This window comes from Labrus mixtus, chromosome 8 (assembly GCF_963584025.1).
Source record: "Labrus mixtus chromosome 8, fLabMix1.1, whole genome shotgun sequence".
In the NCBI taxonomy this organism is placed as follows: Eukaryota; Metazoa; Chordata; class Actinopteri; order Labriformes; family Labridae; genus Labrus; species Labrus mixtus.
In genome coordinates, this window is record NC_083619.1 from 11,126,729 (window position 1) to 11,270,340 (window position 143,612).

A 143,612-nucleotide genomic window follows, 5' to 3' on the forward strand; every position below is an offset into this window, starting at 1 on the left:
ATAGGCCTACATATTTAGGATTGTTTTTTCAAAGAATTATACTAATATACTAAATTAGTTAATTAATAAATTCTGTATTTTCATAATCAGCCAATTCAGAATTTTAAACTAGTTTTATCATGTGCTAAGGACATAGCACGTCTTATTTGATCAGATATTTTAAAGTCAAGGTAACTCGAATAATGACATTAATATAAATATACTCTCGTACTTCATAGCCTCAAAGTTACGAGGCAGTCAGGCCTCTGATTTGGCCAAGGCATGTGTGGAAACATTGCATGATAAACTTTCTGAGCAGAAAGTATACACTATAATCATCATTTATTCTGTAGTTCACTCACACAGGCCTGGTCGGTAAATGTAAAGCTGCTCCAATGACTGAGGGCTTTGTACAGCTGCAGTCCAGCCTGTCTGGCCTCCCCCATTGTATTATTCAACATATTCTCCTCAAGCCAACTATAAATAAGTTAACAGCCCTAGACAGCCTGGGAGAACCAGAGCTGCTTGAGGTCAACACTCTTGAGATGAAATGTTGTCCTCCCAACACGTCGTGCAACACCCATTTGGAAGTATTTGACACCCTGAAGTGGAAATCCAGCACTGAATTCCTTACAAACATTTGTGTCTTATACCACTGTGGAATGAAGGCAAACAAGGCCTCAGCTCTTTATTATTTCTTTCCTCTTCTCTCTCAACATAATACAGCAGCTTGTAATCCAACAATAACTTTCTGAACCCTCTGTTCACCTGTGTTTAGCCCCATTGAGGAGTACTTTCCTATTGAACTGCTGCTGTGCCCCGGCCGTTCTTCCTGTTTCTCTGTCAGCTTTTCCCCTCTGCTGGTCTGACGGGGTCGCTTTTAGATAACAACGCCTTCCTCCTCCCTGCACGGGCCAGCTGTTTCCACAGCATGAAGTTTTCTAATCAGGAGCTCGTCCTGCCTGCCTCCCAACATGAATGCTTTTGTTGTACAGAGGTGGGACAGCCCTCCTTCCATGATAGCAAAACATAGAGAGGGACTACATGTGGATGTTTCAACAGAACAAAGTTTGATTGGCTTCAGACGTGGGCCAGACACATACACATGCACACGTCGAGCAGTGAGAGAGAGACAGATGAGATTTCAAACACTGTCCATTCAGTGTTTGTTGAACACCATCTGTTTCTTCCTGTCCTGCTGCTTGGTTTTTCTCTGCTCATCTCTGCTGATCATTCCTGATCTAAACACACTGATCACAGCCAGCAGCACTTCCTTTAGACAGCTGCAGATCTCCTCTAAGAAGAAAACAATAGAGTTTGGAGACGTGGCGGGATTCAGAGAGCAGAGTCTGACCTCTGATTTTGTCTGAATTGTCTGCAGCCATATCTTTAATTCATTGTTATGTATTGCTGTACATTATGTCCGGAATGCATACAAAAAGCCTAACCTTTTCACAGACGACTTTTTGATATATGTAGAAGAAAAAAATGGTGGTCTACCTAATAACATTAACAAAGTTTTGCATGTGTCCTGTAGCCTTTTATTGTGCATGATGGCTTAGCATGACTTATTGAAATGTTTTAATGGGACAGAGAAATGCTTTTCTATGGTTAGTCAAAATATCAGCTGAAATACATTCTTTAGATCAAATAATGAAATTTTAATAACGGACCTGCTAGTTTCTTAAATGTCCTCATCTAAATCAATCAAACAACAAGGAGCAGCAGAAGTATCATTATACTAGCTATTTAAACTGCTTTAGGCCCTAAAGGGGCCTGCAAGCCCATAAAGTATGTCTGGTTTTGATTAATTCAATAAATTACAAACATCTTGTTGAATAATAACCAGGTGACAAAGTGTCTGCATTACTCGTCTATTCTTTATGTTATTAAAGCTTTTGTTGCGCTCACAGGGTTTTTCAAACATAAATGTGTTCACATTGTACTTGGAGAAGACAAGATACACTCACATGGAAGAGATAATTCTCTTGATGTTTTTTATCAAAGGGCAAACAAAAAGTTTTGATGTGAACAATCAGTTCACCTCCAAAATCATAATGAAGTCAGTGCACAAAGAAAAACACATACAGAGGATTTTTTGAGTGTGTCTCTTTGTTTAATTAGTTCAAAACTGCTTTATTTTAGGGTTATGAATCATGAGAAAAAAATATAAACTTAACATTACAAAACTATTATTTCACACAAGTGCCAACAGCTTACATTTAGATAAATGATTCAAGAAAGCTTTTGTTCTTCTGTATTGAACAGTAAAAAAAATAATATGGCATCTTATACATTAGGAATTTAGGGGCTTTTGGGTCCATACAGAACCTCATTTTTACTCCAGGAACCTTTGAGCTGGTCATGCATGTTTCTTATAACAACCTCACTGAACCATAACACATAGGCTACATGTTTATGTAAGGACAGAGTTTCCAGAGTAATTGACAGTAAATATAATTACTTTCTCCCATTATAGTAAAGCTAATTCTATTCAGGATATGTCCATTGCCTGATGACTGTGCAGTAAAACACTGACACTTTAAAACTTAGCTTTCTTATGCTAATTTTAGCTTCGAACTTTGTACAGCTCGGCAGAGAAAATCGACTTTGCCCTTTTTGTCCACATTCGAACCCCGTAGTAGTCACAATCTGCAACACCGCAGACGTTGTCCAGAAACTCAAAAACTGATGTTTTATTCGCTGAAATAGGATTAATATCTGCCGGTAAGTTCTGAGATCATGTCTCAGCAGTCACACAGTTGTTCTTTATGCGTGCTAATGTTATTAATGGTAGTTGAATTGTTATTTGGTGCGAGTTATTATGGTGTAGATCTCCGTATCTGAGTGAGTGAGCGGGCTTCATTGTAGCGTTATCATCTTAAGAAAGATTTAGATGTTTTACGAGATAAATTATAAATCTATTTCAAGAAGACCATGCAAATGCGTTAACATCCGTTTTAAGTCGTTTTTGTACCAGTATATCAAATATTGACAGTGCATCTTGGTTAATAATCAACCCGTGGACCCCCGGGTCTCCCTCCTCTTCTTCAGCTCGTCTCCCCATGGCGGAGGTCTATTATGTCGGAGTGGACGTGGGGACTGCCAGTGTGAGGGCAGCACTGGTGACCAGGACAGGCCTGCTGAAGAGCACTGCAGAGGAGCCCATCAGTATCTGGGAGCCCCAGTCTGACCACTATGTCCAGTCCTCCACAGAGATCTGGGACACAGTGTGCACAGTTGTTAAGGTACACTGACCTGCGAGCAGTGTCTGGTTTGTCAAGATGAACTTATGACCTCACTCATGTTTCTGCTGGCTTTCCTCCACCAAAGAGCCCAAAGAGTGGCACAGATTGTATCTTTTTAACTATTATCCATTAACACTTAATAGTTCAACTATTTGCCTGTTGCCTCTTGCACTTTAAACATCACAAGCCAAAACTTGTGGCTAACTAATTCAATTTCTTTATCCATCCATCCAGAGGATTAAACATTTAAAAAAAAATTGAGTTCTGACTTTAAAATCAGAATTCTGAGAATAAAGTCAGAACTCTATTTTTATTTTTTTTAAAGTGTGGCCCTAATCCTCTTCCGTACCTACGTTAGCCAATATTTCTACTTTTTATTCATTACTTTTCAACTTTCATCCCTTAATTTAAGATAAATATTTCAACTTTTCATCTGTGGTTTGTACTCAAACTGTGAAGCATCAGTGTCTCCAGTAAGAAAACTATTTCCACTGTATTTCTTTAAGCTAAAGGCTCATCAGTTAAGATAGAACAACAGTCGGTCATTTTGATAACTATTATGATCTGTTAAAGATTTAAAGATTTTCCAACAGACACAAGGCAACTTTATTTAAACCTTTTTTAACTTTAATCTAACAATTACATTTAAGAATAGTAAACTATCTTAAGAGGTTATCCAATACTGTTAGGGAAATATGTCAAGTTATCCTATTAGCTATTCTGAACTGTGTATCAATTACTTTTAGCGACCCCTACCTATTACAACTGCTTACCATTTACCTTCAGCACACTTTAACAGCTTTCTACCAATACTTTTTTTTAACTGCATCAACTTTCATCGAGCACTTCTAACTAAAGTGAACTATTCTGTCATTTGTTCATTTTAGCTATCATTTAAAAGATTAACCCTGCTTCTTTCTTTTAGCCAACTATTCAGCATTTAGAGGATGTTTCTCTTTATTCAGAAACAGCACACACATACTGTACACATATGATGAGATGTGTGAGATCTGTTAAGACTTTATTTTGTTTTTGTTCCAGAGAGTAACACACAGTGTCGAGAGGAGTCAGGTACGAGGGATCGGCTTTGATGCTACCTGCTCTCTTGTGGTTTTGGACCAAAGCTTCCAGCCTGTACCAGTCAATCAGGATGGTAAACAACACGTGTGTTTGCCTCAACTTTGTTCCTAACATATAATAACAATAATAATAATAATAATAATAATAACTTTATTTATATAGCACCTTTTAAAAACACAGGTTTACAAAGTGCTTTGACAAACAAGAACAAACTAAACCAAACACAGAAGAACATTAACAACAGCAAGAACATAACAAATGCAAAATACTAAAAATAATTAGATACAATTCAACAGAAAAGAACCCAAAGTGCACGATACCCAACAGACATATATAACCTGACCGTCACAAGAACCATGATAAGAACCCAGGCAACACAAGAACCATGATAAGAACCCAGGTAACACAAGAACCCAACAACACGAGCTGAGACCAAGAGGACCAAAGATTTAAAAATATGTAAGAAACTAAAAGAGCTGGGAAAAAAAAGATAACAGCAATAAGAAGGTAAGAGCAGTAAAAGAAATAGAAACAAGTGGTTAAAGGATCAAAAAACCCAAAACTATAATATTAATAAAAATACAAAGTAAATATAAATATGAAACATAAATAGACAAAGTAAGATAAGAAATGACCAAGTTAAAAAAGAGGAGTAAAGATAAGAGCATAAATAAAGACCATAAATAAAGAGCATAAATAAAAGGACAGTAAGAAGTTAAAGAAGATAAAAATAGTAAAATCAGTAAGAAAAGACATTAAGAAGACGACGTCACATAAAAGCAAGTCTGTAAAAGTTACATCACTCTTGTTTTGTTGTTTACATCAGAAAAAGTTTCAAGGCGATTGAAGAGTCAATTTCACTTTTTATATATTTTGAAATTGATCTCTTGGATTAGTTGTGGGGTTGTGCCTGGAAGACTTGTGTAGGTCTAATGTAATAGGATACTTTATTGATCTCTTAAGGTTGAATTCCCTTCTCCACTGCAAAGTCAGAGGTCAGGGTCAGCTACAGAGCATATCCCCTGGAGATGGTTGAGATTCATGTATTTTCCTTTAAATAAGGTGAGTGCAGGGGTCAGGAACCAGGAACTCAAGTAAAACCACCTATTATATGCTGCCTGGAACTTCACAAATACCAACACAGCTTTATTTGTCCTGTCCTACTCCTAGCCAAATTCAATCTCACCCAAAACCCACATTTTATTCAACATTAGCTGTTTGGTTCATTTTGTTCACGTTTCTCCAAACTGATCTTTCCCTATCTCTCACCTGACTTCCCAAGGTGATGGACGAAGAAACGTGGTGATGTGGATGGACCATCGTGCTGAAGAGCAGGCCGCTCGCATCACAAACACCGACCACGGGGTCCTGAGCAGGGTGGGAGGAGTCATGTCACCAGAGATGCAACCTCCAAAGCTGCTCTGGCTCAAAGAGGTGAGAGGTGAGCGAGGTCAACGCGGGGCCAACGCGGGGCCACTGATCTCAATATGTTTAAATTTCACTCTCTGTTTTGTCTGGTCAGCATGCGCCTTCCTTTGTTTGAGAAGGTTTCATGCTTTACCCACCTTTTCCTCTGGAGGCATCTGTTAGATCAAAGTTACCTAACATCTTTTTTTCTAAATGTGTCTACTCAGTACTTTTCTGTACTGTTGTTGCTCTGTGATCAGGGGTCCATTAGCACACACTTCTCTGTTCTTTCCTACAGAATCTAAGAGAGAGTTGCTGGAACAAAGCGGCCCACTTCTTCGATCTTCCAGACTTCTTATCATGGAAGGCAACAGGCTCTTTGACGCGGTGAGCATTGATGGATGATGATCACTGGGATTGTGTGATAGATTGTCTGTTTTTAAAATAAAGTCATCCTTTACACCAGGTAGGATACTAGGAAATGTATTTTGTAAAACAATCTGTTTTTAATGTTGTGGCCATCACCAGGTCCAGAGACATCTATCCTGAATCATGTGACGATGCTATTTTGCAATATTTAACAGGTCTTTATGTACTCTTGTGTGTAAATGGACGTACTGTCCTCCAGAAGGATGGGACTCTAGTTTTTGGACAAGCATAGGACTGGAGGATCTACTGGAAAATAACTTTTCCAGAATAGGTATAAAACCATTTTTGGTGACATATTTCACAAATTCTGAGGAAGCTGCAAAGCAATGACAGGGTTCTCACACCGGGATTTTTCTAACATGGTCACATATCTTCTTTTTCCTGTTATGCAGGTAGTGTGACATGTCCTCCAGGGAGCCCGTTGGGACACGGCCTCACACAGGCGGCAGCAGCAGATTTGGGTTTGGAGCAAGGAACAGCAGTTGGTGCTTCCCTCATCGATGCTCATGCAGGAGGCCTTGGTATAAAACCCTCGACACGTTTATTGAACTAAATATGATTTTTGTTTTTTGCCTCAAGTTCATTTGCAGGTCTAGCTAGCTTTTAAAGGACAGCATTTTTTTAAAAATGCAGCCTTTTGTTACCATCGTAGATAAAATTCAGGTATACTGCGTTTGAGATATCCTGACTTGTTTGTTCAAACTTGCACCTCACAGCTGGAGACTATCCCTGTCAGATGTGAGTGAGGAGGGGACTCAGGAGTCAAGACATGAAGTAAAAAAGAACCGTGAGACAGCGTCCACTCTACCAGGCTCTACCAGAGAAAGAATGGGGAAGAAAAAAGAGAGTAAAGTCAGAGTGAAAAATGCAGCTGTTTGCGCTCACACATGCAGCTCACCCTGAAACGTTTTGTGCAACTGTAAAAGCACTTTAGGAAACCAAAACATCGGGTAAAAGGGAGGCAGAGGATTTATTTTTTAGTTAAAACAATTTGGGTAGCTGTTAAACGAAGACCCCAACTGTGTAAAAAAATGAAGAAGCTACTCCACCAGATGAATATTTAAAACATAAGACATTTTATGATTGTTCTCCCCCCCCCCCATAAATGTTTCTTTTTCACATATACAAAGTGTAGCACATTTGTTTTGGTAGACAAGGTGAGGCTAACTAAACAATGGATCTAAATCTCAGGGGTGTGTCAATATTTAAAATAGCTTCATGAAATTCCTGCGATAGATTTAAGTGTGTAAAGCAAATAGTTAAAGTTTTGACCTGAGGCTTAAACCTGAGGAGGGAGGTTACTGATCTATAATGATGTCTGTATTTTTTTAATGAATCCTTTATTTAGACAGGTAATCATTCGGACTAGTTGCATGTTAGAGCAAACCAAAACTAAACCAGTGATATGTTTTGATAGAAAGTCAAATAACATGCCACTCACAGTTGTCTGATGTAAAACTTGCTAATTGTTGCTCCTCTACACTGTATCTGCTCCAGGGCTACTAGAAGAGCATTTTTTTCTGCTTCAGAAATCCAAACCATCTGGTTTTGTTCTGCGAGATAAACTGCGCACGAACCCTGCCCTCTGACTCGAGGCTGCGACCTCGGCCGATCACACATTGTTGTGTCAGTCAGAGGTTAAAACACTCTGCACTTTTTGGTCACTGTGCATGTCACAGTGATGAACGCCCCTTGTCCCTGAACCGTCCACCTTAAACTCAAACCAGCTTGACAAACAATATTCCAGCATTTAGTGTCACTGCCGAATCACATGTGAAGGTTAGAGGAGCACTTCAAAAGAATTTAAAGCTTCTGATCTACAAATCATTGTGATTTGTCCCTGACCAGCCTCTCACAGGAGGTCTGACTGCTCTGCAATGTGTGTCCAGGTGTGATAGGTGCAGATGTAACAGGCTTTCAGTTACCCTGTGAGGACCAGCCAATCAGCTCACGCATGGCGATGATCTGTGGGACGTCAACCTGTCACATGGCGGTGAGTGTTTGACTGACTCTGGATTACCAGCGTTCCCCTGCATACATATTTAGTGAAACTTGTTATCAATAAAACACTATGTTATTACCATGCCATATAGTATAATTCATCAGGACCTTTATGACACTAACACACATTTCCAAGTCAGCCACAGCATGACTAACACAAAATCTCCCCTAATGAATCACACACGCACAGCGTTTTAAGAGACTCTGAGGTGATGTAAAACTAAAACGCAGGACTGTAGTCTATTAAATCATCTTTGTGGCCACTGTGAATTCTTGCCTGTAATAAGTCATTTTTTACAGATGTCATGTTTTTTTTTAAAGACCGAAAAGAACAGCAGTAACTGATTGTGAAGCAAATTGGCACCACATCACGTTTTAGGATGCGTCTTCGTTTCACTGCAGCACCATGCATCTTTTGATTGATGTGGGGGAAGAAAATGAGCATGCTTTTAATTTCTAAAGGCAGGAAATGTTTCACCTTCTTCTTGTGCATCAGATCAGTGAGCAGCCTCTGTTTGTGCCCGGGGTGTGGGGGCCCTGCCTGTCCGCCATGGTGCCCGACATGTGGCTCAACGAGGGAGGACAGAGTGCTACGGGAAGGCTGGTCAGTCCACTTACAGGCTTTGGTTTTGATTTAAATGACCTGCTTTAAAGCTCAAGAACAGAAAGCTGTATATACAGGAAGAAACTACATGTGTATATATATATATATATATGTATATCCATCTGTATATGCATCCAGACATGCTTTACATATCTGACCACTCAAACAACAACTTGTCAAAGCAGTCTGGTCCATGTGTCGTGTCTTTTTAAGAAAATGATCGACCTTTATTTTGGTGTGACAAACAAACCAGATTTGTTTGCATATATACAATTTATGTTTCATCATCTGGTTTAAATAGAATTCAGCAGAGTTACATGTAACACACAGTGAATGAGTGTTTAAAAGATTGTTTTTTCTTTAGCTTTATTTTTGGGGCTTTCCGTGCCCCGTATTTTGGGGACAGGACCGTGGATAGTCAGGAATCAGAGAGAGAGAGAGAAGAGAGAGAGAGAGAGAGAGAGAGACCCCTAAAAACTTAAAGTGATAGTGATGTGACATTTGTTAGTCTCAGAACTAAGCAAACTTGGTTCCTTCTATCTGAAGAAAAGGAACACGATGTCCCTGCAGCACTACAATACCTTCTTTTTTTATTCTGTTTTTTTTATACACATATTATCTTTATGAAAATATTTAATTTCATTTAGCAGCTGGACGATTCAAAGTCATGAAGTTAGTAAAAACACAGAATCGTTTTTTTAGCTTCTGTCTTCTCAGGTGTGATGATTTCAGGCTTTTCTCATCACTGTAATTATTATTTGAATTAGTTGTATTTGTACTGTCCCTTTAAACTGCAGTCACTTTACATGAGAAAAAACATCAGAATTTTAAAATTGGAACATAATATAAGGAGTAACAGCTGGAGCGTCACAAGCATTTTTGTCATCAGCTGATTTTTTTGTTTTTGTAATCATCTTGAATCTTGAATTGTCTCCTCCCTCAGATCGAGCACATGGTGAAGGGCCACGTCGCCTACACGCAGCTCCAGGAACAGGCTCGACAGAGGTCAGCTGATGACTTTGATAATGAACTTCCCAAAAGTATTTCAACACAGCTTTTATCCCTGATGTTTGCTCATGTTCAGAAGGCTCTGTATTGTGGGCTTTAATTTGTGTTTCTTAACTATTTGTGGATGCTGCAGTGGAAGTTATTTACTGTACAATTGTTTGATTTTGGAGATATTATTTTGACAGTATCTATTAAGACCTGAGCTTTCCCTACTATGAAAATGACCTGAAGTGTTTTCTCAACAAATTGTTATTGTTCATAGAACTGTTCTCCTGACATTTATCAGACTGAGCTCTCTTTTTTTTTTACTGTTATTTTATTCCCAGATGTCCTATCACTGGCGAGAACATCTACAGCTACCTGAACAGCCACCTCAGTTTAATGGCTAACTCTCCTTCTGCTGTCGACCTGCTGGGCTCCAGTCTTCATGTGTGGCCCGACTTTCATGGGAACAGGTCGCCCCTGGCTGACCCCACGCTGAAGGGCATGGTGAGGAAACATGAGTGAAAGCTTCATGTGTCTAAAGACATGAAATATTTTGGATCCATGCAAGTTTCTTCGACACACTAAGCCACAGAAGAGCAGTGGTGGTCAAAGAGACGTTTTGTCTCATCATATCAGTTAATCAAGGAAAACAAATCAGCAGCAGATAAAAAATCATGTGAAATGAACAAACTTTTTACAAATTAAAGGTCACATATTATGCAAAATACACCACTACCATGGTTTTCTAACACTACTTTTTGTCCCTAGCCTGACAACAAACCCCCAATTAGGAGAAAAGTCCATCCTCTCTGGCTTTTGCCGGCTACACTTTTCAGAAAATGTGTGCTCAAACAGGCCGTTAGGAGATTTTCCCGTTGTGACATCACAGACCCCTCCCCCAGGTGGGTGACACTCCCACAGCTAGGTGTTTGTTCTGCCCTCTGAGTCTGCCTTTCCGCCTTTAACAACAGGGCACGATGCAAGAAAGCCCAAGCCACAGCCCCTTCCAGAGAGGGGGCGTGGTCAGACACAGCTCATTTACATTTAAAGGTACAGACACAGAAACAGCCTGTTCTGAGCAGGCCTGTAATAGAGGGGTTTATAGGCATGATACAATACAGGATCAGTGTGGATTTATAACTAGACACTTCACAGACATGTTTTGGACTTATTTAAAGTGATTGAAAATCAGTACAATATGTGACCATTAATATATTAATAGTTTTGGAAACACAGTACATTCTTTTGGTCGAGACATAAAGAAGGGGACTGAATTCATTTCTTCTGCGCTCGGTACAGTGAGGACATTAGTCTAGCTCAACAAAGACTGGCTGGGAAACAGTTTTTCTAAGTTCAACCACACATTCCTTTAAACAAAAAATCTACTTTTAGTGCATGTAGAGAGTATAAAAAATGTTTAATAATGAGATTTAGGAGCTCTTTTTTTCAAACATTCCCAGGCGAGCTGCTTTCACTCGCTCAGCTACATCACAGTGCTATCAATGTGGTCATCACAATCTCAGAATCAATCCAAAAGATTCTCCTCCAATGGTTTTGATAAAAAAAAAATAAAAAGAAAGAAAGGAAATCCCAACGCAATCAGCTCACAGTTAAATAAACCTGCTAACTTGACACAGCGGCACAGTGACGCCCAGGGTCAAATCTCAACGCTCAACAGAACATCTGAGTTGTATGTTTTCCTGGTTTGCAGATATCCACTTTAATGTTTGGGATAATTGAAATTCCAACACATTTTGTTAACTTCTGAGAAGAATCACGACTGTCAGTGCAAACAACACATCCAGCCAGTGAAATGATTTCTGTGTTCAGTAAGTGAATAGATGTTTCCAGGCTTTATCTGTAGCTCCAGGAAACAGGAAGCCAGCGAGCAGAGAGCTGTTGAATATTGTTTTGACTGAATTCCTGCTGGTGTTTGAGATACCGGACTCTCAATGACAGCATTTCTTTACCAATCACATCGTCGGTGAACGTATTCCTCTGTTGATTCTTTTTATTCTAACACTTTGATGACTCTGTGCTGTTTTTCAGGTGATCGGACTGCAGCTTTCTCAAACCCTGGACGACTTAGCCCTCCTCTATTTGGCAACTGTACAGGCCCTTGCTGTGAGTCAACTGTGTGATATGTTTACCCAATGCAACAAAATAGTACCATCAAGTACAAAGGAAGTATGGGTGTAATAATACACAGCAGTTCAGTTCGTACCTCGGTTTTGGGAACACAGACAGACTGACTGAACAGTAGTTGTTATTGAAGTATTTTATTAGTTTTCACATAAAGTATACAATCACTGTGTTGTACTCAATGCTCCAAAAGTACAAAAAATGATTATTGATAGGCATTGAATACCATGAATAAATAATAGCAGCAAAACTAGAGTTCAACATAAAACATTAGATTCTATAAATAAGTTACAACTGTAGTGCTAGTAACACTGTTTTTAATTTAGTGTCATTAAGTACAACTACATGCCATAGTTCCTACAGCCCGTAGTGTATTAAAGATTAAACAAAATGATGTTAAATAATGAGCAACATATAGAAATGAATAACATCTTCTGATTTGAAAACATCAAATAAATACATCAAATATAAGACAAGCGAAGTATGTGCCTCTCGGAGCAAGGAATCATCTTTATGATAAACTCGTGAGTCTGGGAAGTTATAACTCATCTCTTAAAGGTCACATATTCTCCTCCTTTTCAACCATTTTAAATAAGTCTCAGAGCTCCTCACAACATGTCTGTGAAGTTTCTTGTTAAAAATCCACTCTGATCCTGTGTTTGATCATGACTATAAACCCCTCTATTTCAGCCCTGCTCAGAACAGACTGTTTCTGTGTCTGTACCTTTAAATGCAGGCACAGGAGAGCCATCCATCTGTTGTAAGTGAACAGTGGATACAGCGGTTATTTATTCATGCTTAACCACTGCTCTGTACACCAGTAAAGGGCGGCTCATAGACTGACTCTTGTGCGTACTGGATGGGACGTTGTAAAAAGGTTTGGGCACTTATAAAATACATTCTCTACTAGTCTAATACTGCATATGGGCGCATCACCCATGGCGATTGGCACGTCATGGTAATGTAGTCTAATGTTCATTAGCATGTTCGATGTGTTTCCAAGGACAAACTGAACCGTTAACCCAAAGTGTCCCCACACGACCGGTGTAAAGAAGGAGGCGGGTTTTGTCGGCGCTCCGCTGTGTCATCTTGCTACAACACTTTTCTTCTTCTTCTGCATTCGTTGTTAAATGGGGTTTAGCAAACAGTTACAAGCATCACTGCCACCTGGATTGTGTACTGGATACAGACATGTGACTTCCTAATTTCTCGACTCTGATGTATTTGTTGTGTGACTGCATGCATTGACATCCGTACTGTGACAGTTTTGGACAAATACAAATAGCGCTACCCCATAAGAAAGGTAGGTGTTGTGTTTTTTTTAAACTGTAACTTGATTCCCCTTGTGTCTTCTTCTCTGGTTTCAGCTCGGTACTCTTCATATTCTGGAGTCCATGAAAGAAGCCGGACATGACATCAGAACCCTCTTCTTGTGTGGCGGGTTGAGCAAGAATTCTCTTTTTGTACAGATTCACGCCAATGCTACAGGTATAAAACATTAACTCACACTACGCCCACATGCCCCATACCAAGCACGATTTCCTCCCCTCCCTTGTCCCCTGCTCGCCTGCACTCACACTTCCAGGACTAACCAGGCCTGATCACGAGAACCTCCATACATACCTCATCGCCATACTTGTAGTGCTGCCGGAGCGAACTGGAATGGGACTTTTTCTCTCCAAGTGAGGAAATAGAATATTTGCAGTTTGCATAATATGGTTTAAATTTGTATATTATTCTTTTTTGAGTGCTTCAAGATCCGAACATCACTGAAGTGTCTGTCATGCAAGAGAGAGATGATAAAACAAACCCGATGCTCGGTTATCATTTTGACATTTACAGGTGGCTTGATTGATTAACAAAATCAACTCATGAGTAAGATGAAACACTCCACCTTAAAATTTCCACTGTGTGTCATAGACTGTATGAAAGTGACACGTGGAATTTTCTCTTGACAACAGAGAACAACACAGAGAAATTAACTGCAACTTTACTGACTGTGTGGTTTATTTTGAGTCGTTCCGCTCAGTTACAGCCCTCTTACACGCCTGGATTTCTCGATTATGCAAGATGGGAATCAATTATACGTCATGTCCACGTTGTGTTTCTGTAATTGTGCAAGAGCAACTGTACCGTGCCAAAGCACACCTCTTCCAACCTTGCTAGGGCCAAGGAAGTGTACTCACTCACACTTTGTCAAATGAACTGAACTTTGGGTGTGGATTGCCTCATAGGAGTGCGCCCTAAGGGCCCTGGCCCGGTTCGATGAGGTGTGCTATGGTATGATAGCTCATGCACGAGCATCAGTGCAGACCCGTTTGGGCCTGGAGCAATGGGAGGGCAGGCCAGCGGGGGGAATGGGGAGTAGGGACAATCGTGCTTCACGCGGTACGAGGCAACGGGGCAAAGTGTGAGTGCACCCTAAGATAGTTTCTATCTTATTATTTACATTATTTAACATGAAAACTTTTGGTGTCCTACATATTGATTCAACACCAAGCATTTTGTTGAAAAGACAATATTGTAGCCAATGTAGCCAATTCAAATGTTGTCATCATTGTGTTTTTCAGGGTTGCCTGTGGTTTTGCCTGACCAGCAGGAGGCTGTGTTAATAGGAGCAGCAGTGCTGGGTGCGTGTGCGTCTAAGGACTACAGCACTATACAGGTGGAGTGACACACTGACACACGCAGCATGTGATCTAAGGTCATATGAGAGGCTTTTCACAGACTGCATCATACAGTCAAGGTTTTTGTTTTTGATAGAATTCTACAAATGTTCACCTGTGAATGCCGCCTTGGTCGATTATGGGTCACTGCTTGTGATTTAACGAAGTGAGAAGACCTGGGAAACATCAAAGAAAAAAACACACCGACCCTCCAACATATTTCATTAGTTAAAATTGTCTCCTTGTGAACTCTAATCAGTAACTCTCTTTGAAGAATGCTCCAATGGAAATACACTGACACATCATAAATGGTCAGAGTGTGAAATTGCATTTGCGATTTCATGCGAGTGGAAAAAATAGTATAAAACAGTTTCCTCGTGCTTTTAATTGTATGAGAGGAGAAGATGGTGTATGTTGTTTTGCACTTCTGAATGCACTGCTTTGTTCCTGCTGAAGTTAGCACATTTGTTCCCAACAGAATGAAACAACTGAAAAAGGTTATCATACAAAGGATTATGCCGTACATACATGTCCCAAAGTATTGAATTAAGAAGTGATATTCAAACAAAAATGGTTTGATGTTTAAGTAACCGTGTAAAATGTGTGATGTTTTATAAAATTGCTGTTATTGGGCTTCCTCAGTAAAATCATTTTGACCTTCTTGAAGGTTAGATGACGTCTGAAAAAGGTTCAGTCGAGATTGGAGCAGCAGGGGGAGATATACCCTGACTATAAGTCTGTAGCATGAGCCAAGCTTCAATCAAAGTGGTCATTATATTTGAATGTGTTCATATTATATTTGTTTTAAATGAATATCGTGCACAGACACTATGTTTACTAATCATCTTTCATGTAATTCTCGTCTAAAAAAATTCTAATGAAAAGTATACCAAACTTCATGAGAAGTTAAATTGTAGGTGTGCCACATTTTGAAAAACATGTTTATTTTGCACTTAAAAAAAAGGAGATTATAATGAAATCTTGAAAAGTGTAAAATCAACTTAAAAGTTGCACAAAGCACAGACCTGCTGACTCAATGCCTCCATCTGCTGGGTGGAACCATTATACAAAGTATGAAGTGCATGGCTTCTCTTTTTTGTTGTTGCCTCAGTCACTGAGCAGATTTGCCCACAATGTGTTTAAGATAAGAAGTGATGATTAACGTTTTCGTAGGTCAAGCTATCATCCTTTTGATGTCTCGGTCTCACAGCTCATAACACAAGGTTATGGTGAGCCTTTAAGCTCAGATATTCTAAAAATAAGACGTTATTGTTTGGACTAGGCTGCACCTGTCAATCCATTTTCAGCCGCGAGTACGACAGGCAGTTGTTGTGTCTGATCCTCTGAGCTGCACTCAGACCACCGGCTGGATTTAGTAGATTTAGACAGCAGAGCACCGCGTTAGGCGTAAACCGAGGAACACCAAAACCACTGCAGTTGACTTGTGTGAATACTACAAACTGGGTCAGGCCTCAAACTGAATGAGTGTCACATAATTTATTAAGTGATGTTTGTCTTTTATATTTCTGCTTCAGGAGGCGATGGGAAAAATGGCCAAAGTGGGGAAAGTTGTTCATCCTGACCGTGAACTCCAGAGGTGAGACAGAGAGATGATGATAATATATATGATGGTTCATTTATTCAGTCATAATGCACGGTGTGTGTGATGTAGAGGTACGTGTCTGTTAAATCAGTTATTTTAGTCAAGACAAACAAAAACCTCTAAAGTTAAAATGTATAATTCAAGTCATTGCTTGATGTCAAACCCAATCAAAACTGAAAATATAGTATTCAATCTGCATTGAATTTGATGATTTATACTGTTTTTCTTTGTTCCAGCTTCTATGACAGAAAGTACAAGGTGTTCCTGCGACTGTTCGCCCACCAGAGGGAGTATCAGACCCTCATGAACCAGAGATGACACTACTGGTGGGAGAAGGCCGAGCTGGGAGTGACTCCCTCTGACGTAATGGTGATAACGAATCCACATGCTGGAGATAAAAATCAGTTGTCTGTGCTGTACTGCTTTACCTGATGTTTTTCAATATATTTTTAAAATAATTTTTCAATAAACCGAAGAAAGAAAAGGCAGCTTTCTGCGGATGAATGTCTGTGCAGGGGTTTGGCAGATTTCTCACCACCTGGCTCTTATAACAGAAGAGACTTCTAAGGAGAAGAGCTGTTTAAACTTCCCATGGCTGTAGCTGCTCTTCTAACCCAAATAAAGAGGAGGATGTTGGAGGTGACCTGCTCCAAAGTGAAAGACCATCAAGTACCATCATCTTAAAATCTTTCCTAATAAATGATTGAAATGATACAATGCGCTCATGCCTTCCTCTGCCACTCCACCCTTATAGGGTTTTGATTTATAATTCAGTGTGTTTTAACTCGACAATGACACTCATTCATTTTTAAACAAGTTCTCCTTTGTTCCTTCGTCACTGTATTTCATCGTAATCTTCCTCTTCCTGTTTGCACGGCCTCCTCTGTCCTTACACTCTCCTGTCCGCTGGTCTCAGAGAGGAGCCTGCTGCCAGGATCAAAGTACATAAGCTCACTGATGCTGCTGACCCGGTGAGGGGGAACGCTAAAGCCTACACAGCTGAATTAACAGCAGCCTTAAAAACCGACTGAGAGGGGGCGCAGGAAGGGGGTCGAGAAAACAGGAAGAAGAAAAAAAAACAAGTTCATGGCACATTGCTTTAAAATTCTTAAGTTGAAAAAAAACTGATGGGAACATCTGCCCTCTTAATGTTTTTAATGTCCAGAGGAGGAATCCTTACATCAAAATCTCAAACTTTAGAGTATTTATGCATTTAATCAACATGGTTTTCAGTGAAATAAACCTGTATGGCTTAGCTAACGTAAGGTTACCATCATAAAATCTAAAAACACACTTGACAAGCTTTAATAAATGTGTAACTACTAAGCTGCTTTCCTGTCCATCCTGTCCATAAAATGCAAATCATGGCATGCAGTGGTGTTGTTTGCACTCAGTAGGTCATTCGATGTGTAAATGGCAACACAAACCACTTCCTCTCACAGGGTTCCAACCGAAAGACACAAATGCTTGGGTCACTATTACCAATCCAAAATATACAGTCATAAAAAAAAACCTCTTTATTAAAGAGCCAAAAAGACCAATGTAATAAGATTTTTTTCTGGTACACTGTAAAAACCTACTTTAACCTGACCTCATTGGCTTACATTCCAGCTGTTCTATAGGACTCCTTTACCTCTGGGATTCTTGATTTGTTTGTCTGCCTGATAGAGACGAAGACAGTCATCCAGGTAAGTAAGGTTCAGTCTGTGAAACATAACTGTTTGTTTGATATAAGTTCTTATGGCTTGGGTGTGTAGCGGAGGTACTTCTTCCCAGAGGGCAGATCTTTGGTGTATACGCCCTCTGGGAACAGAGTGGCTGCCTCCTCCTCAGACATGCTGGGTGGGACCATCACACAGTCTCCAGGCTGAAGGGAAGAAATGAAACAAGGTTACTCTTAACAGCTCAAATCCCTGATTCTATGACAGATCTGTCAACGCTTTGACACACCTTCCAGTCAGCAGGTGTAGCCACTCGTTTCCCCGCCGTGAGCTGGAGTGAGTCCACCACCCGCAGGATTTCATCAAAGTTGCGTCCTGTGGTGGCCGGGTAGAGCAGCGACAGTTTGAGCTTTTTGTCAGGGCCGATAATGAACACCTACACGCGGACACAAGACAGATGGAGCCAGATTAGGTTAATATACGGTCTCTGTCAGTATTCAAATTCTTCCTGCAAAGTAAGGAATTGTGACTCTGTAGACTCTCACACAGCGGGCGGTGAGTGGCATGCCATCTTTGTCCTTCTCGTCAGGGTCCAGCATGCCGAGGGCGACTGCCAGCTCCCGTTGACTGTCCGTGATGATGGGAAAGGGCAGAGAGCTGCACCCCGACTCCTCACAGTTGTAGGCCAGGATGTCCTAGTTATTACAGAGACACGAGCCATGCTTTCAACAGAACCAGTACAGCCATAGAAAACACATTTAGTGATTTACATGATTAAAAAAGAAATAAAGTGTTGCGCAGAACACAAAGCAGAAGTGACGTAAAGACTGAGAGAAAACCAAATTAACATGAAATAGTTCCTTTTATTGGTTGAGATATGCAGCATGTTAAAGGAACTTTTGAGTTTGTGTCGATTATGGAGCTCACTGTGGACAAATCAGTACCTCTTATCTCTTATCTGATTTTGTCCTGTACTTGCATAGCTCTGGTTTTCTGATGAAAAAAATCTCACCCTGCTTTCTTACGACAGGGGTGTTGATTATTCACTGTGGATATTTGCTGTGAATGGCCTCGTCTGGCACCTCAGCAGTTAAAGGCATCGAAAATAACTATACACTGTGGGAAAAGATAATCCTGCTGCTAATGGTCTTGTTGTTGCATGTAGATCAAAAAGAGGCCTCAGTATTAGTTTCAGTCTGATTCAAAAGCAACTTTACATTCAAATAACTGTATTTGACTGTCACATTCAGACTGCTTACATCATTACATTTATCCATAAAGCCTTACCGAGTTGTCTCTTGTTTTCTCCTTTGTTTTATTTGATTGTAAATTATAGTTAAGTTATGCAGTGGAACCAAACAAAGCTAATCTTGTAATTCACAGCTCACAATCTATCAATGTAAGGTATGTACTTTTATAACCATTGGTTCAAATAAGCATATATAGAGGTGTAAATAGCACCTTCTCCATACAAAATATAAGATAGTGATAAAAGTTCTGTTTCACTATTCAAACAAGGGTTTTATCGGCCTTATATAAATGCAAAAAAAAAACATAAACAGAACAGTCTAAACGTCTTATTGCTTGTAAAACGCTGTGCTTACTGGCTGTTTACTGAAAGAGGAAGCTCACCACCGATCAGTTAAACCAGCGAGGGTCAAAATGTCAATGTGGATTACTGTATTTCATGAACATCCTTCAAACATCTACATAACTTTTTCATGACATGCCTGAGCTCTACTTTGAAGTGAAAACAGTTCTAATCATTTGACTGGTGAGCTATGTGTGTGTTACTCCTGATGTGGTCTCAGATAGCCGACTCGAGCTGCAGGTGCCACACCTTGGTCCAGCCGTGATGAGCCTCCAGGTCATCGATGGACAGGGCGATCAATTTCACGTTGCGTTTACTGAACTCACTGCTCAGTCTTGCAGCGCGGCCCAGCTCTGTGGTGCAGACGGGGGTGTAGTCTCTGGGGTGGGAGAACAGGATCCCCCACCTATATAATAAAAACAGAGATTATTGTGCCATGTTAGGATCAGGAGAGATAATCTAAGGTTTCAATCTCTAAATTTAGAATCAGATTGAGAGAATTGTAATCTCACAATCTCTACTGTGGTTTTCTTTCTTTCTTGTGGAGTTGTTACACAGTAGACTGTGGCTGAATGATTCAGCTGACAGCAAACTGACAGGATGTGACCTCTTTGTCACTCAAATGTTGAAATGAAAACACAAGGCACTTTTTTCAACAAGTCAGCAGTTTGATTGTGCCCCATCAACAGGGTGGGAGATTTTAAGTTTAACTTCTGACCTTCACCACTCACTGATGCTTTTCATTTGAATCAATTCATGGTGTTCAAGAGATTTTACAAAGATGAATCTAATAACTGACAGAGCACATTAATGAGTGCATCGTGTAAAGAAAACAAACATTTTAATTCACTTTGAGGCCACAATTTAACCTATTTGTGTAAAGGGTGTTTGATACTAAATATATACAATTTAAGGGTTTCAGTTGGTTTATATTGCATAGACAAAGGTCAAGAGCAGAAGTAAAAAAAAAAAAAAACAGCAGTAACAGGAACTAGACTCAAGCTGTCAATCTGTATTGGGGATCTTGATGCGCTTATGAATGACAAACAAAATGAAAAACCATATTATACTCACGAATCTCCGAGAAATTCATGGAATTTGATATGCCCAGTCGTAGCCTCAGCCTCAAAATCAGGAAATACATCCCCGAGCAGCAGTCCCGGCATGTTTAATGTGCGCGTGGAGTTGTTCCGCGTGTGCAGCAGCAGAAGTGATGACAGAAAGCGAACGATAAAAAAAAGTGGGCGGGACCTTCCCTCTCAACAGGCTACTCTATTTGCAGAAATATGCCTGCAGATTATAAACAAAAGTTGTTACGTTTTGCTTAAATTGCGCAGTCTTAAAGGTTTCCAATTAACCAATTTACGCACGCGTCTTGTCCGGTTTGCTGCCAAGAATTGACACTTTTTTAGAGTCAGCACTGTAACACTTTCCAGATTGTAACATTTTATTGGGGTATTTTTAATCATGACTTCGACCTAAATATGTATAGGTTTGGAGAATTTATTTGGGCATTTGCGATTCAGACGTTCATTTTATATTTTGAAGTGAAATTAAGAACTCACTGCTGTTTAAGGTTTAAACATGTTAATGGAAATGATGATGTAGCCACGTGACCAAAGCAGTACAGTCCAGGTCTAATTTGGTGACATTTGAAGCCCTTGCACGAGGACTCCCCAGTTTGCAGGATGTTTTGCTTCTGAGTGCTGCGGATTAGAGTGTTTGCACGCCAGAGGTGGTCGAAAAAGAAAGTGGGTAAAGTTTACTCTGCACACCCTGAAAAACGAAAATGTCCTCGCCCACATTCAGACGGAATAGTTCCCGTGGATCTGTGTGTGGAAATCGGGCATCATTTGAGTGTAGTGTCCGTCGCCGGGGCTCCAGCTGTTCTTACTTTTCCCCCGAAGACTTAAACGTTAGCCTCAATCAGCCGATATTCACAATAACACTTCGGTTTCTGCTGGCGATAGATCTGTGGCTGTCCAAGCAGCTCGGGGTGTGCGCATGTGAGGAGGCTTCGTGGGGCGGTATACGGCCCCTGGTGCGCCTGGTTGAGTTCTCCGGGCATGTCATCCCCTGGATCATCGGCACTGTATACACTCTGCTGCGGGGAGAGAGTGTGGAGGAGCAGGAGATCATGCTGAATTTAGCCCTTGGTGAGTTAATGTGTTTCCATGATTTGGATGAGCAACAATGACTTCAGTGTAAAGGGCACTAGTTTGGATACCTGCAATTTAATCATGAATAATTAGTCTTAATATTCACCCAATCGGTAAATTAAAACTACCGCCGTGACAACATAATCAATTAAAAAAAAACATTTTGATGTAAGAAGTTAAGCCATGACAATATTTCATGCTTTTCTTCTTCGCCCTATATTCGCCACAGCGCAAGGAAAGTTGCAAAAATAAACTTTTCAGAATGTAACAGTCTTACATTGAATGCAAAGTACTCGTTATATGCTACAATATTAACTTACTTTTTGTACAGATTTCTGCTCTACGGCTTTTTCATAGATATCACAAGTAACACTAGCTGTTCACAAAACCGATGCGTAATTACGCACGGCTATGTCGACATTTAAGTAAAGTGTGTGGCAATCAACAAGTGTTTTTCTTCTATCCAAAAGTGTTAATAACTAATTAATAACCACAATAATACAGGCCAAAGACGACCCTGTCCATCCAAGTGTGAAATTATAAATGTATAGAGCTGCACTGCTGCAGGGTGTTTGTTGGTCCACGTGAGCGAGAAACAACAACAACGCAGCCATGGAAAGTTTTCTACTTTGAGCAGCAGCTGACAGCAGCTGTGGTCAGAGAGACATGCACGCGAGACGGCTGATGTTTAATTAGCAAACTGGACACTACTGTACTGACTGATAGTTTTAAGATTAAGTCCTTCTATTATAGCCCACTGTATAGTGCACTGTGCTGTGGTTAAATAGAAGAACTATTTTTGGCATACAATCGCCTATAGTACACCTCCGTGATGTGTAAAAACCATAGACTGTAAAAATAAAAAACGTGTAACACCTCTTAAAGCTAGAAGAATGAGAGTCTAAAGGGGTCAATGGTATAATTTCATTTCTATTGAGATATTTAATTCTGTGTTGCATTGTTACCTTTTAATTTCTTAAAATGTATTATCATTTTTGTTGCTTAACAAGAACAAATCTCAATCATGACTGTGCTTTTATGTATCATTTAAATAATCAATTAATTGAAAAGTCTTTACATTTTGGACTGTAGGTTGGATACATGAAATATGAAGATATCAACACTAACCAAAGGGGTCTGTAACACCTTCTAATATGATTGCATGATTAATGTTTATAGGGTGAAAAACAAATAACAGAGTTATGATTGACAAATAAGATATAATCCCTTAATTATACATTTAGGGTTGCCAGGTTGTTCCAAAAAACACGTTTTAATTAATGACTATCAACATTTATATCTGCAGGTGATGGCTTATACAAAATCTGGAAAGTCTTGATTTTTTTCTCCAATCCATGACAACTATTTATTTCTCTCCATTATTTGCAAATAACGGGCTCTAGCCAAGGCTGTTCTTGTGCTTACAACGGATCTCTATTCGATATAAACACAGGATACGTGTGCCCCGACAGCTGTACTTGTAGACCTTTTGTGAAGGGTGTCTCTGAGCTATTACAGACAGTTCCAAACAAGTCATTGACCTGTATGCACCACTATGACTAAGGGATTTTTGGTAACATTACTAAAGCCAGAAGATAGATAAGAAACTGTTTCTGAATTATAGCCTCGAATTAATTACAATATAAGGCAGTTGCTGTAAGGGGAATAGTTTGCATGTGAGCTGATTCCCTTATTTAAATTTTACATTGTCAGCCTGATATACAAACAGAAAACACTATTTTATGTTCTCTCTTTCCCCCTCACAGCTCTGCTGTTGGACCTGCTGTTGGTCAGAGTTGTGAAGACTGTGATTAGACGTCGCAGACCGGCCCAGAACCGCTCTGAAATACTCTCCACCTTCTTTGTGGAGCGATACTCCTTCCCCTCTGGCCATGCCACACGGGCAGCCCTGTGCGCCCGCTTCCTCCTTGCGCAGCTTGTGGATGAAGCCTCCATGCGGTTCCTAGTGGTGGGTTGGGCTGCTCTTGTTAGCCTGTCTCGACTGCTGCTTGCACGACAGTATGTGACAGATGTGGGCTTTGGCCTGGCTATGGGGTACTGCCAGTACAGTCTGGTGGAGAGGTTGTGGGTGACCTGGGACTGTGTGCAGGACCTCCTGCTCATAGGACTAAGAGAGAGACTCAACAGGGCTTACAGCAGACTGTGGATGGCAGATTGGAAACACTTGATTTAATGAACATGTGTGTTTATGTGTGTTTAAGTCAAAGTGTTGGGAAATTAGTAGTGTGAGTGTGTAATACAGAAATGTCATTCTGTTATAAACAGTGAACTTCATTAATTTTTAGATTATATTAGAGTTACTTCAATATACTTTTATTTTGTTAAAATGTGTCAGTTTTTATGCATCTTTTTGTGTTCTTTTTACTGTTTTCTTGAAGAATATAGTGGATATAATGAAAAGTATGGCCATGATGAACAGGCATCTTGTTTGCACATGGCGTTGATGATATATAGAATTGTTCTTACAATGCTGTAGCCAAAGCTGAATGTAGTTTTTAAAAATAAAAAGCCAATTTGCATTTCATTTAAAGAGTTGTATCCATAGACTGTAGATATTAATGGACAGAGCCGTAGTGATGTCACCCATCTATTACTGCATGGGGCCCTGGAGGTAATCGGCAGCAACTGCCATGCTGGAAATCTCAGCTTTCAGACAACCTAATGACACGCTGAGAGCTGGAGATGAGGCGTTTTTTAGGCCTCCTGAAAAATAGTTACATTGCGCCCACCTGCCAATCAGGTCAGGCTCACACCTAATTATTCATAACTCGTTTTATTTATAAAATCAAAATTCATGTGTTCAACCCCCCTACAGTGTGTGCCCATGAGGATGATAACTAATCAGACCAGTATCGTGTTTCGTACCAGGCTGTTATGTTAATTTCTGCTGTGAAAATGGCATTTTTGAATGTGATGTGTTTGTGACGTCCAGGGCTCTTGGAGCTAGCCTCTAGTGGACAGTAGAAAACTGCTTTTTTTGGCACTTCAGCATTGGCTTAATTTTTTCAACACCGGAGGTTGCTGCTTGGTTGTATCTTGTAACACAAAACTACTTCCATTTTTTAGTAAGTTTCCAAGTTTAAACTACTGTATGAACATGACAATGGAATTCGGTACCGGTCCCTGGTAAAGTGAGTGGCACAATGCTGTTGGTTTATGTGGTTATATGTGAATCAATTTTGTAAAGGTGTTAACACTGTTGTGTTAGGAAGTCAACCCACACTCAAGTTTCCATCAGTCATTACAGCCAGCCTCTTCATTCAGTGCTAAAAATCAGATACCACCTTTGCAATTTCCAAACAAACCAATGAATGTACAGAAAGTTGTGTTTTTTGAGGCCTTGCTTTTGAACTGAGAAACCAGAGTAGAAAACTTATTTTGCAGTGGCCTATAATTAAAGTAAAACGTCACAAAAGGTATTCAATATGCAGATACAAACAGCTGTCCACAGAGGGCAGTGCATCACAAGGGTGTAGCAGGTTCAGGATTTACGGATCATGATACAGACTACTGGGCCTGGGTCAAGCACCAGGTACTTCTCATAGTCAAATCAAACATAGAAGCTGGTTATTTCAGTTAAAGGCGAGTTTTCAACAACAAAAATGAGCAGCTAGGCCTATAATATTTAAATCTGTAGGTATCAGTTATCAGCATTAGATTGCATAGCACAGGCTAACAAACCACCAAGAAAATAACACAATTATAATGTATTGTAATACAATTTCTATCCATAAAATTATAAAAAAAATTAAGAATCCATAATTTGTAATTGAAAAGTTAAGTTAATGTATCTAGGGTTATCTATCTGTGTCAATGCTAGCTTAGGCTGCTATGTGAAGGACGGTACACCCACCGTTCAGATGCTGTTGCTATGGTAATTAATTGGCACACCATATTGTTCTTCAGGGTAACAACCTCATCGAGCACAGGTGCGTAGTTGTGCGTAGTTTACACATAAGACAAGAGAGCTTTTAAACTGTCACACCGTTTATGAACATTTGTAAATATTTAATGTTTCTTGTTAGGTCGCGGCGCTAGGTTAAGTATGTCCCTGAATTTACAGATGTCCAGGAGCCATAATGGAGAAGGCGCTATGTTAACTGCACCCGGCTTTGAATGAATCCTAATATGGGTAAGCTAACCACACAAATATGACGATGGGTAGGCTACCCTTGTTAGCCAGCTAGCCTACGGTACAGTTCACATTGTTATTATTAAGCCTCCATTAGGCTACATGATACTACTACAAGTTGTATTTGATCCCCTCTTGCAGCCAATATTAAGTCAAATGATTAATCTAATTTATCTGTGTTATAAATCAGACAATAAATAAATCAGACAGACAAACATTTTATATTTAAATGATATACAAACATACAAATAAAGACACAATACTCACAGAAGAGCCAGCATAAATGTGCTGTTCATCATTAATAACTGGTTTTGGATAACTCAATTGCAAAATAAATGTATGAAAGAAAAACAAGTTTATCATTTTACATAAATAACTTTCTTTTAGATCTTTTATAAACAAATAGCAAAAATATTTCCAATTTAAATCCCGACTACTATTTGATAATGAAACTGTTATATGACTATATTTCAGTTGCTAGATATTTTTATTTATGATAGTAATAGAAAAATAGAATTTAAAGATAATCTCAGTGTAATGCAAATGATTATACGTCTTATTCACAGTCCTTTTTAACAGCATTATCTCTCTGTCGTAGTCCCCTTTAGCTTCTGCCCTGATTGGCCCGTCCAAGTCTGATGTCATAGGTAACCATGTGGAAGTTGTCCCAGGCGTGCAGCTTCCTCTGGGCGTGGTTATAGTCTACCATGCTGTTGTACCGGTACTTGTTCTTGAAGGGGACGGCTACAGCTCGCCCCTCTCCTGTAGCTGTGTCAAACACATAGTTGATGGTGGTGTTGGGTGCTGTGTAGCTGGCCACTGTGTACAGACGACCACATACCATGAAAGCGTTTGCCACTGTGTTCTTCCTGATGTTAGTCTCCCAGCTTCTCTTTACCTCAAGGCTCTCGGGGTCCAGCTGGGAAATCACAATTGCACCCTTTGCCTTGCTGTTACTGTAGATCGCCCACAAGCCTTGCTCATCCGCTGCCAGGTCGATGTCTGTGTAGCCGCCCCAGGAGTACGGGTACTGACCATGGAAGCCGGCATGAGGCAGGTCTGAGCGTGATGCCAGTTTCTCGGAGGCCAGATCGTAACGGATCAGAGTACGGCTGCGCCTGCGCTGGTAGTAGAGGGAGCCGCGGTACATGGTTGCCCCTGTGCTCTCCACAGGCTCAGGCAGGACCAGGACCTTCATTGGAAAACCTCGGGAGAACTGCTCCATGTCCTCATATGCAAAGAGCTGACGGACGTCTTTGCCCACTGCGTTGATACGCCAAGCTGTCTTGTTGGTGTAGAGATCACCCAGTGGCTCGGGATCCTGCAGCCACACTCCGTACTTCCCTGTGATGCTATCAGCCTTCTTGTGCATCACAGGGTCTCCCACTGACTGCAGCTCGCCACAACCTGCAATAAAAAGGGAAGTCAAATATATGATATTTGTTACATATTTGGAGGGCAGTTATATACACACATCAAGAAGTTGTAGGGAAATCAGAACAACAGATTCAATGATAAAAGGCCAGCCCACATTCATGCCAAATTCATCACAATTTTACAATACCACCCAGTCCCCTCCATGTATAAAATGATCATGTTCATCAAACGAAAACCCAAACGGTATCACAATTTTGTTATTTAACTATTATCACATATTTGCAATGATTTGGCATTAACTATGATGATTTGAGCAGCCACAAAATCATCTGTAAATCAAGTTACCTGTGAAGTTGCCCTCAGGAAAGAGATGGGATGCTGGAACCTCTGTTACCTCAGCCTTCATCTCTTGGTAGGCACCATTCCCAATATCATATGCAGGGTCTGAGAGACACAGAGTGAAGGAGAACTGCATTAAAGAATGTAAAATGCTACAAAATACTCAAGACTGTGAAGGACCTTTGATAAGAACATGTCTAAATAACCACAATTTGACATAAACCTGAAAGAAAGCCACTGTCCATATGCAAAAAAAGTCAAAGTTTTCTAATTTATTGACCTCTATAACCTTGCTTTTGCTCTCCTAAAAATGATTACACTTCAATAAACCAACATGCATGAGTGACAAAGTCATAAAAGAAGAGTCTGTGTTGCAAATTCCAAACCCCTCACTCAGCCTTGGACAGCTAAACTGCAGCCTGACCTCATGCCCCCTAAGTTCTTTCATATCCAATGTCAACAACGTAAACATCATCAATAATGAGGAGCCATAACTTGCAAATATCCAGAAAATAATTTGTTGTTTACCTGTTATCATCCCTAAAGGAAAACTTGTTGAATGCCCAAAATAAATCGCCTCTCTTTTAGGTCCAGAGGTCTGTTAACTAAACTTTGATTTGTGCATGTTTTCCCTTTACACATGATGATGTACATACCACTTGCAGGTCTGTTTTCACGTGGATTCCCTCCTGAGATGTGTGTCTGCTGGCAGGGTTTGTGCCTCAGACTCTCAGCCTCTGCACTCAGCTCCTCAAGCCTCCTCTGCAGCTCCTGGATCTGCCTGTTCAGCTGTTCCTTGTCCTGCTGCAGCTGGTTTCTTTCCCCTGTAACCTGTGTGAAAGCTTCCTGAAGACCCTCTTCAGTTGCTCCGACCGCTGTTCCTGCACCTCCGTCCTCTCCTGCTATCATTCGGCTGACCAGAGCCTCCAGCAGGGTCAGTCGGGACAAAACTCCGTCCACTTCTGGTTTCATGTTGTTTCTAGAGCAGCTGGACTCTTCTGGGCTGGCCACGGTGAAGGTGTATTGGCAGTGCCCGGCTCGATCATTGGTGCGATGGAGGGAGGCTCGGTCTTGGGTCTGGCTTAAGGTGGACAGGGTAAAGCAGGAAATACACAAGAGAAACACCTGGACCCACATATTGGAGGGTCAAAGTAAGTTTTGATCTTCTACTTTGGGAAAGTTTCTCTGTTTCAACTTTGTATCCTCCTCACTTCAGTAGAAACAATCTCCGCTTGATTATAGATGTTTTCTTTCTGCTGTTGGCTTGTTTCTCTGAGTTTCTTTAGGCAGGGCTAGCCAGTGTCTGAATCACAGCAATGCTGAGAGTGGGATATTTATACAGTTAACTGTCAGAGAGAGGAGGGGACTGGAAGTGTGTTGGGTGGGGGGGAACATAGCCAGGGGTGTGTGGAGTGTTTGTCCATGTGTGTCTTCTATTTGGTGTTATTGGGGGTAGTTGTGCTGAAAGGGACAAACAAGTGAAAATCACATAGTATCAGTGGAAAAATACACTTGTTTTTTCCTGTACAGAATTCTTTCATTGTGCCTCAGCAGTTGGTATGTCTTTGCAGGTTGTTTTGACTGGACTGCACCTCTTTATGTGTCTACTGGCTGTCCCCTGCTGCGCTGTTTACTTCCTCCGTAACTGATAGCTGTACTATTAAATCACCATATGATTAACATTAAACTCAGTTTATGGCCCGGGCACTGAGTGATATCAAGGCTCAACAGTTGAGGCTCTGAACCCACAGCAGGGCAGGATGTCTGGCACAGGAGGATAGGCTGGAAATCTGGCTAGGAATGGAGACATGGTGTGGTTGTCTTCTGTCCTTCCTACCAAACCCATATTAAAACCACATGTAGCCGTCCAAGCATGGAGACGTTTTTTTTTTAGGATTTACAATTATATTGCCTTTTTCATGTGTTCATTTTTTACATTCAAACATACAAACAACTTGTAACATTGTACAGTTGTGAGATTGCATCACTGCATAAATAGAAATAATAATTACAAAATGCTACTCGTATGACAAATAAACTGGTCAAATAAAAATATATCACAGTCACTGGATTACATCAATGGGGCAAAATTTAAAAAATATAAACACAAATTACCAATACTTTGGCACATTTGTTTCTCCCTCTCTGTGCTGTGCTCTTCTATACAGTATTTGTAACTATAACAAGTAAGAATTGTATATGCCATACAGAAAGGTGCAGGTGTTTTACCTGTCAGTTTCTATCATTGATACCTTTTTTGGAATTTTCATGTAAAACACTCACAAATCCAGTGGCGATTCTGGAGTCTGGTGACTTACTCCTCTTCCCCCTTTTTACCTGTTTCTTTTTTTCTCTCCTATAGAGCTAGAATTCCTCCTCATTTTTCTTTGTTTACTTTCATTGACAAACTTTGGTTTTCACTGCAATAATGCAATGCTTAGCAGGGCAACGAGAGTGAATGCTGTCAGATGGGGCTCCTTAGGGAGGTTTCCTACTGTTGCTGCAAAATTTTCACATTTTGGGCCACTGCTTTGGTCTACGTTTGTGAGCCCTCAGGGGACCCCTACTCGCCTGGGGTCCAAAACAGTTGCCTACTTTTCTTGTTGATAATCAAAAAATGACTTAACTTTGCAGTGGTGTAGCAGAAAAAGTCCAGTGTCCACAAAGCCATTGGAATTCATTCTCTGTGCAACATAGATAAAGTACATGTTCCAAATTTGATGACAATTAATCCAGACGTTATCAAGTCATCACATTTAAAAAACAATGTTAACCTTAGGGTGGCACTACAGGAAAGTCAGGGGATCACTACAATCTGTAGGCTTAGTTTTCATGTGACCAGGAAGTTGTACAACATTTTATAGTAAGTAATTCAGTCATTAATTCTGTAGAAATACTTGTTGTTGACAAAGGTTGGAGGACTGATTTACTGACCAAGAGACTCATAGATCGTCAACGCCAACCCCATGCAGTCATTCATTCTACTAGCACAGCTTAAAACATGGCTTTAAAGATAAGTAAAGCATTTATATATTATTTTACTGGGCACATTACTGAAAACAAACCCTTTCTTTAAATCAAAGTCATGCTGTTTGTCTCTCTTTTCTCACTCTATAGGAGACTTGTAGCCCACCTGTGTTCCAACTGTGCATGTGTCACGTCTGGGACTTTGTCTGGTTCAGACCTGGAGAGAGGAAAAGAACATTTATCACCAACACAAGTGTACCCATTGTAAGTTTGCAAAAACATGTTTTGGTCTCCAAGGTTGTAAGCCTATTTCTCACATCTGTAAACTGGTAAAACTTCCTCTACATTTGTCTCAACTACCTCTTTCATTTGTGTTTTTTCTTAACCAACATGATGTTTTCCATGAATAACGTGAATATTCCATCTTAAGTACCAACAGCATTGAGCCTGTTTACCCTGAAAGGTAGCTCACAGTGCACATCTGTGTTTGGTCCCACAGGCTCAATACGTTGCCTAGTTAACCCGTCCGTTTTACTACCTATGGAAAGTCACCGGTATTCCACAATGTTTTTACCACTGAGGTGTGTTTCCTTACGTAACATAACGACTCAGGCAACCTGTAAAAAGCGAGCAGAGGATGACAGCGGGCACACAGCGTTTTACAAAGGCATTCCTCCTAAATGCTCAAGCAGCTCTCCTAGGAGCAGGAACTCAGTGTTTGTGTGGTGGATATGACGATGGTTTGCACAATGTGTTATAGTCCTTTGGTCACTCATGGGATCACTCAGATACTGGGCCACCATGTGCTATTGCAACTTTCAGATACACACTTTGTGTAGCACAAAGGTTTTGTTTACCAACTCTAACTTTAGCCCTAACATTTAAATATCCAGTATTTCCCCTTATATTTTCACTCCAGTAGATTTAATCTTACGACTAGACTATTGAACAGTGTCATGAAAACTGGAAGATAGCCTAGTCTTTAAATGCTCACACTAAGCTAGCAGCAATCTTAGAAGCCATTACCGATCGTCCGAAGTTGTAAAGTCTCTGGGAGTAACCAACAACTTTTCAGGGTTTCTGCGCTTTAAAGCAAAAAGGGAGTTGCTGTTGAGAAACGACATATTGAAAGAGATTGTTAGCTGCCTTTATATGCAGGTGTCTGTTTATAGAGATTAACTTACAGTAAGTATAATTGTATTCAGATTGCTGCCGATGGTTTACACTTACGCCATTCTGCCCCTTTTGCGCTTCATGTAAAAAGTTTTACTTTATAAATCTTGTGCCCATTGAAATGTTGGTTGACGACAATATTTGCACGACAATAAATAAGGCAAGCTGTGAGTCCATTATACTTCAAAATCCCAGTCTTAAACATAAGCTAATATTCTGTATACAGGTCTAAAAGAATAATGCTGTTTCAGCTGTTGTGATTATAAATGATTAGATACAGATGATTGATTTTATCAGATGAAGAAAGGATGACAAATATTAGAGGCCTGTGGATATTTTGGCAGTTTTCTCAAAGTACAAACCCAGAATCCTTGGCAGTATTTGTGTTCCCCTAGTTTAACTCAGAAGGGACATTCTACTGCTGAATAAGTTTAAATATGAATTTAATAACATTATGCAACAGGAAACAGAAGGAGGACTGTTTGTTACATTGACAGAGCAGAAGAAAAACTAAACAGATGAGAGAAACAGTGCGAATGCCGAAAGGGGGACCGTTTTAAAAAAAAATGAAACGCATGCTGTCAGAATTGTTTACTTGCGGCCACTGCACTCTGATTGGTGATTTACAGGATGTTATAGAGCAGGAAGGGAGGCTTTGAGTCACTGAGACACTGTCAACATAATTTTCCAGTGGCCCTCACAATCATTGGCCCCGCCAAAAATGCATTTACAGGTGTGAAGTGTTGCATAACGTGTGTTTACTTGGGTGCCAGTCTGCCTTGTTGATGCAGACTAGAAGAATTCCTTCACAAGGTTTAACACCCTCAAACACAACTCCTACCTAAATGTATTGGTGACATTTTTACATGTCGCAGTGCTGGGCTAGAACTTAACATTTCAACTGAACTGTGTGTTTAGGCTAGTAGGTCCTCCAGCTCAAATGAGTCATGGTGTTTGACGCACAGGGAGAAATTGATTGTGTTAAATTGATTTACATTCTTAATTCTGTTGTATTAAATTGATACATTGGAGTACAGTGTGAGATGTTCCAGAGAAATGCATTAAATTGGCCTTCTTCTGTCTGCTGTAGCTGTGAGGATATAATCACAGTAAATCACACGCCTACACACTTGAAACTTTGGCCTCACAGTAGCACAAAATGTGTTGTTTGGTCTCTGACAGCTCAACGTAGGTGTTACACCAGAGGTTCTTATTACTGATGCAGACATGGCAGCAGAGTGGCATTTTTAATACACAGTCATTGTCTTATATCTAGTCCCGTTAACATATGCGCTGCACTCCTGAAAATGTCCTGACATTGTCCAAGTTGGGTGTTTGCGTGAACACAAAGAGCTAAATCTGTTTAACTCGACTTCATGCATTTTTGTTTCCTGCCAGCCCCCTGGTAAGATGTTTCCATGAAGTCTTGGTGAGCGGATGTGTGAATGCAGCCTGTAATGTTCTGAAACATTCACTGAGAGCAAGTGGGCGAGTTGATTCTGTTGTTCCCGTTGAGGAGCTTCACTGCATTATACTCTATACTGTTACCTGTATAATGGTTTATACTGTTGTGTTTGTATGGAAACACATTTTACCGGTTGTTGTGATATCAACACAGACACATTCACCATTGCAGAGGATTCCTTACCATCCTGCAGGTGATACCAAGGCGCACGCTCTGATTGAGAGTTGAGAGAGTGCATGAGAATCTGACAATTTCTAGCTGTGAGTGAAAGGTAAATCTGGAAAATATGAGGACCTGAATGTCCTAGGATTGTCTAGAAAATGCCTGGAGTTTATTTGTCATAACACACCTGCAGCTTCTTTGGCATTTGTTGTTCACTGTAGGTCATTCCTGGGTGAATTAGTCTTTTACCCCACAGGAAGTAGTGTGTTGTGTTAGCAACAGATAGCTACACAAGAGCTAGCATTGTCAATATTTTGCTAATCTTAGTCTTACATGCTAGTATAAAAAGTTATATAAACTATAAAGGGGCTGAATGCTAACACTAGCGATTACCCAACGGTAGCCTATGATAAATCAAATGGGTTTTTTTCCTCTCAACTATGGCCCGTTGTGCCTTCAGATTTTCTCTAATCATAGTCTTTTCGATTGCGTGACAATCCAGAAGTGGTGAAATGATCATCAAATTGCCCTCATTTATGCAATTTGCAGCCTGTAACAGAATAAATCAACATGGAAACAGCATCAAAGATCCCCACCCTGACCCTATCATTAGAGGCAAAAAGGCTGCTGTGTGACTGTGGTGACTTATTTGAAAAATTGTTTCTTTTAGTTTCTTGCCTAGAGGTAGACGGAAAGATTTATACACTTTCATATTCACTTTCATATGTTTTGAATCTGGACTGAAGAAACAATTTTAAACGATACGTGTAAGAGTAACATATTAATCCTTTAACACCTTTAGGTTAGTATGTATTGAACAAACAAGGTAAAACCCAATCCACAGTATTTTACTGGTTAGACATGCACAATTTAAAGGTATAAGTTTTACTTTGACAATCAAAATAAAGTTAGTAATGACTGATAATATGTCCAATGTATATCGGCACTGAAAACAAAGTGAGATGAGAGACATCCACCAAAGAAATACATTTTGACTTTTTAATGGCTCTACCATGAAAGCCAAATTTAAAGGTAATCTATTATGCAGTCTATACTGCAGTAGTGGACCAGTAGCATCACTAGCATTGAGCACTTTCACAGCCAATATGTCCTCAATGTCAAAGGTAAAAATTATAGCCTGATTCATTACTAGTAAATTAAACTGGAATTAATGAAATTAGATTTGTTTGAAAAAAATATGACCAACAAAGTGATGTTTGCCTGAGAATGCTTGTATTTCATATTTCAGCGCCCTGAGTATTTCCCTTTGAATCATAATGTTTGTGTGTCTGTTTCTTTGTGACATTGCGTCATCTAATTACACAGTGTTAAAGTATTGGAATTCCTGTTCATTATAATTCCAGTAATATCTCTTCGAGCGTCACCCTTCAGGCACGTTGTTTTTTTTATAAGTATGGGTTTACAGGATTCCACTGGATCTAATGTGCACATTCAACAGTTACAGTAAATTCCTCTTTTCCTACCTATGACACTAACTGCCTTTCCATCTGTGTGTCGTGATGTTTGTGACTGGGCTGTGTAAAGGTGTGCATTACGTAATGGGGCCAGTGTTTTCCCCCTATTGATGACAGTTTAACAACAGCCCTTCTACTCTGCTGCAAGTCAGGCTAAGATTTAGAAGCTATTTGCCAAACTTAGTAAGAGAGAAAAAAAACAAAGGGAATTCTGAGCCATAAATAGTTTGCAACCCTGAACAGCTCAAACATCGGCTTGTTTTCATCTTGAAATAACATTTATTTCTCCTTGTCAGTGTTCTCAGGTAATGTCATTTGAGAAAAAAAAGGGCAGATCAACTGAATTCCTTTATTGTAAATAGATTTAAATCTGAAATTGTATCCAATTCAGCAGATGCCGCTATATATCAGTTCATGACTTCTTCTGGGGTTCTGTGGAAGACAAAACGGGGATCTTCCTTCAGCTAACGGTTTGTTACTGCTCAAAGCGGACACAATAAGGCTATATGTTGGACTCGGACACGGTGACCAGACAGAACCATCCTGTCCAAACACAGCGCTGCAATGAAGCATGGGTAATGGATGATTCAGGCTGATGATGGAGTGGCGCACTGAGACCAACATGTTGCTAACTACTCTCCCTGGACTACCTTTGACCTTGCGCCAATAATTTGTTTTCCAACAGCGCTCCACCATCTGTCTCTTATTCATAACACACTCACACAATGACAAACAAATGCACACATGCAGTTACACACAGAAGCACAATGTCCTGCGTTTCATTTTAACAGAACTCACGTGCCTGGGGAGCATGTTTATTTTCACACTGTACACTGTTCACCTGTAAAACTGTATATTAGACATAGGCAAAGCTAAACAAACTATACAATCTCCACATAGATATTTCATTAATTCTACTTTTTATATTTGCAATAAAAAGAACTAAAAGGCAACAAAATATAAATAATAATAATAGTATGGAAATGTCTATTTAAATGTCCTAAACCCTTGCTTTGTTGGGTTGTTTATTTTTGTATTCATGCCACATAAAGTCTGTAACATAAAATGGGATACTCTGCAATTTAAAGCTTTTATGTTTGTTTTTTAGCACGTGTTCAGTCACCTAACACCCTGTTAACTAACATCTGTATTACTTTTACAACATGTAAGTTACTTCTTTAACTTCAGATATACTTTCTGACAGAAGTTTTATGCTTCAAATCCAACCTGAAAAACATTCAAACCCACTAAATCAATAAATTAGAATAATCCTGCATTGATCAGGTGACCCTGTCCTTCTCAGAGGTCCCTGAATCATCCTTGGATCCTGGTTTAATGGTGTCTGTGCTAAAGGGGAGCAGGTTGCAGTCAAAGGGACCACCAGGTCCTGGTCTAAAAACAGAGCCAACCTATATTTTAAGCCTTAAATACTGAACTTGAGACAAACTCCTCTGTCACCCCAGATACCTCAGGAAACACAATCTTTGGCAGGACATAAAAGGGATGCTTCAGAAAGAGAGAGAGAGGTGTTGATGTCACTAGATACCCATGCCAACACACCCTGTCCCTCTGTCAGGTAATGTCACAGAGGTCAAGCCTGAGGTAAACCACAGAGATCTAGTCTGAGAGTTAATACATCTGTGAGAGTCATGATCAGTTCAGTAATTTAAGACCACCATACACTTCTACAGTGGAGGAAATAATTATTTGATCCCCTGCTGATTTTGTAAGTTTGCCCGATTTCAAAGAAGTGAGAGGTCTATAATCTTTATGGTACTTTTAATTTAACACACAGACAAAATATTTTTTAAAAAGTCCAGAAAAAAAACATTACATAAAGTTATAAATTAATTTGCATTTGATCGAAGGAAATAAGTATTTGATCCCCATGCAAAACTTGACTTAGTACTTGGTAGAGTGACCCTTGTTGGCAAGCACAGAAGTCAGACGATTGTTGTAGTTGGTCACCAGGTTTGTACACATCTCAGGAGGGATTTTGGTCCACTCCTCTTTACAGATCATCTCCAAATTCTGAAGGTTTCAAGGCTGTCGCTTTGCAACTTGAACTTTCAGCTTCCTCCACAAATTTTTTAAAGGATTAAGGTCTGGAGACTGGCTAGGCCACTCCATGACCTTAATGTGCTTCTTCTTGAGCCACTCCTTTGTTGCCTTGGCCGTATGTTTCGGAATGTTGTCATGCTGGAAGACCCATCCACGACCCATCCTCAGTGCTCTGGCTGAGGAAAGGAGGTTCTTGTCCAAGATCTTACGGTACGTGGCCCCATCCATCGTCCCCTCAATGCGGTGAAGTTGTCCTGTACCCTTGTAGCAGAGAAACAGCCCCAAAGCTTAATGTTTCCACCTCCATGCTTGACGGTGGGGGATGGTGTTCTTGGGTTGGAATTCAGCATTTCTCTCCCTCCAGACACAACAACTCCAGTTTTTGCCAAAGAGTTCAATTTGGTCTCATCTGATCACATCACCTTCTCCCAAGCCTTCTCTGAATCATTTAGGTGTTCATTGACTTCAGACGGGCCAGTACATGTGCCTTCCTGAGCATGGGGACCTTGCAGGCACTGCAGGATTTCAATCCTTTACGGTACAGTGTGTTTCCAATGGTTTTCTTGCTGACTGTGGTCCTAGCTGCCTTGAGATCATTACAGACCTCCTCCCGTGTACTTCTGGGCTGATCCCTCACCCTTCTCATGATCATCCTTACCCCACGAGGCGAGATCTTGCATGGAGCTCCAGACCGAGGGCGATTGATGGTTATTTCAAATTTCTTCCATTTTATTATAATTGCACCAACAGTTTCTCCTTCTCACCAAGCTTCTTGCTGATGGTCTTGTAGCCCAGTCCAGCCTTGTGCAGGTCTACAATCTTGTCCCTGATGTCCTTTGAAAGTTATTTGGTCTTGCCCATGGTGTTGGAGTGGTTGGAAAGGAAGAGATTGATTCTGTTGACATGATATGAGTCTTTTATACTCATAACGAGCAGTGATTGGGAGTACTTTCTTAAAGTGACAGGACTAATCTGAGTGCCTCCCGGGGAAATAACCGGTCTGTGGGAGCCAGAATTTGTGTTGGTTTGTAGGGAATCAAATACTTATTTCCTTTGATCAAATGCAAATGAATTTATAACTTTATACAATGTTTTTTTTCTGGACTTTTTTTTTTGATATTCCATCTCTGTTTGTTAAAACAAAGGTACCATAAAATGTATAGACTGCTCACTTCTTTGTAATTGGTCAAACTTACAAAATCAGCAGGGGATCAAATAATTATTTCCTCCACTGTATGCCAACTTTAGTTGGCATACAGTGCCCCCCCCCCCCAATGTTGACTTAAACCCTATTGAAGCATCTGAAATGCAAGTTTCTATGATGTAAACAAATATGTATTTAAGGATTCCCTTGAGGTTTCATTTTTGTTCCAAAATATATTTGACTTAAATGAGAACAAGGCCCACACTAAGAGTGACTGGATGCGTACTGCCATCTAGTGATGGAACAGCTCACTACAACATGATAGGCCGAGTAGAGACATCTCAAGGGGCCTGACCATAATGAAAAGGTCCAATCCTGACTAAATCGATACGACTTTAACGTCACAAGCAAATGGATGGGGGTGTACAGAGCTCTGTGTCCTCGATGTATATCAGATCTATTTCAATGTCTTTGCAAATGGGCTTGAAGATCAAATTGGCAAATTAGATCATTTCATGATAGGCAGGACAGATACTTGATGATTCACAGAGGTTGTCCTGATAGAGAATGTCAGCATCCTTTTATGCATGACCGCCTCCACCAGCCCCGGCCTGCAGTGACAATCTGTGAGCGAGCACAACACGTTTGTGTCCAGTTCAAGCGAGCCCTTCCAGGCTTCGTGTTTTAAAAAATGTAGTCTAATGGATGATGCATCTAATCACAGCGATGACTTAACATGCACGCAGAACGGCGACATAAAATGACTGTCACTGCGTACCATGTTTGAAATTTACGACAGATGCTGGTTTCCTGCTCCTACTGCAGGATCTGAAGGAGCGCGTCCCCCCTCGTCTGTTGCAGCGATGCGCAGCCGTGCCGCATGAGTCACAACGGCAGAGATGGCACGGATGTAAATAGGGGGCGGGCTCAGGTAGGCCTAACCTGTACCTACTCAGCCAATAGGGGTGCCGCGTTTGGCTACCTCCTCTCCAATTCGGAGCTTTCCATTGGTCCTCCGCCTCGTCAGTGACGGTGCAGGAGCGAGACGCAGCTTCGCAATTGCACCGCGGAGCGCAGGAGAGGGCGAAAATGATTAATCTGTCAAAGCGGAATTTGTTTTCGGGATGAAGCCGCTCTGATCTGAACGAAAACCTACAGGAACAATACGATTTATGCACAGGAATATACGATCCAGCAGGTGGTGCTTGTGTGATCGTGCAGGTTCTGGCCACTCGTCTTTGCTGCCTGATCTGTGCGTCGGTTCAGCACCGGACAGCGACCGGGACCATCGGACAGTGAAAACACCGAAGACATCCTGAGGCGGGGTAGGTCCAGAACAAACAAAATGTGATATTAACTATTGTTTATTTTCAACAGACGCTATTTATGTCTGTCTGCACCCAGAAAAAAAACCTATGCTTTGCTTTGCCGTTATTATTCGTGATTTGTGTGGGATTTTATGGAGCATTGAACGCACCATTTTGCTCAGTGTTGCTTAATGGAGCTCCAATCAACAAATGCCCTTGAAACTATAGGCTTCGGTGTGTTTGTGCTTGTTCTTGTGTGTGTGTGTGTGAGTGTGCGTGCGTGCGTGCGTGTGTGTGTGTGTGTGTATGCGTGTGTGTGTGTGTGTGTGTGTGTGTGTGTGTGTGTGTGTGTGTGTGTGTGTGTGTGTGTGTGTGTGTGTGTGTGTGCGTGCGTGTGCGTGTGTGTGTGTGTGTGTGTGTGTGTGTGTGCAAGAGAGGTTATGGTGGTTGTTTGAAGCAACTACGCAATTGTCTGTCCCTGTCCGTTCATATCTCTCTTCTCTGCCCCCTCCTCCCCTCCTCTGCCTCCACAGTCGCTCCGACCCTCGCTTGGCTCGGGGCAACTCGCGGCTAGATGACTTCACTACATCAACAAGCACCGCGGTATCCTGGACTAATATAGCAGCGCCACACATCCTCCCTACACCCTCCTCTTCCTCCTCCTCCTCCTTCCTCCTCTCTTTCTCTCTCTCGATTCGTTGATCCGGAGTCCCTCCGTCTAAAGGCACCATGGGAAACCGTGGCATGGAGGACTTGATCCCGCTGGTCAACAAGCTGCAGGATGCCTTCAGCTACATCGGGCAAGCCTGCAACCTGGACCTGCCGCAGATCGCGGTGGTCGGCGGCCAGAGTGCAGGAAAGAGCTCCGTGCTGGAGAACTTTGTGGGCAGGTACAATTGACCTCCAGGAATAGTATAATCCCTCCTCTTGCTAACCTTGAAGATCACATAAGAGGCCTATGAGGCCAATCTCTCTCTGCAGAGTTCAAACCATCTCTCCCTGAAGCGTAAAGTCACTGCTGCACCTAGTGAATGCACACACCTTCAGATTTCTTCTATAACATCAGCCTAAATATTTCCAAACACACATCACTGCCTTGTGGCTACTTACAGAGGAAGGCAGGCATATTTGGGTTACAGCAGCACCTGGGGATTTTTGGCCCAATCAGCACCAACTACAGTCATACAAAGTCACTAGAAATAGCCATCTCTTTTTTTTTTTTAGTTTCCAAGCATTCTTTCACAGCCTAATATGCTTCTGACCCTCTAAAAATGACACTCATGTTCTGTTGCATAAAATGGAGATTGCAGAAACGCATCACTGCCATTTTAAACCATAATCCTTCTGTGCATGCAGCAGTGTCTGAAACACATTAATATTCATCATCTCACCCTGGATTCTGGTCAGTCATGACAAATGTTTTATGAACAGCTGCACATGAGTTTATATTTACATCAAGATAAGGACCAAGCACTTCCTTGAGAAATGCTGGACAGAACAGCTGCCTTGTAGCTACTACATTATGTGCTGTATTCTGATGCAAGAGCCTCGTTCTGCAATCAATATTACACGGTTCCTTTCAGTTTTATAGCCCTGCATTTTAAAGAGATTAAGGGCCATGAAATGTAGCGGTTATTTTTTTATTGATGCATTTATTGAGGTTTCGTTTTTGTGTCCGTGCTGGGATATGATATAAAACAAATCAAAGGTAAATGATAAATGGACTTGAGTTTGTATAGCGCTTTTCTCGTGTTCTGACTTCTCAAAGGGTCCCTACGTCATTTATTTACATTAAGGTCAATTTACTGATCATGTTTGGAAAAAGTCAGCCTGTGAAATCAGCTCTTTAATGTTTTCTGTGGCTCTGGAAGACATCCATGGGAATTGTCTTTTGGTGCTGGGTCCAATGAAGGGACTAAAATGAGAGGATCTTTAAGTTTTAGATTTTATTTTTTAAGCCTCTTTTGTCACTGCAAGTTCTTAACGGTGAGAGGCCACACTAAATTTAAAGATGTAATAGTACCACACTTTGTAATTCGATTTTTATTCTGCTACATGAAAGTTCACAATGGCTAATTTGATCTGATACCAGCATGTAAGAAGAAGAAAATTCAGGCATTATTATCTTTAACAGCTGTATGCGACTAAATACTGTGAAATTCCCTCTAAGTAAATTAAGCCAAATTTAAGAGTTGTCTAGAAGTCTCACAATGGCCGGACATTAAAAAAATGTCCAACTACGACTACTTCTTTCTAACTATTTTAAGGCAAATAACGATCACTTTTTATACGTAGGTTTGTTTTAACTATATCTTCTAATTGTTAAAGTGGTTTTACTCGTCATTACGCCCAGAGCAACAGAGTGTACATATTTAAGAAGTAGCTCGACTTGCTGTAGAAAAGTAAATACTCATTGTAAAAAATCTTTTTGATTTATTCACGAGTCAAAGATGGTTCAGATCAATGTACTCGTTGATTCCCCATCCTGCCTCCCTTGTTAACCAAAACACAGTGCAATTAGCTTTATTGCTAGCTTCATTGCTCTGTGTGGCCAAATGGTTCCTTTCTTTTGCATTTTAACAGGCATCTGTGCATGTCATGATTGATGCATTGATTTTTCCTGTTGGTGCACTCATTGAGAGTCGTGATGCTGAGTAATGATCCATCTGTCCTGAGCTGTCTCTGCACAGTGCTGAATGGACAAGAGGAGGGCTCGTCTTTTTTTTAAGCCTGTCCCTCATGAGGGAGCTCTTGGGGTCGATATGTGTTAATAAGGTTTATTGGAAAATACCTTCAGCATGTGGGTGTAAGTTTCTGTGGTATCCTCTATTGGACACACATCTACACACGTGCAGCATGAGTCAGTGTGGATCCCCTAAGGAAATGGTGAAGTCACCTGTTGTTTATCAGGTGAGATTGTTCTTTACTGTTGAAGCGCTTTAAGTTGCAGCTGCAGCAGTAAAAGCTACAGAATAGGCTTTTTTTCCCAAAATGGCTTCTTTTCCACCCGGACTGTATTTAACTGGTTTATTTCATACCAGATTAGTGACATTGAAGGAGCTACAGTTGGCATGTCATTACAGGAAGAACAATTACTAGAAATGTTCCCTTCAGGAGTGAAAAAGACAAATTTCATAATGCATCATGCCCATGCTTTAGCTCTTTGATAAATGTTTATTTTGGCTACACTTTAATGAGTTCTGTCTTTCTTCAGGGACTTCCTGCCCCGTGGATCTGGCATTGTCACCCGCAGGCCCCTGGTTCTGCAGCTTATCAGCGCCACTGCAGGTGGGAGCACACACCCACACGTTTTAGCATTTGCACATACACACATAGATGCAGCCTTTTCCTCTGTATAAATGGGACTGCTTCCCCCCCTGGCTTCCCCCCCCCCTTACACTGTCATTTTGTTTTGCTTTCATACACAAGAAAGCAGAGCCACTAATCTAGGTTATATGGTCTTCATTTTCATCCTGTCAGAATGGGCTGAATTCCTGCATTGCAAAGGGAAGAAGTTCACGGACTTCGATGAGGTTCGCCAAGAGATCGAGGCAGAGACTGACCGTATCACGGGGGCCAACAAGGGCATATCTCCCGTCCCCATTAACCTGCGGGTTTACTCCCCACATGGTGAGAGTTCATGAAGTAACTCAGCTTTTCTCTTTTTTCAATAACATGAATCAAAATAGAACATGCACGCTGTGAGTCATCATTTTCTCACTCTTTGTACTTTTTGCTGGCAGAGAGTGTTTTTAAAATCTGGGTCATCAGAACCAAAGAATATGGTTCTGCATACAAATAATCATATAAAGAGGAATTTCTATGCTGAGGAGCTAAAAGGAGGCCACTCTGTGTTTATATGACTGAATATGGTATGCTCTAAATGCTATACTGATGCTATTGGGATGACAAAGGGCTAATGACCTCTATACAGTAGATGTCTTTATTCATGTGAATGTTGACCTTTTACCACAAGAGCCTTGAAAGAATTTAGATTAAATGATAGACTTGTTAATTACGTTTTCTACCATCTGAAATCCTCAAAAAAGGATTTTGTGAATAGATTGGAATCAGTTAACCTAAGTATTAAGTATTACATTATATTTATTACTTTCTTGTTTAAAACTGTTGTACTGTAAACTGTATGTACAATACACTTCCAAGAACCTCAGAATTATATATTGATATCAAGAGATCCAGCTAGTTGGTTGAGCATTAAGACGAGTGTCTGTTAGCCTTTATGGTTGCACTACCTATTCATTGTAGCCTCTAATTTGTAAGCAAAGATATCACTAAAAGAGATCTAAACAGTATAGGACCACTAACACAGCTCTCAATGAGACACAAACTATTTTATGTTCATGTTTTTACTAAATATTCACACCAAGGCATGCAGCTAACTGTTGTTCAGCCTAGCTAACATACCTTATTGGTAACATACTGTAAAATGTAATATGTTATATGTATCTGACCCAGCACTACATACACACCATTAAATGCTGTTTGATACTGCTGTAAACTTGTAGATTTTAAATACATCAAACTAGAGAGCATTGTTTCAGTAATGTTAGCTAAAATGCCAAATGTTGTTAGCTAGGTTAGTGAAGTCAGATGTTTTCAAGCTTAACTGCAGTAAATGTCTGAAACAGACATGGGGTAGCCTAAAGTCCTGTAACATTTACACGTATATTGTAAGTTAGCTAGTTATTTTATTTTATTTAGCATTACATCATCTTACACATCTTTCACTCATAAACTTCGCTCTTAAATTCTACAATAACAAAGATTTGAATATATTTTCAAGATTAATCAGAAAGTAATGTTACTTTGAAGCTAGCCAGTTATAAAACAAGACAAGACACATGTAACCTTTATTTAACCAGGAACAACTCTTTTTCAAGAGTGTCCATACCAAGACAGGCAGCAGCACAATTTACAGAGTTTCACACAAACAAGGAAGCCAAACATACAAATAGAAAAAATACATTTTTATTAGACATTCAGACACAAATAATAAATTTAAACATCAAATGCTTGTCAAAATCATCCAAAAACACATGAGGGAGAACATCTACAGCCAGATGTGTCTGCCTCCAAATCATTAACATCCTTTTAAAATCATCCATCAAGACCGGATTATTAAATTACTGATCTTATTGCAACTCGTTCCAAGTAAAGGGAGCAGCAAACTTACACACCCTTTCCCCCAGTTCAGTTCTGACTTTTGGGACAGACAGAAAGAAAAGAGCCTTGGATCGAAGTCCCTGTACTCTTCTGATATGAAGGTCAGAAGGTAAGAAGTATCCCTAAAGTCTGCCTATGGTCAAAGATGTCAATCCAACATGTTCATACAACGAACAGTGATGAGTAAGGGATTTAAAATGAGTGATGAACCTCAGAGCTCCCTGATACACAGAGTCCAGAGCTTGTAAGCTTTGTGAGGAGGCTTATATCATGCATTACAAATTTAGTACTGCATGGGATCAGATTATTGAACTAATGATTTGCTGGATTTTTGATATACTTTGGGTGCATTTGTTGAAAAATAATTTTAAATATTTTAGACCATAATCATATTGATCATTGTATGTTTTTGTCTCTTTAAAGGGTGATTTGAAGTTAATGTGGAGAAAACAACAATTTTCCACCTTTAACTCGAAATAAAGCCACATGAAGGTGACAAAGTTATTCTTGTATCTCATCCCTGTGACTTTGCAGTGCTGAACCTGACTCTCATCGACCTGCCGGGGATCACCAAGGTGCCGGTTGGAGACCAGCCTGTGGACATCGAGCAGCAGATCAAGGAAATGATCATGCAGTTCATCACCAGAGAGAGCTGCTTGATTTTGGCTGTCACTCCAGCAAACACTGACCTGGCCAACTCTGATGCCTTGAAACTGTCCAAGGATGTGGATCCACAGGGTGAGGAAAGAGCATGGAGATGATGGAAAAGATATTTAGAGTAATATAAGCTGTAGGACAGACGAGGAATAAGGAAAGGAAGGAAAGGAAGCTCTGATAAGGTGGCCATGTGCTCAGGGAGTGTAACCTGAAGCAGATGCGGGGATGGTGCAAAGTGTCTGTCCTTGTCTGATGACTCAACTAAATGTGGACACATAATTTCCCTATATGGATCAATCAGTTATCTTATAACTTGTTAGTAATAAGGGGATAGGAGAGGGGGGGGGGGGGGGGGGGGGGGGGCATGGGGAGGACATTTAAAATAAAGAAAGGAACAAAAGGACAGAACAAGGAAATCTGACAGAGTTGGCTGGAATTCAAGAAACATAGAGAAGATGAAGATAAGGAAAAAGAGACTCCTGAAGTGGGATACTGAGCAAGGTCAAGGAAGGAGAACGGCATCAAATTATTTTAATACCCACATAGTTTGACCCTCAGACAGGAGAGGAGGACAGAGGAGAGGAGAAGAGGAGGAAATAGCTAAGAAGCAGAGTCCTCGGACGCAGTGACCTTGTGGGAGAGATGAATAATATCAGACAAGGAGAGAGAGAGAGAGGTGGAAGAATTTAAAAGGGAGCATAAAGAGGAAGGATGCTAATAGCTAAAGATGCTAAAGGAGAATTAAGATGCAGATGAACTGTAGAATTGAAGAGCTGGTTAACATAACATTAAACTAACAGGCGCTCAAAGACTGAAAAATATTCAGGGTAATCCATTTTTTAGGTTCAGGATCAGTTTTTATGTTGTTCCATTTAGACAGTGAAGATACACTGAAAGCTGTCTTTTACAATCCAGTTCTGACCTCGGGAACAACAAAGTGCCACATTTGTAGAGGCCAATATTTTGATTTATATCCTTGAAGATTAAGAGCGAGGATTCGTAGCAGAGAATTTACCCAGAATGGCTTTGTCTGATAAAATGTTTGTGTGTACTGAAAGAGGGAGATTTAAATTTATCACATTACACTTGGCATACAATAAGCAGAGGTATTCAAATTCAGCACATCAATGTAATTAAGAACAGGTAAACAGTTTGACTCAAAGAGATTCTCTTTTCAGCTGATAAGAAACGCGAGCCTTGTTTCCTATGATAAAATCATAAAAAAATACCTTCAGCTTGTTGGTAAAATAGTGGCTGTAACCCTTAGAATACAATTGATAATCAATTTGAAAACTTCAGTATTAAAAAACATAGAAACAATCTTAAATATCTTTAAAATCTCAAATTAGAATTTCTCTGTGATGGTGCTTTTGAAACTGCTTCTTGAAGGGGTAAACAACATAAATGTCATTGATGTATTAAGAAGGAGTTAAAAGCTGTTCTTGTAAACTATTAAATGCACACTGAAGATGTTGCAAAGCAGTAAATGACTGCGTCATATCAACTCTTCCTCCTTCCCAACTCTTTTTGCTGCCTTCTTTAGGTCTACGAACTATTGGAGTGATCACCAAACTGGATTTAATGGACGAGGGAACAGATGCACGAGATGTGCTGGAGAACAAGCTGCTGCCACTGCGAAGAGGTGTGTGTGTGTGTGTTTTAAACATTATTCTGCTACTCTCATTCACTATAAAATTCTCTCCCTGTGTTCATAGTCACAGTTTGTAATAACCCTGGCCTTCTACCTTCTTTCAATTCCATCCTCTGTTTATCCAGCCCCAAACTATCGCTGCCTTTCTCTCCTGGGATTGTGATTTGTTACGTGTCTCAAATGTGTGTCCCTGTTTGTTTATTCATCCTCAGGTTATATTGGAGTGGTGAATCGCAGTCAGAAGGACATAGACGGGAAGAAAGACATCAAGGCCGCCCTGGAGGCTGAGAGGAAGTTCTTCTTTTCCCACCCGTCGTACAGGCACATGGCTGACAAAATGGGCACCCCGCGCCTGCAGAGAGTGCTCAATGAGGTGATCATAGATTTTCTCCCGGAGCTTTCCGACAGAGCACTTTACATGATTAATAAGAGAGCAGCCTTTTTTTTTTTTTAACCACTTCTGTTGTACTGAACATCAGTGTGGGTGATACAAGACTGTCAGTAGGTGGAACATGCTCTCACTGTTTCTGGTTCAGCTCCTAATAATTTATGATTTCACACTTTCTGTTAGTGTACTATTGTTCTGTTTGTCTTTGAAGCAAAAGTCTTAGATTTTAAATATCTGTGCTGCTAGAGTACCCATAGTGTAATCTTCTTATTGATGCTCCTGTGTGATTGTATTTTGTTTCATTTTGCTGGCTTTGTGTCTTTAACTGTAGCAACTGACCAACCACATCCGGGACACCCTGCCAGCTTTCCGCAGTAAGCTGCAGTCCCAGCTGTTGGCTCTGGACAAGGAGGCCGAGGAATACCGGGGATACCGACCTGATGACCCGTCACGCAAAACCAAACAGCTGCTGCAGTCAGTAGTCCGTTTTTCTCACAAGAGCTTTTTACATTCCTTCTTTTTTTTTTCAGGAAAAAAAACCATGGCATTTAGATATCAGAGGTCATATGAGGTCTTGCATTTGTCATTTTTATTTGTTTCAGGATGGTGCAGCAGTTCTCTGTGGACTTTGAGAAAAGGATTGAGGGTTCAGGGGATCAGGTGGACACAGTGGAGCTGTCTGGTGGAGCAAAAATCAACCGCATCTTCCATGAGCGTTTCCCCTTTGAGCTGGTCAAGGTGATATATCAGACATGAAGAAGACAAAGCAAGAGGCTGCAGTGCATTTATTTGACTGGTTTCACACACAAATATCTCTTTTCTTAAGATTCTCTTAGATCACCTTTAACATCCTCTAATGGCAGAGTATTTTTTCTCCCTTTTTCTTGTAATTATGCTTTTTAATGTCTGTCAAGCTATCTCTGATCAGGCTGTTGCTCGTCTTTTTTAGTTTTACACTTTACCCTCTTTTTTAACTCCTCCTCTTTTCCCCCCAGATGGAGTGTGATGAGAAGGAGATGCGCCGTGAGATCAGCTATGCTATCAAGAACATCCACGGTATCAGGTAGGAATCTGTCTGACTGAAGTCAACTCATTTTTAAATCTCCCAATGTTTCAATGGACGTCACACGATTCCTCCAAATATACTGACAAGTGATGTGAGCTCTATTGTGTTACTCTTTGTTAGTATTGTACAGGTAGAAATACATGTAATAACAAGTTAATGAAATACATATGTTTGAATTTTGTGCATGGCTTGGATTGGGATTGTTGAAAAAAGGGAGAGGCATGTTATCCTTCATGTTTAGCTTTTCCAACCTTTCTTGGAGTTTTCTTTTTTTTTGTTCACTTTCAGAGAGCCATCGTACCTTAACAATGCCCACATTATAGCCTAGATTTCCTGAAAAAGAAATACCTGGAACAATATATGCCATAATGATTTTTTATATCACATCAATGTGGTTGAAATTGCAGCACTGACACGTTTATGTTCAACCACAAATTGTTTGCAGTGAAAGTCTATGGTTGCTACTTATAAAATCTGAACACAGATGAACATATATACTGTATTACCAAAGGAAAATACAAATGATTAGTTTTGTCCCCCTCCTCTTGCTGTAATTCAGGACTGGACTGTTCACCCCCGACATGGCGTTCGAGGCTATTGTGAAGAAGCAGATCATGAAGCTGAAGGGACCCTGCGTCAAGTGTGTGGACATGGTCATCCAGGAACTGATTAACGTCGTACGCCAGTGCTCCAACAAGGTAACCCATGTGAATAATGACTGTTTGGAAGTTTAAAGAGAGGATAGAGGTCATACAGAAGGATAGTCGACAGTTCATGGACAAAAGAAAGATGTATCAATTGATACATTATTAAAAGAACTGAAACAACAGGCAGAATTTTTTCTAAAGATTTTTTTCTTGGGCTTTTAACCTTTATTTAGACAGGATTGGGAAATCGGGAGAGAGAGTGGGGAATGACATGCGGGAAAGGAGCCACATGTTGGACTTGAACCGGGGTCGCCCACTTTAGCCTCCGTACATGGGGCCAGATCTAACCACTAGGCTATCTGTGCCCCACACTGTGTTGTTTTATGTAAAAAAAATATGCAAATGTTGTCCGGACAAAAATGTCTTCCAATTTATGCAAAAGGTTTGTGGGCTCTTACATTCAGCGTCTTCAAATCTTATTACAAGGTACTTAATAGGACAACAGATGCATCAGCTAGGAAAGCAGTTACATTTTGAGCCAGTCGCCCCAAGAGGACAGGTTTGAATTCTTAATATAATAAAGCCTGTAGAATATATTTTAGTCCCTTTTTTTCTTTTTTATACTTCTGTTATACTTAAAAAAATATGAAAAAATAGAAACTCTGTAAAGCAATAAAACCAAATATAATAAAACAATTGTTGTTATGTAGTTCAAATAAAGGTTATTTTTAGTTTTTCTTTATTGTTACATTTGATTTATCATGTATAATCAAAGATAATCTTTGTGTTGTGTTCTCAGCTGGAGAGCTTCCCCATGCTGCGTGAGGAAACTGAAAGAATTGTGACATCTCACATCCGAGACAGAGAGAGTCGGGCCAAAGACCAGGTGAATAGCTTACAATTTATTTATGACTGACAGTCTCACACACACACATGCATGGCAAACGCTGTTATCCAGTATAACTGAGAGATCTACTTCCATTTCTGTCTTTGTGTTGTGGAATTTAAAGATTCATTTGCATGGGTCATTGTTACTTACATTCATACACTGTTTAACACAATGTATGGGAAGACATATCTCGTCTTTATGGCTAATGTTTCAAGAAGAGCAATGCTACTATCATGTCTGGTTAGATTAGCTTAGCACTAAGACTGGAAGCAGAGGGGAACAGCGAGCCTAGCTTTTTCAAGACGTCACAAAATCCACTTATTAGTGACCTCTAAATCTCACATATTTTATATGTCATCAGTTTCATAATGACGTGTGTTGCTTTTATGCACTGACAGACACAAACTAGCTGTTCTCTGTGGCTTCCTGTCTTTATGCTAATAAGCTAACAATCCACAAACAGTTAAGCATACAAATATGACACTTGATATAAAGCTTTGAATCCAACTCTCACAAGTAAAACGAATAGAAATGCTTTCCTTAAAAACCTCCTATATTGTTTTCTTTTATGGATGAGTTCAACTCGCTTCATGTTATTGTTCTTTTTTCATTCCAGGTTCTGCTGTTGATAGACATCGAGCTCTCTTACATCAACACCAACCACGAAGACTTCATTGGCTTTGCAAAGTAAGTTGTCTGTCTGTTAGCTTCCTTTTAAAGTGATGAATTATTTATGAATGAAAATGTCAGGCCGGTTGAAAAAAAAACAAACATGTTTATAATATATTCTGTAACTCCTGTTAACCTTTTTTCTCCCCTCACCCCGTCTCTCCTGTCGTCTCTGTGTTGTTGTTTGTCTCTTGCAGTGCGCAGCAGAGGAGCAGCCAGACTAATAAGAGCCAGAGTTCAGCAACGAATCAGGTGAGCATTTGCCGCGTCTTGTCGGTCATAAACGAACACGGAGCACAAGGTCGAGGGAAGAGAGCACAGCCACACAGCATCAGGACTGCTACTGCAGAGAGAATACAGATAGAGAGATTCTTAAATGAAAGACAAACTTTCATTTCAGTAAATCTTTTGCTTTCGACACATTTGATCTTATTTACATGTGAGATTTTGTTATGATTTTATATTTTAGTCATGCATGCTGTATGATGTTTAGTTCCAGCACCAGTGTTGTACTGTGGTCTGTTTGCTTCTTTGGTTTTTATATGTTTATCTCCGTCAAAGAATCACATCGGGTTCTATTACTTTTTCCTCCATCATCACTGGTGTTTGTTGTTGAGACCTCTCCCTTTCTTTGAACCCCTTCCTGTGTCATCAAGGTGCCACTTTGCATTTCATCCCCATCCCTTAGTGAGAATCTCAGATGCCCTCTTATGGGCGACTGTTGGTGAGTATCTCTCATTATGGGTCATGGTTTGCAATGTCGTTTCTGCCTGCAGTAACACTTCTGCCCATTGTGTGGTGCTCTCTCCAGCACTGATGCGTAACAACCTGTCAGTGTCTCCCTTTCCACTCTTGACAGGCCATGAGTGTGTGTGAGCTGATTTTTTTTTTTTTGCAGGGGCTTTTTCTTTATCATAAGCTGCACTAGAAAAAAACTGACATTTTTGTAGCACCACAAGGTTTCTAAACGAGCCACATTCCTTCCTGTTGCAGGCCTCCTCTCCTCCCGCATCAGGTCTTATTGTAAGAGTTTACTATCTAACCGTTTACTCTCTAACAACACCCTCCACCTACAGTACCAAAGTCTGCAGACTACAAGGGGTTGCCATCCAGACAAACGGAAATTAAACATTTTGCAGTAAAACAATCATGCCAAAGAGTAAAATTTGCAGAATAATGAGTCCTTTCAGAACCCAAATATCTCTCGTATTTGTGTCGCTGACAGAAAGGCTTTTGTAATGGTTTGGGTAACCTCCTTAGTGAGTCTTAGGCGATGCAAGACTGACAGTAATCTAACCTAATGATCACTTGGCACTGTGCCCTCAGGCTTGTTTATGTAGGGCCTTTAGGGTTAATACACTTAACACGGCAGACACACACATGCTCTATATCGTGTGCTTGAAGCACTTAACACAATGGTTGCCTAGAACTAACACGGCTCCCTGCATGAGACTGCACTCACACACAGTCACATGCTCGGCTCTGAGTGAGTCACAGAGACACACCTAACCTGACCTTCACACACACACATTTCATCCCAGTTCAAGCATCACACATGATGTGTTGTTTATGTTGTTTCAGAGGCGGGTGAGTTCTTTTTTTTGTTTTTCAAAAGATTACAGTTGAAGAGCTCCTGTTATCTCCATGTTTTTCGGGGGGTGTAAAGGTTTTCTTTTTGTACTTTAATAACTCTTTTTATATACAGCTGCTATTTCTGACTTTCTGACCTTACCGTCCCCTCAGGTCATACGCAAAGGCTGGCTGACCATCAACAACATCAGCATCATGAAGGGAGGAGCCAAAGAGTACTGGTTCGTGCTGACTGCTGAAAGCCTCTCCTGGTTCAAGGATGATGAGGTGATTGTCAAGCAGCTTTAACCCACTGATTTTTAAATATGCTTGTTGTTATCTTAAAGCTCATTGTTTTGTTAAGCAGCCAGCACTGTTGTTGTCCAAATTAATTTCCTTTATAATTTTGGCCGGCTATTTTGTCTGAAAACAATCACTCCATTTCCTGCTCAGGCTCAGCACCAAACAGCAGACAGACAAAACGTTTTCAGCTTCAGCACAAGTATTAAGATGCTAAAACACGTTTTTCCTGAAGTCAGACAGTTTGGGAATTTTTGCACGATTTTAATTCATTCTTAAGACAATAATCCTCGGGTAATTCAGTATTCAAGTCTTCATGGTGGGTAAATAAATATTTTATTTAAAAAAAGTTGAAACACATGAAAATTATTCTTTATAAACTTGATTTTTATCTAATTGACTTCCTTTTGAATTAGCAAAAAAAGACAAATAAACCAAGGCGGATGGGTCCCATGTACCTAACAATAACTTAATGCATACTAATGTTGGATAAATAACTCAGATCTGGAAGATGTTCTTTAATTTTCTTTTATTATTTTGTCTTCAATAACACATTAGAAAGATTCACATGTCTGTTTTAGCACAAAACTCTGCATGCACAGGATGCAGTTTTTGCTCCGTCGTGTTTGGTGGGCTGATGTCTATCTGCCTGTCTGTGCCTGCTGTACAGGTTGGAGGATATTCTGCACAGCAAGTGTAGATAGGCAGACACACTGCAACTCCTTCTGCCAGTCGGCCGTTTGTTGCGGCCTTGTTGTTTGTTTATTGGGCATTGTTTAGTCTCTTTGTCAGGGTGCAGTACCAAGAGAACGACACAGACTTCTCTATAGCTTAGATTTTAGAAGTAGATTTTTACACGTTACCACTTTTATTCAGGCTGCTTAAATGTTTTTTTGAAAGTAGTTAAGCTGTGTTGAACATTTAATTAACTCTATATGTGAGAGAGAGAGTTTGTAATCCATTCGTTCTCTCCATTCATCTTTTCTTTTGTCTCCAAAGCTCCTCTTCTGCTCTCCCCACCTCTTTCCACTGGGAGTTCAGGCATTTGCTGCTTCTTTTGCAAATTTGGAACAGTCCAAATCCCTTCCAAATGTTATCGCACAGACAGAAATGTATGAAAGCACACTCAGGCCTCAGACAGCACATGGGGCCGCACAGCTCTGAGTCTACAGATTGTCATTTGATACGTCAGTGTGGTAATATGGGAAATTATAGACTCCGCTGGATCGTCTGTGTGTTTCTGTTTTTACACTCCCTGAACTTTCTATAGTCACATACATGCACACGCGGGAACACATGCACGCACACATCCTCCTGCCTCTGTTGGTGTGGTTGGCAAGTTACTTTGGAACTGCTCGCATACTTGGCAGGAAAAACGCAAGTTTTTAATCCAAACATCAGCCTGTAATGTTTAAGCAGAAAGAAACCCCTCCATAAAGTGCCCCCTCCATAAAGTGCCCCCCCCCCCCAAACCGGCTTCACTGTGCACAATATTCTGCCTGCAGCAGTGGAAACGTTGCACTTCCTCTCTTTGACTTTTCATAATTTTAGCACAGACCAGCAACACAAAATTTGTTTCTACATTTATTCTGTTTGCACCTTCTGAGAAACACTTTAACTTCCCTCTTTTTGCAGTTTTTTTTTAAAACACCACAGCAATCTATCATACACCAGCTTCCTTTGCCTAAAGTCTTCCAAGTTAATTTTGGCCACCCACTGAAAGAACTTCACTGGAGTTGTCTGACTGTATTTTCAAACTGCACTTGATTGATTGGCCCTGGTTCCTCTGGCCTGTGCTAGATGCTTTGCAGCCACAGTCGCTCCTCCCCCTCTTCTAGTGGACCACATCTTCATCAGAGCACCAGGCCAGCAGCCTGCACACTTACTCATTCATGCTATAAATTATGTGAGCACTCTATTCTCTGCGGTTTGGCTTTAAATATTATACCATTCTGGCTGAAAACTGGCTGAAACTTTTCACAGCAAAGTTGTCAAATGTGCCGTTAGTGTTGAAATGGGTGATGTATGTTTATTCCAAAAAGAAGTGAAAAGTAAGTGATGAGTGTTAGAATGCACTTAGGACAAAATACAAATGATTATCACATAGAGAGGATAAATAGATTAAAAACAAAGCAAAGGGTGAGAAGGGAGATGCAAAAAAAAAAAAAAAAATCACATCTTGGAGACTTGAAATACCAACAGAGAGACAGAGAGAGCCACACAGAAAGAAGAGCTGACAGAAGATGGTCCATGCCCAGTCTAACCAATGTGCAGACTACTGTACACCAGTATGACAATGAACAGGTAGTCTGAACACTGGGTGGACGGAGCCGGAGTTAAGAGTCAGGCCTTGTGTGCGGTTTTCTGCCCTTCCAGATGCTCGCGCCTCTTGTCGTCTGTGGCCTCCCTTCGCCCCTCTCCATTTTGGCAGCAAGGACTCCGTCTATCGGAAAAAAACCCTTTCGAAACTGCGATTTTGGCCTCCTCCGCGTTTGCCGCCTTCCCCCAGCTCTTGTTGTGCACATCTCTTGGGTTGTTTATTTGTTTTGGTTAAAAGGTCTGAGCTCTGGGTCCCCTCGCGGTCCATTTCGGTCACGCCGGCCATGAAGAGTATCCAGCCTTGACGTGGCATATTCGCTCAGACGACTGGGACAGACTGGCTGCACGTTCAGGGAGGGGATATCACAAAAAAGAGGGAAAGAGAGAAACTGGAGGGGGGGGGGGGAGAGAGAAAGAGAGGGAGTGAGAAATGGAGAGGAAGAGAGAGGAAGAGGGAGGGGACCTGTGTGACCATATATGGGCCGCAGTGACCCCTTGGGGAATACACCACAGAAGAGTCTGCAGAGTTTTCTTGTCTTCTCTTTTTCCCTCCCTCCTCATCCTCTTTAATTCTTACCTGCGACCACTGACCAACACTTTCTGCACCTTCACACCAGATGTGGGCTTTCTTCTGCAAATCTTTTGCAAATCCACTTTAGCGCTTCTTCTCCTCCACCTCTCCTCCTCCTCCTCCTCCCTTCACCCACTCCTCTCCTTAACTTCTCCCTCCTTCCCCTGCTTCTCTGTGTGCTGCTAAGCACTACCAGATGTTGAGTTTTAACGCCAGGCTGTCATTTAATCTCTCTCCCTCTCACTCTCTCTCCCTCCTTCTTCCAAAAAATCAGGCAGGAAGTGGGCCCCTCTGGAATGGAAAGAAAAAATATTGAAAAAATATAGAGGGGGAGGGATAAAAGTAAAAAAGACATTTAAGAAAGACGGAGGCGAGGATGGGGAGTAAAAATGAGGAGCCGAGTTGCCTCATATAAGCATCCGCCGCCGGCTGCCTTTGAATGTGTCCTTACCATGAGCGTCCACCTCAGAACTTTTAGGCTCACTCTCTCGTTGTTGCACGTATCTGCGTTTTCACCGCAGCCGGAGAGTTTACCCAGCTCTCTCCGACAAAAAAACGCACCGAGAAGAACGACTGTGTCTTGACCCACACTGTAATGACTTCCACATGTGTTCTCCTTCTCCCTTTTCTTTCTCTGACTCTGCCTCCCCCTTCTCCACCCTCCAACTTCCCCCTCTACCTCCCACTCTAATTTCTCCCCCATTCCTTCTCCCTCCTGTCACCCCCTTTTCTCTTAACTCACCCCCCCCCCCCCCCCCCCCTCTCTCTCCCTCTTTAAAATCCTGATTTCACCTTTCTTCTACGGCTGTTATCTTGGACAAACGTTTGTGCAAAATGAATAAAACAAAGGGAAAAACCTTTAGATTAGTCATGCCCTCATGATCCTCCTGTTGTGCTCATTCACAGGAGAAAGAGAAGAAGTACATGCTCCCTCTGGACAACCTGAAGGTCCGCGATGTGGAGAAGAGTTTCATGTCCAGCAAGCACATATTCTGTATTTTCAACACAGAGTCAAGGTCAGTCAGGAGATCTTAAAACCTATATTTGAACTTCTTTTATCCATATCTGTAAAATGAAAATAGTACATTAAAAGCAAACCACATGCAGGAGATAGAGTCAGAGAGTTCAAAGCCCTGTGTGTGCTGCAGTGGTTGAAATATGTTTTGGATTACGTGTTAAGTACAGTATGTATGCATGCATGTATGCATGATGGCAGACTGGAACAGAGTGGAACTATTTCCAACAGATCTGCAGCTGCACAGTTCATAAAGTGTGTCATTTATATAGTGTGTGGTGAAGAATCAAGTTGTCAAAAAGATACAATGAAAATATCAGACATTTTCAATTAAAATTATGAGGAAAAAAAAGAGTGAATTGAAAGCCTGGATGTTTTGATAGTAGGCTGGAATAATTTATTAGAAGAGGCCAGCAGGACTCTAACCGCTTTAAAAAATAAAATAAAACAGTAATTTTTTTTTTAAAACCAGCCATGTATCAGCCCTCAACTTGAGTTGTTGGTGTAGAATGTCCTGTAAAGTTTAATGGTACTTCAGTTTCATGATCCATTTCAGGTTTTTCTTGGCTGGAGAGAAATATAAGGTGAAAGAAGGCACATAACCTAATACTATGGATTCTTCCAGATGTCACAGTTTAGAACTTTTTTAAAGCCAAAGAGAAGTCCACATCTTTTTATATGTTAATGATTCACTGATTTAGTAGATCATTTTATAACATGTGTCTCATTAAAAGACTTCATGTTTGTATTTTCTTTACTTCAACATAAAATAGAGAATACTAGCTCTTTAATTGTACCACCAAGTATGCTTATCCTCCTGTGTCTGGATGTTTAGGAATGTGTACAAGGATAATCGCACCCTGGAGTTGGCCTGTGACTCTCAGGAAGATGTGGACAGCTGGAAGTCGTCTCTCCTGCGTGCGGGGGTCTATCCCGAGAAGACCACTACGGTCAGCAAACCCTTTCAATCTGTATCCAGTTGTTCTGTTTTTCCCTATGGTTGGCAGTTTGTCCGCTTTAATCTCTTTTCTACTTTTTATGTGACAAAAAATCTTTTATCCAGAATAAATGATGTTCTTAAATGAATCGATTACTTCCACAACCATTTAAATCTTGCAGAAGTGCAGTGATTTCTCAGACACTTCACTCGATGTTTTTGAACCTTGGCCCCTCTTTTTTCATCGTCTTTCTTTACCTTTAAAATAAAGTATTCCTACTTCCTCCCCCTACAGGTTGAGAGTGAGACCACGACCACCTCGGATAACTTCTCAATGGACCCTCAGCTGGAGCGTAAAGTGGAAACCATCCGAAACCTGGTGGACTCCTACATGGCTATCGTGAACAAGTGCACCCGGGATCTCATCCCCAAGACCATCATGCATCTAATGATCATCAATGTAAGATAACATTTCTCTGACGTGTGTTTGTCTGAGTATATTTTGTTATTGTAAACAGATAAACATTGATAAATAACAACATAATAACCCTTTAGTGAGAATTTCAGAAGACCTTCTTTAAAATGTATTTTTCACTTTTCTAAATCCTCCTCCTGCACTTCCTGCTCCTGCCACTAGGTGAAGGACTTCATAAACGCTGAGTTGCTGGCTCAGCTGTACTCTACAGGCGACCAAAACACTCTAATGGACGAGTCCCAGGAGCAGGCCCAGAGAAGGGACGAGGTGCTGAGGACCCACCAGGCCCTGAAGGAGGCTCTTAGCATCATCGGCGATATCTCCACCTCCACCATCACCACTCCCATGCCTCCACCTGTTGACACCTCTTGGATGGGACCCGGGGGGAATCGCAGGTAAAGTAGCTGGAATGAAACTGACCATGTACATGCATACTGTAGCCAAATTAAAAAAGCACTTTAGTAAGCTGTGCTAATTTTTTTTATAACATTATTCAATTTTGTTTCATTTTATTTCTCCAGGTCTCCTCCACCTAGCCCCACTGCCCCCAGGAGGATGTCTTCAGGACAGCGTCCAGGTCCTCGAGGGGCCCCTCCACCACCGAACCGTCCAGGACCTCTGGGGCCCTTCAATAACAGTGCTGACAGTCCTCAGGCCCCCAGCCGCCCAAACAGGGCTCCTCCCAGCATCCCCAGGTAAATACCTGTTCCACATGACTCACCTGTTGGGTTTATTAGGTATTAAATATGTCATCCTATTATGTGGAATTGATAATGAAATATTCATTAAGACTGAAGAACATAGAAAAGTCTGAAACGATATTCCGTTATTTTTTAACGACACTGTTTGGAATGAAATCTCAGTTCTTCTCGCTAGTTGTTAGTTAACTTTCCATGAGGTCAAGGGTTGATACTTCTGCAGCCTCCGCCATCAAATGTACCACAATTTAAGAAGTTAGCAAGCTAACAACAGATGATCAGGAGTGCTTGATATCAAAATATCATCACTGATTCCCCTTATGTTGTGAAAACTTTGGAATGTGTTGAGCTTAAAATGGGAAAAAACATAGTTGTGTTTTGTAAGATGGCACAAGTTAGACTCAAAATGAATCACATTGTTTGCTCATCAGAAGACACAATCGTCCTCTGCAAGTGGCACATGGGAATGTTTTGCACTGACATTTAGTTTACATATTTAGTGTAAAGACATGTACATTTAATGCCCAGTCTTGTTTAATCTTTAACAATAATGATATCACACGTTTTTTGCGAACACTTCAAGGTGAAAATCACAACATAAAAAAGGGTTTCTACAATTGTGTTAAGATTGAAACTAATCTCCCCTTTTCCTTGTCTTTTCTCTTTCTATCTTTTTACAATCTGTCACCTCTACCCAAGCCGGCGACCCCCACCATCTCCAACAAGACAAGCCCCACCTTAAACATCTTAAAGGGGGTTCCTCCATACTCTTATCTCCCTCACTCCCCCTCCCCCTCTCCTCCCCCTCTCTCTTAGCCATGGTTCTGCAGTCCTGGTCTCTCATTTAGTGCAGACGCTGAAGTCTTTGAACCCAAATTTCCTGCCAGGTGACGATGTCCATATATCTATGTACAGTATGGTACTTGTCTTGTGGTGTATGTGTACGTGCGCTTGTTGCTCGCCTGTGGTTCAGGTTTGCTTAGCAGATCCACTACCCCAGTATCTGTCCCTGGAGCCCCAAAAACCTCCACCCCAGACACACACACAAGTACACACACAAAAACCCCTCACCAAGTCATCCAACGCCCCCCTCTTGCTGCTTCTACATGAAAATATGCCGAGCAGTCGTACTGCCCTACTCATTCCAAAACGCAGCATGGTACATAAGCTGCTTTTATTGCATGGGAGTGTGCGTATGTAGAGTGTGTGTGCGTGTGTTTTGTGCGTTTGTATATGGGGACAGGACTTCGTTGCCTATATGTAGGCTGAGTTTATTTAGTATGGTATTAATTCATTGTATAATGGCCCCAAATTAAATGTTTATTATCAGCTTAATGTTCTCTTAGGAACAGGAGTTTTATCTAGTATGTGTGTTAACGTGCGTGGGAGTAACTCTGTGTATGTGTGTGTGTAAGAGTGTGTGTGAGGACACGTGTGCATGTGCCGTTTGTCTGCACGTTCGTTGGAGTTTCAGTTGTGTTTGTTTTCATGGTCAAAGCTGTTAAAGGTGAATCATAAAGCCCATGAGGATACATTTAATGTGGGACTTTTGTTCGTTGTTACTGTGTTGTTGTAGCAGCCGTACACACACGTGGCAGGGACGAGGAGCACCTTCAGTATTGTTATCTCTATGGAAACAGCATCAATAATACAATCAACCTCGTCATAGTTGTCCACCTGTGCTATATCAACGGTCAAGTTATGACCCTCACCGCCATGAGCTCTGGTTCAGACGCTGACTGCTGAGATGGAAGATGCCACTTAAAAATAATTATGTTTCCATTTAGATTTTTCTCAGGTTTGAAGCTCCATGCACATCACAACCTACCTGTCTGTTTCCCTTTTGAGTTTCTCTTCTCTCACTGTTAAAACCAGTCAGTCAGCATCTGCGCCCGAGCTTAAGGTGCTGTCTTCAACGTACAAGTGCTTCTCTGTCTGTTTGTTATCGTGTATGTGAGCCTAAACTTTGTTCTGATGTATATAGTCAATGATAAGGAGATACTGTACCTGTGGACTCAAAAGACCTCATCAAGGATCCTATCGCTTTAATCGTTCTCTGTGTCTCTATTCACTAAATGCTCTCTTCTATTGAATTTAGACTGCCTTACCGGCATGAATTACAACTCTGTATTGCCAAAGCTAAATGTAGAAAGAGAATCCGAAAGTCTAAGAAAAAAAACAAACAGAAAAACTTGCTGTGGGTCAACACAAATTGTTCCAGCTGTGGTGAGACGGCATTGTTTAGCAGAGGGCATAATGTTAAACAGGGGAATTACATCAGTTGTTATTTTCTGTGTCTCTGTATCGCTACTCAATAAACGTATTCCTCATAATGTCTCACTTTGTCAACAGAGTCTTTACTGTTGAGCCATGGGTTTATAGGACGGTACAAACATTAGATTTATGAAGAACTCTTACTGACACACTCCTTCAAAAATAAAATGGTATGGCTGGCCTTAATTATTAATATACCAGAAAATGTTTTATCCTGGTAGGCAAACCATCTGCAAGGTCCATGAGACAAGAACTTTAACTTTACATTTGGTAAAAGCCTATTGCAGGAAGACTTCTTCACAAATGTATAAAACACCTGCATAAATGGTATTATTACCACTTTTAATAGCTACACACCTCTTGGACATCACAAACTTAAATCCAAGTACCATGAGCAAGTCTCTGCACTTCATTTAATAATATTTTTATTCAGTATGACATTTTTTTTTAGCCAACGAATAATAATAATTTCATCTGTCAAGGGATCATGTACATAATTAAACTTAATGTTGCCATTTATTGTGATTTTACCAATTATCTTGAAGCTTGTTGACATCTGCAGCCCCTTGGCAGGTCACTCAAATGGTCCTTTGTTTTCACCACTTTGAGGTGACAGACAACATGCAGACATGAAAACTAATTTAAAAGCATAATTTTCCGTGAATGTAAAACTGACCAGCAGAGGTTTGACTCAAAGAAAATGGTTACATAAGCAGTTTCATCTTCAAAGGTATGTATTATTTATTGTGGTTTCTTGATCGTACATAGTAATTTTTTAGCACGCTTAGCACAAAATATGTTTGATTATGTTAAGTATCTTGTTAAAATGTATTTGTTGAAAAGTTTGAATTAGGTAAAACGTGTAGTTATATAAAGTGACTGATATTCCTCTGTGATAAATGGTAAAAGGCGTCATTAGTTTATAAGATGTCTGCTCTTTTTTACTGAAGAAAAATGTCTACTCAGTTAGCTGGACTACTTAGGAAGCTGCATGTTCAAAAACTTCTTACAAGGTTATGAATAAGTACTTATATTGACACTACTAAAGCCAGTATGCTTCATATACCATTTGTTCTCTGGTACTATGATAGCATTTTATAAAGTGGGAATCAAACCCTTGACAGTGGACTCTTTTTTTAAAAGCCTTTTTTTTCACCAAAATCAATCAATGCAACGCAGTGATGTGAACAGCTCTATGCTTAATCATGATTATTAACCCCTTTCTTTTGTTATATGAGTAATTACTGAAGTATCAGAGCGACTTCTCACTCAGCCACATGATGGCAGCAGAGGCAGTCTTTTGCATAACTTAGAACAAATGACGCAGTCATTTTGCTATCAAGGCTTTTTTTTTGGAACACATGCACAGATTTAATCAGAAAAATAGGAATCGATCATTTATCACACGGGGCATGTAAAATAATCTCAGTGTTCTGAATGCGTCCAATTTAACTGATCGCATACCCTGTGGTTTTAGCAAAAGAAGTGCTAATGGATGCTCATTCAGAAGTTGCTCTCTTGTATTAAGTCCTGTATAGTTGTTATGAACTGTATTTCTTCTTTTTCCCGAGCAAAGTTTGCTTTAAATCATCCTTTGACGACTGGCAAATGAGAAGGGGAAAGGGCTCCATCTAGTGACCACAACATGACATGAGTTTACTCTCCTATAATACATGGCTTGAATCAGAATCCACTTTATTGACCAAAGTCTGAACACACGCAAGGACACCAACAATTTACTTAATGTAGGCTACAGATTAAACATAGAAGTCACAAACTACAACAGGGTACAATGCTGTTTCTCAGTCAGCTGTCTCCTATCCGTCAGGAAAATTGACGGACCATTCATAGTCCTACAGTCTATGGTTCAGACAGACCTAGTGAAGGACTGCACCTGTGATGCCGAGCTATAGTCCACAAATATCGATGCCTTGGTAAAGGAACAGGATGTATGCAGTTTGAAACCTGTACTTCCTGTGCTATCTATGTTATGGAAATTGAACCCCAGCGGCCTATGGGCCTACAACCTTTTGTGTCGGACTGCTGCAGATTTACAGTCTATGGTGCAGACACATTTAACAATGAGTAGGCCGATTCAAATTTTACAACAGAAGTGAAATTCCTTATCAAACCACCTCGTACCGAATATAAATGTAGGATATTGTTAATAAAACAGTTCCCCGTATTTAATCATGATCATATTAAAATAGTTTTCACGAAGTTCACAGTTTTTGGTAGGCCGATTACCGGTAAGTACTTATTAGCCCACACCAGCTGTTATGTCAACTTCCGTGTTAATCACCCACTGATCACCACATCTCGGTGACTCGTCTATTATAGCCAATCACAAGCCAATATTTACAGTCTATGCTCACATCTCGTAAATACTACAGTTATAATAACGTTTGAGGGCAAAGTTAAACATCTTTCACCGGTTCAAATGTACGTCTAAGATAAGCGCCGCCCACCACAGCGTTGAGAGGGTACGAATCAAGCGCTCCTAACGCACGCTCAGTTTGAACTGCGCAACCACCTCTCTGTCTTCTCATTGGACGGCTGAACTGTCTCGCTGATAGCAGGGAGCAGGTTGTGTGTGGGTGACAGCGGCTAGCATCACACTTACCGTCAAACAACGACCACCAGCTTTAAGTTTACAGGGACTGGGGGTTGAATTTATGATCTTTCTAGCTCAAGATAACACCTGCTAAACGGAGAAAACGCCTTTTCTGACCACGGCGAGAATGTCTGTCCCGACAGGAGAGGGATGAAGATGACACCACTGTTATGGCGAGTTGTGTCAGTGTGGCTATGTGTGGCGCTATTCTGTAGGTGAGTTGATTCGATTTGAATCGTGTGAACTAAGTATCTTTATTATTACAACGTCAAAGACACACATTATCAGTCAAAACCGTGTCAAACGTCACCCAATCTTTAATAAAGTTAGTAAAAGCGTTGCACATTAGCTAGCTACCTAGCGTCAACACTCCGCTGTGATGTGGCACCTGGCTGACTTCTGGTTTGTTAGTGTTGAGACTTAGCTTCATTCACTGACCCTCAGATAGACCAGCTATTAACTAGGCTCAACATAACTAACATTACAACTATCTATTACATGTGACACATTAAATTGCCATGTCTCTGGGTCATTAAGAGTCTTTAAAGCTGAAAGTAATGTAAAGAAATGTAACTTTTAAGAAAGAATCTTAACTATAATATTAATTAGACCCACTTCATATAGTATAGCAAATTGTATATATAGAGAGATTATAAGGAACACAGGAAGTTAATTTAATTTAATAAATATTAATTATTGAGCTGTGGAAAAGGGGTGGGATTAAATAAGTTTTATACTTCTTCCTACTCCTTTTCAGGCATATCAATTGAATATATGTAATTTTCTTTTTCTTGTGAAATAATTTGAACATAAGTTTTTTGTTTATTGTATTTTCGTGCTTTTCATTTTGTCTTGTGTTTTTGATGTTTGATTTTATTTGATATGTCTGAAATACATGTAATCAATCAATCAATTCATCAGTTCCCCACTGGGACAAATCGCCATGTTACAGTAGCTGGAGAGTTGAGAGTAAAGGATCAAAGTTATAAAGTGATTTTTGATGACACAAACATCAAAAAGTAATCAATAATTAAACAACATAATATCACACACCATCCACATTATAACATCCTTAGCTTACTTAGTTGTCTATTAATTTAAGATAATTAATAATATTATTGATTTGTTGTTTTTGCATAGAATAGAAAGACCGTATGAAAGAATAAATTGCATAGAAAATTGAAAGGTGTATGACCAGGGATGAAAGTGTAATCTAGCTTTAATGTAGTAAGTGGTGGATTTTGTTGTGATGTTTGTGTTAAAGAGTATGACTGATGTTGGAACACACCTGCAGTCTTTCTGCATTGTGGTTGAATCAGTCAGGTGGTGACAGAGTTGCTTAATGCCTTCAAAGTCAAAACCACCACATCACGACTACACACAAATAAGTGTACGACATCACGACTACACACAAATAAGTGTACTGTACAATTAACAAATGGCTCTCAATTCCCACCACACTGTTACGAAGTTAGCGTTGATGTTACAGTGATCCGGTTCATCTGCTGTTGACAGGATTATAGACTTTTCATGTCAGTGGGGTCAGTTTTGTTGAAAGCTGGTTGTTGGGTCAATGTTCGTGTGACAGAAGACAGTAAAGCCAGCAGAGAGGGAGATTATGTAGGATGATTATGGGCTCTAGCCATGATGTTAGAGGATACACAGTACTGTTAGATATCGAGGGAGGGGTGGGAGGGATACAATGTAATGTGGTATTAAGATCTATGTTGGTGATGTTGACCTGGCCTACTTTTTCTAGCATTGCTTTAGCTCGCTTTTTGGAGTACTGTTTAACCTCTTAATGTCTTGTCATTTTGCTCAGTGCATTTCAGTTGAATGAAATAAACCTTGTACTCTAGTTCAGGCTTTGGAATTATGTCACTTTTGGATTTTGATTGAGTTTTCACAGCATGTGGTCTGGTCCTAGCAGAAAAAGCCCCATTATGTAATGAATGTCATAATGAACAGCTGTATTGCTTTTTGGTTTATCATCTCCAGGACTCTACTGAATGTCATACTGGGACACTCAATGGAGGAACTAAGTTGTTATTAATTATCTTATTCACACCTCTGCTCTTGTTGTTATTGTGGTGGAATTTCTGTAGTTATTTAGATTATAAATACTGTTCACTGTTCTCTAATGTCAGTCAGACCTGACAGAGTTCAGTTGTGATTAGAACACCAAGTACAGCTTAGAGAGTGTCAACTGTTCTTCCTGATATCTGCAATGATGTTTGGTAGACTTGTTGTCTGCTCCAGTGTTATTGACGTCACAGTTTAGTCTAGGTGGGTCAATGTGACCCTGATAATGATAATGTCTTTTTGGATATATGCGATGCCTTTTCTGCAGATGTGATTGAGCAAGACATGTTGAATCATGTCTCCTCGAGTATTCATCTGATGTATAAACTTTCATCAACGTAAGCCATCTGAGTCAACTGAGTCTTATTGTATGGAGTCAAGTCGTAGTCATTTCTTCAACAGTTATGACATATTGCCTTTGAGGTCTTGAAAACTTATTCAAGACTGTAGTTCTTGTTGTTGCAGGTTCTGACTTATATTTCTTTCCCTGCCGGCACTGCACTGTTGCTGTTTGCTTCATCACATGCAAAATGACCTGAAATATTTCTTCTTTGCTGCTATAAAATAGTTCTTGCAGGTGGCTGCCATAATACTATTCTGGTAGGCTCAAGCAAGTTGTTAAAAGGCTACAGTGGACTGATGGCGAAGAATTGACGACTTTATTTATTTCAAAGGCTAACAGAAGAAGGTATTGGATCAGTGCCATAGTTAGCTTACGTCACGCTACTCAATCCCATGTTTTAGGCACCATCAGAGTCATATCCTGTACTGGTATGTTAACAACTCTAGATTTAAGTTAGGACTGACAAATAAAGGGTAACTCATAATACATTACAGTTGTATTTTGCCCCCTGTAAAGCTGCCATGACAGCACATGTCATGAACGTCAACATAACAAGTAATTGGTCGACCTCTCATTCGAGTCCCTTTGGTGCATGAAATCCTAATAGTCATCATTGCCCAAAGCCTTGTGTACAAATCTTAGCAGATTATTACCCAGGCTTATCAAAGATGCATCCTGTCATATATGACAGATAAACATATGTCACTTGTGAGTCAGAGGTGTGACTCAAGGACAATCTTGATGAAAGCGCACACGTGCACATGACCTTTGCACTTACACGAGTTGTGTATTTTTAAATGATTGTATGGTTAGCACTTCAATCCATCATCATTTATAACCTGTTTCTTAAAGTTTTGTTTTGATTACATTTCACCTGCTATCTCAAACACATCGTCCTATTCTGAACTGATTTTTCCAGTTACCCTTGAATATTGAAAAAGTCCTCCCTGTGGGTGCGTCATGTAAGGCTCAACATCAGATAAAATCCATTTTCTTTAGAAGAAAACCTTTTTAAAGTCATATTTTTAAGCAAAGCACATTTGTTACCAAAATGTTGTCAATGTTGTGCAATTGACACAGTGTCCAGGAGTTTGCTTGCACTTTTTCAGCTAGTCATGTCTCAAAACCACTTCCGCTCCTGTGGGAATTACACTGTAAGTACTGGCTTTAGATTAGAAAACTATAATACTTGTAGTGCGTGTAAGTGTTTGTAACTCCAGCCTCTCAGGTCAGAGCAACAAAGCTGTTGCACCAGTCCAGTGGCCGACCTGGAAACCTCTATAAACCCCAGATAAGGGCTTGAATTGTTGACAAGTTGCCTTTGAGACTGCATGAGAAACCTTTCCCAGCAGGAACGGCTCTACTTACCTTGTCTTTTTGCCACTACCAAGTGACAGATACCATCATTTTTAGACAGAAATAAAGTGGTTTTTAAGGCCATACAATGCAGCTGGGCAGGGTGTGACTTTGAAAACATTACAGACTCTGCATAGAGATAAGATAAATTGTCTACGTTGAGGTACAGTCCTCCAGGGGTTCCTGAATGCATCACACTGGGACATTTGGCCACAGCCTCCTCTGCAAATGAGTCACTGCAGAGTGCTTGACTTAAGAGTTTATTATACAACTTAACTTATGCTTCCTTCTTAAGTACAAGAGCTGTTCTCCTGCGTGCCTTAACATGTGCGCTATATTCAGAGAAATGTAATCAATAGTACAATAGAGATTTCCGTATGTGTGAAAAGGGTTTAAGACTGTTGTCTCTCACTTTGTCTCATAGGTATCCTAGTTTCTATGTGGGTTGCACTGAGTCACAAAAAGACCCCCAGAGGCCCGAGTCCTCACAGGACATGGGTGTGGTGGAAGACTCAGGGGAAAACATCCACCATCAAAAGGTCAGCTACAGACTTCAATTTAAAAAAAAGTAGATTAACTGCACAGAAAATTTGCTCTCAGAGTAGATGTATGCCTGTTACACATCAGTGTCTGAAAATATGGAATTTCAATGATATCATTAATGTGTGTGTTTTTCTCCTTAGGTTGAGGAAAGCATTCCTGTCCAGTCCCTGTCAGAAAACGTGCAGCCCATAGAGGATGGGCTTCAGAAAGAGGAACAGACAACACAGGAGGTGGACAAAACAAGTAATCTAGAGGTGAGCACTGATGCTGGATTCATGTTAACTTGGACAAATATTTGACACAATCACATGTAAAGATTTCATGTATTTTAAATGCTGAATTAAGTTTATACCTGCAGAGGAGCACCATAGATTCCAACCTGGATAAGAAGTCTTAAGAATCCTTCCATCCATCCCTTGTTATTGTTCGTTCCTGGAACATTTGAAGATTTAAATGTTAGGCAGATCAATCCAGCCCTGTCTAATGGTAGAACACTTTCACATTTCCTTTGACAGCTCAAACATCTCTCTGTGTTTCCATCAGGCCTTTGAAGTGGAGCAGCAAACTATGGAGGACGACAAAATAGTTTCACAACCTGAGCCAGAACCTGAGCAAAACTCAGAAACTCAACTTCCTGAATCCTCCACTCTCACTAAAGAGCAGGACCCAGAGCCCCTGCTGCCTGTAACTGACCCAGTCTCTGATATTACTGCTGATCCTGAGGACGACCCCAGCAGCCTTCACCTTCAAGACAACATCCCAAACAGGCAAGATGCTGTTACTTTGATAATTTTCTAAAGAACTGTTTGGAGGAAAATGGTATGAAACGCTTGCTCTGCTATATCTTATGTGTCTTATGTTAAAAAAGTTTGATGTGTTTAAAATGTTTACGGTTACGTCATTGCATGAGAACAAGTTACTTCTTAATAATCAGATTTATTTTCTTGGATGTTTTCCTACAAATGAAAGTTCTTCAAAATTAAAATATGGATTTTTTCAATTCCTCTACAGCGTTTCAGATGTTGCATCTGACGTAGCTACACCTGAGGTGATTGATTCTGACCAGCCTCCAGCTGACTGTGAAGAAGAACTAGAGAACAACCCATATGATGATGACGACAGGTGGGTTCAGCTTCTCTTGTTCTCTTCTTAGGGCGCACTCACACTAGGCAATCCGTACCAGGCCCAAGCACGCTTCGCCCTAAAGTCCAGTTCGTTTGACCAGTGTGAGTGCTCCTCAAACACGGTACACTTTTTTGGCTCTGGCATGCTTGGAAGAGGTGTGCTTCGGCACGGTACAGTTCATGCACGAGCACGAGCACAGGCACACAACGTGGACAGCCTTCATTATCGAGAAATAACGGAGTGTTATGGCTGTATCTGATTAAAATGACTAGTGTGACTGCGCCCATATCGAGCTTAAAATACCAACATGCACCTGAGAATGTAGTTCTTCTGTATTTCAAAAATGTAAAAATCAACAATGCTTTCTATTGTTCTGTGGGGACGGATGAGTTTCTTGTAAATGATTTAGGTGAATGTAGACTGATATCATGCCTTTTTTTATTTTGGTTAATGGGTAATGGATTTAAAAAAGTACTTGTTTCAATATAGAGATATATCTCCTGTCCCGGCATATGTAATAATCATTCTGTGGGAGTCATTGATGGATGTAAATTGAAACTTGATTGTTCTGTCTAGGTACTGTATATAACTGTGAGCCAATAATTAAAATACAAAATTTATATATTTAAATTTTTCCCCACAGCAGTCCTCCGATTGTTCTGGAGAACACCTCTAATGTTCACACTGCAGGTACTCAAACCCACGCTTCCTCCCCTCTGAGTCCTCCGGACGGTCAAAGCTCACAGCGTCTGGAGGCTAACACATCACACCGGCTTAAAGAGCAGGTAAAGAACTCAGATACTACAGTATGTGAACTACTTTCCTCTCTCCACCAAAGGAGGAGGAGGTCCCAGCTCTCATTTTCTCATTATCTGTGACAGGACCTAAGCTCTACTGCTGACACAGATTCCAGTGTGAGCAGCAGCAAAGACCCAGAGGACATCCCCACTTTTGATGAGTGGAAGCGGAAGGTGATGGAGAAAGAAAAGAGTAAGACTACAAGTTTATCTTGCTTGAAAAGATTTGATGATCTAGAAAATGACATGTCCTCTGTATCTGAAACCAAAGCCTGAAATGTATTCTTTCCTATTGTTCCTCTTTGTAGCGCAGTCCTCTCACGCTTCTAACAATGGGGCTCCTGCTGCTGTGAAGAAGGCACAGAAAAACTTCAACAACTATGCCTCAGTGGAGTGTGGAGCAAAGATCCTTGGTTCTAACCCAGAGGCAAAGGTACTCTCTTGAGATATATAATAATAATAATAATAATGAGAATAATAATGAGAATAACTTTATACAGTACACAGAGTACTTTGAATAACTAAGAAAACACAGACATGTTTAGGAACAAACATAGCTAGACATTACAAGGTCACGGTAAAAGGAAGATAAAACCATAGAAAAGAGTTTGTTAAAACATACGGGGAGGACACCGAGTAAAAAAAGAGAGCAGTAAGAGGATATAAAAGAATCAAGAAGAAATAAAAGCAATAACAATAAATAATAGGAAATTAAAGAAACCAAAGCAATAAAGGACATACAAGAACTGTGAATAAATACAAGCAATAAAAGAAAAGAGAGAAATAAAATAGAATAAAAATAAGAAAGATGACATCAAGAAGAAAAGAGGAGGCCCCATTACATGAAAGCTATAAAAACAGATCTTACAAAGTGATCAAAAAGATGGCAGTGATTTGGCGAGCCTTGTCCTCTCTGGCAGGTTGTTCCAAAGCTGAGGGGCCTGATGGCAAAAGTACGGCCCCCTTTTGTCAGGAAAACGGGAAAGTGGGACACAGGTGAGGACCCAGGGGTGTAGCAAAGTTATCCAAGAAGGATAACCACAAAAATTGCAAGCGATAGATTGGAGGGGGGGTAGGGAACAATGAAAATAGTATAGAGCCAAAACACTCCTCTAACTAATGCACCGAAAATCATAAACTAAACCACTGCTGCCAAGGAGCTGACTCGAAACTAAATTGTCCGGGAGACCCAGAAACAATTCACGAAAGTAAAGGCTGCCAGGGAGGCCTTAAAACTCAACACAAAAGGCTGGGGTATATCAACTACCCAGCACCCCAAGTTATTTTGGCAATAGACACAAACACACAAAAAGTTATTTGTTTGTGTTTATGAACACACAGACAACAAGGGGAGAACCTCTCACTACCTCTGAAGGTGAGATAATGAGTCAGCACAGAGCACTGAACTCCAGCAGTATATATATAAGCTCCCCACACCTGGCTTTAATCAAGGCCAGTCAGCCACAAACACACCTGACTCTGCACTTAGGTGATTAATTCACCAACCCCAGTGAGAAGCCAGAGAGTGTGTCCTTACACCCTTTAGCTTAAAGCCTTGACTTTGGAACGGCCATAAGGGCCCCAGTGAGGATTCAAGGTTGAGAAGAAGTCAACAATTCTGCTGTGTGTCTTCCAGCCAGACCGATACATATCTTGAAAGTGTTCAGTCAAATCTTAAAAATAAATCTGAAGCTAACAGTAGCCAGTACAGAAATGTTAGGTGTGGGGTTGATGTCTGTTAAAAGCACAACAAAGTCTAACTGCTACGTTCTGAAGTAGCTGGAGCAGAAATATATTTCTGTATATATATATTTCATGCCAGAAAAAGGACATCATTACATTAATTCAATCTTGGGCGGATGAGTGCATGTATGACTATTTTTCAAGGTAGGAGAGCGAGAGTATTGGTTTTATTCTGGACATTCTAAGAATTTGGAAGAAGCCTGGATTTTAGATCTTGTTATGTTTGCATTATACCTCATGCAGCTGAGCTACCTGCTTGTTGTTTATCAATATAACAACAAATACATGCACACATTGATTTGTGAATTTGTCCCATACAGAGCACCTCGGCCATATTGATGGAGAACATGGACATGTACATGCTTAACCCCTGTGGCAATAAAATCTGGTACGTACTGTAGTATCTGGATCTCCTGCTTTCTTTCCACACATGTCACCTGTGATTTAAAATATATTTTAATGTCCATCTGTGGTTCAAATGTAAAGCGTTGTTTCTCTTTCCTGCTCAGGTTCATCATTGAGCTCTGTGAGCCCATCCAGGTGAAGCAGCTCGACATCGCTAACTTTGAACTCTTCTCCTCCACTCCCAAAGACTTCCTGGTCTCTATCAGTGACAGGTGTGCACTTCATGTTTCTAATTCAATCCGTGAATATTTATTTATTTTAGCAGATAAAGTGTTGTAGCTGGTTTTGAAACAGCATTAATTCAGATGCCTTTTTTCGCTGCTAAAGTAAATAGGAACATCAGCAAGGGGAATACTTTTTAAAGATTTATGACATGTAGGAAAGGAGCCACAGGTTGGCTTTAAACCCGGGTTGCCCGCTTTCAGGGGCTTCAGTTTCTCTGGTCATGGGGTCCACACACTGACCACTAGGCTACCTGTGCCACAATGATTGATTATTTCTATATAGGATTTTTTTCTTAACACCTGTCACTGCTGCCACCAGGTGGATGTCAGACAAGATGATTAACAGTACGCTGCCAAAACAGTCTTTATTTACATTTTCCATAATAAGATTGATGCAGAGGGAGATGTTTATGTGACCATAGAATCAAAGAGATAAGAGATGACACTTTGTTGGAGATGCCAAGATGGACACAAACCAAGTTCCTTACAGAAACTTTAAACTAGCACATTAATATCTACGAGTATATTTCTAAACTCATTTATGGTTTTCTTTATAGAAAACATATTTTCTTCTGAAAGAAACTTGTGTTCTTTCAGTATCATCAATACACTCCAATGAGTCCAAACTTTTATCCTCAGCTCTCACACATCCATATTACTGACCTTGTGTTTTTTTTTTTTTTCTGTAAATCTTCTCCTGTAGATATCCAACAAACAAGTGGCTGAAGCTGGGAACATTTCACGCCCGAGATGAACGCACAGTCCAGAGTTTCCCTTTAGACGAGCATCTTTACGCCAAATACGTGAAGGTGAGCACACACTCACAATTTCACTGTATCTGTCGTTATTCTTTGCTCAAGTAGTGCAGTGAAATCACTTTGACTTTCCTTTTATGCATGGGAGAATGTAACATTACAGTGTTTAGCTGTTTGTGTACTCTTACCTTTGAATGCCTTTAAATGGACAGTTTTGCTCCTTCACTTTTATTCTTCCTTTTCCTTAAAGTAATTTGGTGTATCCTGTTTAGAATGATAGTTCTGTTTTTCCATGAGGTCCTGTGATAGCTCATGCATTGCTTCTGTTACACAATAATCTGTTTAAAGGGACCAGCTGATCCCTGAAATATAAAATGTGCCTGTGCCACTTTAGATCGTGTTTTAAGTTCTGGATTTGGATGAGTCTCGTAGATGATGATTTTGCACTCTTATAAAAAAAAAGTTTAGTCCTGTTGTGATGCATGTTTACTTCTCTTTAATTTGTTTCTCCTCTTTCTGTCTCTCTTGCTTCAGATGTTCACCAAGTACATAAAGGTTAGCTGCTTTTCTTGTAGAGCTCAATAGTTAACATGTTTTTGTGCTGTGCTTTAATCCACTCTAAACAACATCACATCTGACTTGCTTTGCTTGCTGCTAACCCATTATAACTGTAATAATTATATTGAATACAATCATTTCACATATAATGGGCATGTGATAACCCATATCCCTAAATCCCACTTGATGTCATTCAAATAACCAGGCATAGCAAGTTAAGCCATCTTACTTTTTTTTAATACCAGTCATTAATTTCAGATGGTTACAAATTACCATCATTCCCTAAATGTTTGATTTGAACACATTGTGTTCAAGATGCACTGTGTAGATTTGGTGGTGAAATTTCAGGTGGAGAAGTGAAACAATTCTATGCTATATTTTCTGAACTAAATACACAAACTTTATTCAAAGGAAAAATGGGTCCCACTCCCTGGAACACTGGGAGGAGAGTTACAGTTTCACTGGTGCGGGCCCCCCACCGTAACTTTTTAAATATCATTTTATCTTCAAACAGTGTTCCAGGGACCAAATTTTCCTCTGGGGACAGTTTGTGTATAGTTATGAACATATACCACATATATAACATATACTGCTCTACAACCACTGGTCTCCTTTTTGTTAGTAACACAACCACTGCGGAAAACTGGGATTTGTGTCAAGTATCATACAGCACAGACGACCATATTTGAGTCTTTGTATTTATACTATTCTTTTTTAGGTAGAGCTGGTGTCTCACTTTGGCTCCGAGCATTTCTGCCCCCTGAGTCTCTTAAGGTGAGTCAAATTCAGAATTTTATCACAATTTTCTTGTGTTTGTCATCCAGAAAATAAACAAGAGACCTTGCTACTCAATTCAATTATTTTTCAAAATAACTTTCTTTATCCGTTAGGATCTTCAGTTGTGTAAAAAAGCATCGGTGCGCACAAAAAACAAACCACACACACACACACACACACACACACACACACACACACACACACACACACGTATCTCATATCAACATCCAAAGTGCAATTAAAGAGTACTAAATGAGTGAAGCTTGTAAGCCATAATAAGTGATGCATGTGAGATTAGCTATTAGTAATGCTAAATATTTGAGGGTTAAAAAGTTAAATGTGATAAGTACTATGGAGCGACCTTGAAAGTTAAATGAAGTTATTGTTGAGTATGTGTGAGGCTGCTGGTTTTAAATGAGTGATATATGGTGTTTTAGGTGGAAATACTTCCTCACTGACTAAAGCCAGTTATAGTGTGCTGAGCAAACGGCTTGTTACACACAGCATGAGCTCTTGATGGTGTCAAGTGTTATTATGTAATATTTGGCATGTGGTCGTGGGTTAGCTCAACCTAATACACTATCAAGCCATCGGTGGGAACAGGGAGAGCTGATGCATAGATCTGCAGCTGTTCTTTCTGCCCCTTCAGAACATAAAGATAGATCTGTCTGGAGCAGAAGTAGCAGACAGTGTTGAAACCAGCACAGTTTCACAGCTTCTACCGCTGCTTACTTAAAATGTCTTTTGATGACATAGAAAACCATTGCATTAACTGTGCCTACAATCAAATACAAAGTCCCAGGAAACAAAACTAGCATAAGTCTAAAATTCTCAAGTGGAGAAAAGAAACCTTCCTGTACTGTATGAGCTCTTTGTGTGTGTGAGTTTGGGTTTTTATTGTCTCACTCTGCCCCCTACAGGCTGTACAAGGTTTACATAAAGACCACATTTAATTTGTGTGATAACAGGTTAGATTTCCTCAGTCTGGCTATAGCATGATCGTCATGTTCTATTTTTTTCTCAGGGTGTTTGGCACGAGCATGGTGGAGGAGTACGAGGAGATAGCTGATCCCTCAGAAAGACCAGATGATCTGGATGATGACTTGGGTAAGAGCTCTTAATCCACAACATGCAGGATACACTCAGGGAAGTTTTTGGTGCAGTAGTTGTTATCTCTAGTGCATATAAAAGAATAATCTAGATTGTGTTTGGACATGATGTTTGTGCTGAGAGCACCACAATGAAAGTGATTTATAGTAACATTTTTCCTCTTCGGCTTTGCTTTGAAATTTAAATGTGATATTAATGTCAGCTCTCCGTGCAGATTATCCTGCTGGATACACACCGGCTGAAGTCAAGTTATCCAAGAATCTGATTGGATCAGCAAAGGGTAAGAATAGCAGGCACTGGTTTCCACTGCAATAAGATGAATACAGGGATCCAAAACAAGGAATACTACTTTAATATGTTGTTCTGGTGTTTAATTTTCCTCCTCAGATGTCATTTTGAACATGGTGAATAACATTGCTGTCAATGTTCTCGGTGGAAGCCAAGAAATGCAAGGTATGGCCAACTATCAGGTTTCTGCTCAGAGTCTCTAACATTCAGTTTCGTGTCACAAACTTGAGTCACTTTTTATTTCCTCAAATATAACGTTTTTTTAACAAGATGGTGGTGATTACTTTTGAAAATAATACTTTGTTTGTTTTATCCTGATTTTATCTGATTTTACATTTTTTTTAGGCAACGTGTCGTCACAGGAAGTGAACGTAACTGAGCCATCAACGCCCCTGGAAACCACCACACCAACTCCCACTACAGACCTGACTACAGTGTGAGTACATGACGTGTATGTTAACTGACCTGCTTCCACAAACCTTAAATCTATCACTGTCACGTGAAATGGAAGAACTAAATATTATTTACACATCAAGATTTTATTTAAAATGCTTGAAGGGCAAAAACATGTGACCAGAGGTGGGCGCAGTTAATCAAAGATTGAACTCTGTTAACTGTTAAGATCTTAACAAAGACGTTAACTTCAGTAACAGTTAATTCCAGTAATATTGGATCTTAAGAGGCCATGATGACGTGAAGTAACACGTGTCTGTTTTGAAAATCTGGTCCTGCTGCATCAACGAGGGTCGACACAATCCAAACACATTTCATCCATAAAGATCCCCCGATTGATTCAAAATCTCTGCCACTGTTCAACTGTAATCTTTGTACAGTACTTTCATCAATTCTAACCTTTTTGAGTGACACCTCATTTGACCAATCAGGACCTTCCATTCAATGTTCCTAGGCTACTGTAGCCAATGAGAGCTTGAGTAGAAACAAGACTTTTTTTTCTCTCCTCCATGGCCTGCATTACACATGATACAGATGTGTCAGTTGAAATTTTTTTTTTTTTTAAATTAACGTCCATGTTAAAATTAATACAAAATGTAAAACTGATTATTGAAGTTTAACGGATTATCAAAAGTGTTCCCCGCTCTGAATACGACCGAATGTCATGAATGCTTTATAACCTATATGAAGTCTACATAAAAGCCTGTGTACGTTTCTTTTAACCTATGCCATGTTAACAGGGCTACACTTTTCACTCACCCTTTAAACCTTGTAAATGTCAGTACAACAGTTACCCATTCAAACAACCATAACAAAACATCTTCAAGTGTTTGACTCATAAAAAGATTATATGATTAATTTCTACATGTTCTTTAAACAGAGACCCAGTGCTAAGACAATCCATTTTTTATTACTAAAGGTCCAAAGAAAAAATATTTTATTGATATCATCACTATACAGTAAATTGACTAAATTGCAAAACTTGGAATTGCAATGAAATCAAGAAATACCGGTGGCTGTTACAGTGTTGATTGAAGTAGAAGTGGAAGTACCCACTCTGTTGTAAAATAATGGCCATGTTGCTCTACATGTTCTTACTGAGATTGTGTGGTTGAGCTTGAAGTCCTTTATTTTGTCTTTCTTTGCCGTTGTAATAAATTCTTCTTTGGCTGTTTTTAATATATATTAATGAAGATCATTCTCCCTCTCTAGTCCAGAGTCTGAAGATGAAGAGGTTTTACCAGACCCTGATATCCCTGCAACTGAAGCCCCGTCCTCAGAGACTCTTGAACCAGATAGTCCTACATCTGATACAATCGAACAAGGGCTCCCCCGAGTGGAGGAAAATATCGTCATTCTTGTAGAGAAAGACGAGGAGGAACCAGTCATCCCAACAATCATCCTTTTGGATAAAGAGGAGGAGTTAGATGAAGAAGAAGAGAAAATCAGTCAGCATGAGCAACAACGAGACATCCAGAACTCCTGTTTTCTTCTTCCTTCTTTTTCTTCCTCTTGTTCCTGCGCGGTCTCACTCCAGGAGTATCTCCATCGACAATGTTCAGCCCTGCTGTCCAAAAAAAGACAATGCCAAATTATGAACAAAAAACAAATAATCCCTCCTATCCAACCACCCTTTTGGCTCCTGCCCTCATCCCCCTCCGCCTGCCCTGATCCTCAGCTGCACCACAGTGGGGTGCATCAGTCCTATGAAAAAGAACAAGCTTCTGAGAAGGTGCCAGAGAGCGGAGCCAGCCCATCACAAACATCACCTCCTCCAGGGAGCGCTGCAGAGTCTCAGAGAGAGTCCATGTCCGAACCTCCTCTGCTGGAGCCGAGTGGAACCTCAAACCTCCCCACACCCAGCGCCAACGACTCATCCTCTGCCAATCCCACCCCTATTGTGGATACGCCGCAGCTGTCTTCAGAGGAGCTGTTAAGGGAGCTGAGGACAGAGAAGAGCCAGGATGTGCTGGATGAGGAGAAGCATATTCAGCCTTCAGTGTCCCTCAGTAGCTCCACCTATGTTCAGCCAAGCGTCAGTGCATCAGCAGACCATTCCTCAAATGTGCCTGCAGAAGAAAACTCTGATACTGAAGTTCCTCAGCCGGAGATAACCCCCATCCAAGTCCCAGATAAGACAGATCAATCCAAAGTGGTCAATCCCACCATCTCTCCTCATTCAGAGCATTATTATGACCCTACAGCTGTACCTGAAAGCACCACCCTCACTGAACTGCCCCACACCGCTCCAGACATTGTTGCAGAACTCGAGCCAGCAACAGAAACCAAAACAGAGGATATTGCAGAAGAAATCTCTGCATCACTAGTCGACAACGTTCAACTGCTTGGCCCCTCTACTCCTTCTCTTTCATCACCGTCCCTCTCAGACATCTACGCAGATCCTCCCAACGGCACGGAGCAGAACGGGAACCAGGTGCACGGCTCCAGCCAGAAGGAGTCCGTGTTCATGAGGCTCAACAACCGCATCAAGGCCCTGGAGATGAACATGTCGCTCAGCGGACGCTACCTGGAGCAGCTGAGTCAGAGGTGAAAATCATGGACAAACACAAACGCTACAGAAAAAAAAAAAACAGCAAGAATGTTGTTAATCTCAGTAGAGGTTTGCATTAACTATCTCTCTTTCTGTGTTATGATTCAAGGTATCGAAAACAGATGGAAGAGATGCAGAAGGCTTTCAACAAAACCATCATTAAACTCCAGAACACCTCGAAGATAGCAGAGGAGCAGGTGAGCAACAAAGTGGCACAAATCCAGACAGTAGGCATGCAGAGAAATGTGTTTTGTCTGTCTTTGGAATTGTTGTCCCAAAAATCATTTTGTCTTATCTGTTCATAAATGCAGTTTCAGATTTTGTCAGCCTTTGAACAAATGTCCAGCAGTTTTAGCAGTTTCAGGTTACCAAGGTGAAGAGTTTCAAATGTTCTTTTGCAAAAATGGTTTAAAGCAGCAATGATCAATGATTTTATGTTAACATGATGTGTGTAATAAGGAAATGGTTGGGCATAGTTAAAATGTTATCACACCATCCTCTCACTCCACAGCACACTGGGGATGGCTGATACAAACTAGTTTATTTTTAAATTGATTCGATACAGATACTTTTTTGCAATTTCTTCGATACAGTTACCAATTTTTTAATATGCTTTTGTAGTTTTCTTAATCCTGTCATTTTTTCAAAGAACAAAAAACATAAACGTTAAAGGTTAATCACAAAACACTTACAGAGCATTAATGAAAAAATTACATTTGAAAAATAGTCCAGCCTTTAACAGTAACTCAACAATTTAATTTAACTAAAATACAATATAAATGTGTGTTCTCAAAGTATTGAAAGTAAAAGTTTTCCCCTCTAGCTGTTGTAGGGTTATAAATTGTTTCATTAGCATAGAAGTACTCACTTTTATAATTATTCAACATGATGTGAATTTGTAGTAATATGGAGCTTATATGATTTTTTTTATACACTGCAGCTATTGATTAGGATTTTTATTATTGTTGGATTCATCTATCATCATGGTGTTTTAGTGTCCCGTAGCGTATTGTTTAGTTTTAACTGCCGTGGCTGAATACCCGAGTTAACATTGTATTCATCATAGTCCTTTAACTCAGGTATTACTCTTTGAATCATTAAAGTGTGTAACAGTACCATAGAGTGCATAAAACATGGACGTAGTCTCAGTGGCGTCATCCATTGCTTTCTGAAGCGGACTTTTGAAGCCCATTGATGAAGGTCGCCATATTGGAAATGCTGTCTCCACCTAACTTTTGGTCAACAGAATCAGGCAAAGAGCTGGAGATGAGGTGGGTCTTAAGCCTTCTGGTAAATAGCTTAGTGTCATCCTGTTACTCAGACAAGCCATGTCCCTTTTTTTTGAATAACCCTTATTCATCATAAAATCAAAACGGATGCGTTATAAAAAAAAATGTCATCCCAAGTATATTGTGTACCAATAAAGACATGCACCATTCAGTCTAAATGGTTTTTGGACCAGACTGTACACATGTTTATTTTTGCTGTAAAACAAGCATCTTTGAATGGGGAGTGTATGTGACATCAGGTGCCTCTGCAGCATCCCTCAAGTGGACACTTGAGGAACTGCAGGTCTTTGCAAGTCCACGTTTGGCTTAATTTTTTAACAGAAGCTCATTATTTCAGTTTGCGTCTTACTTTAACTGTCAATGCGATACAATGCTGGTATATTCTCAACTAGAAATATAAATATCACAGCTGAACAACACAGAGGTTCGAAATGCTACAAATTAGATCTGTTAATAGTTCCTTAAATGAACTGAAGCCTGTTTATTCACTACAAACAGACTTAAATACACACTTCAAAGGCAGAATGTAGTGAGGCTCATGTACTGTCTGCCGAAATCATGTATATTTTATATTCAGTTTTGGTTGCATATCTCTAGTAATTTACACTCTTAATAATACATTGTAACTTGGTGAGGGTCAGAATCTGCAGTGAGAGGCTGTCTGAACACTGTGAGGAGAACAGTGTGCCTTCAGTCTGTTTGTGCCTCGTTCCCCTTACCAACAGTTCTGGTGATGCATTCTTAAATGACTCATTTTGACAGATAGATCAAACTTTAGTGAAACAATATCAACACACGTATTGCTACTCTGGCTCCTACCATGAAACAACTGATAAGACATCAACTGCTGCGCTGCCCTCACTTGTCAAGTATAATCTGAGGCATAAGCATAGTAGTAAGCATAAATAGGTTCTTTTTGGTTACAGGCTATGTGGTAGCTACATACCAAAAGCACACTTTGTACAAATGAGGTCAGGACAACAACCCTGTACCATGACACTCTTACTCATGCTGCCTTTTTACAAACTCTGTTGATGATGCTAATCCATGCGGTTACTTAATTTTGTTGTCCTTTTCCTCACACAGGACCAGCGTCAGACTGAGTCCATTCAGATGCTGCAGGGCCAGCTGGAGAACATCACTCAGCTGGTTCTCAACCTGTCTGTCAGGGTCAGCCAGCTGCAGAGTGAGGTAGATGCAACACTAGAGGCACAAAGCCTTCATCGCTAATCTGTTTCATCAGCCTGGAATCAAACTCAGTAAATGTAGTCTGTTTCTGGGACCAGTCATTACGATGAACTGGAGCGTTTACCCTCTGTGACACGTCTTTATTGCATTTAAGCAATGGAGTTGCATCTCATTTTGTGTCCTGTATTTTTTTCATTTTTATTTTTATCTGAAATTGCTGCTGCTTTGCTTAATGATGTCATCAACTGTGTATTCCATAGGTTTCAGACAATCAGTACTACCTGCTGCTGTCTCTGGGGTTGTGTGTGTTTCTCGGCCTGCTGCTGTTCGCCAAACGCTGCTGCATCTCAACTATTTCTACGACCACAGAGCCAGAGCCTCCCATACCTAAGAGCTACACCCACTGCTCCTCTGAAAGGTAGAAATACTTTCTTAGAGGGTAACTACTTAAATACTAAAAATTTACATTTACAAATATGCCAGAACTAAAAAAGCTATAGTGGGAGGGTAGATGTGAATTAGCACTCAGTGGGTTCTTTAAATGGGCTATGAAAGAGTATAGACTGAGCTTATGGTGCTTTAAAATGCTCCTACTCATTAAACCACATATTCATAAAGACCATCTGAGGTGGTGACACATCTGTGACTCATGTCCTAATAAAGGTTCTACATGAAGTCGTTTTCCTCAATCACCACTCTTTTCTTACCAGGCAGTTCTCCTGCGATGAGACAGGCTTGAAGAGGAGTGCTTCTTATCCACTCATCCACTCGGAGTCTTTTCATCTAGCCAACACTGAAGGTAGGATACATGAGCGTTATCACAGTAATTATACTCACCCACTTCTAGGTTGTATATCTTTTGATAATAGCTAATCAATATGAACAAGTTCCTATCTTGGTAGAAATGAACCTTCTTCTTCTATTCACAGACCCTGAAAGTCTGCATTCAGAGGAGACCCAAAGTCTTTGTCCCGCCAACAGAAAGGTGTGTAAAGATAAGTTAATGCAGTGCACAAACTGTCACTTTGAAAATGTTTGCTAACTGAGTAAAAGATGTTAACAGTTGTTCCCTTTATATATAAACCATTTCCCTACAGAGAAGACGCCGCAGGCTGAAATCCATAGAGAAAGTGGAGACTCTGAAACCATCTTTTCATGCTGCTACAGAACTGTGTAACGGAGCTGTTATATACAACAGACTCCCCGTCACCACGAACCCCCCTTCCCTCACAAAACGGTTACTTCAGCCGTTGTTTAGAGACTCGCCGTCAGAGGGCAGCTCAGAGGGATCCTCTCATTCTGATGACCCCTCCTTCTGTGGAATCACCACAGCCTGCCCCCGAATCTGCGATGGGCTCCCTCCACCCAAGACCCGGGCGGAGAAACGGGCTTTAAGACGCAGGCGTCCTAAACCCAGTTGTGCTGTGGACTTGCTTCAGGCCCCGAGGAGGGACCAGAATGAACCGTCGGCCATCTCTACCATACAGGACCTCATGAACAGAAAAACAGAGCAAAGATCGGGGACATTTGGGGTGAATGTTGCCCTCTCAGGTCCTGTTTGACATCTGCACTCCTCACTGACTGCTCATCTCTTTAAAAGAGCATGGCTTTTTATTTCTGTAGCTACGGGCAGCTTAACGCTTTGATATTACTATATCTCCACTCTAAGAGTAATTTTCTTTTCTCTGTTAAGTTCACTTTGTATATATTTGTTTTCCTTTCAATGAACAAAATGTCTTCCCAGCTTTCCATTAAAGCTTTCCTCTTTTGAAATGTGGCTCTTGAACCTACAAATGTACCTCAATGATCATTTTATGTGTGCTGCACACTTAACACCTTAAGCTGCTGGATCTTGGCTGTTGCTTTATATTGATAAGAAGAAGGTCAGTTCATCTTTAAAATAGAAGCATTGAAACTGTCATAAAAAAGTATTTTCTGGTTAAAGTTCAGAAGAACTTGATTTGCTAAGTTTTATATTTAGAGAGACAAAAGAAAGTGTATCTCACAGCAGTTTAATGTAAATTTCATTCTTTGATGCTCCTTTTGAAGAGTTTTCAGCTGGTTATGAAACAGACAGAAATCAATACTAAAGCCTTAATGTAACCTAAAAAAGACAAAGGAGAACATCAGTGAGAAGACTGCTTATTTCTATAAATGTATTTATAATGCCTGTAAACAATGATGTGATAAACAGAACCCTGCCAAAACAGCCTTTCTTTTTACATTTTCTAAAGGAAAGATTTACAGCGAGTGTTATGTTGGTGTTAAAATAAGCAGGATTCATTTTTTTCTCCCAAAAACAATCCTTGTACGTGAACAGGGGAAGATTAGCAAAGAGATTTAAGGTAACACTTTGTCCACAGGTTGCACCACAGTCGACACAAACTGAAAGTTCCTCATCGTCTGGCCTGTGGATGTTATGCTATCTTTACGTTTTAGTGGATGTCTGTGTTCTCCCAAAGTGACAATGTTCAAGATGCATTTTAATGAGTGTGTTTATAGTATGCAGAGCAGACGTTTATAAGGCTTCATGATTTGAATGAATTAGCATTAGCTTATGCAATGAGACTTCACTGGTTGCTGCTCTGCTTGTATTGGCAATATGTTGGAATATACAATTTGGTAATCTATTTCCTGCTTCTACCTTCATCCTCTGACTTGCCTTAACTTTTAAATGCCAAGTTTTCCCCTCAACGTGCTGCATTGTTCAGTAATCTGAATCCTGATTAGTCGGCGTGAGTCACAGTCCTGCAATTACAAAATCATTGTACACACATGAAATGAGAATTACTTTTCCACCCTTCCCTTCAGCAGAATGACGCTTTATGCTAATCCCAAGTGACCCTGCAAATGCTATGGAGGGAAAAATTAAATCGGGGGCCGTGATGGATTTTAGCTCAGCCCTTCTTCGAGCTGCAAACATCCACTCCACTGAAGCAGACCGGTGAGCCCCTCCTCCCAGCCTCACGAGAGTCGTACTGTGACTGACCCTGGGCCCCGACCACTGGAGGAGAATAATGTTTGCCGGCCACAAGAGAGAATCTCCCAGGTGAGATAACACAGTGTTCCTGAAAGGTAACAGTAACAGCTCAGGTTTTGTGCTGACTACTGTGTATCAAGGGTTTATGCTTGTACTGCGTGTGCAGCTGGGAACCAGATTAAGCATCTTTAATGTACAGGAAAATGAATAGAGCTTGTGATTGGAGTAAAAACAATCTATCCACATAAGTCAACTTGAGAAAAAACAGCAAAATGTCAGGATTTCCTGAGGTTTGAAGAAATCAAAGAATATTTGTGGCATGGAGTTAGTGTTTGCTTACTATTTTTTCATTGACACATAATGTTCTCATTCATCACTAACATGTGGATACACTGTTACCATTCGTTGATTAATTCTGCATTGCTTTGTTAATACTTTTTTCTTTTTAATTTTGCAAATCACCTTTTAGCATTTAATGGTTGTACACAATCTTGAAAATTCATAAACTGCAAATGTATGAAGGTAGACAATATGCTCACAACACAAAGTGAAACAATGAAACCACAGACTATACAGGCAAATACAAAGATATTAATGCACACACACCTCTTGGCATAATTGGGACTGTATGTACAATGAGTTATGATCAAATCAACCCGTCTCTGCAGACAACAGAAAACTGAACCACAGTGACCTCTCTTATGTAAGTGTTTTGTTGTTTTCTCCAGCAGGGGGCAGTGTCATCTTCAGATAAATCTACATTGTGTGATTTTTTTTTTCTTTTTTAAATCTACCATCACCATCATTTCCCTGTGATGAGTCATAACTCAGGATAGAAGTAAATGAGTTGAAGGGCTGATGATGCTCTCAATCAAGTAGACTCATTTACTTTTGTTACAGAAATGGCTGCTCTCCTTGTTATCCTGTGTGTTTTCTCTGATTCAAATGTTCTTAGTAGACTCTGAAATAGTGAATATTTAAACCAAGGCTGCTCCTTTTTTTGTTTCTGTAGAGTACATTAGAAGAAAAACAGAACACAGGCTGAGAATGCGTCTTTTGATGTGCGTCCTCAATCGAAAGCATTTTTTACATATGGATCCAGCTGTGTTTTTTTTCAAGTAAAAAAAAAGAGAGGATTAATTCCATTACTCTCATACACTCTGTCTCTTGCTGGCTGTGGTTAGGCTTGGTCAGAGTAGTGGTGGATGTGAGAAATTAGGTTAAAACCTCTTTATTCATGTGACCCGGTTGGGAAGCAGGAGCCTTTCAGAGATAAGCGTGCCTGATGCTCTTTTTCCCCCCTTCATTTTGTTAACAGAATTCCTGGGTTTCTCTTTGCCCTGCCTCGTTCCAAAGATTATCTATAAATGCAGGGCTGCAATCCTCTTTTCCCCGGCACTTTTTTTTTTATCCGTGGTCTGTTATGGACTGAATATTCTTTGTGTGCTGTTGTATTTGTATGTTTATTTTTGTATAATGGTGTCTGCTCGATACCTGCTGTAAGCTGGCTCGCTCTTCTCCCTGATTCCTTTTGAAAATAAAGAAAAGAAGTCGTAACTCTCAAGAAATGAATTTCTATCACTTACAGTCCTCACCACTTGTAAACAAGAAGCTAGCTCATAATAAGAAGTACTATTAAACCCGTGACCGACTGTATTGTCTCTGGAAGAAGCTCTTTGGAGGCTGAAAAAGTGGTAACACTTTGTCAATTTAGCCTATTAGAGTAACATTAGTTTAATTATCTCAATCAAAATGACAAAATAAAAATGCATGGATGGCACAAGGATATTATCCTAAACTTTAAGAAGTTACACAATCACACACAATGCTCACACAATGCTTGAGATGATTCACGCAGCTCTTCGAGCGGGCTCCTTGAACAGAGAATGTTAACCCAGCTCTTATTTCATTTCCATGTAAACCAGGAAAGATTGCATTCTTTGTACAGTTATTGTTGCTATGGTTTGCTAAAGGTCTAGGACTTCCAAAATGGAAAAACTGGGTATGCAATTTTTTCTCGCTTTACATAAACTCAAACAGGATACAGGATACATTTTGTGATTATGTTGTACAGTTACACCTCTGCTTAAGTTTTGACTGGAAACTATTGCTCATCAAGTGACCAATGAGAGTCCTGTCCCCCCACTGCTTCTTTGCCTCATGACTTATCACGTTGCCTATACTCGCTCTAAGAGACTAATTCTGCTTCACTGTATGCAGATGATGTCATGTTATATTAAACCAATGCAATTTCTAATCTGCTACCAGTAATTGTCATCTTTCGCAAACTTTTGACAAACTATAAACTGTTGAAGATGGTAGATATGGTGTAATATGTGAGGTACTGGAGGTCAAACCTGAGAGCTTTGAGGCAGTTCAGGAGGCCTTTCCTGGACTCACACTTAATAAAACTATAGGGGTGTTTCCTTTGACCGCTGGCTTATGGTCACAAATCCTTTGGTGCATCTTCCCATTTTTGTACCCATAAACTCTGAAGTCCTGAGCTTGAATGTAGACCATTTCCAATGTCAACCCCACAAATTGATGCAATTCTAGAGAGTTCAGATGTTCAAAGCAAGACTGGTTCATTTGGACCAGATGGTATAATGTCTGAGCTGCTGTAGATCTTTTGAAGGCCGTGTTAGTTTTGTTGCATATCATATATTGATCTCACCTTTTTGGTTTGCAGAGGATTCTGTTTGTTGTAACAAGAAATGGAAAGAACCGTACTATGTTGTCTCACTGTCTTTGACTCTCACTGTTTTTATTTAATTATTAAACGACAGTGAGATTGACCATCTCTCCACACCCTTATCTCCCATATTTGTTGTCAATCCAAAGATGCAGTGATCGTTTATTTCTCCACCTTCTAGTTCAGCACAGATGGGTTTGGAGGCCTTTCTTTCTCTGGCACTAAGTCCATTTCTATCACTGTATATCCTTCCATCTCTGCCTTTCTCTCAAGTCTCATCCTTGTTCCTGCCTGTCTGACAATCTCTAGCTCTAACAGCCAATACTACATTCATCCCACAGCTCTGCCTGGCTGTGTCCTCTGCCCCTCCAACTCTTCCCTCCTGTTTCATCTTTACTTGCTCTCTGTTGCAGGAGAATCTCATGTGAGTAAGATCACCATTCATAACTTTGTGCATTCATGTGAATAATAATAATAAAAAAAAAACCTCAACCTTAATGTTACCATATCACCTTTTTTGCTACTAAGCTAGCTATCATTGTAGACTTTTGGCTATCTTTATACGCTTATGAGCCCTTGACTTGCCATTATTGTTAACCTTTAACTTTTAAACAGGTCATCTTTTCAACTGCCTTTTCATCTTAAGTTATTAACGTTAACCAGCTAGTTAGACCCGAAAGATACCAATAATTGTTTTGTTCAGCGGCGTCGGTAGCGTAGTGGTTCGTGTGCGTGCCCCCTTAACGGAGGATGTGGTCCTCTAAGCAGGCGGCTCAGGTTCGAATCCGACCTGTGGCTCCTTTCCCGCATGCCGTTTCCATCTCTCTCTCTCTCTCTCTCTCCCCCTCCTTGATTTCTGACTCTATTCACTGTACTATCTCTAAACCCCCCCCCCCCCCCCCCCCCCCCCCAAAAAAAACCCAAAGAATCTTAAAAAAAAAAAAAAACTGTCTTCAAATGCTACAGACATTAACCTGCAACTTCAAAATGATTTAATTTTTTTCTGTTTTACTTTTTTTGTTTGTGCTCGATTTCCATCTTAACGGATTGGGCCAAATAGTTGATTTGCATGTAATTATTGTAGAAGTTATATGCATGTGCCATGTGAGTATGGTGGCAGTGAGATGTAGCATGGAGGGGGTGGCTCCGGGATGCCGAAGCTCACTGATTGATCATGGGACTAATCAGAGGAAACACAGGTGAAGCGAGGTTCCCACTTGACAACCCTGGTGATGTCTTGCCTCTTGCTGTCCATCAGTCTACACCACTTGTGGGGGCCAATTGGGGCCATGCAGTAGGATATTGTTCCTGTGCAGTGTTACAACATGGAAAAAAAAATCTGAGCATCAGGAATTTTAATTGTGTTTCTCTGTCAAAAAAAACAAACAAAACCAAAAACATTGATAATTCAGAATTCCATGTAACAGGATGGCCCCCATCAAGAGGACTATGTACACCCATGTGAGAGAGAGTGTGTGTGTGTGTAGGCAGGTAAAGGTTTTCTGTTGCCAGTTCTCATTGGGCCTGAGTGCTCGTCTGTCCTTTGAAAGGGCGAGCGCTCTTATCCTTCCTTTACTCTCTCATCTATCTGGTTCCCTCATTACTTCTCTTCTTCTCCACAGATCCCTTCATCTCCTTAAGTATCGTCTCACACCTTAAGATGTGTATAATTTTTTTCCCAGTGCTCTTACCCTCCATTAGCTCTCTTCTTTTCTCACTACTCATACATCTTTGTGTGTGTGTGTGTGTGTGTGTGTGTGTGTGTGGGAGGGGTGTGTGTTCGTGTGTGTGTGTGTGTGTGTGTGTGTGTGTGTGTGTGTGGGAAGGGTGTGTGTTCGTGTGTGGGTGTGTGGGAGGGGGGTGTGTTAGTGAGCAGGAGAAGATCCCGTCAGTGTGAGTTCATGTGATTGGAGGAGAATAATCCTCTGAGTGCTTTGCTTTCTTAGATATTTTTGTGTGAGAGGGGAGTTGGGGTTGGTTCTTTGATGTTCCGCGGATAACCATTTGAGACCCCGGCATTAAATGTGGCTTTACAATTTCTGTCATAGTTCCCCTCTTCCCCTGCCTCCTCCAGCTGCATGAGTCCTTTTCCTCATTTCCTCCCTTTTCTCTAAATTGCACCACTCATTACACTTCTACGACCCAATTTCCTGCACTTCCCTCCAGTGTCGGACACAACAATAAACACATTTGTAGTAGTGATTTAGGAGTGGTTAAATCTTCTCCATGGTTGAGCTACAATGGCGTTCTGACAGGGTCGTTTAGCGGGGTGCTTAGCGAGAGGCAGATAAGACGTTGGCAGCCACTTGGAATCAATTCGGCCATGCCTTACCCTCCGTAAGCCTGCAGTCGCAGAGGTCCCATTCCTAGGCGCTTGTGATTAAGCCCCGGTGCGTACGGCTGCAGCAGACATGCCACATTTGATAAGCCTTTGGTTTGGAGATGTATGTATATGAATAACAGTTCCTTCAGGGGAGCTTCTACTTAATGTTTCATGGACTTCTTGCCTCCGTGCCTCTCTGTCATCTGAGATTTGCTGCTGTCTGATGCGACACACAGAAACATGAGGTGTTCCCTGTGATCCTTACACACAGGCCCGAGGTGTGTTTGAGGAGGAATATTGGATATATTTTCACATACACCATCAGATGCACTGCATACAACTGATATGGACGTACAATTATAGAGTCCACATTCACCGGGCCAGTGTGTGTTCTCATGCAAAGCAGCCCACATGAGTGAGACACGGCTGAGACACACACACACATAGATGAGATGTGACATGTTGACTAAATACTGGATGGGATGCACACCATTCAGCCTAGAGAAAAGAATGATCATGCATGACGTGCACTTTCACAGAAGCATGTAGTCTAACCTTTACCCTGTTGATGAGTGAGTCACAGTCTCAATGCAAAATAAAACCTTATATTGAGTTCAAATCTGTCTTCAGCACGTTTCACAGTTTGTACTTACATCCTTTAAAAAAGCAGTGATATGAATTTTTGCCAATGCACAGGCAAAGTTTCAGTGATTTCAGTTTTTCTGTTTTTGATGTCATTTAAGTCACTACTCTATGAATGTGAATGTTGCCCGAGAAAATACACGATGTATGTTTGGCTAAGTTGACTTTTAAAAGCAGTGATAATGAGTCATACATAATTCTGCAGTTGTCTCACAGTAGTAGCTAATTTTAGCCATTGGTAGGTCTATATTAAGGGCATCACCTAGTTTTGCTGAGAGTTGGAGGGTGTTTGAACGGCGCAGCTGAGGCTGGGACTCCTCCAGGGCTTTGTGCACTCACCCAGGCTAAGCTAGCCCCTGCTGAATGCTCAGTAAATCCCTCCAAATTACAGCGCTGACTGATTATTAAAGCACATAGTCTTTCTTTACATTTAAGTTATGTGTCGAAAGTGTGAAGCTGGCTATGGGCATTTTTGACGACGCTGGGCTTAGTAAAAAAAAAAAAAAACTAAATAAACCAAAAAATCTAAGTTTATATTTTTTCATGGTTACAACACTGGTTACAGGTGACTAACTTTAATAGCGTCCATTAATGGACTTCTGTTATTGATTTCTTTAAAGCTCTGTTTTCCCTCTTAATACAAGATACACTGCTAGCTGTCAAATTGACCCTATTTAATGTCTGCTTTTAAAATGCAAAGAATCTAAAAGGTCCATTAAGTGAGGACAAGGGGGAAATAAAAGCATGTAACATGGAGTAGTATGAAGAAATAGGCCTCAAAACATTGAGAAGAGTGTGCAGATACTCAGATATCTTACTGGTTCATCACTAAGGCAGCCTTCTTTCTTTATAATGGATCTAGTGTCAGTTTAAAAGTCCACCAAGAGACCAGGTAATGTCAAAACCTTAGGAAAACAACATAAAAGCAGCAATTTCCATTTTATTGGAGCTCCACGTTTCCTGTTAAAACAACTCAATGATTGTTTTTGACACTGCATTGTTGCTAAGCATACTTAATTCCCCAGAATTAAAGACAACCACAGCACGGTCTCATGTGCTGCTGTAATGTCCTAATTAGTATTTAAATGAATTTGAGTCTCATGTGTAGCTGCCTTTGTAATTGTGATTTATAGTGTTTGGAACAAGCACCGCAAAATTATGTAATGTGGCTCAGGGAAAACCGCAAATAATGCCATAAATACTGAGTGTCAAAACACGGAACCTGTACTGTAAGAGAGAAATTGTACGCTCTATTTTTCCGTCTTCTTACATTTAAATGAACTCTTTGTCACCCAATTAAGAAATCAGACAGTACAATGGAAGTATGTCCTCTTTGTGTCATGAATGTCATTTAATGGAAATCTCTGACTTATGACAAATTCTGAACTGTGATTCATAAAAAAACTACAATAAATGTTTGCATGAGATCGGATGATATGGACGCCGTTTTATAAAATGCCTCTGATTCTCCTTTTCCTCCTGAAGTCTTGAAGAGAGGCAGGCTGAAGGCCACTCCACTGACCCTGATACTGCACACACACCTCCAGGCCGAGTGGACCCCTTCTCGCTCTGGTTGTCGCCATGGTTACACACAATGAAGGGGAGGGTGGCGCTACAGATGAAGATTTGGTGATGATGATGATGATGATGATGATGATGATGATAGTGCCGGTTGTGGTTGGGTGTCCCCCAGGGGCTCAGACTTTCGCATCAGGCCCACCAGCCTGCTTTCCTGACCTCTGTCACCTGCCCCGGGGAAACACTCGTCAGGTGAGAAAAGCACGCAACAGGACTGTGGAGGGCCAGGTTGACTGTATGTTTACTCCCTCGAGCAAGGTTGTGTTTGGCTGATATGTCCGCCCTTTCACGCTCATTTTATAAATATAATGCACCCTCCCTTCAGCTAAACCAGGAACAGGGAGGCTGTGGTTGATTCAACCAGCAGAATAAGACTGCTCTTAATGAGGTTTAGCTGTCTGATCATATTCACTGAACTTTAATTGCACATTCATTACTTTGTGTTTAAACTTTAATATTGTCAGGGAGTGAGGAGGTTGTTCTTGTTTTAGTAACTGAATGAGACAGTTTCCTTATTGTTCACAAGGAAACATGCCTGTAAAGGTGAAACAGAAGGTAAAACAGAAACTCTCTTTACCTAATGGGACCTGAGTTTTTGCAGGACATTTTTGTTCAGTGATTAGTTCCTATTTGAGCATATATTATCAATATTATTAATATATATTTTGGTTATTTTACAGTGACAAGCTCCGATGTTGAAAACTGACGCCAATGTGGAAGTGTAAAAACCATGAAATTCCTTGAGTCCACTTGAGGCATTCTCCAAAAACACCTCTTTCCCCATTAGGCTCCATTTTAAGATGCCTATTTTTACAGCATATATTAATATGTTTGCAACATGGAACACAAACTTGGCTTTCTCCATTCATGACTGTACAGCAGGGGGGGATTTTTTATTTTCTCACCTGTTTATTATATCTAGCCTTAAAATTCAGACATTGAACTTAACCCCTCAGTCGTGGTTTTGTCGTTAGCGGAATTTCTTTCATTTTGAATTGGACCAATAATCTTTCTGTGTGGTTTATGGCACTATGTGGCCGTGCAAGAGGTCTGAGTTCTAGCTTTTCCAGTGAGTGAAATTTTAACGTTGGGTCTTTGTAATAAAGACATGCTGATGTTGGACGGGAAGGCCTGGCTCTCAGTCTCCGCTCTAATTCATCCCAAAGGTGTTCTATCGGGTTGAGGTCAGGACTCTGTGCAGGCCAGTCAAGTTCATCCACACCAAACTCTCTCATCCATGTCTTTATGGACCTTGCTTTGGGCACTGGTGCACAGTCATGTTGGAACAGGAAGGGGCCATCCCCAAACTGTTCCCACAAAGTTGGGAGCATGGAATTGTCCAACATCTCTTCGTATGCTGAAGCATTCAGAGTTCCTTTCACTGGAACTACGGGGCCAAGCCCAGCTCCTGAAAAACAACCCCACACCATAATCCCCCCTCAACCAAACTTTACACTTGGCACAATGCAGTCAGACAAGTACCGTTCTCCTGGCAACCGCCAAACCCAGACTCGTCCATCAGATTGCCAGATGGAGAAGCGCGATTCGTCACTCCAGAGAACGCGTCTCCACTGCTCTAGTCCAGTGGCGGCGTGCTTTACACCACTGCATTGCACTTGCTTTGCATTGCACTTGCTGATGTATGGCTTGGATGCAGCTGCTCGGCCATGGAAACCAATTCCATGAAGCTCTCTACGCACTGTTCTTGAGCTAATCTGAAGGCTACATGAAGTTTGGAGGTCTGTAGCGATTGACTCTGCAGAAAGTTGGCGACCTCTGCGCACTATGCGCCTCAGCATCCACTGACCCTGCTCCGTCATTTTACGTGGCCTACCACTTCGTGGCTGAGATGCTGTCGTTGTAGAAACAGTCTGCATGCCTAGGTGCCTGCTTTTATACAACTGTGGCCATGGAAGTGATTGGAACACCTGATTTCAATTATTTGGATGGGTGAGTGAATACTTTTGGCAATATACAGTATGTGTATATCTCTTTAGCTCCAGAAAACCAACATCATATAAGTATTGTATACATGGCAGCGGCAGATACCCTTACTTGTGGCCTCATATATCATATACTCAGAATTAAATGGTTTATGTTTCACCAAAAAAACAAGTGGTTATCAACCTTTTCCTTGAAAGCTCCCGCTGTTGAGTCCCCCCCAGGACCTAGACAAAAAAGGTGATACATTGCTGTCAAAGATTAAAATCCATCAACAGGATAGTACACACACTTAATATTTGTGTGAAGTATCCAGTAAGTATGTTACTGTGATTTTAGTTGATATGCAAATCTAATTTTGATAGCCTCAGAGCAGATGAAACAAGAGAGAACATTTCCAGAGGATTTCAATATAGCAACGAACAAACATTGTCTTGTGATCCAGTGTTGTTGACGTGAACATTTTGGGTTAAAAAAGAGCCAATATTCTCACCACCCATCATCAATCTGGACCAAACCTGTGGCTGCACTCCTTGCATGTTAACAGGTGTTTTTACATCCAAAGAAACTTTTCTTGCTACTTTTATGAACCAGGAAACTTGCCCAGGAAGTCACCTTGGAAAACTGAAGCTGTTCAAGCTGGCTGTCTGCCATATCAGTGGACGAACGCCAAGACTTTCCTGTGATGGCCCATCACCATTCAGGCTGTTTCTCGTATTTTAATGAGAAATGTTAACATTCTCAAAACCATATTTTTGTGGGATCAAGAGTGCATCCCAAAGGAGAGAGAATTGCAGCAAGGAGTAGCATATAAACTAAAAACAACTCTCCCTCCTGCTTCTGTTTTTAAAGGTATGCAGAAGGATGTTGTTAATATGGCTCATATTCATTTGTCTTGTATTAGATCCATGTTGGCCCTGGGCTCATGCATAGTGTAATGAAGAGTGATTATTTGGTTCAAGGCTACAACAAGAAGGTAGAAGAAGAGAATACATCCCTGCAGGGTTTTAATAGGCACACAGACACTGGTATTCTTTAGTTATGCAGCAGTAAGTGTGATTTTACTTCCCCTCTATAATAAGGGATTGGGAAAAAAATCTTCTGTTGTGGTTACCTTCCGGATTTGGTTGAACTTTATGATTTGTTGTGCATCATTGTTCAAGTATATTGTTAAAAAATCTACCAGATATAGTTTAATGACTAAATAATGATTTTTTTTTGTTCACACGTTCAAGGTCACCAGTGGATTCATCCGTATTGCTTAAATGATGTCCTGAGTTTTCCTGTAATGCCATGAAAACTGATCTTCAAGTCTTTAAGTAAGATCTTTAATGCCCAACAAACTTGGACTATATATAAGATATGGACGTAGCTCTTGGATTCAGACTTGAAGCCAAAAAAGAAATGCATTCAACTTCTAATCTAAGAAAATGCCAGCAGGGGAACTCTACTGGTTGAAAATAAGAGGCTTGGGTTCAAGCAGATGAGAACATGAGACTGCTTCTCAATAAACATTTTCTTTGGGAGTTTATGTCCTAAACTTCTACTTTCATTTATTGTTCCAAACATCATGATCATTTTTTAAACTGTGGTGAACTTTATATGAAATCAAGAATAAAACAGGATGTGCTTTGGGGCAAGGCTAACTGTCAACCAGGATAGAGAAATGCATAACCTGTTGTCCAAATGGTCTTTTCTGTTTTTCTGTTTCTTTGGCTCCTATCTATTTTCATGCAACACTAACACATAGTATAATACAAAATTGAGAAGCAGGACTGATTTTGGGGTCAGGACAAATTTCATGAAATTTTGATCGAACAACTGCACACACTTGCACAGCGAGATCAGAGCCACAAGCCAATTCTTCAACTACAGGGCTTCTCTTTCTAGTTGGTGCATACAGCATCTGAACAGCATCCTACATGGCAACAGTAGGCATGCCGCTTTGATGTTTCTTGCCCCTCCTGTCACCAGTGATATGAACGAGAAACGTTGGCAGGAAATAGCTGCCAGGGAATATTTACTATGATTAAACTTTACATTTTGGGATGAAAGCCAACCACCACTCTTATTCAATGGTACAGTGTATTCCTCAAGTAGCACCATAAACAGCCTGTAGCATGGGTGTTGATTCTTAAATCTTGTTCTGCAGCTATGTGAAAGTCTCTCGGCTTGCATGAGACCAAATCCTTTCCATTTTATAAACCCTCTTGTGGTATCTTGAATCGCATTTTCTCCTGAACCACATGGTCTCATCTTTGTGCATGTGATTGTGTTCATAGGAACATTTGTGATATGTTTCTGAGGTCGCATGTGTGCATGTTGTTCCTTCCCACAGAGACCCTCAGTCTGTCGGGCCGACTCCTCTGCTGCACATTTATGACACATTTATGCTAAACTTTACATGGGAACTGTGCTGGGAGACAATGCAGCAGGCTGTCTCATACACTTCTTGCTGCCAAAATGATTAATTCAGTCTTTTGCCTTTGGGTCCAAGTTCATTAAAATACTGTGCTAATCTTCTGTGTGGGGGGAACGATCTGAAATAGGCCTATGACTTATTTTGGATTTCAAATCTTTGGCTCTGACTAATCACTGCTCGCTGACGTCGTGATCAGAGATGCTGTGCGTGCCCTGACATGATTCCACGTCCCCTTTTGAGCTTTTACAAAACAGGCCATGTCATTCGTTTAGAAAAGCTTGTTCCACTGACTCATGAGGCATTCACAGACCCCGAGTGGAAGGAAAAACCAGGCGAGAGGAAAAACAATAGCTTTGATGCATCATGGATACTTAAGAACTGCACAGCCATCAGCAGTGGTGGGTTACTGTACGAGCAGTCTCCTTAGCCTTGCTTTTTTTTGTACAACATACACCATACGCAATTTAATTCCTTTAGAGTTACTTTGTGCTATCCACTCAAGAGCCTTGACATCATTAATCCATTAAACTTTAAATTCCAGAGGATTTTTAGCCCTCCTGCTCACAGATTAGCAGTTCAGTGCGTTTCTGTGTCAGTTCACTGGGTTGAAATTAATTTCTCGACTAATTTAGTAATTGCACGCCAAAGCTTTTTTATCTGCGTGCAGGGTAAGCTGCATCACACTGCTAGACTAGTGTACTGCAGGCAGGTTACATGTTTTGGGAATATGCGGTTATTTTCATTCTGCCAAACTGGCTTATTTGAATACTTTTGGCATCATTACTGCGTCGTCTTCTCGTAACACATCATGCGTGGGTAAATAACTTAGTGAATCAATCAAATCCAGCAGAAAATATCTGTTTTCTCTTCAATCTCTAAAATGCAGATTGTAGACTATTGCATGTTCTGACTTGTCAGTGCAACAGAATGAAACATGATAATTTGCACAAGCTTTTAACCAGCGTCTTTGAACACAGGCTCTAACTGTGAGTACTGTATTATACAGGACGGCTGCTCGGGATAAGTGCTTGATTCACTGCTGCAGCCTGATTTACCCATTATGGATAAAACCTCTGACACACTCATGTAGAGGCTACTTCTTTCGTATGCTCTCATGTGTGTGTGTGTGTAGAAACTCAGTGTGAACATGCTCTTAGTAGTAGGCTATCGTGGGTGGTGTGGGCTGTAATGAGGGAGGGGGGGATAATGTGTGCACATGTGCGATGATGAGTGACTCTCAATCCCTCTCTCATCTTCAGTGTGAGTCACTGTGCTCCCCTCAGCGCACACACACACACACACACACACACACACACACACACACACACACACACACACACACACACACACACACACACACACACTGGCGACAGTTGTGTTCTGGCATGGGACGGCTGGATGTTGTCCCTACTGATCATCCACAACGTCTGACATCTCTAGCTCTCAGCTAGACTCGAGTTCAGAGGGGTCCGTGGGCGTCATACGATCACTTCACCAGAAATCAAAAATGGTTGTTTCAGGATCTTCTTGCTTGCAGCCTTTAAGAAACATGAAATGCACATCGTGGCTGTTGTGACACTGACTAGAATCACGGTAAATTGCCAGTTTGTAGTGAGGTGTAATAACAGCATGGCTAGCTGTTGTTCCCATGACACCAGCTGCAATGCTTAACTCATATGAGGCCCATCTACAGCCCTGTCTAACACCACGCTCCTGAACATGAGGTGCACCCTGTTATCACGCCTTCTTCCCTCCCTCCCTCACACACACACACACACACACACACACACACACACACACACACACACACACACACACACACACACAGATTCGTGTTTGCCTGAGGTGTGAGAGTCGTGATAATGGTGTGTCTTGCAAACCCAGTCATCACATGTCATTTCTGACATTCACTGCTCGCCTCCTCCGCTCACAGACGCCGAAAGACATGCAGCTGCTGTCACAAATATGTGATTGTTGTCACATGAAGGTACGAACAACAGAAAGGAGAAAGCTGACAGGGTGTGATCAGGGAAGGTGTTGTCTTATTTCATAAGCCAACAGCGCTGACCGAGACAGAAGATTCTTCTTATCTACTGATTGATTTGAGCTGGTCGGTGACAAATTATTGCATTGTCATGGTATTTTTTTTTGATTGTCAGTCAGAAAATGGGTATGATTTTATCAAGTAACATAGTTAACACTGTGCTTTAATACAGAGAAATAAACACCTTGGTAAGGAGCACACAAAGCTAGCTGCTTGTTAACAACAATACTAGCAACAAAAGTGGGAATGATTCTGAATGTACTGGCAAAACTAGGAAAGAGGCTTAACATTTATTACACATCAGTGTAACATCCTGTCTCCCTGCTTTGGTCCATCTACGCTACCTGAAGTTGAGAGACTGCTGGGGGGGGAAGAGACATTGCTCTCAGATGTTATAACTTGGACTGCAGTACCCATTTTAAATGCTAGGTGTCAAAGTTACATAATTTCTCCTTTAAGTAAGACTTATTCAGTTGCTTAATGCAACTCTAAACTTTGAAGTCAGGCATGTACATTTATTTCCAGCAACATTTCAAGAGGTTTCTAAGGAGATGAGTTGGCTGGCAACACTGGAGATTAGTTTGAGAGACTAGACAAACTAAAGGATGTAGTTCCAGGATAGCAATGGAAATTTGTATTTATTATGTAGCTTCACAACCAAAGAAAACATGGGTGACCGAGATGCTTTTCATTAATTCTTTCATTATTAAAGGAGCGAGCCCAATAGGTGGTAAAGCTATTCCAATTTTGACTGATTTTTACATCCCTTCTCAGCCTGATTTCTTGTAAATTATTAGATAACAAATCTTTCCCGGAAAAAGAGTTAATTCTCTCATCTGCTGATAATACTCCTGGTTTGCTCTCAGGTCTCAGGGTGGCCTTCTGGCATTAGCAGCGCTCAGTTCCCGGTGTTGTGCAGTTGGTTAGAACTGTGTTTTTTCTCTGCCATCATCTGTAGTCATCCCTAATCCTGTGACTGCAGCTGTGCACACAATGGATAATCCCATCATGACTCAATTGTGTGTGGAAATAAAGACACACGTCGGCTATGAGGAGGAGAGTTATTTGTTGAGCTCAAAGGGGGGACAGGGTCTGTTGTTGTGCGTACACTGGGGAGGGTGAATAGTATTAAATGTTCACCTGCCAATACGTCTCTGATTGGAAGTGCTCCAACATGCTCCCTCGTGCTGCTGGAAGAGAGAGAACGTTTTTTTTTTCTCTCCATGAAAAGGAGGTGTCACCCTTTTCAAAGACTAGGAGCAGACTAATGTGCATGGTGTAAGGTTAACAATGCACATCATGGTTAAACAAAAGCCTCTGGTCAAGTCAAAGAAATGTTGTAACCTGAGGTCAACTTTTTTTTTCTCCTTTTAATACCCTTGGCCTTATTTGACTTTTCTCATTTTGTTCTACATATCACTTCATTTCTAACATTTTATTCTGTTTTAATGTTGCTAATTTTTCAGTCTTGCAAAATAGCATCTATTGCCAATTTTTGTTCTCATATTCCATCTGTTAATTACTTTAGACTTAATAAGATTAGAATCTAGTGCCTTTGCTCTAAACATGTGGGGTCACACACACACACACACACTTATTCGTCGATTATTTCTTGATATTGATCTCAAACTTCACTGCGCATTATGCTTTGTTTGTTTTAATTCCTCATTTCTCAGTATCTCAACATCTTTGCAGATTAGGACAACCTCAATGATTTTCAGGGCTTAAAAAGGTTTAAACAGATGAGAGAATAAAGTTAGGGCTATGTGAAGCATGTTTGTGAACTGCTTTGTAAATAAAGTTGAGTCGAGTTTTTGTGAAATGAATAATTGAAGGGACAGATAAGTGAACTAAGATGTTATTGCCAGCATGTGCATAGGGACAAAAACCAAAAAGGAGCCAGTTAAGGCTCAACTTTTTATTTATTCATTTGAACATTGTCATGTTTTTATTGTACATTGTTACTCTTCCAAAATCTATCCGTTGTTTTAATTGTTATTATTTACTGTCAGATGTTTTCATCTTTGCTTTGTAAAGAACTTTTGGTTGTATTTCTTCTTTTTTAAGGTTTATTTTTGGGCTTTTTGTCTTTTTCTTTAGACACGACTGGAAAGTAGAAAATCAGGAGACAGAGTTGTGGGGACGACACAGTTCGATGGTAGAGGCTGGGCGTCGGGCGGTGGTTGAGGGACAACACAGTCTGATGGTGGTGGGTTGGCGTCAGAGACGTCGGGTGGTAGTGCCTGAACACCTCGCTGAGGGTTGGGGGAGCTCCGTCTACTCGAAGTAAGAACAATACAAACTGTACCCAGTTATAAACAGTAGTTGACTATTTCACAGAGGGTAAAACTGTTTGCCTTTTTTCATTTATTTCATTTTCTAATTATTTTCTAATACTTCTTTGTTTTTTTATGAATATCATTTTTTTTTAAACTATTATTGTCCATTTTTTGCAACTATTTGAGTTTTTGCTATGAGTCGTACTTCAGGCTTCAAGTTTGTATCAAAGTTGTTCTATAAAGGTTGATTTGAGCGTTTGAACATTCATGATTGAAGAGACATACAAGAGTGAAATCAACTGGAAAAGTGGATGTGTTTGCAGCAGGTTGTGTGCGCTGTGAAAAGAAAACCAAATTGTAGTCCGTAATTGCAATAGGGTAGCTGTGCATTTCACAGAGGGGTTTTCTGTTTACAGAGGGTTACCACGCACAGCTTGAGATCTCACTACAACCACAGGCTGTCTGTGTTGATGCCTCTTTGAGGCGTACAGAGCCACTGACCGTATGTGTCCGACTGCCTGGGCCTCTATTCCTGCATCTGCTTCACTGAGTTTTCTTCACTGGCTCAGATAATGAAGAGGCCAACCCAAGGGGGACAATTAGCTTCTTAATGTGTCTGATCTGATAGACGTTTGCTCTTCTGAGTGCAAATCCTGCAGAGGAGGAGCTAGCTCTGCCGCGTTAACTCCGCCGCAGCCTTACAAGTCTGGCACGGTGACACAGAAAGGATCAAACTTAAAACACACAAGCCTTCTGTCTGTGTCTCTCGGCTGTACGAGGAACATGAGCCCCAAAATGCATTGGGAATTGCCGTCTGAAGATCCCTTTTTTTGCAGAGTGCACCCCCGACAGATTCCCACTGCACTTAACACTCGAAGCCGGCACTTGCCTGAAGGAGATGAATCTGGTACCTTTTGTCTGCAAAGCCCCTTGACACACCAATCAGGCAAAGAGGCAGGGCAGACGCTGGGAATTTTAATCAAAAGGAGAATACTGAATTTGTAGAATTTGAAAATGTGCCTCTCAAACAAAATGCTCCCAACCCTCTTTGATATGGAAAGCTGCTGCTCCTCCCTCCATCCTTCATGAATTAAATTATTTTTCCTGTCTGTACAGTTGAGTAGCCCAGGGCACTCTGACCCTCATTACATGAGTTGCACATATGAGAGAAAAGCCCCCATGTCTCTTTATTTGCCCTTCACTTTTTTTCTCTTTCTGTTCCCCTGAGCCTCGCCTGCACAATGACTCCCCAGCCGAGCAGTGACAGGGTGTTAAATAGGTTGTGAGGAGGTCTTTAGGTTATAGAAGATTAACGTCGAGGGTCTTTAATTACTGCATAGTTCATGATGTGTGTTTTAACCAATATCCAAGCCCTAAAGCTAAAAATGAAGCAAGACTTGCTCTGTTTTAGGCCAAAATCCTACCAGCCAAATCCTTTCTAGAAGAGAGAGATATAATAAAATCTAGCTTTCTGTTTGATCTTAACAGCCTTCTGTGTTCCTCAATGTCTGCACTTTTTCTACTCCAACGAGTTTAAAAAAGTAATGAGGTACTTGAGATTTCTCTCCTCTCTCATTTATGTTCATAGCCTTTGATTTCAGCACAGAGAATGTTCTTGACTTGTGTTTTCAGATTTAAGTATATCAAAGGGTGGATGTAGATTTGTAGTTTTGCACAAATTTTAACAACACTACAATGTAGCACATTTATGTAATAACACCATTTCTTTAGAAGTGCCTCGAGAGACTATAGTCAAGGCTGTCCTGTTGAAAGAAGACTTAGGAGCATTACTGATATCTGCATGCAATGCAGGTAAAGTCCTTTAAGGTATCGCTCAGATTTTTCTTTTGATTTTTTTGGGGGGGGGGTTTATGCCTTTTTTTTTGACAGAACAGTGAATAGAGAGGGAAACCCGTGAGAAAGCAGGGAATGACATGCGGGAAAGGGGCCTCAGGTCGGACTTGAACCTGAGCCGCCCACTATAGCCTACTTGGGGTGTAACCTTACAACTAGGCAATCTGGCACCCCATCCTTCGGATTATAATGAAAGCAAATAGCTCAACTCTCCTGTCGTTACATCACTTTTTAACTTGTAATGTCAAACACTTGATAAAACAGATGATTTTTCATACCCTGCAACATTAGCATTCGTTTGTTGTCTTTCAGAGACAAATATGGAGCTCCTTGACTGCTAAACACTCAACAAAGTTCTCCCGCTAGACACTGCAACCCTCTCCAAACATGACCTCAGTCTGTTTACCCTTGGAGGGAGCAAGTGTCACACTCTGAGCAACATGTGGCATGCATGACAATATCAGTGGCACCAGCAGGACACGGCACAGTAAGAAACATTTTAAATACATTACAAATGATGAGGAGCTTGGTCAGGTTGAAATAATCAAGATTTAAAAAGGGCAGAGGTGTAAAGTAAGTCTGGTAAATGTGACATATTTGTGATTATTGAGACACGTGTCTAGTCCAAATAATATAAAAAAAATACATCGAAACACAGGATGGCAAAGTGGGAATCCATAAACTGTTTGTACTGTGTATTTCTATTATTCTGGATTCTAGCTTTGAAATTGAGGCGGTCAAAGTTAAGCTAAGGGCTTGTTAGCTTAGACACTGATAGCATGTCAGTGCCTTTGGTTAATGTTGTACAGGGCTATACTCTTCAGTCTTGGTTCATTTCCATTACAGAAGAATTTCAGAGGTCACTCAGAAGCCTCTCACTGTGTATCTTCACTTGGACGCCATTTTGAATATACCTTAAATCAAGCTATGAGGTGAGAGTGCAGTTGTCAGTCCTAAATCCAAAACAATGAGCTAAAGGAAGGGGGGGGGGGGGGGGTGCAGTTATTGGTATTCCCTGTGGAGTCTTCTCCACAAGCCAGTGGTCATTTGATCCATTGCTAACATAAAACATTGATGAAAATAGCTGAACTGGGTTTAACGATGGACAGTAAAACTGGGTCGTTTCAGGCTTCTCTCTCCATCTGTATGCTAATGACGTCTAACTGAGTGAGACTACAACTTCACTTGGACTAATGCAGGGTCACACAAATTAATAAAGTGGCTGTTTTTACATGCTCTGTGAGAGACAAAGATTTGTGTTTGTAAAATTGGAGACCCTTTTAAACATCACAAATCTTAAACAGAGATGAAGCATTATCAGATTTTCCACCCGGCTCTCATTTGATTAAATAATGTGCTGAAGGAACTACATGTCCCACATTTTACTGTACTCCCTAAGATTTAATCTGTTCCTTTAAGGCTTAAGATTGCTCTGTTCCCTGGTTATTGCTGAAGCTTTCACTCTCTTATGTGGCTGTGAGCTTTCTGCCGGTCTCAGCTGAAACTCTTTTCTTCTTCTCCTTAATGGAGCCCAAAGATTAAAGGTGACCGGTGCTTTTGCTGTCAGGGCCCCTATAGGCTCCCCTCGCCTGAGGAGCTCAGCCTGCTGGAGTTAGTATCATGTTTAAAATCACATTTTATACTCTCTTTCATTTTGATGTCATTTTGTAATCTTTAATTAGGTATTCCTTTTATTCAATGCTTCCCTGCTACAGTAACTTAATTATTAATTTTTACATCATTTTTTGTGTTAATTAGATGAGTATCTGTTGTGTTAAATAGCGCTTCTCCATGAATTATTATGATTCGTCACTCTTTGTGTGTAATGCTTGACGAACGTTAGCACAGCTACCTTTACGCACCATAAAAACACAAAGTGACGCACATTAAATTAATATTAGTTAATGGGGATTGTGGGGTGTCTTTATGATGTCTGAGGTGAGCAGAAGGCTGTAATGTCTTTTAGTTCTGCTCTAACAGCTACAGTATGTCTGATGCTCCAGGTTGTGACACTCTTGGGTTACTGTTGGCTAAAGCATATGGCGGGCTCTCACTCTGCTTTGTAGACCCTTTAATTAGCTCAGCGGTCCAAATGAGGTTACTGCAGCGAAGGAGAGGCATCTTTAATGAAAAAGAGGAAGGGAGAGAGACAACGTGTGTGTGAGTAGGGGGTTGATGTGGGGCAGAGGTGGGGGTTGGGCATCCAGAGAGCACAAAATGTTATGCAATTCATTGCTTGGTTATGTAAGGGATCAATAGTGAAACTGCAAAAAAGAACCCCAGTTCCCCCCGTATGTGTCCGCACACATGCTAATCATTGTTCTCCTCTGAAGTTCACGGCTAATTGTTTCTCAGGAGAGGTGCCAGCATCCTCTGCTGCTCCTGCTGAGGAAACAGAGATGGTGTTGCAGGCTGTGTTGTCAGACACGTAGAGGAAGTCACACAGTCTTATCAGACAGCCCCCCCCCCCATATTTAGAAGTGAATGGCATAAGAAGAATATTAAAGTCAAACCAAAGTTAAACTGCATGTTCTTCTATGGTATTCAGGTATCTTTTACAATCTTTTCATTAAAAAAAAGCAGTTATCTTTCATATTTCTTGGTTTTATGATTGTGCCCCCTTTACTGCAGGAGGAAGTAATATGTGGTCCTCCAGCCGCAGAGTGAATGCAGATATTCCAGCTTCCAGCAGGCAGCCAGCATGACGCCTCACTGGTTTTGCTAATATGATTAAATGCAGACAGACTTTACATTTAAACATCGGCTCTGTGTAGGCAAGACAGCAGGTCTTCGTTGTGGGAAGACAATATGTGTGCACAGAGCACCTTGATGTAACCAATTGACTTGTGAAGCAGGAGATTAAGAAACAAATTTAAGAAGAAGATATACTTTACTAATCCCGCTAGGAGAAATTCAATTTTACTCTCTGTTGTTGATCATTCTACACACTCATTGGCTGAAATGCACACATGCACAAACAGGATCCCATGGACATGAACCAATAGAGAGATGTCAGAGTGAGGGGGCTGCCCTGAAAGAGCGCTCCTGAGCTGGTGTGGTGCCTTGCTCAATGGCACCTTTGCGCTCAGTAATTGAACCGACCCATCTACAGTTAATCAGACCAATTTCCAGACTTGGTCCGCACCTGGACCCTCCGGTTCCCAACCCAAGTCCCTGCTGTACCAACTCCTGCCCTCAGATTGAAGCCTGAGTTTGAAGCAGAATTTGGCATATCTGCTGTTACCATCTTGGTTTATTGAACCAGAAGTCACCACACATGGACAACAGGATGGATAGCCATTGCTACTTTCCTGGTTGACAGTGCGGGATAGAGTACTTGACAATCACAAGAGGGACTGCCCCCAACGCATACCCTGCTTTAGTGATAATTTCACTCAAATGTTACCATAATTTACTGAATGGATATCAAATTCAGCCCTGTGTGAAACAATGCAGGATTGTCATTAACTTGAATGAGGTCACCAGCACAGATGGCTCCAGCAGACCTCGCTTGAGGGCGTTCCACAGGGAGCTCTGGGAAATTCTTCAAATGGCCTCAAGTGACATCATATGAGGTATCGGGATTGGGGCTGAATGACATTTGTTTTAGAGATTGTGGCGTTAAAGAATAGGTTGCCCCAACAATGGTGTGGTGGTGCCTGGAGAAGGGAAATATATTCCCAGAATATTGTGTTTTAAAAGCTGCCAATCCAGCAAAGGATAAACACCCTGTGATTTAATCAGTGACATGTAAGACCAGTGTTGGGGGAAAATATTTAACCCACAGTAAACACTCACAGGCTGATGATCATTCGGACCTGAGCTTCCTGTCTTGGAAATACCGAGTATAGTGATGAGTTGTAGTGTTTGTCCACTGCCAAGAATAGTAATTCTAATCTCGCAAAGCACTGAGCTAAACAACACACTTCTTCACTGCTGCGACAGTGTGAGAGGAAACAACTCGCACATTTCTTATAACACTGTCGCCATTATCAATATCAACAATATACCTTGCTATCAGTCTGACAGTTGTCAGACTGATAGCAAGGTATGTTGTTGACGACATGTTTCCCATATCTAATGTTGAGTCTCTTGCCTTCAGAGAACTAATAAGCAAAAAAACAACATATTGATAATGGCGACAGTGTTATAAGAAATGTGCGAGTTGTTTCCTCTCACACTGTCGCAGCAACACTAAATAATGTGTACCTTAATATGAGTGTTGAAGAACTGAGTTTGGATGTTAATAGAAAACGAATTCAACAGAAGCTGACAAGGGAGGTAAATGCCGTATACCTGCATGTACCCTGCACTACACCACTGCTTAACAAACCTTTCACTTCCAGCATTTCTGACCAAACTGTCACCACACAAGTAGCATTGTGGGAAATTAGAATATCTATCAAACTGTAGGATCAATTTTCACAAATTGTGAGATTGACAGTGTAAGTGTAGGATAATGATACGTGGCGTACTGTTAAAAAATGTCTTTAAACATGATTTCTGACTGCCAAGTAAAGACTAACTGTGCTTGTATTCAAAGGATAACCTACACTATCACCTTAACTGACATCCAACAGCTTACATGGGTAATAAAATATACATGTAAAAACATGCTGTTTAAAAAAAACAATGGCTGAGTACAGTGCAGTGAAGACATTTCACTTGAACTGAATGTCTATATATGTGTGTCAGAAAGGCAACATCATGCACTGTGGAACTCTACATGACACCTGTCAAGACCGGGAAATGGCTGTTCTCTGTTTTCCAATTCCCCTGCTCCATCAGGATGGCCTTGTTCCTGTTTTCCACTGTGAGAGACAGAAAATCACAGGCTTTCCTTCCACCTACATCTCCTACATTCTCCCTCTCTCTGGTCTTATTTCTGCACTCATGTTCTCGCCTTTTTGCACCCTTACATCTCTCCTTTATTCCATTTCTCTGGCTTTATTTCTTATCCTTTGCTACATCTTGCGCTCTGTTGCTTTTTGTCTCTTTGTTTTCTTCTTTCTCTCTTTCTTTCTTTCTCTCTCTGGCTCACTCAGCTTCACCTCCTTCCTCTCAGCTTAGCTGCTCTGGGATTGTCCCCGATCATCTGACATCAAAATATCCTCTCCTCACTGTTGCCCTGTGTTCCTCTCATCTCGACCATGTAATATTAAAGTCAGGGGGGACAGCCCTGCTGTTTTCAATGAGCGCTTGTTCACGACTGAGGGAAAAACAGGAAAGGAGAGCAGGAGAGGGGAAAGCGAAGTCACCCACAGCAGAGCAAACGAGATGAATGCACTTTGACTAAATCTCCCCTTTAGCCACTTATTATTATTCAGAAAGTCCAAACCCTGCTCTGCTGCAGCTCTGAAGCTGCAAATAAAATGTGAGGGATGCATTTATAGACGTCAACAAACAAGGCTGTTTAGGGCCATGCTGAGATTGGAATCAGGCTCATGTTTATGAGTGATCATGCACTTTGTTTACCGCTGTTTATGTGCATTAAAAGTGTTACACCCCTGAAAAAATAATAATACCTCAGCAAGATTTGGTCAAATGAATTCTTACAGCATTAAGTATAGTATAATCAAACATGTAATAATTCACACAACATGTGCAGGAAGGTGGAAAGTAAACACCTTATGTTGTTACAAGAATATACACACAGTTCACCTGAACAAAAATCTCCCTTTCTCTCAAATGACTCCTCATGAAGTAGCTTAAACTCCCAAGAGACTCACAAAATGTAATACAATTATCTTAAGTGCGAGAATTAGGCTACACTTTACAAATATCTGTACAAAATACATTATAAGGACTTGCAAATGTTAATTCAGAGGCTGAGTCCGAAATCACACACTCTACACCCTACTCACTATATAGTGAGTTTTATGTAGTGGACTATATAGTGCACTCACTCAGCTAAATTTAAAAACATTTTGGACTACTACTCGCTTACTCGCCGACCGCTGACAGTGACGTCATCATTGTCGCGCATCTTAAACGCGCAGCTTAACAACGGCCGAGGATCAATAAAAACGGTTAATAACGGCATGAATTTCAGTGATAACTCCTATTATACTGAGTATATCTTCACAAAACATTTACAAATAATAAATACATATAAAATATTGAATTTTACATAATGAGACATATTTTCAGACCAAAGCTAAATCATCATTAGGACGAACTAACATCACTAACGTTGACGATCATTACTCTTTGTTAAAGCAGATCACAGATTTCAGTAAAAACGCTCTGAATATAAACATTATTGTGTTTCTGTGTTCACGCTGGTTGCTCCTTTCGTCTGTCTGAGAGCAGTCGAGTCAAACACCACTCTCTCTCTCTGCATGATGGTATATATTGCTCAGATAGTGACCATCGGTCGTACACTACTTTTCACAATGCATTGTGGGATAATTTGAGTGGACTATATGGGGTATGATCATGCTCACTCAGAATTTGGACAGCACTACAAAATGGCGTGTCCACTATATAGTGCACTATAGTGGATAGGGAGTGATTTCAGACACAGCCATAGTCAATTCAAAATATTGCTATACACTCAAAATATAAGGGGCTTTTAACGGATCCTCACAAAGAAATGACACCTTCAAACTCTAGGGCAGAGTCCATACTGTATAGCCGAGTACTCTCCGATTCCTTCGTCAGAGCCTCAGTCGACTGCCAGCCTGCATTCATGTGCTGCTCGGGTTGTCCAAGTTTCCGAGTTGGGAAGTCGTTCTTCTGACTTCTGTGTGTTCACGTGATTTCTCGGAAAGTCGAAATGTTGTAAAAAAAAAACAGCGTTGGTGCTACGAAGGAGATCTGTGGGATGTAACTGTTACAAGTTACAATATTTGAGCAAAAAGTTCATGTGTAATACGTGAATTATTCAAAAGTATAATTAAAAAAGTAACACCATGTGATGACCATTCTGACGTCAAGTCGGGCACCTAATTCTTTTCCGAGTTTCCGAGATTTTGTTCCTACTTTTTGATGTTCATGTGCATTTTGCAACTCGGAAACTCGTTTTACGATTTGTCCGAAATGATTTCCGAAATTTGTGCAAATGAAGGCACCAAATAGTTGAGCACAAGGATAATTGCTTTCCAGCTATATGGGAAGTACTTAATGTCTAATTTAACATAGATTTACCTGTTTTCTCGAATGCATGGCTCATAGCCTATCTTGGTATAAATATCACCTTATTAATACTTTCAATGCAGATCTGAAAACCGCTCGTACTTTAAACTAGTGTCCTTAGTGTGTGCATGAAGAATCCCCCCGAAGTATTGATATAAGCAGCATATCCATGTTTTGAGATTCTCATTGACTACAAGAGATGTCAGTCATCGGCACAGTTGCGTGCAATTGGCCGTCAGAAAAGGGGGCGGCACCTCCTTTCAACAAAGTCTCTCGTTGGCTGTTATAGCTGCTAACAAGTGTCAACAAAAGTTTTTTGAACAGTTCCGTGAATGTTATGGATGTAATGTGTTTGGGTTAAATCTTTTACTGGATTTGAAACGTTGGGACTCCGTTTGTTGGATTATTATGATCAGGAGAGTTTAGTCAATCTTACAATGATAAGTTAAAAGCCGCTGTTTGTTTGTTTGTCACTGGTATGACACTGGGCCGTCAGTATGTATTGGACATGTGTAATATTCAATATTACACATGTCTAATACAGCAGGCAATAATTGTCATAAGGTCACATTAATGCAGACTTTAATGAGTGAGAAAAACAATGTCCTATAATAGAATAAATTGTTATTCCAAGATTAGAAGACACATGGTTGAATAATGATGTGATTAAACTCAATGAGAATGTGGATCGATCAGTGCAAAAAACAATACTTTCGACTGTTAGTCGACTATAGGCAAAATCTGACCAATCAGACTCGACTTTATAAATCGGGACAGGCCTATCAAACTCATAAGATTTCAGGGTCATTATACTGGTTAACATGTAGCCTACTATAGGCTACACTCCTGAAAACTTAAATTGTCAGTGTTGGGTATATGTAATCTCTGAATATGTTTAATTCTATTTAATACAGACTTGTACAGCCCCCTGGAAAAATCATTGTGAAGTCCAGGTTAGCAAACGTGTGAAGGCTATTCACATACAGAATACATGCATACAGAATGTTCACTGTGATCGACCAGGCAGGGTTAGCAGAGCTTTTCAGAGTTACACTTTTTACTGCTCGGCTAAGTTGTCTGTTTTAAATTTTCTTCTATTACATTGAGAGTGTGAACACTTCATGTTGTAGTGATAACTCAGAAACAGTCCACATTACTCCACCTCCTCAGGGATTGGCCATCCACCAACCAAACCCATCTCACCCCTTACCGAGACCAATAACAGAATAAAACAAGATATTTGAAGTTAAGAGGACGTTTCACCCTGATTCATGTGTGTTTGTTTTTTTTGGGCTTTTATGCCTTTATTTTAGAGATAAGACAGTGGATAGTGTCAGAAACTAGGGTGAGAGAGAGTGGGGAGTGACAAGTGGGAAAGGAGCAACAGGTTGGATTCGAACCCAGGCTTCCCAACCATGGTTAGTACATGGTGCACATGCACTTACCACAAGGATACCTGTGCCCCCTCCTGTCCAGGTTTTACATTTGAATAGGTCATTGTTTCTTCTTGACAAATAGTTTTTCAGAATAAATGAAGCACTCACCTTTACCCATTAGTGAGAAAAGCATAGAGAACCGCCTGCTGGGAGAGAAAACACTGACTTTTATGAGGGGTCTCTGTTGTGCAGCCCACCAAAGAGGCTACATAGCAGCACATATGCAATTAACACAGGACAGATGGTCCAAGTTCACATCAAATCAATGCCCGGGATGAAGTGATGGAGAGGGAAGCCCACAGTGCCCCATGGGGCCGCCACGGCTTCACTGTCACTGAAGCGTGTTTCGACTTGACATGTTTGATCAGGTGATTTCCATGCAAAGTGTACACACTTTGAAATTGAAATGCATGCCAGAGAGTGTTCACAGTACCCCTCTGTGTTTTGCAACAGAGGTGGATCCGCATTACAAAATCTATAATTTTATCTGACTCTCATACATTATGCATGCGACATGCCATTAGTGAAGACAGGTAGGGGTAGGGCCGGGGGTGTTTAATGAATTTTTCAGTTGACGATGATTGGAGGATTTGCATATGCGGGAGGTGACATTGTGTTTGTTCTGGAAAATTGGCTGAGATTAGAGTTCATGGTCGTGGTGTTCCTGCACCAGCTAATACCGTTAAAAAAGAACTGGAAAACATCAGGCTTGTGTGTGTGTGTGTGTGTGTGTGTGTGTGTGTGTGTGTGTGTGTGTGTGTGTGTGTGTGTGTGTGTGTGTGTGTGTGTGTGTGTGTGTGTGTGTGTGTGTGTGTGTGTGTGTGTGTATATGTGTGTGTTGTGAGCATGTGTGTATGTGTGTGTGATCCTTGTATTTGGTTAAATTAATTAATCTCTACAGTAATCCTGACCTCGTTAAGATAATTTCCATGCCAATGAAAAATGTCATAGTGATTACTGACACTGATTAAATACAAATATAACACGTTGTGTGGTACAATGTTGCCTCACATTGTGTTTGACCACCATGTCATATTGTAGTGTCTTGTATTGTTATATGATTTCATGTTGTATTATATGTAATCATAATTTAGCAGTTTTGTCATCTTTTGTTTTGGGTTTGTAACAACGATTCACTTCCACTGGTCAATTTCCACGACTTGCCCTTTCACACTTGTACCTCACAGCTGCAGATCATCATTGTCAAACTGCTGCATATAAATGAGGGCTTTGATGAAGTCAGTGCTTGTTAACCTGCTAGTTAAGTAAAGGCAAAGTAAGTGATAATGTATAGTGAGCGGGTTGTCTCATAATGCATAACACTGGACAACAACATGAATGGTCCTCTGAATTAACAACCTGCTCACTATAGATTATCTCACTTATTACAAGGTTATACTTAATAAAGAAATCAATACTGTGACACAAAATATTGATTTGGAAACTTTTTAAATGATTTTTAAAATCATACATTTCGTCCACTGAACATTTGGTACCCACAGTTAGAGATTCATCCTTAGTGACGCCGGTTAACTCTGGAGCCTTCTTCAAATTAACTAACTTTATATTCATTACTCACATGAAACTCAAATTTCCACTGATGGTAAAGTGAGACTAGGTGAACAGGGTCACATAAATCAGCACAGTAGTCTACTTGAACAACTTTTCTGCCTCTTCACCATCGGAGTCTGTTGACATTTTATTTTCTACACTGACGCATCTCGTACTACAAAACGTTCTGCGTTTACTTAATGTGCCATCATTGATTTTGTTGATTTCTTTGTCATAGTCTGCAGTTTTTGTGTCTTTCACCACTGTTCTGTCTTTTCTCCCAAACAGACGGACATCAAATTACCCCAGACTTCTTTCCATGGGTTTCAATATTAAGACAGTCAGTCCTCCAGATCTGTGATAAAAGCAACTGTCTGCTTTTCTTAGAAAGGGATCATTCTTCTGAACAACGATGATCTGTCAAGGAATATCAGACCGTTGCTATGCGTAATTTGCCAATCATCAAGTATTTAACACAGTCATGAAAAAGGAATAATGAATGGAACCCCAGCAGGGTCGCTAAGGGGCCTCATCCTCCCACCCTACTATATTATGCTGCGTATTAAACGGCTTAAGAAATCAATCTAATTACACAAAATATAGATATGGAAATGATTTTATTGCTAAATTTTATTTTTCTTCCGCTAAACAAATAGTCTGTTGGAATCTACAGTTAGAGCTGCGTCCATAGCGACGGTTAACTCGATAACTTTCTTAAAATGAGAAAACCTGACTGTTACTCACATGAAAGTCAACATTTCCACTGATGGTGAATGAGACTGTAAGAATCCTTGCAGACCCACACCAAGTTGTTCCGTCTTGTTGTGGTCAGAGGCTGTTGAGATTTTCATTTAAAAACAGCCATTGAAGCTAAGCTAAGCTGTAGTCATTACAAACACATCTGTATCCCACCACGTTACTGTCACATGCTTACTTCATGTGCCATCTTCAGTTTTGTAGATATTTCTGCAATAGCCTTGTGTATCTTTTTACGTCATTCCACCACTGATTTTTTTTCTCAGTTTTCTCTTTCAGTAAACAGACCAACATCAAATCGACCAAACTTCTTTCTGCAGATTGACATGACTACAGGTAGTCCTCTAGAGGTAGTGATTAGAGCCCCATGCCTATCAATCAATCAATCAGTCTATCTGTCTTTATTAGTATAACCCCGATGTACGACAAACGTTATCTCAAGACACTTTTTAAAAGAGCAGGTAAAAAAGCTTACTCATTGTTATATTATTTATAAAGACCCAACATTAATCAATCATGAGCACGAAGCAACATCTAACAAAGTTACAGTGCCAAGAAAAAACGTCCTTTAAGAGGCGGAAACCTCGAGCAAAACAAGACTCATGATGAACAGCCATCTGCCCAAACTGTGCTGGGCTTGGAAAGTGGGATAGAGGGAGATGCAGGAAGAAGGCTGAATAGATACAATAATACATTGCCATCCCTAGAAACTGTCTGCTCTTCTTTTTACTCCTCTCTGACAACACGTGCCATCAAAGGATAGCAATCAGAATTAAGTTTTTAACACTGCTGTGTAATAATCTCTATTTACAGATGATGCATTAAAATGATGAATCTGTAGGTTTTCATCTGTAGAAGGAAGTCTTTGCTGGAAGTTTTAGATCCATTGAGTGTATAGAAAGAGTGACAATGCGTCTCCACTTCCTCCCGTCACACAAAAGTGAAGCCAGAATACCCCTGCAACGAGCACTGACATATTGCACATTTGAAGCGACAGTCTGAATCAGAATGATAAAGAACACTTTATGATACTTTGCTGTAAACAACAACATTAAAAACTTTCTCCTTCAGTTTCATACTTCATTAATGCAAATGTATTTCCAAGCCAACTCTGGATGGTAAATATTTTATAGGAAGCTGAACACAGACTAAATTTGAGTCTCTGTCAGTCATAAGTTTGTTATACATGAAAATGAAGCCGCCCACTCCTTCCTGCAACAATGAAAAGACATCAGAGGTCACAGGCTGGTTCCTTCATTAGTTACAGACTGCCAATACTCTACCCGAAGCCGTGGCACCAAACCAGAGAAGAGAATATTTATATCTCTCTGTCTGCCTGTCAGAGCTGAGCAGCAGCGACTGTAACTGAAGTGTGCGATAATGACCTTGCTTCGGGTAGTCGACAAAATATTAATTAAAGGTTTTCTGTGTTTATGAGACAGCTGTGACTGTTACGCAACCCTTGCGAGGAAAAACAGCAAACTGTTTGGATGTAAATTCACTCACAAAAAAAAGGCAAAACTGTGAGATTTGTCTTCAAGTACAAAATAAAACCATGTTAACAAAACTTCTTCTTGACACACCATTATCAGTAATGTAAAGGCTAGAAGATTAAAAATCAACAGAGTAAAAGAAGAGTCTGTCTTGGCAGGTTTAATAGCAGGCTTGTTGCGTGACTCTATCATCCTGCAGATTATTTCATCACCTGCAGTCACACAGGAAGCCGGTTGCAGAGGAGGGGAGCTGTGCGAGCGTTATGAGCATCTTTGCTAATTAACAGTTTCTAGCTCCCTAACCAAAGCCTGCAGTCTCTCTGTCTTTCTCCCTCATCCTTGTTCCTGCCCCTCCTCGTGTTTGTCTGATTTGTATTCAGGTGGCTTCCTCTCCTCCCTGTGTATGACTCTGCAGAGCAGGTGTCCATGGCTGTGGCTTAGACAATGATAGCCCACTGATAAGCTGCCTCGCTCAGACTGATGGATAGGCAGAGACCCTGCGTCTCCCACGGACGAGAATGACATGTTTTCGGCTGGTGTTTCGTAGTGCTGGAAGGCCATTTAAATGCAGGGAACACAAACCTGCAAATCCCAGTCGATGCATACACTAGAATACATGCTACAAGGTCATACATGGTACACAGGGCAATTTTTGACAAATGTACATTTCTCAACAATTCACAACAAAAATGTGACCATCAAATACAATAGTAAATAGTTGTATTGCCTATTTTGCCTTCTATCTGACATTCAAATGAATAAAAAAGCATGTTTGGATGATTAGCTTAGCTGAGGATAAGGGCAAAAGTAGCATGTTAGTCACAGTTGGCCGTTTTTTTGCCGTCAGAATCAGGGTAGCTGTTTCAACCTATTTCCAGTTTTTGAGAGAAGCTAAGCTACCTGGCTAGCTGAGAAGTAGGGTTATTTTCCCATCTTGTTCTATATAATCAAACTCCTTTTTGCAACTAGTCTCCTCATCCCTGCCAGGAGAAAGACTACATCTTCAAGACATTTTAGAAAACTCCTCCTTTTTGCAACCACAGGCTGCGTGTACTTCTTTATTATGATCTATGTATGTCTTTTAAACTCACAGACTCTCCCTTTAAGCCCTCTAAAGCCACATAGGGCAGCTCAGGGTTATCTTAGTAGTTATGACTCATAGACAGATCCCACACATTGAAGCGGTCCAGTGTTCCCAAAGTGAACTGTTCTGCATGTGATGATATTGTGCTGCCTGATCCTGGCATCCGGCGTGATAGCAGGGCGATTATCTCCTGTAATCTTTAATAACGTCCCAGAGAGGAAGACAGAGTGCAATAAGCTGCATCTGCTATGGCTCGCCCTGTCCGAACAAGGTGAGAGGGAGGGCGAGCCATAGAGGGGGAGAGAGACAGGGCAAGTTTAATGTGACTATGAATCCTCAGCACAAGGTTAAAACTTCCTGCTCTACCTCGGCTGCTATGATTCATTCTTCATTGGCCTCCGGGTCATTTCAGTTCCTATACCTGCCTGTTTATCTTTTTCTAAATTAGTCAAGGTTTGAGGTGAACTAACACTAACAAATGAATAAATTTTGGTCTTTGAGTGTTTGTTAAAATAAGCAGAAAGGTCTTTGAAATGCAGCTATGATATCAGTTTTTATTAAAACAAACTAACTTTGTGACTTTGGTCACAGGGGTTGTGTTTTCTGTCGAAGTTTCTCGAGGCCTCAGGCTTTGTCACTCCCCGCTGAGCTGCAACGTTAATGTCAGTGTGTGCATCTGGGTGTATAATTAAAAAATGACTACATTTAATTTAAGGATGTCAAAGCAAAGGCATGACAATGTGATGTGAATGAAAAGTGAGGGGAGAAGTAGTCAAACAACAAACAAAGTAATGTTGTTTTAGCCTAAATTAAATCATGACTCCAGTAATACTGGACTGGAGAACAAGATTAAAGCTGCTGCAATCAATATCTATAAATATATAAATATGTAATCAATATATTTTACAAGAGCGACTGATCTAATGACTTGCTTTAGTGTGAGATCTGAACTGCCAAAAAAATTGTAATCCCTTTTTTTTGCAGTTCCCCTCTATGTAGTGTAATCGCTTGGATCGGCATGTTCAGGTTTTTTTTTTGTCCAATGACTTCACTGTTGTTGGTTGACTCTCTCAGCTCTCACAAGCCTTGGTCCTAGTCTAGATTTCAGAAGAAGAAAAAAGAATCCTCAACTCTACCTGGCAATATGGACAACTTTTGGACCCATCTGGTGAACGTGTGGGACCTTTGCTCAGCTAAAGTCACCGATGTTTCCCTGAGAAGATGGTGGAGACCAAATCAGAGGTAAAAGAAAAACGAATGTCTGGACTGATCTTGACTCTAAAATTGCCTGTAGGTGTGAATGTGAGTGTGGCTGGTTGTTTGTCTCTATATGTCAGCCATGTGATTGACTGGTGAACAGTCCAGGGTGTACCCCGCCTTTTGCCCAATGACAGCCGGGATCGGCTCAGCCCCCCGCGGTAAAGATAATGGATAGATGGATGGACTGATCTTTATCCAGACTGAAAGCTTGTGTTACTCTTTGGCTGTATGAGGTGTAAACAAGCAACTGCTTACTTACATGTTTATCATAATAACTTAATAGATGATTTATTGTAAGGTCATTAATACATGTTGTTGCTCTGCCCCCTGGTGGACACAAATACATCTATTTATACAGTTTTAACAAGGATTCCCACAAGAGGTTTTCAGGGCTAAAAAAAAGAAGGAACCCCACTCTTGTTGCAAGAATTGTTCGGACCAGATAATTAAAAACGTATCCCTGACTTGTTATGTATTTGAGAGGACAGAGCCTTTAGATCCAGAACATGTTGGCTCATTAACATGAAATCCGATAAAACAAAAATGCAATTCTGCTGCTTCAAACGTTTCTTATTCTGGCTTCAAAATAATTTCCATATCTAACTGTACAACTATGCTTCAGATTTGTATTTTTATTTCAGTTATCAATTTTTTTGTCATTAAGAACTGAGCTTCTGGGACATGCATGTCTTAATTGAGTTGAACCTTAATAGTCTGCCTTGACAGCATATCATATACAGAGTGCAGCCTGGTTTGACCTCTTTATATTTACAATCTATTCGCTTCTTTTAAACCTCAGTGAGGAAAGTATCAATCGGTATGTTTACATGCACAGTTACGTCAAGCTGAAGTTATAGCTCAATTAGGCAATTTAATTGGAACTCTGTCCTTGTTCCAGTATGCACTGAGGGAGAATTGATTTATTGACAGAAGTATGTCTGACTCCACTACAGTAGGTGACGATATCCTCCTTTCAGCTAGTTATTGTCTGACATTCCTGGTTGTTTGTCTAATGGTGAAAACACGGACAACTTTACAAAACTGTACATTTATTACCAATGCTATGCTTTACTTCTGAATGCGACGCAGGCTGTTCTTCTAGCCTATGATGGCAGACGACAACACAACTTGTTCCATGCGACACATTTATAATGTTAGACTTCTGGTTCAAAGCACAGTGTAGGAGCTGTAGAGCATGTGCAGAACGCCTAGTCCACTTTTGTTCCGATTGAGGCATATACAGACTGGGAAATGAATCCGCAGTTGCATTATCAAAGTATGTTAGTTTGACTTCGATTTCATGAACATGTTAACATGCATATTAAAAGTTCAGTTTTAGTCCGACTAACAGAATAAAACACCTTTTTCTAACAGTGTGTAAATGTACGGAATCTTTCTGTCCAGGACAGGACCCCTGATGACCTCCAACTCGGACAATGCAATTTGCAGTGCCTATTAAAAATATTATTTTATGTTAAAGGCTTAATATGCGATTTTTTGATCCAGCAGATGTCGCCCTTGAGCACCAGCATCAAACCAAAACAACTCGCGGTGCATTGTTGTGTTAGCATGCTAATGCTAGCGATCTTTATTATGCTCGTATCTTCACATTGCATGTAAATTTACCCGAAATGACCGTGATCTAGAAACACTTACGGGACATGCAATTAAGCAGTGAGTACAGTATGTTATTCTTCTTTTCTCTAGTCCCTCAAATTAAACAACTTTTATACGCGAGGTGATGAGCCGGCCGGCCTTCCCAGAGATGTAAACAAAGTGAAGCTACGGCTAGAAAAGCTCGGAAAGCATCACAGACAGTGGGACTCGGGTGTTACACTCATTGTAGACAATCATGACTCACGGAGTTATTGGATATACTAGATTTCTGCTACATTTAAGTGTGAAAAATTGCATATTCAGCCTTTCAGATGAAAAATAAATCTCTTTGTGGGCTGAGTTGTACTTTTTCTGTGTTACTTAACACTTGATTACTTAACACTTGATTTCATCGATGGAAAAAGTGGAGGGACTACCTTCATACATAAAGGACAGCAGGCAGATTATTATTTTCACCAGCGGAACATGACAAAGTTTAAATTAGTAAGGTAACAGGGGGCGCCGGTACCCTAGCAGCTGGTGCATGCACACCGTGTACAGAGGCTCAGTCCTCAAGAGCGGGCAGCCCGGGTTTGAGTCCAACCTGTGGCTCTCTCCGGCATGTTGATCCCCACTCTCTTGTCCCTGGGTTCTGTTTCGATCCAGTATCCTATCTCTAGATAAAGGCGTTAAAAAAAGACCCATAAATAAATAAAAAATGAGTAAGGTGAAGATTATCCTGAAGACCTTTCAACAATGTGCAAACTGACAAAGTATATAAAAAGAGCTACATTTTGTCTTAGTCCAGGTTGGATTAAAAGTGAACTTTCCAAAATATCCACAATATTCAACTTGTTATGAACGTCCAGTGGATGATGGCAGACTGTTTGTTTAATCTCCCTGTGTGGAAATGGGCAAACAATCAAGAACAAGCAGTAACCTGACTGTATTGATGGTGTTGGTTTCAGAGGGGAGGGGTCGCAGAGTGGTGTTTGTGGTTATTTTTCAGCACAGCTCATGTTCTCGTGTTTTTTGTGCCTGCGTTAATGGATAAAGATTCATGGTGGCCGTGGCTGCTCCATGTCCGCTGTTGCTCCTGGAAGGTTATTTATGTTGACAGCGCTCCTTCTCCCACCCAGCCCGGAAGGAGGATCACACAAGCTGTCACTCAGATGGATGTCTCCCCTGACGGCACAAGTTAAAAGGAAAGGAGGAGAAGGTAATGAAGAGAGGATGGAGGATGCTTGCAGGTTTAGGGAGACGTAAGAAGAGGATCTTTTGCCGCTGCAGCATCTGTATTCAGTTCATCACACTCACGTATACTTGCACAAACTATACTGTACGGAGTGGGAGTTGCACCCAGAGTGCTGTTGTCTAGAGCAAAGCTGCTCTATTTCACAGAGGATTTGTTGAATATGTCTTTGATGTGCATGAGAAGGGGGAAAAGCACATTGGGAGGAGCTCTGTCATACAATATGGATCAAATGAAAAGGAAATAAAAGATGCGATGCAATGTCATAGACATGATCTCGGAGCATATTGTTACATTTTTTATCATTTGGAATATGTTGAGATGGGCAGCGACATAGAGCGGCGTTGCTGTTATGCGGCCCCATCAGGCACAAAATGGGATGTCGTTTTCTCTCCCAGGTACGCTGTTCAACCAGGAATGAGGTCCTATCTGTGCGGGCTTTGATAACAGACATGATTTGTTTTCATATCGTGCCCTCGATTGTGCAACAGGCAATTTTTTTTTGGTGCATGGAGATCTCTGCATAGTGATGATAGGAAACATAATCTAATTTCTATTTTCATTTACAGGACAGATTGTTCAAATGGAGTAATAACTATCTCCTCTGCCCCCTCGCTACCCTCCTCCTCCTCCTCCTCCTCCACCTCCTCCTCCTCGGCCTCCTTCTTCCACTCTCCTCCTATTTGGGCCCTATTCATTTCCTTGAAGAATGCATTGGAAAGCGTGCAAATGAGAACAAGTGAACAAATGAATGTTTCATGAATGCTTTTATGATGAGAAAATGCAAATGAGGATGAGTGAATGAATGAATGTTTAATGAACGCTTGTTTAATGAAAAGGACTTATTAACTAGAGCGCTGACTTAGCACTGCACCACAGCCCGGGCGCACCACGCATGAAAGGATCACATTATATTTTGGCATGGAGGTGATACAACACATTTAAAAGAACAAGCAGCGCTAATCAGTCGGGCCTGATTGACAGGAGGGAGACATATTGAATTAGCGTTTCGCTGGCGTGTCCCCTTCACCCTCCTCTGTTTGTTTTGGATAACGTGGCACAAAATTACAGTCTGATGCAGTCAAACTGGACGAGCAATCCTAACTAAATCATGTTCTTGGCTTCTGTGGCTGAGTTGGGGATAGAAGCCCACACATGGGGGAGTTATATCATGTGTCTTAGTAGCTGTTGTCATATTTACCCACATATCACACTGAGGTAGATAGAATAGCATTTCATTTAACCTTGTGTCCTCGACAAGAGGATTCATTATTTCATCACAATTGTTCTTTTGTGTTTGTTCAAAGGCTGCAAACGTATCCAGGCATGTTTTTGCACAATGAATGTGTGCGCATGCTTTATATAAGCACAGTCTTGTGTTTGTGTTTGCCGCTGCTTTATGGAACCTTACTTTTAAATTTTTAAAGCCAGTGTGGCTCACTTTCTCTCCCTTTATGAGATCTTCCTGCTGCCTCCATCACTCTCTCCAGACTGGCCTGATCACTGAGGTAACCCCAGCAGGAAGGATTGGCAGACATGTTGGAGCTAACAAGAGTGTAGTTACTATATTCCCTCTAAAGCCTTTTATTGCAAGAGGTTTGCAACATAACATGTTGGCAATAAAAGAAGCTGTTTAGTGGTTTATTCATGTATTTCCCCTTCGTTTATGCTGTCTTGTGGGTAAATTCATTCCCAGTATTTGTTTGATGGCACTGTTTCGTTGTGTAATCTTTATTTCTCAGTTGTTATTCTTTTAGTCCCAACATGCATCTCTTCCAGAAGAGCTCTTCAACATTTACCAGCCATTTGTATCCTCTGTATGTTGTACGCCTCTTCTCTAATTCCCTGTCTAACCCTATAACTGTGGATTAATGGTATCTTAACTGTTATTTTTCTGAGAGGAACCATAGAGATACACCATCATACAGTTAACAGGGAGCTTTATATCTATTAATGGTTTTTAGCATTTTCAAACACACTTACATTAACAAAGCATTACAGGAGGGATCATCATTTTTTTAAATTGAACATGTGAGGGACTCATTGGTTTATTTACACGCATGACTGACACGAGCCTCAGGTTGTGATTGAAAAGCTGTGATAATGTACCCTCGTGCACTGAGGGTCAACAAAACAAGCAGGAACACATCATTTACATTCACAGGCCTTATGTCAGAGGTGGAGTAAGACTTCATCTATCGTCTATTAGTTTGTTGACTATCATTTTTGAATACATACACCAAATTGTTGCAGGTATGGTAGGTATTGAAACGGTGACCGGTGCATTAAGGACAGTAGCCTCGGTTCATGCCTTGTCTACCGACTTTGACTGTGTGTGTGTGTGTGTGTGTGTGTGTGTGTGTGTGTGTGTGTGTGTGTGAAAAAAACAGTCAGATCTGTCAGGAATTTCATCATTTAGTGGTCATTGTTATCAAATATCATTGTTTAGTGTACCTCTTGTGGGATTATATTTAGTGGTTTGATGGACTGACAGCTGTCTAATCAATGCAAAGTTAGCATGTGGCAACCTGAAACCACTGTTGGAATGCAAAATAACAATAATAATAATACGACTGCAGTTTCTCAAATGGCCACTAGAGGCTGGCTCAAGAAGTGAGTGAATCCCCATTGAGACTCATGTAAAAATGAAAAAGCTTTGCTCCAGAAGTTAACATGTTTACAGTCTGGATCATATTTAGTTATTGGTCTGTAGGTCATTTCTCTTATGACCACTGACTCTGTTTTAAATGATTATGAGGATTACATTTAACAACAGTGACTAGCTTGACAGCCACAGTGACAAAGTCAAGTATTCACAAAAAGCTTGGGGAAAAAAAAATGTAATAGTGGCCACATCCATAATGAATATTTCAATGACATATAACATTACATTATATTGCTCATTACACTAATCCACCATAGACTCCCTCCCATCACCAAATGTAGACGTTTTGATGAATACTTGTGAATACGATTTATGATTGTACCGTGTGTCAGCAGTCTGTTCAAGGTTACAGCCTGTCCTTCAGATTAGCCAGCTAATATAAAATCACTCATCATTTAGTGGCAGGGTGGGTCTGTTTTATAATCCCTGAATGAATTTAAACCTTTCATCTCTAAACGGAACCATATTATTCCAATAACTATCATTATCCCTCATATTAGCTTAGCGCAGGGAATACGCCAAATGGCAGGGACCACACTGTCTCATTTGACCTTCCACACCCACACTTACACTCGCTGCATATGTTCACCCTTCTCCTTCTCCTCCTCCTCCTCCGTCCGCTTGCCCTCCCCTCTATCTCCGCATCTCCGCTCTCTCCCCCGTCGCTACAGTTGCGTTAGGAGGAAATGGGGCTTAACAAAAATATTGTCAAACTGCCTGGAAAGCCGAGGGGAGGAAGCTGGGCAAGCATATCCAAATAGCCTTCATTTGAATTGCTAATTTGAGCTTCAAAATAAAAAAAAATGTGTTGACAGAACTGAGAGCAGAGTAAAGGAGAGGAGGTCCGTAATAGTGCAACAGTGTAAACTCTTGGGTGAGCGGTTCAGAGTGAGATCAAAGCGTTTTCAAACAGGGCGGACTTCAGCTTCTTCAGGGGACCTTCCTCACACCATACACACCACTTTTTCTCACTCCCTCTGCTTCTCACTAATTCTGTACCCGTCAGTCGCGAGCCTCCGCAATCCCCCCTTTTTTTTTTTCACAGACTTGGATGAGAACTGTTTTTTTTTCTGAAAGAGCATGCAAATATGTGAATGTATGTGCGGCAGAGACAGAGAGGGAGGCGGAGAGGAGAGGGAGGAAGAAGGGAAGCTTTGTTAGAGATGTCTAAATTGGGTTGTCTTTGTGCAAATCCACTGATCTCTTTCAGATGAGAAGAGGAACAAGAAGAGGAACATGTGCTTTTGTCCCACTAATATGCAGTCTGCACAGGAGCAACAAGCGATCACACCCATAGTTACAATAAGAAACAGGTACAAATTTTGACCCAAGACACCTGTACTTAAGTTTCATGTCTCTTAAACTGTTCAGCAGAAAGAAGAATATTTTTTTATGGATATTGTGTTAGAGTTAGATACAAACATTAACACTACAGCTCTTTGACATTTTAGGTGTGATATTGATTTTAAGTAAATAAATCCAGGGGGTTCGGTAGTATGTGAGCTTGAGGTCACAGGATGCAGTTTGTCTTCTCTCAAACAGAAAGAAAAGGCTCTCTGTGTTAACTCTAAAGTTGTATAAAAGCTGTGGCTAGCCAGTGGTAATACTCACGTTCTCAAGTTACATGACTTTCACTGTGAGGACAGGACGTCTCATGCTGATGCGTGCAGTCATGTGGCTAAGCTAGCTGTTCATGGTCAGTAATTCCTCATAAGGACACACTTGGGGCTTGTGTGTCTGTCTACATGTTAAAGGAGGTCTATTACACTCACTCTCACCATTAACGATGTTGGTCTGGGACACCTATTGAGTAGCGTTGCTAGATCTGTAGCTCAAAAGCCTATTTATCTTATACTGGCGTCAAATCCCTTATTTCAGCATCTGCATGGAACGGAATAGAATTTTGGACACAACTGGACAACAAGATGTTTCCTATTTCACTGAAAAGTCTCACCACAGAGCACTGGAGGCTTCTTTTTTTCACAGCTTTAGTTGCATAGTAAAACTCTCACATATCCCACTGCTACCCTCATGTGAACTCCGTACTACAACCAAAATAAATCTGTCTGCCGCTCTGTTCGAGATCAGACAGAATACTGTGTTCAGCCACAACATGACTTGAGTATACACTGATCTTTCCTCTATAAATAAATAAAGCTGCTCACATATCTGTCTGTAGTAGTACCATATTGATTTAATTTTGGATTACAGCCGTGAAGAAGAGTATTACATATTTAAAGGATCAGTTGATAGGGAAAGTGTTTGGACCTTGGAATGACTTTGAACAGGGTGAATAGTGTCTCTCTCATGTCCACAGGCCTGGTCGGCTGTTATAAGCACTATGTAACTTTGGCCACGGCCCAGGTTCATTTTCACTTTACGGCACTGGTTCACACAGCAGCCGTCATCTGTCTCTGAACTGTTTGATTCAGTGGCTGACGCTCAGAGATGGAAGAGTATGGTGACAGATAGACAGATAGAAGAGAAAAAGGGAGAGTGATCGAGCAAGAAGCTGGACTAGAGGAGATATTGGACAGGCTTTTACATGTTGGTGAGAGCTTGTGAAACAGCAGTTAGTTATGCATAAACAGAATGTTAAAACATAGCATATAGCCTACGAGGCATATAGCTTACATACACATGGTTGCAAATTGGTAACACTGCCAATCAAGTAGGTATTATGATGGATAAATGAAGCCATTTAGCAACAGACTGTAGACATCATGGTTGAATACACAAAACATTCCACTTGCAGACAGTTTGCAAACTGTAGACGCTAGCAGAGTCAACATTTCTCAAAATCTGATATTACTGTAACTTATTGTCAGTTCACATGGTTCTTTTGTTTCTCACAGCGTCTTTGCCCTGTTTGTCAACAAATGCACGTTGTCTATGAAGCGAAGGCAGCAGTACTGTGTGAACTACATTTGTGCACTTGCACTCAGAGACTATTGGTGCATGGTCGCCAAGTGTACCAATCCATAATCCTACAAATTGTTGCTTTAAAGACGGATACTGCATCTGAAAAATGATTTTAAAAGAAGTGTTTACTTTTCAGTGGTTTTGAACACATTTAGTCAAACTATTTGAGGTGAAATTTGTGAAGTTTTTTGTGCAACAAGTAGTTAGTTCAAATGAATGAGAGCCAGTAAAATACATACTTTATTCCGGTTTTATGTTTAAATCTTTCTTAATTAAATAATTGATGTACTGGTCAGTTTTGGACAGAAGTTAAATCCATGTTTTTTTTACTGGATTAATAATGTATGAGCAGGCACAGTAAACCTACCTCAAACACATCTGGTATGCTCTCAGTGCAGCAGTACTGTATCTGCTGCTCTTCAAACTCTGTTGAGGGACTGACTGAATACAGGAGTGCAGCTCATCCAGGCTCTGTGGAGTGTAATCTAGGTCAGGTGTGTGAGCTGCAGTGCGGGTTCACGGCGCTGACCCAGTAACGAGCCCTGTCAGCCCACCTTACCTGGCACACGAGGTTAGGTTAGTCCCTGTGACTGTGTCAAACAGCAGCCAGAGGAGCGACCAGGCAGAAACATCCAGCTGTCCCATCAGCTGTGGGATCAGCGCGTGAAGGCATCCGGGATGGCAGCGAGTTGACATCTGGTCCTCAGTGTTGGCTCCAGAAAACCCCAGTGGTCATTAAGGGATTTTAGATATTATACTAAGCAAGGGATGAGCCACAAGAATTCATTATTTTCAAGGAGGCCATGATTAAGTTAAAGCTGGTAAAGGAAGAAACATTATCAGAACATATTTTTACTAAGAAGCATAATGTAATGTGGTTGCTTTTTTCATTTTAATAAAACAATGGGGTAGAAGAATTCTTTTTTATAAAGGCGCTGAGACAATGGCCTAGCAAAAGGTATACAGGTGCTTGTAATGGCTCAGTCTGATAGTATTCTGTTCAAAGCTGGAGACCTGACAGCAAAGGTACAATCACCTCTGGGACTTAATCTTGACCTTGGAACAGCTAGAATGGATCAATACACGACCAACTGCATTATTTCTGCAAAGGTCAGGGACTGCTTACAATAGGTTTTTCTTTTCTTTACTATTAGGAACTACACCTACACAGTTGCAGCACTGTTAAGTGTCTGGATCATTTTAATAAAGCCACTTATTGGTCAAACCTGGTTAAAAATGTGTTGACATGAACATCATTTTTAATTCCTCTCAAACTGTCTTTTTTTTTTACATTGGCCTAACAAAATGGGCAGAAAGCCTAATGTTCATTTTAAAGTTACATGACAAAGGTAGGGCAGCAATTTGGTTTAAAAGTTTATAATTAGCACTATTAATTTTTTTAAAAGGACTTTTAGCTATCTTTCTTGGTCACCGAGGTGAGGCGATTGAATGAAACTCATCACTCACTCATTCCTGCACCCACAAGACATCTCACCATAGATTATCCTCTGGTACTTAGGACAGAACAACAGATGTTGATGTTGCCCCGTAGATAAGCTGGTTCTGTTAGGGAGAGACTGACCGGTTGACATGCAGTTATACTTTTATTATTAACCTGAAGAATATGGGGCTTTTGAGAAAACATTTGGAGCCCTGTTCGAGGACCCTGGCTCCGCCGATGATCTCTACCATTTGACTAAATAGATGCACATTTAAAAAAAAAAAATGGTGTACCTGTCTTGTGATATAAACTGCAAAAATGGTCTATATTGTCTTCACCAAGGACACAAATAAACTGCAGCTATGAGCCGCAATCAAACCCAATGCCTGGAAAAAGGTCAACCTCTCTGCACATCACAACATACACATGAAAAGGTACACGTGGAGTTCATGTGTCCTTTTCACCATAACTGCTTTTTGTCCTGTGAAAAATTGAATTAACAGGTGGTACATTAAGCATCTTATGTTTAGTTTATGATCATCACCCTCCCCCCCCTCTTGTTTTACGCTGATTCTCCCTCCCTCTTTCCTGACGGATGTCGAGTCTCTCATTGAGCTGCTCCACCTTCCTCCTGTACCTGCCTGCGAGGCTCTAGCATGGCTTCTGTGTGTTTGTCGACTTAATGCTGGAGCAAGGCACTAATCTGCCATTAAGACAGGGGGAGAGAGAGGCTTACTGGTGTTTCTCTTACAAATCCACTTCCAGAAAACCCCGCCAGAGATGCTGCACTGCATCCCAACGGATTAGTGACGGGGCTACCACTGACACAGGGGGTGTGAAATGAGAGGAGGAGGGGAAAAGAAGGTCAAAAAGAGACCATGTGTTGGAGGAAAGGTGAGGGTAAAAACTGGGGAAATATAGAGGGCCACAGGGGCATAAAAAGAGATCACCTATGAGAAAATGAAAAGCATGGGTTGTGTGTTTAAAAAAGGCAAATATGCATAAACACGTGGGAATACACACAAAAGGGAAAAGACACAGGAAGGCAGAGGTGTAGTGCAAGGAAAGGATGACAAAGAGGAGATAGAAGGAGGTTCTGCAGCTGTGTGGGTGTTCTGGTTGTTGAACAAGAGGTTGTTGACTGAAATGTTTCATCTCTTGTATGTAAGCTGCGTTTTGATTAATGTTGTGTGCAAATATCAGTAACTGACGGGTCCTCGTTCTGCGTATTAACTTATTTCAGCCTGTTCAAATCACAGACTGTATAAATAAAGGAGGACGCCATCCTTTCGTCAAACACTGTTTTGTGAACTGCCTTTTTGGACCCTTAAGTTTGGCATTTGGCTGTCTTCATGTTGTTTAACTGGAGGCAAATGTGACAACTTTCGACCTGAAGTTATCACATTTCCCCACGAGAGAGAAGAAAGGGGGATGAGCAAATGTCAAGCTAATGAGTTGATATGTATGGCTCGTTCATTAGCTGAGTAATTATATTTCATAAAGATTCTCTTGTGAGAGTGTGTGTGTTGGTTTGGGAGGGGGGGGGGGGGGGGGGGGGGGGGGGTCATCACTAGGTCAGTTTATAATCTTTGAGGAAATCCAATGGAAATTATTCAAGTAAATGAGACCTAGAATAAATCAACCCCAAATTAACTTGTGACAAACACTGATCGGGCAAACCAGCCAGTACAGTGACTAAAAGCTAAGTAATTAGTTGGTAATTAACGACAAGCTATGTATTTAGCGATACCTGCTAATTAGTGCTAACATAAAAATAACAATTTTAGATTATATCTCAACTGAATAAAATGATATGATTCAAACGCATTACATATTTAATTTAAAAAACACGTTTTTGCACTTGGCTGTAAATGTGTAATTCTGTTATAATGTTTGGAATCCCAATATGAGGCCTACATAGGGGAGCTACTCGCTTTTGGAGACGGCCCCAAGTGGTCACTGGAGGTTCAGCAGTTTGAGGCACTTCTGTTTTGGATTCACTTCTGCCCAGCAGGTTTCTGCTTGGTTCAAAAATACAACAGATTTACTCCATTGTATCTGGACATTATGACCCTCGTGGTGTCACTGTGATGCAGCAGGGTCATGACTCACACCTTTCTGAAGGCTGTCCATCTGTGGCGGGGAACACCGGACAGCCAGAACAGGGGTCTGAAAGGGAGCAGTCCTGAGAGGCAGATGGCTCCGCTCCCCCGTGCCAGGACTGTGCCTGCTTCCCTCCGTCCACCCACAACTCACCCCACTCTTGGCTCAGCCCGACTGTGGACTCGCCTTGAGGGGGATGAATGTGCACCCACCTGGGCCGACTTGGGGCCGCTGCGACAGAGTCCATTTTGTTGTGAGTCAGAGGTATGTCAGAGCCGAAAACACACTCAGAAACACAGAAACCACCCACGCTCATCCAAGGAGCTGCCCCTCTAAAGGTAAGTGAAGGTTTCTTTTTTTTTTTCCCTTCTCCTCCATCAAACACTCTTGGCTTTCCGTGGGCAGTTGCCATGACTACAGTAAAGTAAGCGACCACCTGTGGGCTCCCTTCTGATGTGAAAGAAGAAAAAAAGCACGAAGACACAAATCAACAGACAGCAAACTGATTGACCGAGCGTAGCCTGGAATAAATCCAACATTTCAGATCCTCTGATGTTTTCAGGGCATTCACGCAGGCAGATAAAAACATCTTGATTCAGCAGAAAGGAAAGTCTCTGCATCAGTCAGATAGGGACTTGGTCACAGTGGGTGTGGGCCGCAGATTTCAGATTGGGTCAGAGAAGCCTCAAGCAACTCGCTCCACAGACTCCTCTCCTGCTGGACATCAATCTTCACAGCTGCTGTCAAAGTAAAGAGCAGATTTGATTTCTCCACTGAACAGAACTCAACCCTTGACCTCCCTCCCCTCAAAGCCCTGACAGCCCCAAATTGTTGCTATGGTTACCAAAAAGCGGGTGGTAGAAGAAGTTGCTGCCCTGCAGGATGCTGAGTCGCTGTGAACATTAAAGGAATGGATATAAATGTCTTTAAGCCCCCTCCACTGTAATTGAATATAGTAAAGAAACCGGCCCTGTCAATAAATTACATGTTTACTTCTGGCCTTGAACAAGGTGACTCTGTGTTATACATCCTCACTGCGCAGACAGATGCTCTGAGATCCTGCTTACAAACACAGTCATGTCTCAGCACTCTCAGTCGTGTTTGTGTGTGTGTGTGTGTGTGTGTGTGTGTGTGTGTGCGCGTGCGTATGTGCAGTAATGTGTACTGTATGTGTACGTACACATGTTCAAGTGTGTGTTGACTTGGTGCCAGTGGGTTTCCTCGTGCCAGCACCACAGCCTGGTGAGGTAGAGCAGCATGTTGGCTGCACAGCTGCGCACGGGCAGCTCCCATTGGTTGGGGTTAACGAGGTAGAGAACACATCTGCATTGGAGCGGACACGGTTGAGTGAGGCCGTCGTTGAGGCTGTCATGCGCTCTCTCCGTCTGACTTGCCTGCGTGTGTTTTTTGTGTCAGCAAGAGGTGCTTGACAGCGGGTTTATTTTTGCGACAACAAGGGTATCCATATGCATTGGAAAGGAGAGTATAATTTATATTAGTGCAAGATTATGTGCTTTAGTCTAGCAAAATATGTAATGTATTTGTGTGCATACAGTATCAGTTAGCTAAGTCATTACACCCATTTGTAATACAGTTGGTTGAAAAAGTCCTGATGAAATCAAAATAGATGTTTATCTTTCTTTTATTAAACACAGAGCCACACCCATCCAAGGCAGTAAACTCGAGCTGACAGTGTAAAGCAGTACAGTACTCATTCCTTCAGCCCTTCTTCCACCTGCAGGCTGTGGCTAGAGGGTCAAGATATTATCTATCTTAACAGTCCTCAGAATCCTGCATGTAAAACAAATCTTTGGGGAGTTTTGAGGGAGTCAAATGAATAACAAAAGGCAGAGATGAATGGTTTCTCTCACTACTCTGCTCCTGATTGTGGTCTCAAAGATAATATATGAATTTGGCATTAACGAGTCAAAATGTCTGATGTAAAATAAGCATATTTGGCTCTCCAAAGGAAAGCAGGATCCAGTGACGGGGGGATCTCCTGCATATATGCACGTGAGTCCCCATTTTAAGTTATGTAAGACTCAGTCAGTGGAACAAAAACATGATCATAAATGATGCAATGGTGGCCTACATACTGAAGTGAAAGAGTGTGTCTTTGACACTCATAATTTGGAGGATTGCTCTCGTAGTGATCAGAGGACGCTGCAGAGCAGTACACTCATATTAGGAAGTGTTTTAAAGGGTTCAGATGATCAGATGATAATGATGATTTAAAAGCAGGATACTGCAGTGCACTGTATTTTCTCTTAATTTTTCATTTACAAGTCTCAATTCAACATAACCTCCTAAGGAAAGTGTTACTCCTTGAATTGGAAGTGCATCTGTTTTTCTTTTGAATCTTTGAATCTTGTCTCTTTTGAATCCCTGAGTTCAGAGTTTTGGACATTACTATGTGGAAGGATCACTATTAGGAGTCTACTGGGCCCTGTGGTAACGACTACAGAGGCATATACAGCCCCCCTAATGATGCTCAAGGTGGGGGCCAAGGACCCCCAGAATTTTCTTTCACTTATTAGTAGCTTTATTCATTGTTAGCTATATGTGGATTGATTTTTGATTTTAACTGAATTGCCATAGTCCAATGTTGTGTCCCTGCCGCTGTTTCAAAATAAACATCATACTTATCTTACATTTGATTAAATATGGTTATGGAGTAGCTGGTTTAACTCTAATAGGGAACATCATTTAAGAAACAAACAGAAAGCCGCATGAAATACGATGTCAAATATCAATTGAGCTAATAAACTCAAAAGGGAAATATCTGCTAGAAATAAATCAACTCAGTATTGTTTCTTTTTCTCTTGCATACTTATGCATTCCTTATTTAACCAATGGAGTCTCCCCCTGCTGGCCACCAAAAAGGGCTGCACGTTTCAGGCACTTAAGATACCAGAGGCTACACTTATTCAAGGTCAATGACACACCTTTATTGTACTATTACTTCAAGGTGCTACATCCACTCTAGAAGTGAAGGTGTTTTATTGTAAAGATTCCTGTCCTGAACACAGTTCAGAAGCTGTATTACAGCATCAAAAGAGGACTGAATGGCGTACAGTGAAAGAGTTCATGCTTGCTTATGCATGATCAGTCCCTGGCCTTACTACGGTCTGCTGCCGAGTGTGAATGTGAGCGTACTCAATCATGCATAAATATGTCTTTGTGCTTAATTGTGTTGCAGCGCACAGTAGTATCTATCTAGGACAGTAGCATGTAGTGATTGTTGTTTACACAGCCTATTTACATTAGAAAGCCCCGTAACAATGGACAGTCTCACCGTGTAGATGCGATAGCCGGGGGTTTTAACGGTGAAGCCCGTCCTCCTTATTGTGTTGCCTCACCTAGGGAATGTAGAATTAAGAGATTAGCTAACTAGAGGGGGGTAGAAGAAGACGAAAAAGCCTGCATGGCACTGTTTGATTTAGAAAAGAAAAGACAGTGGTGATTGTTTGAGCAAGCGTGCATTGGATTTATTGTGTCTATTTGGGGATAATGACTGAAACCATATGTACACAGGACCTGATGAATGTAAACAGGCCTTGATCAAAAGCAAGTGTCTCCCTTTCTCCTGCTGTTTCTCAGATTGGTGTCTGTGTGTGGACGAGTCTATGAACCGAAGCGTGTGTAGAGGGAGACAGACAGAGAGAGATAGTAGCAAGATGAGAGGAGAAGACAGAGAAAGAGAGGGCAAACATATTCGTCTCTACCTTGGACTCAGTGGCTGAGTCACTGCAGATGGAGGGCATTTTTCATGCTGCATTGCTGCACAGTTCTCTTTACTGCGTTATTTTTTATGACACTCCTCCCCAAGGATGTCGGCGTCTTAAGGAGGCCCCTGACTGTGATTAATATAACAGGCAGCCTATTACCTACTGACATTTGAGTCCTTCTCCTACACCACTACATCTGCCACATTCTCCACAGGGCGGGTTACGGCGACGGCCGCAACGCACGACATGCGACAGTACAAGCGGAGGGATCGCAGAGTATTCAAGCCGCCATCTGGCTCTTGCTGTATCTATTTTTCATTTTACTCTCATTGTCGTCTTTCTTCTGTCACTCACTGCTTCCCTCTGATCCTGTTTCTCGTCACACACATGTAGCACTCTCTAAATCTGGCGTCATTCCTCGTATACCTGCCACCGTTTCCGTTTCAAGTACATACCGCACTTGGCCGGCCATCTTACGTTTCATTAAATCCAGCTACCCGTCTTCAAACATCCCTTGTTTGTGCTGGGAAAGTTTCTGCTGTAATTATGGAGAGGATTCAATGTTTATTAGGATCTGGTTTTTGTGTTCTGAAGCGATGTATCGCAGTAACGTGAACCCCCGGTGGAACAAATCAAAACTGGGTCAAAGCCTCAAAATATCAGAAGAGGAGCCTTATTATCATTTCTGTGTATTGTGGAGCTTCATATCGTGCCAGAGAAAAACTCTCTTAACAAAAGGTTGGCACATTTAGGATGGAGATGAGGATACAATGGGAGGAGGGGGAAGCCCACAATCCAGATGTCAGAGAAGCAGGCGATGTTATGTGTTTGTCGAAAGCAGCCTCCAGCTTCTAAATAGCCCATAGTCAGCTTCTCTATGATGATCAAAGCTGTAAAATCTGGGCCCTGCTTGAGTTAAACTCCCAAATCTCTGCTGGATGTCTTGGGGCAGCCCCTCACACATTGAAAAGCCTACCTGTGTGTGTCAGTATGCCTCCACGGCACCTTTCTTGTGTGCTTGTGTCATGTAAAGTATGTGTGGGTGGTTAAATATATATGTCAGTAAGACACCGAGAGTGTGTGCAGCAGCTACACCCATCTGTCTGCACGTGCACAGGAGAGTGATGGTGCGAGATGTGTATGTAGGAGTGCCTGTCAGGTCTGTGAACGGGAGGTCTGAAGGCATTTGAAAGCATTGACGGAGAATCAAATGCTCCCTGGCTTCCTCCTCCTCCCTCGCCTCAACTCCCCGTCTGGAGCTCCACTTTTCTGAAGCGCTCCGAAATATACCCATCTCAGCTCGTCATTTATCTAGGACTGATTCTTAACATCTTTTTTTTTTTCCTTAAGAAGAGTGTATGTGGTTAGCTCGAAATGGGAAAATTTGACTTGTTTACAAAGCTTGTTCACCTGTTTCAAGAATGTTAGTGATAGAAGTATGGCAGACTGCTACTTTAATGCAGAGATAGTCACAAATATTCTAAAATTGTGGCAGTTTTTATGGGAAACACGAGAAGTAATCTCCATACTACTGACTTTTTTATACTGCTGAGAGTCCTGGGAAGGTTTAACCACGGGACTCTATATTTCTACTGGGGGACTTCAACTTCAACTTGGGCAATGATGGCTCGCTGGAAGGAGTTGATTTGGGGCACGAGCCATCCTTTTCAAAACAGTGGTGTTATGTTATTGGACTACTATGATTCACTTTGTTATTGTATCACCAGATCCACAGCTGTATGCCTTTGACACTTGAGAGGGGGGTGAAGAGAGGAGCTTAGCTGTCAACTGATCATCAGCTGGTGGTGACTTGGATCAGGTGCCTACTGGATTGACCTGTCAAACCGTAACATGTAGCAAGGGTGATCTTGCAGAGGCCCCTGTTGACGAGGTCTTCCACTCCCAATTCCTGAAAAAAATCCTATTGCAACCCAGGGGAGCTTGGGGACAGGGAGTCTGAGTGGGCCATGTTCAAATCTGTTGAAGGGGATGCCTGGAGTTGTGGCCAGAGATCCATTGGTGCCTCTTTTGGACACCAGCAGTGAAGGAAGCTGTTAGACTCAAGAAGGGGGCCTTTTGGGCTTGGTTAGCTCAGGGGTGTCTGGAAGCAGCAGACAGGTAGGTGCCTGCTAGGAGGGCTGCAGTTTCTGTGGTTGCAGAAGCAAGACTTGAGACTGGGAAGAGTTCATGAAAGGCTATGGAGGAAGAGGTGACAATTCAGATGGGAACCTTGGATTGGCTCAGGCTGTTTTCTGCAGGGATAGGAGAACTGCTGATCCAGACTTGCGATAACTTTGGATGGAGGAAAGAGCTCCTGAACCCAACCAACACATCCTCAATTAAGGATTCAGAGTCTGCAGATCCGAGGGAAGCCTTACAAATTCTCTTGCAGGGATTGATGGAGCTCCTCAGTGGCAGGGTGGCAGGGTGCCAGATGAAAATGAGATGCTCCCTGCAATGCCGAAAGCTTTCTCTGGATGTTGTTGTGTAGTCTTGGCTGATACAGGGGTATTGAGGCAATATGTGGTACCAGGGCTTTAGTTTCAAGTCATCCGGTTTTTGTGTTATAGAGTGTGAGCTGTGTCTGCATCCTTGGCACAAAGGCAAACACGTTCCCGGTTCATATTAGCCTCCTTCACCAATGGTCATGTCATTTATTCTGATCGAGATTTTCATGAACAGGATAGCACCAGTTCACATAAACTGCTTCTACCTTCATAACATTAAACAACTGTAAGTCTGATTTTTGTCAGTTTCGGGTCTCTATTGTCAGAATGGCCATTTTTCCCCTTTCCAGCAGTGTAAGAGTTGACCATTTTTGGGGCTCATTTATGAAAATGGAGAGGCATAGCTGAATGAACTGGTTCCCTCCTGTCCTGCATTTACTCTCTTCACTTTTCTCTCTTCTCTTCAGTGTCCCTGCAAAGAGCATTGGGAAAACCCATTTCTCTCTTCTCATTTGACACTCGAGTGTGTGTCTTGGGATTTTATGCACTGAGATGTGCAGAGCAACACATGCCTAGAGCAACGCACTAAAAAACACCCTCAGACACGCGGAGGCACACACATCTATACATATACACAAACACACCCCCTCTATGCAGTGGTTAAGTACAATGATTGTGTTTTGGCTCCATTTTCTTCAGAGTGGTGACAAGTCTTTTTTTCCACTCACATGGTTGAAATGAAATCCAATTATATCTGTAATGGCTCTCCAACTCTTCCTCTGCTTTGAAGGAGTCAGCTTGCTTGAGTCACCACTGTTGGACCCAAATGCGCTCAGAAAATCAGCGATGCGCAATGGTGCAAATGTGCAACAGAGCCAGATGCAGTGTGAGAGTATGTGCCTTCAATATCTATGTGTGGTTCACAGCTCCTTTTTAGACAGCTGATGTTAAAAAATGAGTGAACTCTAGTCAAACTTTGTCACCCTTCTTAGTGTGTCACATGTTTCGACAATGGCTGTCGTCTATTTGCATATTTTAATTAAATAGCTGGAATTCAGAATTAATCGCTTCCTAAATTTATGGGGTAATTATATGGTGTTTGTCCTTGACTCGTCAGTGTCACCCACCAATGAATAAATTTATCATAGTCTTGTGACGGGAGACAAAGTTACGCTGACACCTGCAAACTTTGTTTCCTCCACTTACCCCTCAATTACCCTCTTTTACTTTCTTTTCTGACACAATAAATCACATCCTGTCACCAAGTCTTTGTCACCAAATCTCTGTGAAAATAGGATCACAGTGGTATGTGGGTGGAAAGGGCGCGTACAATACTTGTGTGTTTGTGTGTGTGTGTGTGTGTGTTTGTGTGTGTGTGTGTGTGTGTGTGTGTGTTTGTGCTGGGACTTCTATATATTTGCATTTGCGAAAATAAAGGGCCTCTTTCAAAAACTGGGCATGGCCAAAAAGTTGTGCGTTTCCGTGGTAACCTGAAGAAGCTTCTGTTTGCTCAGATTGGAGGAAGACAGACAGATGATTAACCTGTTGTTAGCACTGCGCCCTGCACATGCCATACTAATGTATGTAGATCAAGAGCCATGGACTAACTGCTGTATGTGATGGGTTGTCAAATTGAACATGCTGACATGACATAGTTCATGTTGCAACATTAGAAATCTACAGTATCTATGGCCCATTGACAATGGACAATCAATTTGTCTTACTAATATATAATTCATTGTGCGTTAACTTGGATTTAGTGTTAATGTTGTTATTACTCAATGTTCTGTGTTTACAACCATTATAACTGTCCTCAGTGATATATACCGGTAATAAAAAAAATCCTCAATCCTCAATCACAACCTGCCTTCTCATCTTATAAGATCAGTCAATGGCCTCTTGTACTGTACAGTACACCTTACTGCCATAACCTCAGTCACTATTAAAGCAGCTCAGGTACATTTATAATCTCATGGCCCCCCAGCCCCTCCTTTGAACCCTTTCTTTAACTCGGTTAGCTCTGAATTTTTACAGTGTTGTTTTGGAATTATGCATGTCTGTTCATCTAGTGTCATCAAACAGTATGTGCACTGAATAGAGAATCAAAAAAAAGATGCAAATGGCTTGTGATTGCCAAATTTCTACGACAGACAATAATCAAGATGTTCAGACCCCAAAATAACTGGCAGTAGATATCTGTGCACAATCCTGTGAGCCAAATAGTGTACAGATGCAATGTAACCATTGTGTTAGTGCTTCTAATTAAGAATGCGAGTTCAGCAGATGGATGTAAATCCATTGCCCGTTCCCTCACAAAATACAAACTGGCACCTGCCATTGTCCATCTGCTTTATTTCCTGTTCTTCTGATACAATGTCACTTTCTAATGAACTGTCACACCCCCAGTCTGAGTTGCAGCTATGAGCAACCCTCCTCTGCTCTGTTTGGATCATTTTAACCGCCTGAAAAGACATCTGAGTGGACCTTTTTGACTGTAGCTAAAAGCAATGATGCACTCCAGAAAACAGCTGCATGAACTGCAATTATATGTGCTTTAAATGATTTGTTTTATTGTCACATTTTCTCCAAGCGAACTATTTTCTTAAGTTAAGTTAAGTTATAACTATTAGAGATCACGAAGAAGTCCATGGTTAGTTAGAAAACACAGTCATCATTTTGAAATTTAAATTAAGAAAATATGATAAAAGACTTTTCCCCCATGCACCCAAACAGAAAACAAAGCAGAGGTGTTTTAATGCCAGCTGAGCTGCACCAGGGAGCCAATGGTCTGCTTATGTCTTAGTTTTAAGAGCAAGATTTTCTCCAGACCTCTGTGACCGTGATAAAACAGCTGCTCTGGCAACACGGGATTAATGAGCTGCTGTTGTGGTTTTCATTCTAAGCCAAGTCACAACAGCGGCAGCGAGATTCAAGACACAGAGGCTCAGCAAAGCTAAATGACTGTCACAATAATGGACACAGTCGATGAGCATCAGGGCTGCATGTGTTTTACAGTAATATGGCTGCGTAAAGCCTCCAATGTTCCTTATTTCATCCTGCTGTTTAAAAAGACACATCCGATCAAGAGGCTTTGAAGTCAATGAAATAGAAAAGGGAATAAATCGATTTTTTTATTTTCATTGCTATAAAAACAACACAAGACAGTTTAGCAGCTCTTAGTCAGTGACAGAACAGATGAAACACAGAAACATGAATTAAACAACATAAAAAGCACAACAATCACATCTTTATTGTGGGAAGTTGTTTAAATCTGCATTGATTGATTTTTGTTGGTCACTTGGGAACCGTAAAAAAAAGATCACAAACTCAAGATTGAAAGGTGGAATGATGAAGGTGTTAACTATCAGCTGCCTTGTTACCCATCCAGCGGACACAGAGAACATTACAAATCAGTTTTGAGTTTTGTTTTTGTCCACTCGACAAATATTTTGTCTGCTTTTCAATCTTTGCTCCAATTTATCCATCAATCAGTCGTCCAGATGTTCTCAAGATCCAGATTATGCCTGAGTACTATTTTCACTTACGTCATAAGAGATTGGCAAAATACATTTTTATAATTCAAATTCAAATTAAATTAAACTGGAATGGATGTTAAACTTAATTCAGCCTCTGTGGAGATATCCATTTCTACAGTCAGAAAAACTGTCCTGCTCACAAATATGAGTGTGCAGTTTTCAAGGAGTATGAGATTAATAAGAAGTAGCTCTAGGGGGCTGTTTAAAGAAGACTCAGGGAATCATATATTTAACATATGACCTCTGGAAAATACATCCCTGTTTGAAAGGTCTTCTTAATGTGTTTAATTAAAAGGATGTTGAAGTTAAGAACATCGGACCCCTGCAGTCAGACATAGCTGGTGTTGTTTTGTGTTTGGTGCTGGGCATACAAGGGGTTAAACAGAACTTTTTTAAATTTAATGTCAAGACCATAGACTGTAAATTTGAATGAAATTTAGTGGATGAAGCCTGAGTGACGTCACCCATCTGTTACTGCAGGGGGCTTTGGAGTCACATCGATGGCCGTCTTCATTCTGGCAATTCTGTCTCAGCCTAACTTTCAGTCAACCTCTCGACAGGCTATAAGAGCTGTAGCTAAGGCGGATTTCTGAGCCTCTTGATGAACCGTTACACCGTGACCGCCTGTCAATCAGGTCAGCTACGCGCCTAACTGTGAACATCCTACATCCAATGGTCCAAGTTAATTTGCTGTTTACACAACTTGAGCATTGGGTGTGACAATGACAACTGCACTGGATGGAAAATAGGAATGACATTTGCACATGGAAAGCAACAATTGACCACAACCAAAAACCCCATTATAAACAACCAGAATTTTTTATTTATTTGATGTCAACAATCGTTACCTGCGTTGTTTTCCACCCTGTTGACCAGTGAAATATGACATCAAGTAAGCCCGCCCAGAGTTGAGTCCAACTCAGAGTTGAGCCACCACATGATTGTTTTTTTTTTAATTATTTGACGGTGCCACACATTTGAATAAACATCTTATGACTTTGAGCCTGAACAACCGTCTTATCTCTCCCAATAAAAACACGAGTGCATTATTTTACCAGAGGTTCCCCGCTCCTTGTTCCCTGAGGACTGCTGGTGTCTGAGTACATTATGATTATCCATTCAGCAAGGAAATGAACAGGCCTGGGATGAGCCTGGTAAAAGAAGAGGAACCTGTCTGCAGCCGAGGCAGTCGGAGTCAAGGGTCACATGTCATTTATCGATGTCAGGCTTCCTTTTCTGAATGCTAATAGCTAACACGCTGCTAGGACAATACGATTAGATTTGATTAAAACAGTCCATTAGCATAGAAGTTAGTGGAGGCTGAGTGACATTCGGGGGGGGGGGGGGGGGGGGGGGGTGGACAGAACAACTAACTGGACAGATAAATCAGTGGTCAAGTCCTTACCTACAGGTACTGTTGGGGGAACCATGTGTGTCCAACAAGCATGTTGAAGTACAAGTTGTGTCGTGATCCCAAAGCTGATACTCTCTCTGTCACTGCAGGAGCTAGTTATTGATCAGGCCTCAGTCCAAGATTTAAGCAGGGGGGGTCACCAGTTAGGAATTGCTCCTCAGGGAGATGACTAATCATTCGATGAGATTTCTGACTGCGCTAATCTCCCGTTTGAATGGAGATTAACCGCCATGTGGGGTGATGACTCTCCCCTTTGTCTTTTTTTTTTGTCTGGATGGGGATCTGCTCGGCCTTATCTTATCTCTGTGCCTCATTTCTCCAGGGCAGTTCCTCGTTGTTATCAACATGGCTCCATCTACATGGAAATCAAAGCCTTTGCAGAAGTGGAATACGATTAGAGAGGGGGAGGGAAAAAAAAAAAAAGCCTAATCTTTCTCACCCCCGCCTCCCTCGATTCATGCTAATAATTCACAGCACAAACCTGCGAGGAGTAGAGAGACTCAACAACAACAACACACGCTGCCTGTTGTGGTGGATGGATGAACAAGGTGGCACAGCAGCAATGTGTTCTTGTGTAACTGAAATATGTCATCTGCGAGGTTTCTTTTTGTCAGCGGGCCTCGAAAATGAGGATTAACTCTCGCTTCGCAGGACCCAGCTGCCTGACACTGACCTCCTTTGTTTTTTTAATGACCAAAGAGTAGATGCTTGTGTGCAACTGTGTGTATATGTTTATGTGTGTGTGTGCGAATGTGTAGCAGGGGTGGCCGCTCAAAGGAGGGCGGGTTACTAAGGGGGGATTTAGAACCACCACAGCAGCCTCACTACGCTGTAAACAAAAGTACATGGTGCTTTACAGTGTGTGTGTGTGTGTGTGTGTGTGTGTGTGTGTGTGTGTGTGAGTGTGTGTGTGTGTGTGTGTGTGTGAATGTATAACATCCCGCTGCTGGTGACACCAGACAAAAAGAGGAAGACTGAGTCCATCTGTAGCGGCGGGATTAAGCTGTGCTCAAGCCAAGAGCTACATGTCAATCAACTGCTAAGTGTGTGTGTGTGTGTGTACTTATTGTGTATGTGTGTCACATACTGTACACCCACATACACAAACAGCTCTTGGCTGGCGGTGGGGGGGACCCCAACACTGTTGTTTTCATTTGTAATCTTCGGTATGGAGGGGAGCCAGTGATGCATCAATCACACTCACACTGAAAAACAACACAAAAAATGAAAAGACAAAGTTGTTTTAAAGTGTGTGTGTGTGTGCATGTTCGAGTGTGTGTGAACTCATTTTGCACCAAAGCATGAATCAGATATGAGTGACATCTTCAGAGTCGAGCGTGAAAAAGGCTTTGACAAAAAACAATTGTTGACATTAAAGATTCAACAACAAAAAAAAAAAGATGCTGTCTTTTATCTACTGGAATGTCCCAGACTGTGTTTTGAAGACTCCCACACATGGGTCACCACCCCCACCCACACCCACACTCACCCTCCCTGTCTCTTTGAGCAGCTTGTTGTCGGGCTGTGGGGACCCCCAACTGTTCCCCCATAATGCAACAGCACTTCTGCATGGCACCCTGTGGCCACCAGCTCTGAAGCCTGGCTGCAGCCAAGCACAAAGGTCAAGGCCTGTGTACAGTAGGGGTGTGAGGATGTGGGTCTGTGGGAGGAAGGGGGTGACCTGGATGTAGTAGCCCCCCACATGCAGGTTGGGGGTCATTATGCCCCCACGTGCCGGTGTATTAGTGATTGAAGCCGACTTGCTCCCATACACCTTTCACCCCGGCTTGAGGGGGAAAATTGAAATCAATACGGCCGATGATGAGGGGACGGGAGTGGGACAGGGGTGAGGGAGGAGTGGAGGGGGGCTTGACGGATGGCTGGTTAAAGGGGGGTCGATCAATTACCCTGATGGATTGCTTTTTGGGGATTTCAGAAAGGAGATGGATCTCTGGCTCCTTAAAGACTGATATCCTTCACTTACATCTTTGTTGTTGAGAAAAGTGGCAACTGGTCCCTCCTCCTCTTCCTCCTCCTCTCTCTCTCCATCCTTTATTTTTCGAAAATGTTTAATCCTCTTCGTCCCCTCCCCCCTCCCTCCCTCCCTCCTCCTCCTCCTCCTCCTCACATTCTCCCTCTAACGGATCACCCCTCTCTTCTTTCTCTCTCTCGATTATTCTCTGTGCATTTTTAATTTTTCTCTTTCTGTCACCGGGGGCCCACTTTTCCCCGCCCACTCTCCTCGTTTTTTTTCGCCCGAGTCTGAGAATAGTGGAGCCAAGAAATAGTTAATCTTTCCGGCTGCTGCTATGATTGGCCGCTGTGTGCAGCCTTCAGCCTCCTTGAATGAGAAACAGGGGTAACCAGGCAACTTCAGAGCCGGAGAGGAGAGAGAGAAAAGAAGATAGAGCGTTACAGGATCTTAAAATTATGGAAGAATTTTTGTAAAGAAAAAAAAAGCAAGGCAATGTGATTTCACCTTGTGTGTCCGGGAAATGGAATTAACAAATGGATTTTCTTGAACGCTCTCTCTCTCTCTCTCTTCCTCTCCCTCTCTCTCTCTCCCTCTCTCTCAATGGGGGGAACAGATAGAGCGCTCAAATGAAGGGGACACAGATGTGGATTAAAACGCTTAAATGGGACACTCCAGAGACGCACGCGCTCAGAAAAGGTGAGTGACACCTCTGTTGTCGGCTTGTCTATTAACGGGAGTGTTTAAAACTGTGAAAGTGAGGAGCTGAATCCGGATGAGAGGCGGCTCAACGACATGTCAGGATTTATGGAGAGGATGCGTTGGCCGCTGAATGGAAATGGGCTGCGGAACAGTCCGTTTTGGATCGAGGGACAGTTACCTATATGAGAAAAGGAAGATATAAGATCGGAAATGAGCTCATCAATGGTGGATTTGAATGTGGAGTCCTTTAAAGAGTAAACGCCGGTCGCCTGTCAAATAACCTGCTGTCCCACATTCAATTGCGCACAAATTGGTCACGGACATTCCGATTTTTCAAATGATTTCGATACCTGATTTAGATTTTTATGATCTGCGGTTTGAAAAATGCCACCAAAGGACACAAGTGTCAGGGAAAAAAGCGTTTTCATCAACGTCTGCACCCCCCTCCCTCTCCAAATATTCAAATGAAGCGCTGTCCTGCTGCAACGGCAATAAGTCATCTTCAAACCACTGTGTGTTAACGCGCTCCGACGCGCAGTGAATGAGTGAGTGATGCCGCATATGTCGGTAAATGTATTGATTTCAGTAGAAAAACGCTTAGAAAATGCTCAGTAGGCTGTGTTGGGGGGGGGGGGGGGGGGGGGGGGGGGGGGGGGGGGAGTACCTGTGGATGGATGTGTGTGAGTGTATGTGTGTGTGTGTGTTTGCTGGATGGGAGCGCACAGCGCTGCGCAGCAGCACCGGTGTCACCGGCAGCGCTAAGCGAAAGTCTGCCTCATACCGGAGCAAAGGCCCGGAGAGGAGAAGCTCCTCTGGACTTAAGTCACGTCCAAGGGTCATAGTGGGGCTCAAACAATCCTATTGATTGTGGAAGCGTCCAGGCAAAGAGGGAGCTGAGGGGGGCGTTCAAACTGCGTCAGTGCGTGCAGTTGCGCCCATTTTTCTATTTAACCGATGAGATTGATGGATGTCACGCGCCAATGATGCTCTTAAACGCATCGACTTCTCTTGGATTAAACTTTATATAGCTCGTCATGGCTTTCCATCAGGATCTATGAACGGTGACAATCTTCTTATTCTTCTTAAAAATAATATTAATATTCCTCTAGTTCTATTAAAGGGGCTAATAGAGGGGTATTGAACCCATTCATTTTCCATAATTTTAACCTTTCAACAGTCAAACCCCCTTTGGGTAAAGCTGAACATGAGCCAACAAGACCAGCTCAGATGCTCAATTCCTTGCTGGACCATATGTCCATCATGATGTCCTGTGTTTTCTGCTTGAGTGCTGATGTAAGAGCAGACCTACATGGAAAATGGCCTTGACTGTGGCCTTTGACAAGCAGAAACAAAGCAGTGAGATGCTCTAAAACAAGCTTCCGGGGAAGACAAGAAGCTAACATCTCTTTCACTGAAATGACCACATGTGATGTTTACTTTGCGGGCCTGGCGGGACATTAGCAAAGATCTGCGTTGTTGACATTGGTGCCAAAGTTCATCGGCGACTTCTGCCAATCGTCCAAACTGCCTTTGGTAATCTCCTTACAGCGGATGTTCTGCAACGGATCCTAAGCTGCACTCACTGGCTCGATTGTAGGACACATGTGTTGCACACGCACACACATACACATTCGCACAGTACTATTTCCAGTTGTCATCCCAGGAC

At 41.1% G+C, this 143,612-nt stretch overlaps 7 protein-coding genes and 1 long non-coding RNA gene across 15 annotated transcripts in view; 6 read left to right on the forward strand and 2 right to left on the reverse strand.

The window, feature by feature from the left end:
- The first annotated feature begins 2,583 nt into the window (after positions 1-2,583).
- fggy (FGGY carbohydrate kinase domain containing) lies at positions 2,584-16,869 on the forward strand. 3 transcript variants are annotated; one of them, XM_061044270.1, is made up of 17 exons: positions 2,584-2,706; positions 3,034-3,227; positions 4,269-4,380; positions 5,590-5,741; positions 6,013-6,101; positions 6,299-6,414; positions 6,536-6,664; positions 8,033-8,136; positions 8,641-8,748; positions 9,692-9,753; positions 10,083-10,245; positions 11,791-11,865; positions 13,251-13,371; positions 14,454-14,548; positions 16,085-16,146; positions 16,389-16,515; positions 16,629-16,869. In XM_061044270.1, the coding sequence occupies exons 2-16, from the start codon at positions 3,045-3,047 to the stop codon at positions 16,468-16,470; spliced, it is 1,653 nt and encodes a 550-aa protein (XP_060900253.1). In that variant the 5' UTR covers positions 2,584-2,706; positions 3,034-3,044; the 3' UTR covers positions 16,471-16,515; positions 16,629-16,869. The 3 variants fall into 3 exon arrangements, with proteins under 3 accessions (XP_060900253.1, XP_060900252.1, XP_060900255.1); XM_061044269.1 differs by having other exon boundaries at positions 16,389-16,869; XM_061044272.1 differs by lacking the exons at positions 2,584-2,706; positions 3,034-3,227; positions 4,269-4,380 and adding an exon at positions 5,270-5,369 and having other exon boundaries at positions 16,389-16,869.
- Positions 16,870-17,347: 478 nt separating this feature from the next.
- On the reverse strand, positions 17,348-20,636 carry LOC132978914 (peroxiredoxin-6-like). Its single transcript, XM_061044273.1, has 5 exons — positions 20,479-20,636; positions 19,654-19,810; positions 18,359-18,508; positions 18,103-18,249; positions 17,348-18,019 (listed from the first exon to the last, which is right to left on the reverse strand). Exons 1-5 carry the CDS (start codon positions 20,568-20,570, stop codon positions 17,891-17,893), a joined length of 675 nt encoding a protein of 224 aa, XP_060900256.1. The 5' UTR covers positions 20,571-20,636; the 3' UTR covers positions 17,348-17,890.
- Positions 19,148-20,215, forward strand: LOC132978915 (uncharacterized). Its single transcript, XR_009674000.1, has 2 exons — positions 19,148-19,217; positions 19,625-20,215. It is a non-coding gene; the product is annotated as an uncharacterized LOC132978915 (long non-coding RNA).
- Positions 20,637-20,742: 106 nt separating the features above from the next.
- Positions 20,743-24,114, forward strand: LOC132978916 (polyisoprenoid diphosphate/phosphate phosphohydrolase PLPP6-like). The gene is made up of 2 exons (XM_061044274.1): positions 20,743-21,560; positions 23,330-24,114. The coding sequence occupies exons 1-2, from the start codon at positions 21,194-21,196 to the stop codon at positions 23,755-23,757; spliced, it is 795 nt and encodes a 264-aa protein (XP_060900257.1). The 5' UTR covers positions 20,743-21,193; the 3' UTR covers positions 23,758-24,114.
- Positions 24,115-25,921: 1,807 nt separating this feature from the next.
- On the reverse strand, positions 25,922-28,751 carry LOC132978917 (myocilin-like). Its single transcript, XM_061044275.1, has 3 exons — positions 28,089-28,751; positions 27,439-27,537; positions 25,922-27,123 (listed from the first exon to the last, which is right to left on the reverse strand). Exons 1-3 carry the CDS (start codon positions 28,567-28,569, stop codon positions 26,321-26,323), a joined length of 1,383 nt encoding a protein of 460 aa, XP_060900258.1. The 5' UTR covers positions 28,570-28,751; the 3' UTR covers positions 25,922-26,320.
- Positions 28,752-38,900: 10,149 nt separating this feature from the next.
- dnm3b (dynamin 3b) lies at positions 38,901-60,558 on the forward strand. Its single transcript, XM_061044276.1, has 21 exons — positions 38,901-39,204; positions 39,720-40,076; positions 42,401-42,474; positions 42,667-42,816; positions 44,905-45,108; positions 46,571-46,669; positions 46,891-47,051; positions 47,398-47,540; positions 47,669-47,804; positions 48,062-48,129; positions 48,692-48,830; positions 49,579-49,665; positions 50,285-50,355; positions 50,535-50,589; positions 52,081-52,194; positions 56,003-56,112; positions 56,947-57,061; positions 57,344-57,508; positions 57,686-57,918; positions 58,045-58,218; positions 58,921-60,558. Exons 2-21 carry the CDS (start codon positions 39,916-39,918, stop codon positions 58,961-58,963), a joined length of 2,502 nt encoding a protein of 833 aa, XP_060900259.1. The 5' UTR covers positions 38,901-39,204; positions 39,720-39,915; the 3' UTR covers positions 58,964-60,558.
- Positions 60,559-63,075: 2,517 nt separating this feature from the next.
- LOC132978927 (SUN domain-containing ossification factor-like) lies at positions 63,076-82,473 on the forward strand. Of its 6 annotated transcripts, none has more exons than XM_061044293.1 (24): positions 63,076-63,324; positions 67,315-67,429; positions 67,574-67,687; positions 67,977-68,200; positions 68,445-68,555; positions 69,205-69,343; positions 69,440-69,548; positions 69,664-69,788; positions 71,419-71,486; positions 71,608-71,715; positions 72,431-72,536; positions 73,017-73,037; positions 73,759-73,814; positions 74,842-74,924; positions 75,130-75,207; positions 75,315-75,380; positions 75,561-75,651; positions 76,881-78,215; positions 78,329-78,416; positions 80,595-80,699; positions 80,957-81,114; positions 81,407-81,495; positions 81,626-81,681; positions 81,794-82,473. In XM_061044293.1, the coding sequence occupies exons 1-24, from the start codon at positions 63,260-63,262 to the stop codon at positions 82,256-82,258; spliced, it is 3,975 nt and encodes a 1,324-aa protein (XP_060900276.1). In that variant the 5' UTR covers positions 63,076-63,259; the 3' UTR covers positions 82,259-82,473. The 6 variants fall into 6 exon arrangements, with proteins under 6 accessions (XP_060900276.1, XP_060900278.1, XP_060900279.1 ...); XM_061044295.1 differs by having other exon boundaries at positions 75,142-75,207; XM_061044292.1 differs by having other exon boundaries at positions 63,077-63,324; positions 69,202-69,343.
- A 58,951-nt stretch (positions 82,474-141,424) lies between these two features.
- LOC132978494 (uncharacterized) overlaps positions 141,425-143,612 on the forward strand; it is a 59,885-nt gene continuing 57,697 nt past the window's right edge. Inside the window, exon 1 of the mRNA XM_061043700.1 lies at positions 141,425-141,943. The gene's annotated coding sequence lies outside the window, so the exon portion shown is untranslated. The remainder of the gene's footprint in view (positions 141,944-143,612) is intronic.

Bases quoted from the DNA above. Each gene is read 5' to 3' on its own strand.
- LOC132978917 (XM_061044275.1), bottom strand. From the start codon at position 28,569: ATGTGGGTCCAGGTGTTTCTCTTGTGTATTTCCTGCTTTACCCTGTCC. The intron at 27,538-28,088 runs GTATGTACATCA...TGTGTCTCTCAG, and splicing joins TGAAAACAGACCTGCAAGTG to ACCCTGCATATGATATTGGG. The intron at 27,124-27,438 runs GTAACTTGATTT...TTTTTATTGCAG, and splicing joins TCCTGAGGGCAACTTCACAG to GTTGTGGCGAGCTGCAGTCA.
- LOC132978914 (XM_061044273.1), bottom strand. From the start codon at position 20,570: ATGCCGGGACTGCTGCTCGGGGATGTATTTCCTGATTTTGAGGCTGAG. The intron at 19,811-20,478 runs GTGAGTATAATA...TTTATTATATAG, and splicing joins CATGAATTTCTCGGAGATTC to GTGGGGGATCCTGTTCTCCC. The intron at 18,509-19,653 runs GTGTGGCACCTG...TGTAATAACTAG, and splicing joins CTCATCACGGCTGGACCAAG to GACATCCTGGCCTACAACTG.
- LOC132978927 (XM_061044292.1), top strand. From the start codon at position 63,260: ATGAAGATGACACCACTGTTATGGCGAGTTGTGTCAGTGTGGCTATGT. The intron at 71,716-72,430 runs GTGTGCACTTCA...CTTCTCCTGTAG, and splicing joins CTGGTCTCTATCAGTGACAG to ATATCCAACAAACAAGTGGC. The intron at 75,381-75,560 runs GTATGGCCAACT...CATTTTTTTTAG, and splicing joins TGGAAGCCAAGAAATGCAAG to GCAACGTGTCGTCACAGGAA.
- LOC132978916 (XM_061044274.1), top strand. From the start codon at position 21,194: ATGTCCTCGCCCACATTCAGACGGAATAGTTCCCGTGGATCTGTGTGT. The intron at 21,561-23,329 runs GTGAGTTAATGT...TCCCCCTCACAG, and splicing joins CATGCTGAATTTAGCCCTTG to CTCTGCTGTTGGACCTGCTG.
- dnm3b (XM_061044276.1), top strand. From the start codon at position 39,916: ATGGGAAACCGTGGCATGGAGGACTTGATCCCGCTGGTCAACAAGCTG. The intron at 47,052-47,397 runs GTGATCATAGAT...CTTTAACTGTAG, and splicing joins TGCAGAGAGTGCTCAATGAG to CAACTGACCAACCACATCCG. The intron at 47,541-47,668 runs GTCAGTAGTCCG...TATTTGTTTCAG, and splicing joins AAAACCAAACAGCTGCTGCA to GATGGTGCAGCAGTTCTCTG.
- fggy (XM_061044269.1), top strand. From the start codon at position 3,045: ATGGCGGAGGTCTATTATGTCGGAGTGGACGTGGGGACTGCCAGTGTG. The intron at 6,415-6,535 runs GTATAAAACCAT...CCTGTTATGCAG, and splicing joins AAATAACTTTTCCAGAATAG to GTAGTGTGACATGTCCTCCA. The intron at 6,665-8,032 runs GTATAAAACCCT...ATGTGTGTCCAG, and splicing joins TGCTCATGCAGGAGGCCTTG to GTGTGATAGGTGCAGATGTA.